Source organism: Octopus bimaculoides, chromosome 5, assembly GCF_046866305.1.
Source record: "Octopus bimaculoides isolate indiv1 chromosome 5, ASM4686630v1, whole genome shotgun sequence".
NCBI classification, from domain to species: Eukaryota; Metazoa; Mollusca; class Cephalopoda; order Octopoda; family Octopodidae; genus Octopus; species Octopus bimaculoides.
This window is the reverse complement of record NC_142932.1, coordinates 100,339,571-100,447,070: the sequence shown is the minus strand read 5'-3', so window position 1 is coordinate 100,447,070 and position 107,500 is coordinate 100,339,571. Positions and strand designations below refer to the sequence as shown.

Sequence of the window (107,500 nt, the reverse complement as noted above, 5' to 3'; positions counted from 1 at the left end):
CCTTGAAGGTGAGACTCCTTTAGCACCTGTTTTGTAGTAAACGATGTTTGCTTTATTTTAATACATTTTCTTTTTATAGGTTTATCTGAGATGTCTTTGCCCAAAAATAAACCACTACTCTTAATTCATTCTGAAAGAGTTGGCCTTGATGATGCCGTGTTTTTATTTATCCCGGACTATGTTGTCAAATGTTACCTTAGTACTTTTAAGACAATTTGTGTTATTTGAGGGAGATGTGAGTGTTTTTTCTTTAGACATCAGTAAGATATAGTGTCCTTTTTAGAAGAATTTATCTGACGTTTTTTGTTTTCGTGTGGCTGTGTGGTAAGTAGTCTGCTTCCCAACCACATGGTTCCGGGTTCAGTCCTACTGCGTGGCATCTTGGGCAAGTGTCTTCTACTATAGCCTCGGGCCGACCAAAGCCTTGTGAGTGGATTTGGTAGACGGAAACTGAAAGAAGTCCGTCGTATATATATATATATATATATATATATATATATATATATATATATATGCCTGTGTGTTTGTGTGTCTGTGTTTGTCCCCCCACCATCATTTGACAACCGATGCTGGTGTGTTTACGTCCCCGTAACTTAGCGGTTCGGCAAAAAGAGACCGATAGAATAAGTACAAGGCTTACAGAGAATAAGTCCTGGGGTCGATTTGCTCAACTAACGGCGGTGCTCCAGCATGACTGCAGTCAAATGACTGAAACAAATAAAAGAAAAAAAGAATAAAATATGAATGAATTTTAATGAAAAAATTGGGAATTAATAACATTCTTTGTCATGTTATAGTTGTTTATAGCATGTCTAATCGTTTGGTTCATTGTAATTGTAAAAATAGGAACATGAAGGAATCCTGTAACCAATTTGTTGACTGGATGATATCTTAAAATGATTATATTTGTAGCAATCATAATTTAATAGACTGGACATCTATTTTCGTTCAGAGATCAAATTCTATTGTCGTCAATTTTAGATTCTATCATCTTTCAGTTTCCATGTACCAGCCAAAACTATAGTAAAAGACACCTGCCCAAGGTCTTATACAGTAGGAATGTACTTGAAACCATATAGTTGCAATACAAACTTCTTAATCATGCAGCAATTCTTGAGTTTCTAATTTAATTTCTAAAAATTTGCATACTTAGGGAAAAATCTGATTTTCTTTTGATTACACCCCCACCCACCAACCATGCAAATTAATTCTGAAAGATCAATTCTTAATTCATTGTGATTATCTCCCACTTTTCTTTCAGAGTAACTGACAATTCTCACCAGGTTTTTATTGTTTTCTTTCTCCAAATAAAAGGCAAATTTGAATTTAATGAGAATGTTTTCGCATTTGCTAATCCTTAAATAACTTCTTGACATAATATTTAAATATGTGGATGTTATTGGCTCACTTGGGTTAATTGGAACATTAATTACTGTTGTGAGAAAAGACATTAATGTAAAACAGTGTAGAAATTTGAAAAAAAAATCATTAATTTTAACTTCAAACAAAAATGCTTTTGGACAGATACAAGCAAACATGAAAATATTTTAAACAAGCAGCAAGGTTGTTTTATATCCCCATAAAACTAATAAAGAAAGGTAAAATAATAAGTTGGGTAAGAATTTGTTCAAGTCAGTTTATTGAACTCTCCCAGTTAAGTATTCATTCATAGTTATATGAAGCCATTTAAACTCTGGACCCCTTATTCAACTTGCATAGCCCAGCATCTACATCAAACTGCTAATCCTGTTAAATTGTATAGAATATGTAGCTATTGGGTTGAGTCACATAAAATGGTGAGTATGCAAAATTTGCAATATTACATCATGAAAGAAAAAAAATAGAAAAAAGAAATTCTTTGTCTCTCCCTTCTTTTATAGTGTATTAGACTTCTTGTAACTTCTTGCTTTCAAACTCGTAGTGATGGGCCATGGATAAATTTTCAAACTTATGGTATTAGGGCATGAATCAGTTTTCAAATTCACAATACTCAGGCAACAGTTAATTTTTAAATTTGTCAATGTTGTAGCCATTTGCACTTATTGTAGAAAACAGCTGCACTTGTAGGAACCAGGAGGACTTGTAGAAACTAATTGCTCTTGTAAAAGCTAGCTGCACTTGTTATGGAAGCCATATATATTTTATGTACTTTATTGCTCCAAACAGTCCTCAAAATTTTGCACAGAGAATGATGTATAGATTCCTCACAGAATAATTTCTGATTTTCTGATTAATATTTAAAGTGGTAGTATATTATCAACTTAATGTGACAGTCCCATGAAAGGGAATAATACTACTGCTATTTAGCCCTAGGAAGCACTGCTTTCTGTCGGCCTTGACACATTTCCTGTGTCCTTATGTTTACAAAGGGGGAGATAAGCACCTCCACCCAGCAATGCTAGCATCCAGAGACTAGTTTCTGAGTCATTGCTCATCATCAGTCTGGAGTAGCATGGCTTGCTAGCTGTCGATGTCTATCTGCCTCTGTAAACATGTAATAATTCAAGAGATTTAGAAATGTATTATTTCTATTGATTAATATTTGCTTGTGAGAAAACCAATTTTCCTTAAAATATTCTGGATACAAAAGTTTGCTCAGAGAAATATTGAGATGTATTAAAATATCTTTTATACATAATGTGAAAGAATAACAAAGAGAAGAAAGAAACACTTTGGAATTTCAGAAATGATCTTCCTTATAAACGTATACTACAATAAATGAATGAATGTGTGTATAAGTATCAGAATATATTTATACCAATTATAGTTATGCTCAATGAAACATAGAAGATATATTAACTCTTAATCCTATTTTTATTTTCTATTTCTTAACTGAATGGGATTATAGAATGTATGCTTAAATGTATCTTATTCTAAATCTCTTTGTATGTACATATATTCATAGAAATCTTATGTACATCTTTTAGAAATTTCTTTAATGTATATATGTATTCACTGACATCTTATCATCACTGTCTTTATCTCTGTTTCAACCTCTACTCCAATTATTTCCACCCACCCTTATATAATGCATGGTAGCCATGTATCTTCTCTACAATAAGAAATCTGCTCTTATCCCTTCTTTCATAATTTAACTGCTCAATTCCTCTCTACTATACTCTAAATCTCTTTTAAGTTTTACCCATATCTTTTTTAAAGAGATACATTAGTCCTGAGTGTAATATGGCAGCAAAGAAGACAATATGGTTACAACTTGAATACAGATTGAATGATGGAAAAAAAAAATCAATAAACAGAAACATGTATTCCAACTTCTCATGTAGACAATGTGTGAAAGTCATGACTGTGTTTGAAACAAACTTTAAAACATTTAATAAGCCTTTCCAGAATGCTCACAGTAATACAGTTAAACAACACCACATTTCACAAATGGCAACACTGACAATAACTGCATACAATAAAAACAGAAATAACTTCTATTTGTTTATATACTTCTATTCTTATCACCTCTTTAGCAAACAATGGCAGTTACAGAGTTCTGTCTTTCTTACTGAAACCTTAATACTTGCTAGATTTACTTTGAGGACTCTCAATTCAAGATTTTGCTTCCAAGTTTGGAAAATTTCTTCTCTAAATTTTTGACAGATTCAATAAAGAACTAGGTCTCTGTCTCATATACTAAATCCCATCCTTATACAATTAAATTTTAGTTTATTCTTTCGCAGTCAGCCCAATTGCAATTAGACAACACTTCAAATATATATCTACTGCTTTGGTGGTGTGTTATCATTAGCAAATGTAAAATTAAATGTAAAACATTTTGTTTCATACTCATTTGCAGTTGAGTGAATAGTAAATTTAAAGTCAAATATCTGCTTTTTAACTCAGTTTAATGATATTTTTATTTTTGAAAGAAAGAGAAATTAGAAAGTGTGATACTCATACTTCCTTTCTGAGTATATAAAAAAAAAATTGAAGTCAATAAGAAGTTGTAAAGAGCTTCATTCTGACAATTGAATCAAACCACTGAACTAGTTCACCAAAAATTTATTTACTATTTTGCTATGATGTAAGAGGAGAAGGAAGGTAATGATTTTACAGGTTCCAAGACTGGTATGGTGGAGAAGAGGAGACCATGACATATTCTACAGCAATAAGAAGCAGTTTATCAAGATTTCAAATTATTATCTAATTGGAGCCAACTTTGCCAAATACACCCGTTGGCTAGCTATTGATGTTAAATCAAGTAATTGATTAGATGTATGTCAAATTATGCATTTCATTCTTTTCTAAGGGAAATTTGCATTGTAAGCAATGTGCAAATTAAATTGTAAGTTAAATTCCCTCTATTAGGTATCGAGGTCATGCTACATGTTGCTAGCTCATCCCTATTTCATGACTCTTGTTAAAGAAGAAAAACGAAAATTATTTCTTACATTTGCACAATGCCAATAAATTTTCATGAGGTCAGCATCAATTGAAACAATCACTGTAACATATTTGGTGTTAATTTATTGATCCAGATAGAACCTATAATGCAAATTTCTTTTAATTGTGTTTGATTTGATTATATTCTGTATATAAAAAGTTTGTTATTTTTATTCTTATTCTCCATACACCTGTTGGGGCAAGTGAGCACAGCTTGCGAAGACTTGTCGGGGCAAGCGAGCTCAGCTTGCGAAGACTTGTCGGGGCAAGCGAGCTCAGCTTGCGAAGACTTGTCGGGGCAAGCGAGCTCAGCTTGCGAAGACTTGTCGGGGCAAGCGAGCTCAGCTTGCGAAGACTTGTCGGGGCAAGCGAGCTCAGCTTGCGAAGACTTGTCGGGGCAAGCGAGCTCAGCTTGCGAAGACTTGTCGGGGCAAGCGAGCTCAGCTTGCGAAGACTTGTCGGGGCAAGCGAGCTCAGCTTGCGAAGACTTGTCGGGGCAAGCGAGCTCAGCTTGCGAAGACTTGTCGGGGCAAGCGAGCTCAGCTTGCGAAGACTTGTCGGGGCAAGCGAGCTCAGCTTGCGAAGACTTGTCGGGGCAAGCGAGCTCAGCTTGCGAAGACTTGTCGGGGCAAGCGAGCTCAGCTTGCGAAGACTTGTCGGGGCAAGCGAGCTCAGCTTGCGAAGACTTGTCGGGGCAAGCGAGCTCAGCTTGCGAAGACTTGTCGGGGCAAGCGAGCTCAGCTTGCGAAGACTTGTCGGGGCAAGCGAGCTCAGCTTGCGAAGACTTGTCGGGGCAAGCGAGCTCAGCTTGCGAAGACTTGTCGGGGCAAGCGAGCTCAGCTTGCGAAGACTTGTCGGGGCAAGCGAGCTCAGCTTGCGAAGACTTGTCGGGGCAAGCGAGCTCAGCTTGCGAAGACTTGTCGGGGCAAGCGAGCTCAGCTTGCGAAGACTTGTCGGGGCAAGCGAGCTCAGCTTGCGAAGACTTGTCGGGGCAAGCGAGCTCAGCTTGCGAAGACTTGTCGGGGCAAGCGAGCTCAGCTTGCGAAGACTTGTCGGGGCAAGCGAGCTCAGCTTGCGAAGACTTGTCGGGGCAAGCGAGCTCAGCTTGCGAAGACTTGTCGGGGCAAGCGAGCTCAGCTTGCGAAGACTTGTCGGGGCAAGCGAGCTCAGCTTGCGAAGACTTGTCGGGGCAAGCGAGCTCAGCTTGCGAAGACTTGTCGGGGCAAGCGAGCTCAGCTTGCGAAGACTTGTCGGGGCAAGCGAGCTCAGCTTGCGAAGACTTGTCGGGGCAAGCGAGCTCAGCTTGCGAAGACTTGTCGGGGCAAGCGAGCTCAGCTTGCGAAGACTTGTCGGGGCAAGCGAGCTCAGCTTGCGAAGACTTGTCGGGGCAAGCGAGCTCAGCTTGCGAAGACTTGTCGGGGCAAGCGAGCTCAGCTTGCGAAGACTTGTCGGGGCAAGCGAGCTCAGCTTGCGAAGACTTGTCGGGGCAAGCGAGCTCAGCTTGCGAAGACTTGTCGGGGCAAGCGAGCTCAGCTTGCGAAGACTTGTCGGGGCAAGCGAGCTCAGCTTGCGAAGACTTGTCGGGGCAAGCGAGCTCAGCTTGCGAAGACTTGTCGGGGCAAGCGAGCTCAGCTTGCGAAGACTTGTCGGGGCAAGCGAGCTCAGCTTGCGAAGACTTGTCGGGGCAAGCGAGCTCAGCTTGCGAAGACTTGTCGGGGCAAGCGAGCTCAGCTTGCGAAGACTTGTCGGGGCAAGCGAGCTCAGCTTGCGAAGACTTGTCGGGGCAAGCGAGCTCAGCTTGCGAAGACTTGTCGGGGCAAGCGAGCTCAGCTTGCGAAGACTTGTCGGGGCAAGCGAGCTCAGCTTGCGAAGACTTGTCGGGGCAAGCGAGCTCAGCTTGCGAAGACTTGTCGGGGCAAGCGAGCTCAGCTTGCGAAGACTTGTCGGGGCAAGCGAGCTCAGCTTGCGAAGACTTGTCGGGGCAAGCGAGCTCAGCTTGCGAAGACTTGTCGGGGCAAGCGAGCTCAGCTTGCGAAGACTTGTCGGGGCAAGCGAGCTCAGCTTGCGAAGACTTGTCGGGGCAAGCGAGCTCAGCTTGCGAAGACTTGTCGGGGCAAGCGAGCTCAGCTTGCGAAGACTTGTCGGGGCAAGCGAGCTCAGCTTGCGAAGACTTGTCGGGGCAAGCGAGCTCAGCTTGCGAAGACTTGTCGGGGCAAGCGAGCTCAGCTTGCGAAGACTTGTCGGGGCAAGCGAGCTCAGCTTGCGAAGACTTGTCGGGGCAAGCGAGCTCAGCTTGCGAAGACTTGTCGGGGCAAGCGAGCTCAGCTTGCGAAGACTTGTCGGGGCAAGCGAGCTCAGCTTGCGAAGACTTGTCGGGGCAAGCGAGCTCAGCTTGCGAAGACTTGTCGGGGCAAGCGAGCTCAGCTTGCGAAGACTTGTCGGGGCAAGCGAGCTCAGCTTGCGAAGACTTGTCGGGGCAAGCGAGCTCAGCTTGCGAAGACTTGTCGGGGCAAGCGAGCTCAGCTTGCGAAGACTTGTCGGGGCAAGCGAGCTCAGCTTGCGAAGACTTGTCGGGGCAAGCGAGCTCAGCTTGCGAAGACTTGTCGGGGCAAGCGAGCTCAGCTTGCGAAGACTTGTCGGGGCAAGCGAGCTCAGCTTGCGAAGACTTGTCGGGGCAAGCGAGCTCAGCTTGCGAAGACTTGTCGGGGCAAGCGAGCTCAGCTTGCGAAGACTTGTCGGGGCAAGCGAGCTCAGCTTGCGAAGACTTGTCGGGGCAAGCGAGCTCAGCTTGCGAAGACTTGTCGGGGCAAGCGAGCTCAGCTTGCGAAGACTTGTCGGGGCAAGCGAGCTCAGCTTGCGAAGACTTGTCGGGGCAAGCGAGCTCAGCTTGCGAAGACTTGTCGGGGCAAGCGAGCTCAGCTTGCGAAGACTTGTCGGGGCAAGCGAGCTCAGCTTGCGAAGACTTGTCGGGGCAAGCGAGCTCAGCTTGCGAAGACTTGTCGGGGCAAGCGAGCTCAGCTTGCGAAGACTTGTCGGGGCAAGCGAGCTCAGCTTGCGAAGACTTGTCGGGGCAAGCGAGCTCAGCTTGCGAAGACTTGTCGGGGCAAGCGAGCTCAGCTTGCGAAGACTTGTCGGGGCAAGCGAGCTCAGCTTGCGAAGACTTGTCGGGGCAAGCGAGCTCAGCTTGCGAAGACTTGTCGGGGCAAGCGAGCTCAGCTTGCGAAGACTTGTTGGGGCAAGTGAGCTCAGCTTGCGAAGACCTGTTGGGGCAAGTGAGATTGAAACTGAACCAAATTCGATGACTGGCACCGGTGCTAGTGGAGCGCTAACAGCGCCATCTGAGCGGGATCACTGCCAGAACAGTGGTCTCGCTTCTGTGCCGTTGGCATGTAAAAAGCACTATTTGAGCGCGACCGTTTCCAGCTTTGCCTTACTGGCACTCGTGCTGGTGGCATGTGAACAAAACATTGGACTGACTCCTGTGCAGGTGGCATGTAAAAAAACACTATTTGAGCGTGGCTGTTGCCAGTACCACCGGACTAGCCCTCGTACCAGTGGCACGTAAAAAGTACCCACTACACTCTCAGAGCAGTTGGTGTTAGGAAGAACATCCAGCTGTAGAAACTCTGCCAGATCAGACTGGAGTTTGGTGTAGCCATCTGGTTCGCCAGTTCCCAGTCAAATCATCCAACCCATGCTAGCATGGAAAGCGGACATTAAATGATTATGATGATGATGATCTTAATCTTCTGTCATCTCATCTAACCTCTTTTCTTCCAAGTCTTTATTACTCTGTAGTTATCAAACCACATAATCTTAGACATCAATTCATGAAACATCTTTTTGTAACCAGAATTTAACAACTATTCATTTGTGTGTGTCTCAAACAAAACCTTTGATACCAAGCAATTTACTTAGCTTGTTATTTAATGTTGTTTGTGCATCTGGAGCAGTTGCTCCCAGTCAGTGCACCATAACTCATTAGTGAGCCATCAAAATAATGAAATTATATATTAAAAGTTTGAAAAGCACAAATTGAAATTCTAAATATAAAATTTCAATATCATACATAATATATCAGTAAATATATCAACCAAACTAAACTCAGAAAGGTTTGAATTATTCCATTGATTGGTTCAAAAACCTGAAATTACCTTCTGTAAATGCATTTTTAACGTTACGTTGAAAGTATGCCAAAATCTTTATTATTTTTTCTAAGATGTACCCGGTGCAAGCTATGGACACATAAGAGGTGCAGCAACATCAAAGGCAGGTTAACTAGCAAGTTAGTTTTTGTTTGTGGCAGATGTTCAGGTGCAATAAAGACTGCAAACAAACAGGAAACAACTTCTATCTCATTCCAGGGTGAAAAACTAGAGGTAGTCGATAGCTTCCGCTATCTGGGCAACCAAGTTAGAAGTGGGGGTGGGTGCGCTGAAAGTGTAGCTGCTAGAATAAGAATAGCCTGGGCAAAGTTTAGAGAGCTCTTACCCCTGCTGGCGACAAAGGGACTCTCACTCAGAGTAAAAGGCAGACTGTATGACGCATGCGTACGAACAACCATGCTACATGGCAGCGAAACATGGGCTGTAACTGCTGAGGACATACGTAAGCTCGCAAGGAATGAAGCCAGTAAGCTCCATTGGATGTGTAATGTCAATGTGAATACCCGTCAGAGTGTAAGTATCTTGAGAGAAAAGCTAAACATTAGAAGCATCAGTTGTGGCGTGCAAGAGAGACAATTGCGCTGGTATGGACATGTGGTGAGAATGGAGGAGGATAGCTGCGTGAAAAAGTGCCACACCCTAACAGTTGAGGGAACCCGTGGAAGAGGTAGGCCCAGGAAGACCTGGGCTGAGGTGGTGAGGCAAGACCTCCGTACATTGGGCCTCACCGAGGCGATGACTACGGACCGAGACCTTTGGAAATGGGCTGTGCGTGAGAAGACCCGGCAAGCCAAGTAAGATCGTTGCCAGTGCCCCTGGACTGGTTCTTGTGCGGGTGGCACATGAGATGCACCATTTTGAGCGTGGCCGTTGCCAGTACCGCCTGACTGGCTCCTGTAGGATTTTCGAGCGAGATCGTTGCCAGTGCCCCTGGACTGGCTTGTGCGGGTGGCACATAAAAGACACCATTTCGAGCGTGGCCGTTTTCGTGCGGGTGACACCTAAAAGCACCCACTACACTCTGAGTGGTTGGCGTTAGGAAGGGCATCCAGCTGTAGAAACTCTGCCAAATTAGACTGGAGCCTGGTGTTGCCATCCGGTTTCACCAGTCCTCAGTCAAATCGTCCAACCCATGCTAGCATGGAAAGCGGACGTTAAACGATGATGATGATGATGATGATGATAAGGTGAACCACAAGTACAAAAAGATGAAAAAATAAACTTCAACTGAGAACCAATGATCTAGAGTCTCATAATCACTTATTTTAATTAAATTAAATTTATGTTCCAAATATTTAGATGCAGTAGATATGCAACTGACTTTGAAGCATTAAACTTTCTTTCACCATTTGCATAATGTGGCTCTTGTACATGGAGAAAAAGACTTTGTTGTTGTCATAGCTTAACTTCAGAGCACACGTCTTATTGAGTACAGCAAGGTGCCAGACATCCTGGTCCTTTTGTCATCTTACCTGAGAAGTGTAGTGCTCTGACATTCCATTTGAACTATTGCAGGTTAACACTTGTAAGAAAGACATGAGCAGAGAGAAGATTCCAGAGGACTGCTGTTCTTGGAATTAAAAAGAAAAGGATTGGGAAAAAGGTAACTTAATCACTCAATAAATCGAGATTGATAGAATAAGTGCTAGACTGAAATAGTTACAGGTGTGACTGTATTGTAAGAAGCTTGCTTCCCAACCGCATGGTTCTAGGTTCAGTCCCACAGCATAGCACCTTGCACGAGTGTCTTCTACTTTAGCCTTGGGCTGACCAAGTGGATTTGTTAGATGGAAAGAGAAAGATGCCCATCATGTTTATGTCATCATCATCATTTAACATGTTTTCCATGCTGGCATGGGTTGGACAGTTTGAAAGGAGCTGGTAATGCCTGGGGCTGCACCAAGCTTCCTTGTCTGTCCTGACATGGTTTCTATAGCTGATGCTCTTCCTAATGCCAACCGCTTAACAGAGTGTACTGGGTGCTTTTTATCTGGTACTAGCACCAGTACTTTTTGCATGGTACCATATATATATATATATATATATATATTCTTTTACTAGTTTCAGTCATTTGCAGTTTAGTTACAGTTATATGAAGAATAACCAAACATCAGTCAGTTTCACAGTGCTGCCACTACAGTACTGATCAAAGACACAGAACATTGATTAATGACAGCAGCAACCTCTTGTCTCTTGTCTTCATAGTGAAAATAAAGTCATCAAAACGCAAGAACAAAATAATTTAAATGATTTATTTGTATACAATTCTTGAATTATGTAAAGCTTTTCTTTTTATTTAAACATTTTGTTTTTCCTTTATTTATACAAAATTAGGATTTAAAAAATAGATCATATAATTGCAATTCATTCTGCATATTTTGTACATTAGTACTATTTCGCAGTATTATGATTAAGAGGCAATTAGAAAATATATGGTTTTTAAGTGTTATTCATACTTTTAAATAAAGAAAAAATTTCATGTTGTCATAATTGTTGTTATCACTGCTATCAACACTGTCCCCTTAATTTTAACATTTACTTTTTATACTGGAATTGGTTAGATATGATTGAATGGACCAGAGGACCACATTTTCTTCCAGTACCTCAGTTTTGGTATGGTTTCTATGGCTGGATACCTTTCTAGTATCATCTATTTTACAGAGTGTACTGGGTGCCTGTTCAACACCAGCAGCATTAGCAAGATTGTCTTGTAGCTTGCAAGAGTTAAAAGTCCCCTTACCAAATGAGAAAAGAAGATAGAAAGGCTGCCTAATGTGTGTGTAGGAGTGTGTGTGTGTGAGGGAGAGAGAGAGAGAGAGAGAGAGAGAGAGAGAAAGAGAAAGAGAAAGAGAAAGAGAGAAAGAGAGAGAAAGAGAGAGAAACATGTTTAACCTCAGTGAAGGGAGAATAAAATGGTATAGATTTTTTTCCTTGGTACAAATCCAGTTCGAGAGAAGGAAAAGTGTATCTGATTGAGTCAATGTGAATATATAAAAGGGTAAAAGACCTTATCAGTGTTGGAGGGATCTGAAATCAGAATATAAAATGACATGATTAAATACATTAGAGAAAGGACTCAAGAAAACTAGTGCTGATTGAAGTGTTTGTAAATATGGTAAAGAATTTAGGCTCACTCTTTATTATAATCCAATCTACCATGTAAATGGATAAAAATTTTAAGCTTTTATAAGTAATTATACATAATATATATATATCGGTTAGTTGTGTCATTCATGTGCTTAAAATAAACAAGTTAGTGCTTAAGCAGAATTTAATAGTAAATTAAGAGCAGATATGTATATATAACCAATAATAATAATGATATAAAAATAAGTTTGAGGTATCTATTAACAATAAACGTCCATAAACATCTGGATGATTCATCAATATGCATTTTGTTTGTCATTTACATGCCCTTCATCCTTCTCTAAATTGACATAGTACATCCAATATACCATACTCTTTAGCATTTAAACCAACCATATCTGGCTCAAATATTTCACCTGTTTTATATTCATACTGGTCAAATCCAGTCTCTCACACCTACCCTACAATGTCATTCTAAATATAAACAATCACATCACTGAAATCTTGAAGCTGCATGATCAATGTGAATAAATAAGCATTACATTTGACAGAGAATGCTGAATGGTTAAGTCTCATTTTTCTCTAGTCATTGCAGATCCCCAATCTTCATTGCTGATTAAGGTAGGAGATTCGTGATTATAGTGACATCACATTTACAGTTTACAGTTGCAAAATTGGATTACACAAGGTCAATATAATATTTGATCTGTCAAGTTTAATAAAATATGTTTCTTCGCTATTAACTACATTGCTGTTGCTTGATAACACTATCAGCTTACACAACTAAAGCTATGTTCAAACCTATGGTTGAAAAGATCATCATCCTCATCATCATCTTCATTTAACGTCTGTGTTCCATGCTAGCAAGGGTGGGACAGTACCACAAGAGCCGGCCAGGCCAAAGCCTGCACCAGACTTCTGTGACTGTTTTGGCAGGATTTTTTTTACATAGGATGCCCTTCCTAACACCAACCACTCAGCAGAGTGGACTTAATGCTTTTTATGTGGCGCAAGCACAGGTGAGGTGAGAAGTGTTTTTTTTATAGGTGAGGTTAGTTTTGGCAAGGTTTTTACAGCTGGATACCATTCCGAACATCAACCACTTTACAGTGTGGACTGGGTGCTATTAAGAGGCACCTGCACTGGCAGCGTCACCAAGTACTTTCAAGGCAAAAACTTTTAAGAGGGGAGAAGGCATTGGAGGAGGTGATGATGAAAAGGTTATAGTGAGACAGATACTATAACCAGATACACAAGGGAAAATCCTTCCAGTGTAACATCTATTATATGATGAAATGGGTATAGAAGCCTTTCTGAAACCAGATTTATAGAAAATAGGAGAAAACAGAAGTACAAACCTTTAAAAATAAAATCAGCTTCCCTTCATTTAATTTTCAAAAAGTAGATCAGTTCAAAAATCACATCCAATCCCCTTCCTTTGAACTGTGGACCGTAGTCATTTTCATCAATTTCTTCAACACTGCATATATCACCTTTCAAATAGAAATATATATCAAGTACATAATAATTAATATATGACAGCTGATACATTGTACTTGCTTGGTAAAGCATTTCAAAGTGAAACAAAGTTTTGAAATACATAATGTTGTAGTTTGATGAAGTAATTTTGGTTATTTAAAACAGCTGTACAATTGTGCTTGCTGCATAATACTTTTTAATGATTAAGAATATTGCATAGTTCACCTATGTTTAGAATAGTTGAAAATCAGTCTTCTTCAATCATTGTATGAATTTGGGTCATCTTTAATAGATGAACTGTGTTGATAAAAACTGAATATTTTAGGTAGATAGTGAGGTTCACTATAAAGTATGTAAAAACTTTTCAATGAATTGGGATTTGTTTTTTAATTGGAGAAAGAAAACCAAAACTCATAGTTCAAAATCACACCATCCTGACACATTAGTTGGTCCAATGAGGAACAATATGGAAATTGTTTTTTTTTTTTATTATTTGTTGGGTTGATAACCATAACTATCAAATTCTAGAATGTTCCTTGCTTAGCTTTAATGCGAACACTATTAAAGTATTTAGATATTCAAAACTAAATAGTTGATTATCCTGATGACCTTAGAGAGAGTGTTTAGTAAAAATCAGAGAAGACAGAATAATGATAATAGAGTATAATGTACTCTGACTTGAATCTGAGCAGGAAATTTAGTAAAAACTTTGTGAAAATGATTATTGTATTGGTATAGTTCAGTTGTGGGCGAACTGTGACCCACGGGACTTTCTGAATGGCATGCCTAACAAAAGATTACGATGAATATTTTTAGTTGAGTGGCTCACCTCATGTGGCCCGCTTCCAAATAAGCTTGCCCATGTTTAGAATAGTTGAAAATCAGTCTTTTTCAATCATTATAAGAATTTGGGCCATCTTTAATAGATGAATTGTCGATAAAAACTTAATATTTTAGGTAGATAGTGAGGTTCACTACAAAGTTTGTAAAAATTTTTTAATGAATTGGGATTTGTTTTTTAATTGGAGAAAAAAACCCAAAACTCATGACAATTGTTAGTAACTTTCAAAGAAAACAGGAGATAATTTCAAGAAATTAGGATTAATTTCATAGAAAATTCAATTTTTATTCCTTGGGGAAAATCTTTACTTTGAAGAGTAACTTTTATAGACTTACCAAATAAATTTTGGATATCCTCTTCAGTAGTATTGTAGGGTGGACCTAAAGAAACATGAAGATATAAATCATTATTGAATATGATATGCTAAATTCCTTTCATGAACTTGTGAATTTTGTCTCCTTATTCTCTATATAGATTTACATGTAGCTTTTCATATCAGCATTAATGGTATGTTTTAGGAAATTCTGCATAAATAGGAGCGAATTTGGTAGACAGTAACAATGCAGAAGTATGCCATATACATATCATAATCATTACCATTATCACTTCATGTCCATTTTCCATGCTTGCATAGGTTGTGTGGTGTGTATTTCAGTCTCTCTGTTCGACAATTGCTGTTGGCTTGTTCATGTCTCTGTAACTTAGCAGTTCAGCAAGAGAATGGTACACTAAATACACTAAACTGAAAAATAATTACTGGGTCAATTTCATTTGCTAAATCCTTCAAGATGGTGCCCCAGAACAGTTGCAGTCCAATGACAGAAACCAGCAAAGGAGTCAAAGGAAAAGGAGTCTATATCTGCTTAGCTGTGAAGAGATTTAAGCCCTGGTTGTTCAGCTCTAGCTTCATGAGGAGTAGATGAAGAGGAAATTTTACTCTGGTTATGACTACAGGTCACTATTGTTGTTTGTTGTCCTTACAGACGTATGTAATACTGAACACACTCTGTGTGGCATACATGCAGCTCTTGCAGAGTACTTTACTATCATAGCTCTTGCAGGGTACTTTACTGCAATATTTAGGAAGTGTGGCATCTTGAGGAAGTATCTACAATCATAGTCTCAGATTTACCAATGCTTTTCAAGTGAAATTTGGTAAATAGAAATTATACAGAAGCAAGTCTCCCACCATCACCAACACAATTGCTGCTTTTGCATCATAGATACAATCCATCTAATACTGAAACCCTTCTATGCAGTCTTTGACTACCCTATTTCACTTTTTAACCATTTTGTCATATGTGTGTGTATGTTAACATTGCTTATATACTACATAAGACAAAGTCAAGTAACTTGGTGATTCAATGTGTAAAAATATGGAATAAAGTTCCTTAACTGGAAATAAGAGTTGACACCAGGAAAGGCATGTGGCCATAGAAAACTGCCACAAAATGTCTCATTCCAACCATGCAAGCATGGAAAAAGCAATTACAATAGTGATAATGATAATGGGGTATGATTTGAGGTGGATTTGGTGGCTATTTCTAGTAGATTAAATGATCACATAAAACCTCCCTCATTGGTCCATGTATTTAAGCATGCTGTTCCGTTTTTAACTGCAGTGTATATTTTGCACATTCACTGCACATATTGACTGTGCGTATTTACTATACATACCATGTTTCTATCATTTCTTTCACTTAGGACACACTGTTCACTCTTATATTTCCATTATTTCACCTCATTTCTCCTCCACCTTCCTATCTCTAATCATAGACCAATGCATGAAATCTTTCTCAGTCTTTGCCAATTTTCTTTCAAACAATTTTAACCATTCCATTAAAGCTCCCCACCTACTTCCCTCACACTATTTCTTCTCCAAATCCAACGTTGTGTGTATTTATTTCATTCTCTAATGTGTCCCTTTTTCTACAGTCCATACGTAATCATCTCTCACCACTTCCCTTCCATTTCAACTGACCTGGCTCTTGCTAATACTTTTCACTGCTCCTCACCCTCATTTTACTTCTTCACACATTACTCTATTTCCATAATACACTGTCCTTTTCCTCTCCTCCCACCATACAAACACCCTACACTGCTCTGTCCCTTCTTTTCCATTTATTTTTCTGACACTGTGCTATCAGCCTCTCTATTCTGTATCCTCAAAGAAGGGCAACTGTCTGAAACATTGGGTTTTTCATTCCTCATAGTAAATCAACTCATTGTAATTTGATATATTTTTGTCCATGAACTTTTATGAAATAACGTTTGTAAATGGAGACCACCAGCTTCTTTAGATTTTAGGTTCTATCTAATATATCAATGCTGATGTGAAATGTTCAAGACTAAAACTAATAAAAAAGTAATTAAGAAATACAAATAACTGTAAAAAGATGGCAAGTAAACACTATATAAATATACTCAAATATAAAATGGAGGATTTTTTTTCTTTTACAGTGTCCCTCAAAAATGAAAGGTCCTTATTTTTAAGTCTTTTTGGAAAGTGTTTCATGTTTACTTAGAAATTTATATGAACTTCAATATAAGTGGTTCATATTCTTGTGAGGGATGATTTTCAAAGAAAGGAAAATCTCACCATATATTCAAGTGGTTATAGTGTATCTTGCTCTATCATTCTTCATTTACCTGGAAATAACGAAGGGTCATACTGCATTGCGGAAATCATATAGCGACAGTCAGGGGAAAGTAACCCTTTTATCACCTGGGCATACCTAAATGCAACAACAACAACAATTATATCTTTCAAAATAAAATATTTTCTCTTTATACTGTTGAAGTTCAGAGGAAAGAATAAAGAAAAGAAAATTTTAAAAAAAAGTAATTCAATTGCATTTTTTAAATACTCCTGATATTGGATTCAAATTTTGGCTAAAAACACCCATGTTTCCAGAGGTGAATTATTGAAACCCCAAAGAATTCCTCTTAACACATGGCTATGATGCTCCCTCACTACTTCTGCTCATGATCAGAGATACACATAACATCATCCATTAAGGGACATGCTCAACTGGTTAAAGTCAAGCAACCGACAAGCAAATCTGCGATATTAAGCAGAATATTTGCTGTAGCCCATCTTTTATACCAAGACAAAACAATGTACATAACACTTTTAATCAGTTAAGATCAGAAGCCATGAGAGCCACTGCCTGGTACTGCATCCGGGCATTTATTATTATTATTATTATTATTGAGTGGGAGACGTACATGCCATCACAGTGAGACTGGGGTAAAATGTATGAAGCCCAGGATACCCATCATGACTACCCATCTGATAAGGGTACACAAGGCACATGCATCACAACTATATGTGCGTGACATGGTGAGCTCATATCAAGATTAACAGTGCATGACCTTGCAGGTGGGGCCCAGTTAGAATTTTCTTCAGGTTGAGTAGCCCATCCCGCTCAAATGGTCCTTGAATAAGGGTTGTTTAAGGATGATGAATGAAATACCCATGTTTCCAGAGGTGAATTATCCAAACCCCAAAGAATTCCTCTCAACACATGGCTATGATACTCCCCACTGCTTCTGGTCATGATTAGAGATACAGGTATCATCATCCATTAAGGGACATGCTCAACTGGTTAAGGTCGAACAACCGACAAGCAAATCTGCGGTATTAAGCAGAATATTTGCTGTAGCCCATCTTTTATACGAAGACAAAATATCATTATTATTATCACCATTATTATTATTATTAATATTATTACTATTATTAAGGTAGCGAGTTAGCAGAATCATTAGCATGCCGGGCTAAATGCTCACCAACATTTGATCCATCCTTGTTCTGAGTTCAAATTCCGCCATGGTCAACTTTGCCATACCTACTTTTGGGGTTGATAAATTAAGTACCAGTGAAACACTGGGGTTGATGTAATTGATTAGTGCTCTGCCCCAAAATTTCACTATGCAAGAAGGTTTTCTTATAATTAATCAATATGAATGACAGTTAAGTCAAATATGCAAATACAATCATTCATCAACAGGTGCTATGCGTAGTATACTTAAAATCAGATGGCCCGAACACATAAGCAATATGGAGCTATGGCAAAGAATGAATCAAGTTTCAATTAGGGAGCAAATATTTAAGAAAAAGTGGAAGTGGATTGGTAACATAATTAGAAAGGACACACCAAATGTAGCGAAAAGTGCTTTACAGTGGAATCCGGATGGATATAGGAAGAGGGATAGGCCTAAGAACTCGTGGCGTAATTCAACACAAAAGGAACTAGAGAAAGGGGGACATTCATAGCAGAGTATAAGTACAGAAGCGAAAACTATTGTGACATGGAATTCTATTATAAGTGGCCGATACTCTGCATTGGAGAATTACAGGCAAGAAAGAAAATATATTACCATCATTAGTAATATTATGCAATTAACATATATTATATCATCATGACTATGTAATTATGTTGTTGTCATTAAACAATTATTACCAACCTTTCTCTGGTTTTGGGGCTGATAGCAACAAGAGCTCCTCGATCCCAAATAGCATTAAACTGTCCTTCAAAATCCCTGTGATTTGGCAGAAAAGAAAAAGAAAAATTAATTGCAAGATTTATTACAATTGGTTGAAATGTAAAGCACTTCTAATTATATTCTGGAAGAAAAGAAATAACCTATTTTTACTTCCTTTATTTTAGTTCAGTTAAAGGAAGGCCTGGAAGGAATTACTGCAAGTGAAATAAATGTCAGAGATGCTTTGCCCCATGCAGAAACTAGGAGCTACTTCCTGTACACATCACATGAATGGGGCAGTAAGGACTGAAGTAGCCTTTGTCTGAAAAAGGATTCCATCTGCAGTTCCTTGTCAACCACCACCACTTTGAGATAATTTCAATTGCCATAGTTATCTTCTTACCTACTTGGAGGTTTTCTTCAAACTAACACACAGACCTAAAGACAGTCTTCTACAACATGACTCTTAATAATAATTAACAATCATTGTAAATTAAAGAAGAAAGCAAAACAGCCACATTCATTAATAAAATAACATCTAATTATATTTTATCAAAATTTAAATAGATAAATTAATAATAACTGTCGTCATTGTCCATTTTTCTCTGCTTGGACACTGAAAAGGTCAGCAACCTGTAGAAAATCTGCCTCGATAAAATCCATCTGATTTCATGCAAGCAAAGAAAAATAGAAGCTGAATGATGATGATGATGCAAATGAGGATCTCTAATTATCAAATGGCTAATTAATACATGTAGCTGATATAGAATAAAGATATGTAGCTGGCATGGAATAAATGCTACAAAGCACTTTTATTCAGTTTATCAATTTACGAGCAATTCCTTTCTCGCATCTGTCCCAAATCAATACCATTGGCATTTCTCTCTGAAGATTTTTTTCTACAACAGGAGGAAATTGAAATTCTTGGACATGAGAAACAGCTACCACAGCCACTACTACATCACCACCAATACTGCCCTTCCTGTTGCCAACTCTCATCTGTTTCCAAACAAGTTAATATTTCCCCATATCCAGACATCATGTGATCACGTGATATACATCACTGGTTACAATGTGCTCCTCATCATTTTAGCTTTCAAATGATACCATCCCATTGGCTGGGCGAGCAGGCCAATGTCCACAATTGATATTGGAAATGAATGACATTGCTTCTTTGACAGTGACACACATTTACAACTACAACATGATGTTAAGTCAGGGAGAGACAAACCCATGCACCACCACACACATACACACAACTGGCTTTTTTTAAGCTCTAGGCTATAGGAGATTCCTATAAGGTTGCTATTCACCCCTGATTGGAACTCTCCCGTATGACATGTATGCATGCTCAGTGACTTGCTTTAACTTCCGCAGACGCAAATACTGCTGTATATGCAGCCACTATAGAGGGAAGAATGTAGACGGCAAAGTTATTTCACTACACAGATATCCTGCAAATGAAGCTATTCGTTGTATTTGGCTTCAGAGATCAAGACTTGTGAGGAAAGACTTTGTTTACACTGCAAATAGCCAAATGTGTTGGCAGCATTTCGTCAATTTTAATGGACCATCGAAAGATCACTCCTTGCCATCTGTTTTTCCAAACAAAGTATTTAAAATATCAGTAAGTGCATGATCATATACGCAGTTAGTAGATGAGAGAAATGTCTCTTTGATTTATCTCCTCATTAACAGATTAGAACATGTTAAAATTCAAGAGAGAAACAAATTCGGGTGGTGTACGTTGGGCTAAACACGAATGTTTAATCTAATAATTGTTGTGTTGATGTACAGGTATTTTTAATAAAGAATTTTGCATTCAAATAATAAATACATTGAAATTGTTGTTAATGTTCTGAATGAATGTGGGAATTTCGAGTAAGCCAAGCTATGATATTTTTCTATATATATATATATATATATATATATATTTATTAATAAGGGTAGAAATTGATATTAATCAATTAGAACCAGTGGTCTAGCATATTAAAAAAATCCGAAGATTAAAATTATATTACATACAAAAATAAGAGGAATGACCAGCAAAAGTGGACTTCTATATGCTAGAAATAGATGCCGATTCGGCACTTTAGCTGGTCATTCCTCTTATTTTTGTGTGTATATATATATATATATATATATATATATGCGTGTGTGTGTGTTTGATTAAATAATAAATTTACAGCATTGAATCTAATATTCCTCTAATTATTAGACTTTATAGTGTGACTGTCCCTACCTCTTCTACACCTCATCATGCTCATGGCCAAATCAGTGACTGGTTGCTGAAAGCAGATTGGGATCAGGCAATACTTCTGCTTATTCCTGTCTGAAGTATCATCCGATACTTCAGACTTATCGTCCGATACTTCAGACTTATCGTCCGATGAATTTACTTTGTTGACATATCGACAGAATTTTTATACCTTTCAATCTTTCAATCAAGTCCGCCTTTCTTCCAGTAACATACTGTCCATATAATCTTAAATATTTCTTTAACTCAGGCACAGTAAGTATTTCGATAGCTGAATCATCGAATTGCTTTATATCCATGATAAGACGTAAAACAATAACAATAGCGTAGATAGTCTGCGGAAGTTTAATTGTCTACAGGGAGCGCCGCCTAGCCAAGGGAGATAACCTATTTATAGGAAAGCCCTATAGTAGGAGACACTTGCCCAAGGTGCACACTGAGGGACTGAACCTGGAACTATGTGGTTGCAAAGCTAGCTACTCGGTCACTCCTCTGTGTCCATGTTCAAATATTGAAAATTTAGTAGAGTTTAAAAAAATGCAATACTTACTTTGAAAATTTAAACATATCCATGCAATATAGTTTGATTTTCCCATCTTTGCTCTAGATGAAAGATAAAATTCAAATGAAATACTTATTGAAACAATTTTTGAACAGCTAACTTCATTTTTCTGGATTTCTTTACTATAATATTATAATTTCAGTTCTTAAGTTGCCATTTATTATAAACTCATTAGTATTCTGATCACTCTGTCAAATATGATTGCTTATTTTATTCTCATCATTCTGTATTACTCATGCATTGTCTCATAGCTTCGAGATTCCAGTGCTGTGATTGTTTCTTTTTAGAATGACATTGTAGGGAAGGTGATAGAGGCTGGATCTGACCAGTTTGAACATAAAACACAGAATATTTCAGCCAGATTTGACCGGTTTAAATGCAAAACAACTAAGCATCATGTATGTGTAAATGCACTTAAGGTGAGAATGAACTCACAAACACCACCACCACCAAAATGAATATTTACTGTAAAGAGTTTTCCTGTGTTGTCCTTTAATTCTTCAACAGTATATTCCAAATTCTGGTCTGTAAAGAATTCCTGGAAAGCTTGTTCTGCAATATCAACTCCAACAACATTATGCCCTTTATCTGCTAATCTGAAAAATAAACAAATTACACATGTATATATATGCATCATCATCATCAACATCGTTTAACATCCACCTAAATTTATACACACACATCACTGGAGATAATGTTCTGTTGGATCCTCATAAATTTATTGGGTGAGGTAAAAACAAGAGCAGAGAAGGAGTTCCAGAGGGATGTAAGGCTGAGAAAAGGATTGGAAACAGTATTTATTACAGGATGAGAAGTTGCATCTCAATGGGTGATTGCTAAAAAGGGACATCATTTTTATTAGAAGTTGTTCTCATTACTTGGAAGTAGATCAGCTCCCATTAGCAAGCTCTTGAACAAGTATTTCAGCATGTGGGTAACCTACACCCTTGACACAGAGCCACTGTGTCTATGTTGCTACTGGTATTTACAGAATACTAATGCAAAAGATTTCCAATCAAAGACCTGCCGTTAGTTAATGAAGAAGCTTGAATCCATAAGTAATGGCCTTGGAAGCTATTGCATCTTTCAGACGGTGCATAAAACTTGTGGACTATTTAGTATTAATTAGTGATAGATGTAACTCTTTTACAAGCATAACATAATCAAAAGACTGACATAGATTTCTTCAGTCATTAGATAGAGCACGTAAGGTCAAGAAACTATACAAGCACTTCCTTGCTGCTTTTTTTTATAAGGTGTTCAAGTAATCTCCTAACTTCAGGATCATGTTATTGAGTCACTGTTATTCAAAGACAATACTTACTTTTTCATATCTACAGATTTCCCACAGAGGGGAAACAAAATTTTTATTCCATTTCTTCCATCAATAAATTTGTCCAAATGTTTCTCAAGCGATCTTAAAGACAAAGGAAAAGAACAGCAAAAATAAACAATTATTTCAATAATATTCAATACAAATAATATTTTTTTTTGACAGAGTACCATGCCAATTTTTTTGACAGAGTACCATCTGATTGTGAGAACAATGACTGCAAAATGTATTTGCTAGCAAGGAAAAGAAAACAGACATTAAACAAATAAATTAATTTTCATGTAACAGAAATAGTGGATTGACCCCTCTAATTCTTGTTTCCCTTCATCTTCTCCCTACCCCTCTTACATGCCACCCCTTCATTTCTGTTACCATTTGCTGACAACACTACTTCTCTCTCTCTCTCTGTCTCACTTGGAAGAAAAGGTAAGGGCGAAAGAATGGTAATTAGACTTAGCAAACTCTTCTAAGAACTTTACTTATAGGTTAACCCATTTGAAACCAACCCACCAGAGTTTGACCCTCATTTTATGATACAAATTTCTCATTTTAACCCTTTAACTTTTAAAGTGGACATATCTGGCCAAAATGTTCTACTTACTTTATGTTCAAACTGGCCAGATCTAACATCTCACACCTACCCTGAATGTCATTTTGAACATAAACAAACGCATCATCAAAATCTCAAGGTTACAAGATAATGCAGGATAAATTCAAGACAATCATCATCATCCTCTTCCTTTTCCTCTTTATCATCAGCATTTAGCATCTGCTTTCCATGCTAGCATGGGTTAGATGGCTTGTTTGAAACTGCTAAACTGGAAAGCTGCACCAGGTTCCAATCTGATTTAGCATGGTTTCTACAGCTGGATGCCCTTCCTAAATGCCAACCACTCCGTCTGACAGAATAATCTGAACACTAAAGGGTAAAGTGATCTAAATAAAAAGTTTCTTTTAAAATTTCATGTTGATTTATGTTTCAAACATCATTTTAATTACTGCAAAGTTATTTTATTATTAAACTCTTCATTATTTTCAGAATTAATTAAAACAAAGACTGTGTATTTTAACAGAAATATGGTAACAAACGAGTTGACTATGATGCAGCATCAGTGATGTCATCATCATCATCCTCATCATCGTCGTCGTTTAACGTCCGCTTTCCATGCTAGCATGGGTTGGACGATTTGACTGAGGACTGGTGAAACCAGATGGCTACACCAGGCTCCAATCTGATTTGGCAGAGTTTCTACAGCTGGATGCCCTTCCTAATGCCAACCACTCAGAGTGTAGTGGGTGCTTTTACGTGCCACCCGCACGAAGGCCAGTCAGGAGGTACTGGCAACGGCCACGCTCAAAATGGTGTATTTTAAGTGCCACCTGCACAAGAGCCAGTCCATGGGCACTGGCAACGATCTCGCTCGAATGTCCTTACACATGCCGTGGACACAAGTGCCGACAGGAAATAGTCATCCCTCAGCATCCTTATCAATTCAAGACATGTAAGGGAGCCTCTAGGCAGTCACCTATGTGTTAGAAGTCGCAGATGAGCCTCCCTCAAATAACACTGCTATCTTATAAAGGGTAGATCACCTGTGCTATGTAGCTCTTAAACAATAAAAAAAACAGCCCCTGGGATCATATCTTGGGTCTAGTGGGACTGACTTTAGGTCTGTCATAAGTTTAAAGGCTCATTAGGTCAAAGTTTATTTCAGTTTCCATGGCATATGAAAATAACTAAATAGTATGGCAACACAATCATGGCAAAACTAGACAGTTACAACTTGAGCCAAATGTGGTGCTTGATTAAGTTAACTAGTTAAAAGATAATTGAGTAGCTTTCATGTGCATTTCCTCCCTGTGGAAAGGAATATTTCTAGTGGTCCACCGATTGATCCAGTAACCATTTTCATCAAATTCGGCATCAGAGGTAGCTTTCTTTTCACTCTCAGTCATATTTGGTTCTTCAAAACAAACAGAAGAATAAATTCAAAAAGGAACAACACACATTTATTAAAAGACTGATTCAAGAGTGTCAAAGTGATAAATTTTTCAGGCAAGAATTTACCCTTCTTCACTAAGTGCTTTTTTCATCATTACTTTGGTAAGTATGGCAGAGTTCATTCTTTGCTGAAGAGAGCTAATCCGATTTAAATGTTTGGAGTTATCTCCCTTATGTACTGAAATAACACTTGCCATTGAATTAACGTTGACTTTTCATCAGTAGATTATTTATAATTATCTTTCTGCAACTTGTGACATTAAATACATTAACATTAATTCAAATAAGATAAGCCAATATGAAGCTGTGTGGTCTTAGTTAGGGTGTTGGATTCATGATTATAAGGTTGTGGTTTCAATTTCAAGACTGGCTAGCATTCTTGAACAAAACACTTCATTCTGCACTGTTTCACTCCTCTCAGCTCCTTTCTCTCTAACTCTCTCCCACCTTCCTCTCCATCCCTGTGCTACTGGTGTAGTCAAGTACCTCCTCTATAATAAGACAACTATCCCTGTCCCTCTGTTTTATCTGAGCCGCTTCCCTGGCATATAGCCACTTTCCACAGTTCAACTCCCTCTCGCAGCTGAGAGGTTTTTGTCTTGTAAGGTACCTGGTGACCCCACTGGTGCTGGTGTCACAAAAAAAGCACCTGTGGTGGTTGCATGTAAATAGCATCTGTGCTGGTGCCACATAAAAAGCACCAAGTACACTCCATAAAATGGTTGGCATTAGAGAGGGCATCCAGCTGGAGAAACCATGCCACAACAGATAAATGGGGCCTGGTGCAGCTCTCCAGCTTACCAGCTCCTGTCAAACTGGGAGCCGTCCAGACTCCAATTGTCTGTTGTGGTACGGTTTCTACAGTTGAATGCCCTTCCTAATGCCAACCACTTAACAAAATGTTCTGGGTGCATTTTACATGCCACCAGCGCAGGTGCATTTTCAAAGCACCAGCAAGGGTGCTTTTCATGTTGCACCGGCAACTGAAAGAACAAGCCTTATCACCCCCACCTTGAGTGATAGCATATTGCCCAAAAATCAAGATCTTATTTTAAAGTTGCCATGGAGTTTTTTAAAATAAATAAAAATGGATATTTGTCAAAAAAAAAAAAAAAAAAAAACCCCGGATAAATGGCATACCTACACAAGTGTACCCCAGCGACATTGTTTTCTTACAAAATCCAGGAGAATGGATATTTTTCTAATGAATAATTTTTACAAATATGCTTCAGATGGAGAAGATTCTGATCGTTTCAGAATTTGTTATAAAAATATTTTTCCGAGGGTTTGAAGGGAAGTTTCTGAAAATTCACAAAAGTCAGTTTTGTTTCCTCATAACATTCAGAAAATTGGGTATTTTTAAATGAAACGTTCTACAAATAACTTTCAGATGATGTAGATTATGATTATATCGGAATTTAAGACGACAAAGGACAAATAATGAAAAAAAAAAAAAAGAATTAAAAAGTGGGCGTTCACACATACATTAAGAGACACATCACAAATTTTTTTCGATATTTCACTTTTCATTTTGTGATGTGTGCCAATAAGCAATTTTTTTTTCCATATAAAATTGGAATATAATCGTAATATACACCATCTGAAAGGTATTTATATAAAATTTTAAAATCCAGTTTTTGGAAAGTTGTGAGGAGACAAAGACAACGCAAGTGAATTTTTCGAAACTCCTCTCCCCGTCCTTGGAAAAACCTTTTCATAAAAACATTAAGATATAATCGGAATCTATAGCACCTGAAGCATATTTATAGAAGTTTTCAGTAGAAAACATCTATTTTACTGGCAGTTATGAGGAAACAAAATCGATGGGGCACACTTGTGTAAGTATGCTGGGATAAATAACGCGTATGAAAGTTGCCATGGAGTTTTTTAAAATAAATAAATAAAATGGATATTTGTCAAAAAAAAAAAAAAAAAAAAAACCCCGGATAAATGGCATACCTACACAAGTGTACCCCAGCGACATTGTTTTCTTACAAAATCCAGGAGAATGGATATTTTTCTAATGAATAATTTTTACAAATATGCTTCAGATGGAGAAGATTCTGATCGTTTCAGAATTTGTTATAAAAATATTTTTCCGAGGGTTTGAAGGGAAGTTTCTGAAAATTCACAAAAGTCAGTTTTGTTTCCTCATAACATTCAGAAAATTGGGTATTTTTAAATGAAACGTTCTACAAATAACTTTCAGATGATGTAGATTATGATTATATCGGAATTTAAGACGACAAAGGACAAATAATGAAAAAAAAAAAAAAGAATTAAAAAGTGGGCGTTCACACATACATTAAGAGACACATCACAAATTTTTTTCGATATTTCACTTTTCATTTTGTGATGTGTGCCAATAAGCAATTTTTTTTTCCATATAAAATTGGAATATAATCGTAATATACACCATCTGAAAGGTATTTATATAAAATTTTAAAATCCAGTTTTTGGAAAGTTGTGAGGAGACAAAGACAACGCAAGTGAATTTTTCGAAACTCCTCTCCCCGTCCTTGGAAAAACCTTTTCATAAAAACATTAAGATATAATCGGAATCTATAGCACCTGAAGCATATTTATAGAAGTTTTCAGTAGAAAACATCTATTTTACTGGCAGTTATGAGGAAACAAAATCGATGGGGCACACTTGTGTAAGTATGCTGGGATAAATAACGCGTATGAATTACGGTAAGTTGAATAACGAAAACAACGTAACAGTTTACGGTGTGCGACCTACAAAAAATAACAGCCAAATCTCTCTCAAATTACAGTTCTAGATGCACTAAGTCTGAATAAAATACTGAATGATAACAGATAGGTTGTCTTCGATCATAGATCAGAGTTATACGACTTATCGAGTATTTTTACTCTGTTCAATAGAGCATATAAATATTAACTTTTCTAAAAAATACTTGAAGATAATGGATGCGGCTATTACTGCCTTACAGCTGATGGCAATCTAGTCTTTTATCTAGACTCGGTGCATCGAGGACTGTGATTTGAGAGATCTACCTGCTCTTTCTAATAGATCGAGCGACGGCATAAAAGCTATTTTCTTAATTGTCACGTTGTATTTGCTATTCAACTTAAACTATTCACATGGTTAATAAAAATATTTTAAAAGTTGACAAAGAAGTTCGTTTCTTAACCTCCCTATTCCAGGTTCGATACCACTGAGCAACACTAGTACCTTAGCTTCAATATAGTACTTAATTGTTGATCAGCCTAATAGGGAATACTTATGATCAATAACGTTCCATCCACACTCATCTTATCTTCCAAAGTACATAACCCACTGTCTCTCTCTTTTAATTGTAGAAAAACTTCCCTGCTCGAAAATCGTATTAAAGGCTCATATTTAAATAAAAATTTCCGATGCAAACCTTGTAACAAGAATATTTTCTTTTTTACTCTAAGCACAAGGCCCGAAATTTTGTGGGAGGGAGATAGACCTACAGGTACTTAATTCTACCGATTCCGAAAGGATGAAAGGCAAAGTCAACCTCAGCGGAATTTGAACTCAGACCATAAAGACAGATGAAATACCGCTAAGTATTTTGCCTACCGAAGGGGAACGAGCGTAGATGGAGGAAAGAAAACAAAGAAGAGATAAAGACGAGTAATTAAACGTTATCATTCTCTCTCATTTCGCTTTTTAGGGGTAAATCTGTAAACTTTGCGCTTGTGAAGCAATCAATTTAGTGCATAGGTAAAATATTTAAGGCGATAAAAGTTAAATGGATAAGTGTATTCGATCCGATTTTAAAATAAAATACAATAATACAGACAAAGATCCGTGCTTACCGTTAGATTAACCGATTCAGTAATTATTATAGACAACAAAGTAGTATATATGTATCGAATGAGATCATAAACATTTGCACAAGGTAGCACCCATGTAGGAGGAAGAACTCAAACACTGGTTTTAATTATGCCAAGGGACGTAACTGAACTGTATTGTTTGTAAAACAGATTTTAGCAGAAAACATTGTAAAAGCCCTCTTTTAAAACCACTACACCATATGCCCATGGCGAAGTGGTTAAGAGCGCGGGTTACTAATCCCAAGTTCGATTCCAGGCAGTGACCTGAATAATAATAATAATAATAATAACAACAACAACAACAACAACATTGAAAAATACCTTAGGAATGAGAACCCAGGTTTGAAATTTCCCCAAGACACCTGATGAAGGTTGGAGGGTATATCAGCGGAAACGTTGTGTTAACAACAAACAACATGAGGACAAATATCCGTCAATTGTAAATAATGTGTTTTAAAATTCTTTAGCGAACAAGCACCGAGTCACTTAGAGGAATTCATGTGGCGTTAATCACACGAAAATGATGCTTGAAACAATTTATTTAACCCTATATCTTAACTGCTATCGTTTAAATTGAATATATAAAAAATACACCTTTTCAAATTCAACGTTTCAATTTCATATATAACATAAACATATACTTCTTTTAGAACATTGTCATTTTATAAGATTTTGCTGGCAAATTTTTGAATTAACAAACATTTATTTACATGAAAGAAAATTACCAGAGAACTTTCATCTAATTCTTCCAAATCTTTCTGTTAAAACTATTGAAACAATTTGTGGGGGATTTTTTTTTTTTTTTTTTTTCCATCATAGCAACTGGTCGCACATCGCAAAGTTTAACGCTAGCAGCATGACCACGGGTGATGGCGAGGCTAAGGCATTGGGAAAGTCAAGCGTTCTGACTGGCATCACGTGACACCTCAGTGAAGCGAGCTGCCAATGTTGACAAGAACTTCGCGGTTAGTGGCCCAGTTCCTCCGAGCATCTCAAACGTCACAGGCTGGAAGAGGTAGTTCACTGTCAGGTCGCGATACTACAGGGTTTTCTTCCGTTCGGCTACGGAAGCAGTGACCCTCCCATTAACTGCAGCATCCATGACATGGGAGAGAGTGTGGCTTGAACCTTAGTAATGCCGACGCAACTCCTGTGGTAACTTAGACGACACTAGAGGCATTTGATGGTCTGCAAATAGTGACTTGTGCGGGTGCAGAGAACACAGCTTGGAGGTGAACTGGCAGTATTAGTGGGGTCAGCTTTAGAATTCAGAAGGGGAGGGGGTAGCGGTGGGGAATGAATAGCGTTGGAGGTAGTTTCATCCTTTCGGAATCGACAAAATAAGTACCAATCTAAAAGCGGAACTGTAAGAACATAGCACCGGATGCCTTGCGGTATTTGGGATCTTTTTTAAAACGGGGGCCACATTTTTCATTAATGTTTTACGTAGTGTTTTTGGTACCGAAAGACTTTCAAACTTCGTATACTTATCTATTTTGTGTTATAGAACAGAAAAATATTTTTGTATTCGAATTTATTTCATGTAAAAAATTGTCTTATTTCGATAATTTCAACCAATCACTGACAAGTATTCAGTTGTTTATATTTACTCCTTTGGCTGATTAAGCGGTGTAAAGCGTATTTAATTTCCATAGCTTCGTTTTGCTTTTTTCTTTTTAAATTTGCTGTTTTACCCTAACCCTAACCCTATCACCGATAGAATTGTTTCAGAATCGTTTGTTTATGTAGTCGGCACTTAATGCATATCGGCTGAATGGACGTCAGTGATTGGTTGAAATTACAGAAATACGACAACTTTAACATGGAATAACTTAGGGATTTCTTTTTTTTTTTAAGAAGACTAAGAGAAAAAGATGTTTTATATGACACATTCTACCAGTGTTCCAAGTTTCAAAGTGTTTCGTTAATGAAAAATGTGGCCCCCGTTTTAAAAAAGATCCGGTATTTGTTCCGACTTTTCGCGTTTTGAGTTCTTGGGTGGTAGACTTAACTTGCCACCCGGTATTTTTAACGGAGTTCGTTATGTGTGTTAAAGCATTCAGGCCAGGTTTTAGTTTGAGGATACCTTCTTCCCGCTAATTCAATGTCAGAAGTTATGGGCACCGCATCTTCTTTGATCTCACCCACACCAAAAATGGCCCTTTGTATCAGGAACGAAATATATATTAGTTTTATCGAAATGTTACTATATGTATTCAGGGAAAACAAAACAAAATAAAACTAGTTACGCAAATTAGAAATAAAATACACTTTATGTTTTTACCTTTGTATATATCTGATGGACTTTCCCGACGATTTCAACGTATCTACACCCAAGTTGTTTGATCAACTGAATGGTCTACTAACAGAACTAATCTCTACTCTTAACATACTTATCAAGTATAATCAACATGACACAGTGTGATAAGGCTGAATTATCACAGTAAAGCTTTCAGTTATTTATAAATGCAGTACATATTTTTAACTCCATTCCTGCCAACCCAAATTCATTCACAAGCGGTTATATGATCCGCGATAATAACGAAAGCATTTACCCATGTTGTTATACATGCGGATTGATTCCGGGATCTGAAGGTTACGAAGCACACTTAACCACACCTCGTTTTGTGTCCTATATATAGATATATACAATATTATTCCATATATGTTTTTCAGTCCAATTGCTAAACCGAAGAAGTGCCCTGTCAACTTCTTATCAATAAAACCGTATTTGCATATATGACACATTAAATCTTTTTTTTTTAACGTACTAAAAAATAGTCCTGTGCCTGATACTGCCCTATTTCGGATGAGAGACAGTGATGCTCACTAGGGAGCCGGATGTGCGTAAGACCACTAGGAACAATAATTGCTGCTAATAATAAAGTATTGAAGACAAACCAAATTATAATAGGCTGTTAGCACAAACAAAACATTTGCTTATAGGAGGTCAGCAGTTATGTAAGGAGATAACATTATCTGTTTGCGCATATTATTGCTTAGTCACCAAGGCGGCGAGCTAGCAGAAACGTTAGCACGCCGGGCGAAATGCTTAGCGGTATTTCGCCACTTTCTGAATTCAAATTCCGCCGAGGTCGTCTTTACCTTTAATCTTTAAACGACCGCGCGAAAGGAGAGGTGACGAGAATGGCTCCTTTAGTATATCGCACGGTCGATACAAATAAAATATGAAAAAGGATTAAGGAGTATAAATGCCGGAAGGAAAAGAGAGACACAACCGGAGTAGAATATTTAAGAGAAGATTTTATTTATAGGTTTACATGTGTCTGTGAGTGCGTCATGTATACATAATGTGTATGTGTGTACAAACGTAGATGTATGCGTGTGCGTTAAGTACGGAGCATTGAAAGAGTCTATAATATGACGTTATAAGGATTTCAGACACAAGGATGATAAATACCAGTTCGTAGTCAAGGTATACAGTAGTTGAAGTGCTGTATCAAGAAGTTGAGGCTGCAAGGCAGAGCTGGGGAGAGGCACATGTCATAGATGCAGAGCCGGTCTCTTGTTACAGAAGGTTGTCGCAGGTTGTATTTGCTGTTAACCATGGTGAAGTATTTCACAAACAGTGTGGAGATAGAACTTGTGCGAGCGTTGCTGGTTGGTGTATACATAGAGAGACAATATTGACGTCGGCGTTAAGAAGATGGAGATTACCGTATGCTGCTGCCGATTGTTGATGAGTTTCCATGTGGCTGCTGTTGTGCCGTCGCCGGAACTAGCTGTGTGGTCAGTGGCTAGACCTCAAAAAGGTTTGGAACCAAAAGACCTCGACGTGTCACTGAAGTTTTATAGCGTGCCGTCGGCTCACCGGAAATTTAGAAAAGACTGTCTCACGTGACTTTATCTGAAGGCTGCGATTGGTTGGGTTGCATCTTGGCGCGCAATAGAGCAAGAGACAAATTGCGCCAGTACCAACCAATCAGAGTGGTGGACACAATAAGGCACAAAAGGGCGGCCGAAGGCGAGCTGCTATCTACTACGTCCGTATTTATGTATATATAACAGAGAGAGAGAGAGAGAGGAATTTCCCTTCAAACGTACACTACATATCCTTTCAGGGTCCATAAATTGAGTACCAAATGTTATCGACTAGTCCCCTCCTCACAAATTTCAGGCCTTGTACTTATAGTAGAAAGGATTATTGCTTAAGCACCGTTGCTTTGAGATCGCAATGTTGAATGTGGTTGAAGACCATAGTCGTGGGGCCCAGCTGGTTGCGTGTATAATAAATGAAGCAACTCACGAACTTTTAACTTTTAACTTATTTATTGCTGGACATGATTTATTGCGTTGGCTATTTACAAAAGAAACATGCTGGTTTTATAACCGACGACTGAGAAGAGAGAACTGTGCTGTGTCTTGTAGAACGCTAGCTGTAATACGTCGCGTGTGAGTGTTCAAAATCGTTTCTTCCGGAGGTGACTCGCTCTTAGTGGTCAGCTTTCTATGAGTGCTCAAGGCCCGGCAGAGGTAAGTGCCAAATGGTTTTTATAGAGTGAGAAGGTGGTGAATTTTAGGTCATCCGAGGAACTATGTCACCCACAGCTCCACGCTGATTGTCGATTTCTGTGAAACTGTGGTAGCTTTGTCGTGATCTTCAACTGAATGTCTTGCGGTTGAAATTCGAATCCTAACAATCTCATTATACCTCCTTTTTCAACATACACAACCCACAGAAACTTACAACCCCCCCCCCCCAAAAAAAAACCCAGCCTAGATTAGTCAAGACAACGCCTGACAGCACGTCGCAAAAATGACATTGGCGAAAGTACAGGAGTTGGAGTTGGAGGCTCTCCATCATCCACCATACTAACCTGACTACCACTTCTTCCAGAATTTGGATAACTTTTTAAAAGGAAAAAAATTTTAATTCCGACGATGCTGTAAAACAGGCTTTCCAAGATTTTATTGACTCTAGATTGCCAGGCTTTTACAGTTCCGGGCTGGACAAGCTACCGCTGAAATGGCAAAAGTGCATTGACAACATGGGTGCATACTTTGATGAATAAAACTATTCCTTGTATTTATAAAACATTATTAGCATACTTAATTTCTTTTCTACAAATTTCATACTTGACGACCTAATAGCTATGAATAAAAGATGCGTAGATTATGAATTTTGATTGAGGGATGGGGTCTCGAAACAAAAAATCGCAGGTGTCCTCTAAAAGTCACGCAACGAAACTGATGCTAAGTATGAGAACTTTTGCTCGAAGTGTAAAATTTATGCGTGTATTAGTTACATGCATGCTGATATGCTAATCCTCACATTATGTGAGCACGAAACGGTCAATAAACTTTAATCTTTATTAACCATCTTATCAGCTTTTTATGCGGCCGGTTTGTACCTTATCTCAGATTTGAATAAAGTTAGGTGATCTAGAGTAACTGTTAGATCTATTTTCTTTGCTTCTTTCTCCTTCTTTATTAGTTCATACAAATAAAGTATTTTTCTCACAGTGATACAAAGCCAAATGAATCTCATTTGTTATGGTGAATTTTGAACTCACCGGAGTAAAAACAGCACCGGTTGATATTCCGTCGGTTACGACGACGAGGGTTCCAGTTGATCCGATCAACAGAACAGCCTGCTCGTGAAATTAACGTGCAAGTGGCTGAGCACTCCACAGACACGTATATCCCTAACGTAGTTCTCGGGGAGATTCAGTGTGACACAGAATGTGACATACAGGTACAACAGAAGCAGGAAGAAAGAGTGAGAGAAAGTCGTGGTGAAAGAGTACAGTAGGGTTCGTCACCATCCCCTGCCGGAACCTTGTGGAACTTTAGGTGTTTTCTCTCAATAAACACTCAACGCCTGGTCTGGGAATCGAAACCGCGAGTCCGCTGCCCTAAGCACTGGGCCATTACGCCTCCACAGTAAAAACAGCAAGCAGGTAGAATCGTTGGAGCATCGGAAAAATTTCATGTGGTATTTGATCCCGCTCTTTACGTTCTGATTTCGTATTCCGACGTGGTCATCTTTGTCTATCATTTCTCTGAGGTCGATGAAATAAAGTACCAGTCAAATATTCGGGTCGGTGGTATCGACTAAACACCTCCACTAAAAATTGCTGTGTAATGGTTCAAACCCTAACCGCCATATACTCGGTTAGGCAGTTTCATGTGACTGGTCTATAAATCGACCGATTAGCGTGAAGCTGTGTCGTAATATGACTTCATGGATGTTCTAGAATCTACCCTCTTTTCACTCAATAGAAATCTTATAGTACCTAATTCACTTGGCAGTCGACCTCCGGCTTTCGTACAGCTGGTTTTGGACTTTCGCGCAGACGGCTTCGGGTACTCTGAGAGATCGATTCTGAATCTGCACACAATGTCCCATAAATAGCTTCCTACGGATGCGGCACGGTTTTCTCAACTTTTGGTCTCAATTATATTATTAGCATCTTTGATTGTAAATAGCCAACACAAATATTTGGGTCGGTGGTATCGACTAAACACCTCCACTAAAAATTGCTGTGTAATGGTTCAAACCCTAACCGCCATATACTCGGTCAGGCAGTTTCACGTGACTGGTCTATAAATCGACCAATTAGCGTGAAGCTGTGTCGTAATATGACTTCATGGATGTTCTAGAATCTACCCTCTTTTCACTCAACAGGACCGCCACATTTAGTTGGCAAATACAGGCATACCTCACCCTACATCGTTAATTGGTTCCAGGAGACACGACTTAAGTCGAAAAACGACTGAAGCCGAATCAACTTGTCTCTAGGCAGGGCTAGGCCGAATTTACTTGTCTCAAGGCTAAACCGATAATAACCATTCCCAGTTATGTACTTAATTTATGAATGCATTTTCAATAATACATAGTTAACAAAAACCATGTGTGCTAAAATATTGTCCTTATCATGTACAATCGTTGATACAATTGTCCCACTCATCTCAAAAGATCGTGCAATTGCTACCGTTTTTTTCACCCTTTTCATGGCGTTTTATCATAGCCAGTTTATGTTTCAGCATTATAGCATGATGCTTAGCACTTTCACTATGGATTTTCTTAGGAGCCATGGGGTAAAAAATAAAGTCACAAACGAATGAGAATGAGAAAGTAGCCGATAAACAGACGTAAACAAATCTGAATTCAAAACAATCGCTGGTATCACGAGTGACAACGACGGCTAACGCTAGATGTTGGAACTAAAGTGCAATATGAACTCCGAAAGACAGATAAATAAGACAACACAGCTGATTTGATGATTTCGTTCACTAAGCTACATTAGTTTATGGTGTGCATCTTAACATTTACTATACGTATTTTAATATGATTTTATATGCTTTTATTCTTATTTATTTCACAGTAACATGATTTTATGTGCATTTAATGGTTTCCTAGTGATTTTACGATTCCAATATTTGTGGCGGACAGACGTAAAGTCGAATAAAATAATTTAACTTGATCTTTATTTTTCCATATATTATTTTTGAAAACCGACGTATAATCGAAACGACTTAAGCCGAGGTATGCCTGTATATTTTACGATTCCGTATTGTCATTGTTTATCTCTCGCTCGGAGATTTAATATAACTTATGTCTCTCTCTTTACGAGATCAGTAGCAGAGTGTCGCTAGAAAAAGGATATAGTATTTTGCGAGTGGAATGAGTTCTTCATCACTAGCCAGTGATTAACACACACTGAAGACGGGTAACCACTCAGAAACCCGGGTCTATGTGTATCATGTAAGTCTAGAGATGGGAACGATGACCTCCCTCACAATCAGACACAGACAGTGTGTCGTTGGCTAGCTGGAGGAGATGTCTTTCTGGGACTAAAACAACAGTAACACCATCCTCTACAAGACCGCCACATTTAGTTGGCAAATATATTTTACATTATAAATAATTATAGCAAAAAGAAAAAAAAAAGAAATTAATGACTAATGTTATTTTGATTCATTTCGACACACAAGAGAAATAACTATACACGTTTTAGTATTAATAGACCTCGTTAATAAAGCATAGACATCAATCAAACGCTATTCCATACTATTTACTGAAGTAGTAATGGGGTAATGATTAAGTAGACGTTCAATAACATAAATGAGAAAGCATAAACAATTACCAGAAGAAATAACTCAGAGACGCCGTCCAAATGAAATGTAATAGGTAAGTGTCAACATGTTTAAATACTAATGGACAACGATAGAATTATACTAAGCTGGTGTGTCGTTAAAAGTCAGGTTGTTCAGTCACTTGCTGGACAATAATAGTTCCGAGATCCACTTCTTTATATAAATACAAGGAAATAATTATCTTATCAAAATAAATTCTGTTTGTTACAATTTGCAATAATTCAGTGAAAAGGAATATATTTTACAAAAGAAAAACAAAAAATAAAAAGAAAGAAAAAAGAAAAAACATCAATACAACAAATGCCTCTATTGGTCGCACACCACAAGGGTCAACGGAACTTACTGAAACAAGCCAACCTGCTCGCAGCATTGCTATGGGCAATGGCGAGGCTAAGGCGTTGGAACAGTCAAGCACCTAACACCTTGGTAAGGCGAGTCACTAACGATGACAACAACTTCACCGTTTGCGGCCCAGTCCCTCCAAACGTCTCAAACGTCACAGACTGACAGGTCTCGATACTTCAAGATTTTGTTTCGTTCGGCTATGGAAGCAGTGACCCTCTCGTTTGCTGCAGCATCCAGGATGTAGGAGGGAACAGAGGTGCCACAGACTGTGGCATCCCAGATGAGTCACTTACCTCTTATCCAGGGACAGAGGGTAAGACCATCTGGTCTCCTCCCATCACTTCTGGATAATCCCATCGGCTCCAGAACTGAAAGGATATTAACTCCAGCCAGGGCCCGCTTAATGATTAAGTTTAGCTCAGTGTAACGAGCAAAACGATCAGCATTTAGGCGACAAGATAGACGTGACGACCTGTGAAGTCGAAGGATCTATTGTAGAAATGTCTCAGTCCCCCCAATGATGTGGATCTCACTCTGAGTGCAATGAAGATGTAGAACTCATCTAGACCGAGTAGACCGAGTAGACCTCGATTGTTGGCCACAGGCAGGGCATCAATCCTGTCCCCTGAGAATTTTGCACTAGCAGAAAGTAGGCGACATCATGAAAATTAACCAGATTGATCAAGGAGAGAGCTGAAAGTGGTACATGAACGCATAATGTCCCATACTCTCTGTTTCCGTCTATCCTCCACTGTAACCGGAACTGACAAACGCAGCTCTCTCCACTGTCATAGAGCTTCATCCATCTCCCTGTTGGAACTAGTCTATGTTGGAGAGGAGAGGATGTTGTCTACTAAAGAGGAGCAAGGATGGAGGAAAGAAAACAGGGAAGAGATAAAGACGAGCACTTGCGTAGACCTAGACCACCAAACCATTTGGGCAAAGCAGCCTGATTGCGGGACTCTGGAGAGAGTTTGACATGGACCAAGTATTCGAGTTTCCTGAAGATCAGGTCGTCAGTGTATTGAAGAGACGACGAGAATCTATAAGAGGGACTAATTCTGAGAAAATACAACTTAGGAATCAACAAGTAATTCCTAAGTATTAAAAAAAAAAAACCTTGGTGGGCTCAATTACCTCGAGATTTTCTAAAAGTTGCTCTTTGTAAATGCAGTGTAAGCCAGTCTAGATACGTTTATAGCTCCAGGAATTCCAGAGTTTCAAACAAACTGCAAAGAATTTAATAAGAACAATCTACCTATCTGTCTATTTGGTTCTCTATTTGTATCTATCTATGTCTGTCTATTAGCTTGTCTGTTTATTTGATTGTCTCTGTCTGTGTATTTATCTATGTATAGACACACACGCATATGCACATGATAATCTAGACTAGAGTCGCATTTTTAATACTGTGCATGCGCACACATGCTCATCCTTACTATTGTGTAACATTCTAAAGTCTAGCATTGTCATACATTGCAAGTGTGACTCCATTGTTCTATTTCAATGACTGAACAATAAAATCTGTTTAGTTTTATTTGCAGATTGCAACGCACTCACATACACTGCCAAGATCAGTACCTGCTTTGTGGAATAAGCCTTCCTTCGTTGTAGCTCGCTTTCATTCCAGTTATCGTTCTCTCTTGTTTTGCTCAGCTTTTGAAATTTTGGAATAAAGTGGAAATTTTTGCATTTGGTATACTGATGTAATTGTTCACGCTGAATTAAATTTTGGGATCCTGTCGGTTTGGCTGCCAGTGTCAGTTCTGTTTGAACTGATTTCGGCGGAGACGGACTATATGTAATCTGAACCTTTCTCCCCCTTATTTATTAATTTTTTTTTACGGAATCCCACATTTTAGGCTATGGAGATTCCGATTCTGAAAAAAAATTTATTTTGTTTTGTTTTCCCTGAATACATATAATAACATTTCGATAAAACTATAATATATATTTCGTTCCTGATACAAAGGGCCATTTTTGGTGTGGGTGAGATCAAAAAAGAGGCGATGCCCATAACCTCTGACATTGAGTTAGTGGGAGGAAGGTATCCTCAAACTAAAAACTGGCCTGAATGCTTCCAACACACATAATGAACTCCGTTAAAAATATTCCAGCTGGCAAGCGGTGGTGTTAAACCGGGTGGCAAGTTAAGTCTACCACCCAAAAACTCAAAACGCGAAAAGTCGGAACAAATACCGCAAGGCATCCGGTGCTATGTTCTTACAGTTCTGCTTTTGGATCGGTACTTATTTTGTCGATTCCGAAAAGATGAAACTACTTCCAGCGCCATTCATTCCCCACCGCTACCCCCTCCCCCTCTGAATTCTAATTCTAAAGCTGACCCCAATAATACTGCCAGTTCATCTCCAAGCTGTGTTCTCTGCACCCGTACAAGTCACTATTTGAAGACCATCAAATGCCACTTGTGTAGTCTAAGTTACCACAGGAGCTGTGTCGGCATTACTAAGGTTCAAGTCGGAAGTTTTTCTAAGTGGACATGCAACTGATGTCACTTCAGCTCTGACGTCCTTAGTAGGACAGAACCTTGCTCTGAATTCCAGATCCCTGTGTTTGTCCAAGCTAAGGCTTGTCAATCGGATCCCTAAGGGTGCTCGGACTTGTTTCGCCCTTGTTCTCTCAAAACTACTGAAGAACCTCTGCCTATCCAACAACACCTCGAATTGGCAGGAACTGTCTCTGTTCCCTTTGGTCTTCCTCCACGTGTCGAATGGGAATAGTAGATCCCTCACTTCTTCCCTGAAACAGCAGTTCGAGCTGTTTGAATCTACCCCAACCACTATATCTCGGGTCGGTCGTCATCTCTACTCCGAACAACGGTCGACCACCTAACTTAAAGAATGCTGTTAATGCCAAATTCAGCGAATTTGACATTAAAGGAGCTGTTCGTCTTCTTTCGTTTCTGTCCTCTTTCGTCCCGTGTACCACAGACTCCCTCTACCAACTGAAGAAGAAACATCCTCCGGCCCCACCAGATGATCACCTACACTGGTGCGACCCACCAAGTTTTCTACAACCCATCGTCACCCATGATAATGTCAGGAGAGTAATTGCATCTTTTCCAGCAGGTTCTGGCGCTGGGATCGATGGCTTACGACCTCAGAATCTCAAGGGCGGTATCTCCCTGTCAGCTAAGTGATGTTGAGCTCGAACTCTTGGAGAACCGAACACAGTTCATAAACTTGTTCTCGTCCGAGAGTATCGATGCCTACATTCATCTCCTGTTCTTTGAGGCCAGAGTATTTGGTCTCACCAAGCCCAACGATTACCTCCGCCCCATAGCAGTTGGTTGTACTCTGCAATGGCTCACAGCAAAAGTGTGCCGGTCCTCAGTTTCTAACTGCCTGACCGAGGAATTTTGCCCTACTCAGCTAGGAGTGGATACTAAGCTAGGTTGTGAGGCTGCTGCTCATACCACCGGGACTTTCGCCAACTTGTCCTCTGAGTCCCCAAAGGTCATCCTCAAACTTGACATTAAGAATGCTTTTACCTCCATCAGTCGAGACTTCATCCTCCGCACAGTAAGGGAGAATTCCCCACCACTTTATCACTTTGCTTGGTAAGCCTATCACCTCCTTTGGTGACCACCTCGTTCTATCTGCCACTGGAGTCCAACAGGGTGATCCACTTAGTCCTGCCCAATTTGCATTGGGTATTGAGGATGTCACCAAGATGAGAGCCGTCCTAGAGTTAAATGTCTGGTACCTCGATGACACTTGTTTAGGAGGTCCTCCTGACATGGTCCTTGCAACTGCGAGGACGATGATCGAGGAATATGGTCGTAGAAGTCTTAGCGTTAACAGCTCCAAATACGAGCTCTGGCTCCTCAACCACTCAGTTTCGCATGAGCAGACTACTAAATTATTTGTTCACTCTCTCCCCTCTATCATGATTCCTCCTTCATCAGCGTGGTGTTCCCTTGGATCCCCAATTACTGACCTAGCTTTCGAGTCCATCTTTTGATCCAAAATGGCTAACCTCGAACAACTTGAAGTATACTTAGGAATTACTTGTCAATTCCTAAGCTATTGTGTTTTTTTTAGAGCTAGTCCCTTTTGTAGATTCCTGTCATTCCCCAATACTTTGACGACCTAATTTTCAGGAAACTCGAATGCTTGGTCAATGTCAAACTCACCCCAGACTCCCGCGACCAAGCTCCTTTGCTCAAACGGTTTGGGGTCTAGGTCTGCGCAAGTGCTTGTAGTAACGCCTGCGCATGCGTAGTCTTACGCATGCGTAGAATTAAACAAGCAAGCGTTTCCCGCTCAATTCATTCTCTTTCTCGCTGGCCAGCGATTGAGCATGGACGTGTGTTTAAGCTGTCTCTACATCTTTCGGTCTTACGCTCGACAGCTAGTTATTCTCACCTCTAAAGATGTATAACTAAAGATATGTATGTTTACCACCTAAATAAATGTTGTTTAAGTTGTTTAGTCTGGAGTTCAGCGTTCCGTGTATTCCTTTAATTTTATAGTAGAAAGTCAGGTATACAATCTAAAGATGTATAACCCACTTTCTACTAAATGCTCATCTTTATCCCTTCTCTGTTTTCTTTCCTCCGTCTACGTTTGCTCATCTTTGGTAGGCAACATCCTCTCCTCTCCAACATGGTCTTATTCCAACAGGGAGATGGATGAAGCTCTATGACAGTGGAGAGAGCTGCGTTTGTCAGTTCCGGTTACAGTGGAGGATAGATGGAAACAGAGAGTACCACTTTCAGCTCTCTCCTTGATCAATCTGATCAATTTTCAATGTGTCGCCTACTCTCAGCTAGTGCAAAATTGTCAGCGAACTGGATTGATGCCTTGCCTGTGGCCAACATTCGAGATCTACTCAGTCTAGATGAACTCCGCATTTTCCTCGCACTCAGAGTGGGAGCTAACGTCTGTAGGGTACTGAGATGCCGCTGTGGTAGGCCACAGTTCACAGTGTGTCTTGCGCCTAAATGCTGGTCGTTTCGCTTGTCACACCGAGCTAAACTTAATCATTAAGCGGGCCCTGGCTGGAATTAATATCCCCTCTGTTCTGGAGCAGTCGGGGTTTTCCAGAAGTGATGAAAAAAGACCAGATGGTTTTTCCCTCTGCCCCGGGATTAGAGGTAGGTGCCTCATTTGGGACGCAACAGACTGCGACTCTTACTTTCTCACATATCCTGGATGCTGCAGTTAATGGGAGGGTCACTGCTTTCGTAGCCGAACGGAAGAAAACCCTGAAGTATCGCGACCTGACAGTGAACTACCTCTTCCAACCTGTGACGTTTGAGATGCTCGGAGGAACTGGGCCACTAACCTCGAAGTTCTTGTCAACATTGGCAGCTCGCTTCACCGAGGTGTCACGTGATGCCAGTCAGAACGCTTGGCTTTCCCAACGCCCTAGCCTCGCCATCGCCCGTGGTCATGCTGCTAGCGTGCTGGCTTGCTTCAGTTTGTTCCGTTAAACTTTGCGGTATGCAACCAGTTGCTATGATAAAAAATTAAAAAATTCCCCACAAATTGTTTCAATAGTTTTAACAGAAAGATTTGGAAGAATTAGATGAAAGTTCTCTGGTAATTTTCTTTCATGTAAATAAATGTTTGTTAATTCAAAAATTTGCCAGCAAAATCTTATAAAATGACAATGTTCTAAAAGAAGTACATGTTTATGTTATACATGAAATTGAAACGTTAAGTTGAATTTGAAAAGGTGTATTTTTTATATATTCAGTTTAAACGATAACAGTTAAGATATAGGGTTAAATAAATTGTTTCAAACATCATTTTCGTGTAATTAACGACAAATGAATTCCTACATGTGACTCGGTGCCTGGAATCGAACTCGGAATTAGTAGCCCGCGCTCTTAACCACTACGCCATATGGCCGTGGGCGTATGGCGTAGTGGTTTTAGAAGAGGGCTTTTACAACGTTCTCTCCAAGTGTTTTCTGCTAAAATCTATGCAAACAATACAATTCAGTTACGTCCCTTGGCATAATTAAAACCAGTGTTTTGAGTTCTTCTTCCTACATGGGTGCAGCCTTGTGCAAATGTTAGAAATGATTTTCTGATCATTTCTTTATGATCTCATTCGACATATATATACTACTCTGTTGTCTATAATAATTACCGAATCGGTTAATCTAACGGTAAGCACGGATCTTTGTCTGTATTATTGTATTTTATTTTAAAATCGGATCGAATGCACTTAACCATTTAAATTTTATCTCCTAAAATATTTTACCTATGCACTAAATTGATTGCTTCACAAGCGCAAAGTTTACAGATTTACCTCTGAAAAGCGAAATGAGAGAGAATGATAACGTTTAATTGCTCGTCTTTATCTCTTCCTTGTTTTCTTTCCTCCATCTACGCTTGTTCCCCTTCGGTAAGCAAAAGGCTTAGCGATATTTCATCTGTCTTTACGATCTGAGTTCAAATTCCGCCGAGGTCGACTTTGCCCTTCATCCTTTTGGAGTCGGTAAATTAAGTACCAGTAGGTCTGGCCCCCTCCCACAAAATTTCGGGCCTTGTGCTTAGAGTAGAAAAGAATATATTCTTGTTACAAGGTTTGCATCGGAAATTTTTATTTAAATATGAGCCTCTAATACGATTTTCGAGCAGGGTAGTTTTTCTATAATTAAAAGAGAGAGACATTGGGTTATATACTTTGGAAGATAAGATGAGTGTGGATGGAACGGCATAAGTATTCCCTATTAGGCTGATCAACAACAATTAAGTACTATATTGAAACAAGGGTACTAGTGTTGCTCAGTGGTATCGATCGAACCTGGAATAGGATAGTTAAGAAACAAACTTCTTTGTCAACTGTTTAAAAAACTTTTTTTAATTTTATTTATTTATTTATTTATTTTTAATCATGTGAATAGTTGAATAGCAAACACAACGTGACAATTAAGAAAAGAGCTTTTATGCCGTCGCACGATCTATTAGAAATAGCAGGTAGATCTCTCAAATCACAGTCCTTGATGCACCAAGTTTAGATAAAAGACTAGATTGCCATCAGCTGTAAGGCAGTAATAGCTGCATCCGTTATCTGTCAGTACTTTTTAGAAAAGTTCATATTTATATGCTCTGTAAAAATACTCGGTAAGTCGTATAACTCTGATCTATGATCGAAGACAATCTTCCTGTTTTCATTCAGACTTAGTGCATCAAGAACTGTGGTTTGAGAGAGATTTGGCTGACCAGAAGAGAAGGGCGCGCAGGCAGGGGACGATTGGGCCTTTTCGATCGGGGTAGCTGAGAGCGCTGGACGTGTGAGCGCTTCGACACGGTGAGGGACAGCAACTGCTATTTTTAGCGTTCGGGTCGGGTCACGTGGAAGGGTACGTTACCACCGGAGAGGTCTGCGTCGACGAAGAGATGGTAGGTGTCTTATTTCTAGCCTCCCGCATACACCACATCTATTATGATTATATTCGAATTTAATATGAAAAAAAATTGGTTATTGCCATACATCATAAAATGAAAATTGAAATATCGATAAAAATGTGTGATGTGTCTCTTAATGTACGTGTGAACGCCCACCATTTTTTTTTCTTTTCTTTTTGTCCTTTTTCGTCTTAAATTCCGATATAATCGTAATCTACATTATCTGAAAGTTATTTGTAGAACGTTTCATTTAAAAATACCCTATTTTCTGAAAGTTATGAGGAAACAAAACTGACTTTTGTGAATTTTCAGAAACTCCCCTTCCCACCATCAGCTGGTGGTGGAGGTGTTGGGAAGGTGGGTTGTAGGTGAGGTTTGACAGAGGAGAGACTGTGTGTTTGAGGGAGTTCATGGCAATAGAGGACCTGCTTGTATATGTGGATAGCCACACTTTTACTTACCTTGACATGACCTTTCATTTGACTGCTATGTCTTGCAGTTCAAGTGATCCTGCAAAGACCCCATCATAGGCTCAAGTTTAGGTCTGTCATGAGCCTACAAGCTTTTTACATCAGAGCTTATCTTGGTTTCTAGGGCTTATGGGCAACTCAAGAAGTCCCCCATGAACATGATGTCAGTCCATCACAGTTGCTGGTACTAATTTTCAGCTGAAAGGAGTGAAACAGTGTAAAATGAAGTGTTTTGTTCAAGAACACCAGCCAGTCTTGAAATTGAAACCACAACCATATAATCATGAATTCAACACCCCAACTAAGACCACATAGCTTCATATTGGCTTATCTTATTTGAATTAATATTGATGTATTTATTCTCACAAGTTGCAGAAAGATAATTATAAATAATAATCTACTGTTGAAAAGTCAACATTAATTCAATGGCAAGTGTTAGTTCAGTACATAAGGGAGAAAACTCCAAAAATATTTCAATCGGATTAGCTCTCTTCAGCAAAGAATGAACTCTGCCATACTTACCAAAGTAATGATGAAAAAAACACTTAGTGAAGAAGGGTAAATTCTTGCCTGAAACATTTATCCCTTTGACACTCTTGAATCAGTCTTTTAATAAATGTGTGTTGTTCCTTTTTGAATTTATTCTTCTGTTTGTTTTGAAGAACCAAATATGACTGAGAGTGAAAAGAAAGCTACCTCTGATGCAGAATTTAATGTAAATGATTACTGGATCAATCGGTGGAACACTGGAAAAATCCGTTTCCACAGGGAGGAAATGCACATGTAAGTTACTCAATTATCTTTTAACTAATTAACTTAATCAAGCACCACATCTGACTCAAGTTGTAACTGTCTAGTTTAGCCATGGTTGTGTTGCCATACTATTTATTTAGTTATTTTCATATGCCATGGAAACTGAAATAAACTTTGACCTAATGAGCCTTTAAACTTATTACAGACCTAAAGTCAGTCCCACTAGACCCAAGATATGATCCCAGGGGCTGTTTTTTTATTGTTTAAGAGCTACATTGCACAGGTGATCTACCCTTTATAAGATAGTGTTATTTGAGGGAAGCTTATCTGCTACTTCTAACACATAGGTGACTGCCTAGAGGCTCCCTTACATGTCTTGAATTGATAAGGATGCTGGGTGACCAGCTGAGGGATGACTATTTCCTGTCACATCACTGATATTGCATCATACCTATAGTCAACTTCTTTGTTACCATATTTCTGTTAAAATACACAGTTTTTATTTTAATTAATTCTGAAAATAATGAAGAATTTAATAATAAAATAACTTTGCAGTAATTAAAATGATGTTTGAAACATAAATCAACATGAAATTTTAAAAGAAACTTTTTATTTAGATCATTTTACCCTTTAGCGTTCAGATTATTCTGTCAGACGGAGTGGTTGGCATTTAGGAAGGGTATCCAGCTGTAGAAACCATGCTAAATCAGATTGGAACCTGGTGCAGCTTTCCAGTTTAGCAGTTTCAACCAAGCCATCTAACCCATGCTAGCATGGAAAGCATATGCCCTTCATCACCTTAAGCCTTACTTGTTTCCCTGAGTTAAGGATTTATCTTTTATTTCCTCTTGCATCTTCAGCAGTATGAAGCTGGGAGATGTTAACAAGCATCACATTTTCTCACCTCAATACTTTTCATGCAAAGCATCGATACAGGCATACAATCTGAAGCCTCTATTCATGCACATTTGTATGCTTGCACATGTACACACACGCATACTGCTACATTTGTAGTGCTGCAGAGATCCACAAAACCCCAGGCTGGATACCATTGAAGGGTTTAGCTGTTATTACCAGGGGTTTGTGTGATCTCAGAAAGGCTCCCTATCTTGTTCTTGATTTCTAATTCTGCCAGGATTTCTTTGCTACTTGTTCCTACATTACCGACAAAACAAGTACCAGTAACATATTGAGGTTCAATCTCTTGATTACACTTTTCCCTTTAAATAACTGGCATGGTACTCTGTCGAAAAAAAATTATTGTTGTTTTTATTGAATATTATTGAAATAATTTTTTTTTTTTTGCTGTTCTTTTCCTTTGTCTTTAAGATCACTTGAAAAACATTTGGACAAATTTATTGATGGAAGAAATGGAATAAAAATTTTCTTTCCCCTCTGTGGGAAATGTGTAGATATGAAAGGGTAAGTATTGTCTTTGAATAACAGTGACTCAGTAACATGATCTTGAATCCTCATCCTGTAATAAATACTGTTTCCAATCCTTTTCTCAACCTTACATCCTTCTGGAACTCCTTCCCTACTCTTGTTTTTCCCTCACCCACTAAATTTATGAGGATCCAACAGAACATTATCTCAAGTCATGTGTGTGTGCGTGCGTAAATATAGGCAGATGTTAAACGATGATGACAATGATGATGATGCATATATATATATAGGTGTAGTTTGTTTATTTTTCAGATTAGCAGATAAAGGGCATAATGTTGTTGGAGTTGACATTGCAGAACAAGCTTTCCAGGAATTCTTTACAGACCAGAATTTGGAATATACTGTTGAAGAATTAAAGGACAACACAGGAAAACTCTTTACAGTAAATATTCACTTTTACAGTAGAAGCTTTTATAAAAAGTTGAAATAATGGTGCAGGTGTAGCTGTGTGGTATAAAATTTGCTTTCCAACCACACAGTTTGAAGTTCAGTCCCAGAGTGTGGCACTGTAGCCTCATCTATATCTCCAGGTTGACCAAAGCCTTGTGAGTGGATTGGATTTAGTTGACAAAAACTGAAAGAAAAATCCTGTCATAGATTTATATATCATCATTAAACATCCATTGTTCACACTGCCATGGGTTAGACATCAGCATCGTTTAACGTCCGCTTTCCATGCTAGCATGGGTTGGACAATTTGACTGAGGACTGGTGAATCGGATGGCTGCACCAAGCTCCAATCTGATCTGGCAGAGTTTCTACAGCTGGATGCCCTTCCTAACGCCAACCACTCCGAGAGTGTAGTGGGTGCTTTTACATGCCACCAGCATGAGGACCAGTCACACGGTACTGGCAACGGCTACGCTCAAAATGGGGTTTTTTACATGCCACCTGCACAGGAGCCAGTCCAGTGCCACTGGCAAACGACCTCGCTTGAATGATTTTCTAATGTGCCAAGTGCCAGTATATATATATATATATATATATATATATATATATATATATATATATATATATATACATATACATATATATATATATATATATATATATATATATACACATACATACATACATACACACATACTTATGTAACCACATGTGTGCTATTGGTGATTGTTTTCCTTTGTCTTCCTCTTCTCTTGGACTTTCCTCTGTCTCCTGTTTTTGAAGAAGAGCTTTGCTCGAAACATAAAACACCCTTTTTTTTCCTTCTCCGAGCGTCTTATTAATAAGTTGTATGTACCACGTCCTCGTGTTGTTATTTTTTTTTTTGTCCTTTTTATTCAGCAGCAGTAGTGTATTGATGGTACAGTGGGTAGTTGCATTGACATTCTATTTGAAATATAATTTTGTGAGTTCATTCTGACCTTGAGTGCATTTACACATACATGATGCTTAGTTGTTTTGCATTTAAACCGGTCAGATCTGGCTGAAATATTCTATGTGTTTTATGTTCAGACTGGTCAGATCCAGCCTCTATCACCTTCCCTACAATGTCATTCTAAAAAGAGACAATCACAGCACTGGAATCTCGAAGCTATGAGACAATGCATGAGTAATACAGAATGATGAGAATAAAATAAGCAATCATATTTGACAGAGTGATCTGAATACTAATGAGTTAATAATAAATGGCAACTTAAGAACTGAAATTATAATATTATAGTAAAGAAATCCAGAAAAATTAAGTTAGCTGTTCAAAAATTGTTTCAATAAGTATTTCATTTGAATTTTATCTTTCATCTAGAGCAAAGATGGGAAAATCAAACTATATTGCATGGATATTTTTAAATTTTCAAAGTAAGTATTGCATTTTTTAAAACTCTACTAAATTTTCAATATTTGAACATGGACATAGAGGAATGACTGAGTAGCTAGCTTTGCAACCACATGGTTCCAGGTTCAGTCCCTCAGTGTGCACCTTGGGCAAGTGTCTCCTACTATAGCCTGGAGCTTAAAAAAAGCCAGTTGTGTGTGTTTGTGTCTCCCTGACCTGACATCATGTTGTAGTTGTACATGAGTGTCACTGTCAAAAAGACTATGTAATTCATTTCTAATATTAAGTGGAAATATATCTGGATATCAGCCTACTTGCTTAGCCAATGGTGTGGCATCATTTGAAAGCTAAAATGATGAGGAGCACATTGTAACCAGTGATGTATATTACATGGTCACATGATGTCTGGATATGGGGAAATATTAACTTGTTTGGAAACAGATGAGAGTTGGCAACAGGAAGGGCAGTATTGGTGGTGATGTAGTAGTGGCTGTGGTAGTTGTTTCTCATGTCCAAGAATTTCAATTTCCTCCTGTTGTAGAAAAAAATCTTCAGGGAGAAATGCCAATGGTGTTGATTTGGGACAGATGCGAGAAAGGAATTGCTCTAAATTGATAAACTGAATAAAAGTGCTTTGTAGCATTTATTCCATGCCAGCTACATATCTTTATTCTATATCAGCTACATGTATTAATTAGCCATTTGATAATTAGAGATCCTCATTTGCATCATCATCATCATTCAGCTTCTATTTTTCTTTGCTTGCATGAAATCAGATGGATTTTATCGAGGCAGATTTTCTACAGGTTGCTGACCTTTCCAGTGTCCAAGCAGAGAAAAATGGACAATGACGACAGTTATTATTAATTTATCTTTTAAATTTTGATAAAATATAATCAAATGTTATTTTTTTAATGAATGTGACTGTTTTCCTTATTTTTTCAATTTACAATGATTGTTAATTATTATTAATAGTCATGTTGTAGAAGACTGTCTTTAGGTCTGTGTGTTAGTTTGAAGAAAACCTCCAAGTAGGTAAGAAGATAACTATGGCAATTGAAATTATCTCAAAGTGGTGGTGGTTGACAAGGAACTGCAGATGGAATCCTTTTTCAGACAAAAGCTACTTCAGTCCTCACTGCCCCATTCATGTGATGTGTACAGGAAGTAGCTCCTAGTTTCTGCATGGGGCAAAGCATCTCTGACATTTATTTCACTTGCAGTAATTCCTTCTAGGTTTTCCTTTAACTGAACTAAAATAAAGGAAGTAAAAATAGGTTATATCTTTTCTTCCAGAATATAATTAGAAGTGCTTTACATTTCAACCAATTGTAATAAATCTTTTTCTTTTCTGCCAAATCACAGGGATTTTGAAGGACAGTTTAATGCTATTTGGGATCGAGGAGCTTTTGCTGCTATCATCCCCAAAACCAGAGAAAGGTTGGTAATAATTGCTTAATGACAATAACATAATTACATAGTCATAATGATATAATATATAAAAATAAATGCACCCTTTTAAAGCCTAGCCAGGCTCATGGTCCGGGTTTCAATGGCGTATGTGTTCCCCAACTGGACGGGACGCCAGTCCATCGCAGCGTTACTCATTTTTGCCAGCTGAGTGGAGTGGAGCAACGTGAAATGAAGTGTTTTGCTCAAGAACACAACGCGTCGCCCGGTCCAGGAATTGAAACCACAATCTTACGATCATGATGCTGACACCCTAACCACTAAGCCATGCGTCTCCACGATATAATATGTTAGTTGCATAATATTACTAATGATAGTAAAATATACTAATTAATTGTAAGAAAACCAGAGCACTAATTACATCAACCCCAGTGTTTCACTGGTACTTAATTTATCAACCCCAAAAGTAGGTAATGCAAAGTTGGCCATGGTAGAATTTGAACTCAGAATGTAAGGATGGATGAAATGTTGGTGAGCATTTCGCCGGGCATGCTAATGATTCTGTTAACTCGCTACCTTAATAATAATAATAATAATAATAGTAATAATAATATTAATAATAATAATAATAATGGTGATGATAATAATAATAATAATATTTTGTCTTCGTATAAAAGATGGGCTACAGCAAATATTCTGGGCTTCATATATTTTACCCCAGTCTCACTATGATGGCATGCACTGCTCTCACTCAATAATAATTATAATAAATGCCCTGATGCAATACCAGGCATTGGCTCTCATGGCTTCTGATCTTAACTGATTGTACATTGTTTTGTCTTGGTATAAAAGATGGGCTACAGCAAATATTCTGCTCAATACCACAGATTTGCTTGTCAGTTGCTTGATCTTAACCAGTTGAGCATGTCCTTTAATGGATGATGTTATGTGCATCTCTGATCACGAGCAGAAGTAGTGGGGGAGCATCATAGCCATGTGTTGAGAGGAACTCTTTGGGGTTTGAATAATTCACCACTAGAAACATGGGTGTTTTGTGCCAAAATTTGATTCCAATATTAGAAGTATTTAAAAAATGCAATTGAATTAATTTTTTTTGTTTATTTTCTTTTATTTAAAAATATAATTGTTGCTGTTGTTGTTGTTGCATTTAGGTATGCCCAGGTGATAAAAGGGTTACTTTCCCCTGACTGTCACTATATGATTGCCACAATGCAGTATGACCCTTCCTTATTTCCAGGTAAATCAAGAATGGTAGAGCAAGATACACTATAACCACTTGAATATATGGAGAGATTTTCCTTTCTTTGAAAATCATCCCTCACAAGAATATGAACCACTTATATTGAAGTTCATATAAATTTCTAAGTAAACATGAAACACTTTCCAAAAAGACTTAAAAATAAGGACCTTTCATTTTTGAGGGACACTGTAAAAGAAAGAAAATCCATTTTATATTTGAGTATATTTATATAGTGTTTACTTGCCTTCTTTTTACAGTTATTTGTATTTCTTAATTACTTTTTTATTAGTTTTAGTCTTGAACATTTCACATCAGCATTGATATATTAGATAGAACCTGGAATCTAAAGAAGTTGGTGGTCTCCATTGACAAACGTTATTTCATAAAAGTTCATGGACAAAAAGTATATCAAATTACAATGAGTTGATTTACTATGAGGAGTGAAAAACCCAATGTTTCAGACAGTTGCCCTTCTTTGAGGATACAGAATAGAGAGGCTGATAGCACAGTGTCAGAAAAATAAATGGAAAAGAAGGGACAGAGCAGTGTAGGGTGTTTGTATGGTGGGAGGAGAGGAAAAGGACAGTGTGAGTATTATGGAAATAGAGTAATGTGTGAAGAAGTAAAATGAGGGTGAGGAGCAGTGAAAAGTATTAGCAAGAGCCAGGTCAGTTGAAATGGAAGGGAAGTGGTGAGAGATGATTACGTATGGACTGTAGAAAAAGGGACACATTAGAGAATGAAATAAATACACACAACGTTGGATTTGGAGAAGAAATAGTGTGAGGGAAGTAGGTGGGGAGCTTTAATGGAATGGTTAAAATTGTTTGAAAGAAAATTGGCAAAGACTGAGAAAGATTTCATGCATTGGTCTATGATTAGAGATAGGAAGATGGAGGAGAAATGAGTTGAAATAATGGAAATATAAGAGTGAACAATGTGTCCTAAGTGAAAGAAATGATAAGTAGAAGCATGGTATGTATAGTATATACGCACAGTCAATATGTGCAGTGAATGTGCAAAATATACACTGCAGTTAAAAGCGGAACAGTATGCTTAAATACATGGACCAATGAGGGAGGTTTTATGTGGTCATTTAATCTGCTAGAAATAGCAACCAAATCCACCTCAAATCATACCCCATTATCATTATCACTATTGGACTTGCTTTTTCCATGCTTGCATGGGTGGGATGAGACATTTTCCTGGTGTCAGCTCTTATTTCCAAGTAAGGAATTTATTCTATGTCTTCACACATTGAATCACCAAGTCGCTTGACTTTGTTTAATGTAGTATATAAGCAATGTTACCATTACCCTAATGGTATCAATATGAAGATATGCAGAGCACCTCCCCCCCCCACATACACACAAACACACTTATGACAAAATGGTTAAAAAGTGAAATAGGATAGACAAAGACTGCATAGAAGGGTTTCAATATTAGATGGATTGTATCCATGATGCAAAAGCAGCGATGGTGTTGGAGGTGGTGGTGGGTGACTTGCTTCTGTATAATTTCTATTTACCAAATTTCACTTGAAAAGCATTGGTAAATGTGTGACTATGATTGTAGACACTTCCTCAAGATGTCACACTTCCTAAATAGCAAAACTACGGCAGTAAAGTACCCTGCAAGAGCTGCATGTATGCCACACAGAGTGTGTTCAGTATTACATACGTCGGCAACCAGAGGAAAATTTCCTCTTCATCTACTCCTCATGAGACTAGAGCTGAACAACCAGGGCTTAAATCTCTTCACAGCTAAGCAGACGTAGACTCCTTTTCCTTTGACTCCTTTGCTGGTTTCTGTCATTGGACTGCAACTGTTTTGGGGCACCATCTTGAAGGATTTAGCAAATGAAATTGACCCAGTAATTATTTTTCAGTTTAGTGTATTTAGTGTACCATTCTCTTGCTGAACTGCTAAGTTACAGAGACATGAACAAGCCAACAGCAATTGTCGAACAGAGAGACTCAAATACACACCACACAACCTATGCAAGCATGGAAAATGGACATGAAGTGATAATGGTAATGATTATGATATGTATATGGCATACTTCTGCATTGTTACTGTCTACCAAATTCGCTCCTATTTATGCAGAATTTCCTAAAACATACCATTAATGCTGATATAAAAAGCTACATGTAAATCTATATAGAGAATAAGGAGACAAAATTCACAAGTTCATGAAAGGAATTTAGCATATCATATTCAATAATAATTTATATCTTCATGTTTCTTTAGGTCCACCCTACAATGCTACTGAAGAGGATGTCCAAAATTTATTTGGTAAGTCTATAAAAGTTACTCTTCAAAATAAAGATTCTCCCCAAGGCATAAAAATTGAATTCATTGAAAAATTTTTACAAACTTTACAGTGAACCTCACTATCTACCTAAATAATTCAGTTTTTATCAACACAATTTATATATTAAAGATGACCCAAATTCTTATAATGATTGAAAAAGACTGATTTTCAACTATTCTAAACATGGGCAAGCTTATTTGGAAGTGGGCCACATGAGGTGAGCCACTCAACTAAAAATATTCATCGTAATCTTTTGTTAGGCATGCCATTCAGAAAGTCCCGTGGGTCACAGTTCGCCCACAACTGAACTATACCAATACAATAATCATTTTCACAAAGTTTTTACTAAATTTCCTGCTCAGATTCAAGTCAGAGTACATTTTACTCTATTATCATTATTCTGTCTTCTCTGATTTTTACTAAACACTCTCTCTAAGGTCATCAGGATAATCAACTATTTAGTTTTGAATATCTAAATACTTTAATAGTGTTCGCATTAAAGCTAAGCAAGGAACATTCTAGAATTTGATTGTAATGGTTATTAACCCAACAAATAATTAAAAAAAAAACAATTTCCATATTGTTCCTCATTGGACCAACTAATGTGTCAGGATGGTGTGATTTTGAACTTTTAAGTTGTAGGTGAACTATGCAATATTCTTAATTATCAACAAGTATTATGCAGCAAGTACAATTGTACAGCTATTTTGAATAGCCAAAATTACTTCATCAAACTACAACATTATGTATTTCAAAACTTTGTTTCACTTTGAAATGCTTTACCAAGCAAATACAATGTATCAGCTGTCATATATTAATTATTATGTACTTGATATATATTTCTATTTGAAAGGTGATATATGCAGTGTTGAAGAAATTGATGAAAATGACTACAGTCCACGGTTCAAAGATTTGGGATTGGATGTGATTTTTGAACGGGTCTACTTTTTGAAAATTAAATGAAGGAAAGCTGATTTTTTTTTAAAAGTTTGTACTTCTATTTTCTCCAATTTTCTATAAATCTGGCTTCAGAAAGGCTTCTATATCCATTTCATCATATAATAGATGTTACACTGGAAGGATTTTCCCTTGTGTTATAGTATCTGTCTCACTATAACCTTTTCATCATCACCTCCTCCAATGCCTTCTCCCCTCTTAAAAGTTTTTGCCTTGAAAGTACTTGGTGACGCTGCCAGTGCAGGTGCCTCTTAATAGCACCCAGTCCACACTGTAAAGTGATTGATGTTCGGAATGGCATCCAGCTGTAAAAACCTTGCCAAAACTGACCTCACCTATAAAAAAACACTTCTCACCTCACCTGTGCTTGCGTCACATAAAAAGCATTAATTCCACTCTGCTGAGTGGTTGGTGTTAGGAAGGGCATCCTATGTAAAAAAAGTCCTGCCAAAACAGTCACAGAAGTCTGGTGCAGGCTTTGGCCTGGCCGGCTGTTGTGGTATTGTCCCACCCTTGCTAGCATGGAACACAGACGTTAAATGAAGATGATGATGATGATGATGATCTCTTCAACCATAGGTGTGAACTTAGCTCTAGTTGTGTAAAATATTTGAGTCAGATATGTTTGGTTTAAATGCTAAAGGGTATGGTATATTGGATGTACTATGTCAATTTAGAGAAGGATGAAGGGCATGTAAATGACAAAAAAAAATGCATATTGATGAATGCATACAGATGCTTATGGACGTTTATTGTTAATAGATACCTCAAACTTATTTTTATATCATTATTATTATTGGTTATATATACATATTTGCTCTTAATTTACTATTAAATTCTGCTTAAGCACTAACTTGTTTATTTTAAGCACATGAATGACACAACTAACCAATATATATTATGTATAATTACTTATAAAAGCTTAAAATTTTTATCCATTTACATGGTAGATTGGATTATAATAAAGAGTGAGCCTAAATTCTTTACCATATTTACAAACACTTCAAGAGAGGATTGAATTTGTTGTGAGCAAGGAGAAAAGACATTTCTTCTTCATAACAAACCAATTAATTCCAGTTTTAAACTTTTCTTCTTTGATGCCTATCAGCATTAGTTTTCTTGGGTCTTTCTCTGATGGATTTAATCATGTCATTTTATATTCTGATTTCAGATCCCTCCAACACTGATATGGTCTTTTACCCTTTTATATATTCACATTGACTCAATCAGATACACTTTTCCTTCTCTCGAACTGGATTTGTACCAAGGAAAAAAATCTATACCATTTTATTTTCCCTTCACTGAGGTTAAACATGTTTCTCTCTCCCTCTCTCTCTCTCTCTCACACACACACTCCTACACACACATTAGGCAGCCTTTCTATCTTCTTTTCTCATTTGGCAAGGGGACTTTTAACTCTTGCAAGCTACAAGACAATCTTGCTAATGCTGCTGGTGTTGAACAGGCACCCAGTACACTCTGTAATATAGATGATACTAGAAAGGTATCCAGCCATAGAAACCATACCAAAATTGAGGTACTGGAAGAAAATGTGGTCCTCTGGTCCATTCAATCATATCTAACCGATTCCAGTATAAAAAATAAATGTTAAAATTATGGGGACAGTGTTGATAGCAGTGATAACAACAATTATGACAACATGAAATTTTTTCTTTATTTAAAAGTATGAATAACACTTAAAAACCATGTATTTTCTAATTGCCTATTAATCATAATACTGCGAAATAGTACTAATGTACAAAATATGCAGAATGAATTGCAATTATATGATCTATTTTTTTAATCCTAATTTTGTATAAATAAAGGAAAAACAAAATGTTTAAATAAAAAGAAAAACTTTACATAATTCAAGAATTGTATACAAATAAATCATTTAAAATTATTTATTCTTGTGTTTTGGTGACTTTATTTTCACTATGAGGACAAGAGACAAGAGGTTGCTGCTGTCATTAATCAATGTTCTGTGTCTCTGATTAGTACTGTAGTGGCAGCACTGTGTAACTGACTGATGTTTGGTTATTCTACATATAACTGTAACTAAACTGCAAATGACTGAAACAAGTAAAAGTGTATATATATATATATATATATATGGTGCCGTGCAAAAGTACCAGTGCTAGTACCAGATAAAAAGCACCCGGTGCACCTGTAAAGTGGTTGGCATTAGGAAGAGAATTAGCTATAGAAACCATACTAGAACAGACAATGAAGCCTGGTGCAGCCCCAGGCATTACCAGATCCTTTCAAACTGTCCAACTTATGCCAGCATCTTTCTCTTTCCATCTAACAAATCCACTTGGTCAGCCCAAGGCTAAAGAAATGTTAAGTCTGGCCTCCTTGGTGGAGAGGACTGACTTGCAAGAGTCCTGTCTTAGTGCCACATAAAAAGTACTTGTGGTGCTATGTAATAGTGCCTGTGCGGTATCATGTAAAAGCATGCATGCAGTAACATGTAAATGCACTTGTGCAGTGCCACATAAAAGCACCTACGTTGTACCATGTAAAGGTGCCTGTGCAGTACCATATAAAAGCATCCAACATCCAACAAGTTGTTGGTGTTAGGAAGGGCATCCAGCTGCAGAAACCATGACAAATCAACTGGACCCTAGTGCAGCACTCTGGTTTACCAGCTCTGGTAAACTGCCCAACCCATACTAGCATGGACAATGGATGATAATGTTAATGTCTTCAAGGTCATCAGATTCAGAGGCCCTATACAGGCAAGAATATTGTCCTTTCCCCTAGAAGCATCATCATATTTACATCAACTTTCATGCTTACATGGGTAAGAGAGAATTTGTTGAGGCAGCTTTTCCAAAGACCAAATGCCCTCCCTGTTGTCAACCTTTTCTTATTTCCAAGCATGGCTGGACATGTTTTCATGGAAGACTAGAAATGAACAAAATCTGGATCTTATCGGTTTGGCTGCCAGCATTTCAATAATTAAAGTTTACCCAAAATTTTAAAATTTGGCACAATAATACACTTGCTCAAACTGAATTACTGGAGTTATTTAATTTTTTCCAGAAAAATGCTTTTAAAAAGTTATAGAGGTTTAAAGTTTGATCATTTTCACCCAGTCAAGAAACAGGATTTGGAAGCTGTCATTTTGTGCGTGGACATCCTGAGAATAGCACGTGTTGTCAATATTGCTAAACAATACGTGTTATGTCTCCGGTAATTTTCTTTCGTGTAAATAAATGTTTATGTTAATTCAAAAGATTTATCCAAAAAAACCTTATTTAGCAGTTATTTTTAGCACCTCAATGCTCAATGACAAAAAGAAGCGAGTAAACAAACATTTAAGCATTCAATATACGGCGGAGACGGACTATATGTAATCTGAACCTTCCCCCCCCCCCCTTATTTATTTATTTATTTATTTTACGGAATCCCACGTTTTAGGCTATGGAGATTCCGATTCTGAAAAAAAAATTTTCAAAACTCTCAAATTCAAAATTTCGATACCCCCCCCCCCCCCATTTTCTCATTTAAAAATATTTTCCGGAAATTTTTTTTTTTAGGAATGCGTAAATAAATACGGAGATTATGATTCTGAAAAAAAATTGTTTGAAAAATTTCAATTCCCCACCACCACCACCACCACCAAGCAGGCTATTTACATGCTAGAAATAACAGCCAAATCTCACAAAACTAGTGTTAGGTTTAGGGTTAGGGTCAGGGTTAGGTTTACCCTGTGGATCTATATAAAAACCGGGGGGGGGGGGAGAATCGAAATTTTGAAATTGAGATTTTTGAAAAAAATTTTTCACAATCGGAATCTCTATAGCCAAAAACGTGGGATTCCGTAAAAAAAATAATAATAAGGGGGGGGGAAGGTTCAGATTACATATAGTCCATCTGGACCATTTTTTGATTACGTACACGCATACACTTACATGCATATACTGATGTGTGTGTGTGTGTGTGCGTGCGCAAGGGTGGATTTCAGTTACACGTACACACAAGCAGAAGACAGGAGTGAAATGATGGTAGTAGTGGTTGTGGATTATTGTCAGAATATTGTATGTGTAGTTCTGGGAAAGGAAAGAAAAGAAAATGAAGTAAAACCTTCTCCAAAAAAAAAACTTCAATTCGGCTGCTGTTATAAGAATGAGGCGGAAACTTAAGCTCCACTCCCTTTCTCTGCCTGCCAACTTCCTTCCTCTGCCCTACATTCTACACAGAAAAAGGAACAGAGACATTAGGGCGAGTTTCGGCGAGTTTCCTGTTCGTGTTTGAGTTAATCCATACACATACAGAGGCATATCTGAACATATATAAGCATATATCACGCACACATAGCCATGTGAAAATGACAGTGCGACAAAACTCACATACACACATAAGCTACATATATACACAAGCGCAGCATGCATACACACAAGTCACACAACACTCTTTCATCTCTCTTTCCCCTTTTATTCTGCTTTTTACTTGCCTCTCTCTTTCCTATATATTAATTTTTTTCTCCTTCTCTCTTTTTCCCTTGTTTTATCACTATTTCGACCCGTCAGTCTTTGACTCTGTTTCTCTTTCTTATTGTCTTTTTGTTCACCCCACCCTGTTTTAACTCCTTGTCACTCATCATAGTTCCTACTTTATTTATCAATTCGTGTGGCTTTTCCTTTTTCACAATCTATTTCTCCTCCTTATATTACTATCTATCTCCCTTTCACCTTTCTCTTTATCTGTTTCTGAAAGAGAATTAAATTCCTCCTCTTTCTCTATTTTTTGCTTCCTGTCTTTGTTTTCTTATCACTCTATTTCATATTTCTCTCTTATTCTATTTCTTTCTCTTTTTAAAAAAAATAGCCTCTCTTTTCCCATCTCTGTTCATCTCGAGCTATCTTGTTTTTATTTCTTCTTTCTCTCTCTTCTATTTTATGTACCTTCATATTTCGATTTGTCTTTATTTCTCGTTTTCCATTTTCTCTCTTTTCCTTTTTAGAGTTTTTGATTAATTTTCTCTTTTTCTCCTATGTAGTATCTGTTAATTATCTAGTTTTTTTTCTTTCTGTGGTTGTCCACCGTCTTTTTATGTTGTTTAACCTCAGGTCCGTCTGATCGATCTGACCTATGATCAAAGGCGTTCCTGCCTTGATCACCTCATTTTTGTATACTTTGATCTACATTGTTCAAAATATATCTCCTTATTAAAGACGAGAGATTTGAAGGAGACTTGGCTGCTATTCTAAGCAAGTCGAGCGAGCGCACACAGGACTCGTTGGCTCACGTCTTTGTATGTTTCTCTCTATCTTTCGTCCGCTAACAAATCGTATGGCGACGATGGACTCGATCTCTTTAATACTGCAGATTTTGAGGATCAGCTGGAAATTATACACTAATAAGGGAGCCTCTACGTGGTCGTTCGCCCTGCTTCAAATAACAGTCGAATCTTTCGCAGAACACAACTTACTGAAGAAAGACACAGAACCATTGTAGCCTTGTATACAAAAAGACAGGATGGTAATGATTTGTATGCCTTCATTCAGTCCTGTTCGATCAAATTGACCGAGTGTTAAAAAGTCATAGACACAAATACATACATACATAAAGCTGCTTATTAATTAGAATTATGTAACTCTACTAAAAGAAAACAATTATTGAAGTCGAATATATATAACGGCGAAATAAAATCAAGAATATATCCTTTGTCTTTTGTATATAAATAGATAGATATATAGAACTTGTTCTCATGTCATTAATTCAAAACAAAGACCGGCACAAGAAAAATTCACGGACGGAAAGAGAGAAGAAAGAAAGAGGAAATGAGTGATTACAATTAATAAATAAATCAGAAAGGAAATGCTGAAGAATCCGCGATGAAAAATAGTACCGTATCGAACCGAATACTAAGCGATGATATAATGAACAAAACGAATTAAATGTACTTTTAAGATTTAATTCATGATGAAAATTTTCCATTTAAGAAAAGATGAAAAATAGAAAATAATTATAATGATGATAATAAATGAAGATCAAGGAAACACATGAAGGTAGTGGTAGTGGCGGCGACAGGTTCTCGTCTGCTCCTGCTTCTCTTACTAATACTCCTTCCCTCCGACTTATTTTCCTTGAGATTCTGATTCATTTCCTTCCTGCCTTATGTGCGTATGACTACATCGATGTTGATAGTCAGAAAAGAGCGGAAGTTTTGGTTGTGATTCGGCAGGAACTCTGGTAAGTAAGCATTTGCTTTCACTTTCTAGAAGTGCGCACTGTGTCCGGCTTAACTTTTTCTATATTTAACCGCAGCTTTCTTGACATATTTTCATCTCATATTTTTAATAATTTCTCTCATTAAAACCTAGCTTTCCCTTTAAAACCATCATGGCTACTATCAAACCATCTCATTCTTGGAAATTTTCATTGTTCTCGAGCGAAATTGTCAAACCTCGACTATTTTTTGAAATACTTTCTCTCTGTTTCCGTTTGGCCTCTCTAAATCTCCCCTCTCTGTTTAGATATCTTCCTCTCTCGCTCTCTTTCTGTCTGTTTATGTTTCCTGTTTATTTACATTTTAGCCATGTGAACATTTCATGGAATACATCGCCAATGGAACCAGTGTTCCATTTTCACGTCTACACACACACACACACACACATACATTTATATTCAAGTTGCAGTTTTTTGTTTTTTATTTTATTTTCATTTCATTCTCACAGTTTTTCTCTTCATCAAGTCTAATACTTGTTAAATACTTTTTTGCTTCTTGGAGTCTTGGAATCATATTTTGTTTCCATGTTTGCTTTTTCCTAAATTATGTATATTTAATAAAGGAAATCAAACATTGTAAAAATAGAAAAATAAAGCTGAAATTACATGTATGCAGGTATGTATGTATACGCTGCATTTTTTTTTTTTTGTGTGTGTGTGTGAAAAAGGTTATTTTGAATTTTTTATATAGCAAAGAAAATTTTTTAAATAATTTCAACAACATATATAATTCTGGTGGAGATGTATACAAGAATCTCTCTCTCTCTCTTTCTCTCTCTCTCTCTCTCTCTCTCTCTCTCTCTCTCTCTCTCTCTCTCTCTCTCTTATCGGGCTATTAATATTTCTAATATTTGATTAATGAAATGGGGAAAATTCCACTTGAATTTTCGAGGGTTCCGATAAAGATATTTTCTTTAGCCCCCGATAAAAGTTAGCTGAGAGTCAAGAACACCGAATGAAATGTATTACATCTTGTTTCCTCTCTACCGTGTCACCGCTTCGGTATTTCATATACCAGTAATATACTGCTCATTAAATTTATTATACTTGATGATTTCACTATGAACAATTGGCCCTTTAAAAAGAAAAAAAAAATGGAAGAAACAAATAACTTTTCGTCAAGCCGAGGGATTCTTAGAGATAGTTGCTCAACATGCTTGAAACAGTAACCAAATCTGTCTTTAAAATGTGGTGGACACATTCGCTGATGCAGTAAGTGTAATCTTTGATCATAGGTGCGTTCGGTCAGGTCCAACAGTAGACTAAACAGCAGGCAGTTTTCTTTTGCTTCACAAAAATATCATTTATGCACATACATACCCCCACAATCACCCCTACCTCTCTCACCAGCGGGCGCGCACGCACACACACACACACGTCACTGTGAACATGTTATCTTACAAGCGGACTTGATATTAGCAATGAATTTTGTTCTATGTATTATTGTATAGATGGTGAGAGAGGTGTAAAGGAACAAACAACAGTAATAAACTAAGATTTTTTTCTTGATTTCCTGTTCATTTATATTATTGAAGGTGATAGGATATTTTCAAAAAAAATTGGTGATACATATGTATGGGTATTTATACATGTTTATGTGTGCCTTGAAATCACGTGATGGTTGTAAACAAGGATCCCTGTCATACCAGCGATGTTTATTTCCAGTCTGCCATGAAAAACATATCTGTCCATGGAATATATTACCTAACTTGGAAACAGGTGAGAGTTGGTAACAGAAACGGTATCCGGCCACTGAAAATCTGCCTCACTAAAGTGGATGTTAAGTAACAATGATGATGATGATGGTTACACACACACACACACAAGTGGTGTGCTGGCGAAATCGTTAGCACATGGAATAAGATGCTTAGCGATATTTCTTATGTTTCTTTACTTTCTGACTTCAAATCCCGCCGAGGTCAGCGTTGTCTTTCATCTCTGGGAACAGATAGCATAAAGTACCAGTCAAGTGCTAGGGTCGATTTAGTTGCCCACCCCTCAAAATTGCTCACTTGGAGGGAACATGTGATCTCAGCCATTTATACACCATGGAAACCGAATAACCAGCCTTGTGATTCTAAGCCCAGCTGTGGCTGTGTGATAAGAAGCTTGCTTCCTAATCACATGGTTCCGGGTTCAGTCCCACTGCATGGTACTTTGGCCAAGTGTCTTCTACTATAGTTTTGGGCCAACCAAAGCATTGTGAGTGGAAACTGAAAGAAACCCGTCAAATATATGTATATGTGTGTGTATCTTTGTGTCTGTGTTTGTCCACTACCGCTTGACAACAGGTGTTGGTATGTTTGCGTCCCCGTAACGTAGCGGTTCGGTAAAAGAACGATAGAATAAGTACGAGGCTTGAAAAAGTCCTGGGTTCGATTTGTTCGACTAAAACCCTTTAAAGCGGTGCCCCAACATGACCGCAGTCAAATGACTAAAGCAAGGAAAAGCTACATGTGTATATATATATATATATATATATATCAACGTGTGTGCGTGCGCGCGCGTAGGTACTATGTAGCCAAATGGCTAAGAAGTTTGCTTTGCAGCCACGGATACCCTGGATCGATTCCACACATACTACTAAACATCTTAAGTAGGTTTCTTTTTTTTTTTTTTTCTTTTAATAGCTTCAAATTCTTTACATGAGAAACCTACCAGGTCGATTGAAGATTTCGTTAACGAACGTTCGCCGACTGACATGATTCAGTTGATTGAGCTGAGTCCTCATCGGATAATCCGCATCCACCACATTATATATGTGCGTTTGTATTCACACACACACACACACACACGAGATTTAAGATCAGGCATGTTGGTGGAAGATAAGACAGAAGGTAAACGTGGAAAGAAAAGTTGGTTAAGTACTTTGAAGTAAATTGGTGTGATACAAATCATTAACAGTAAACAGTAAAACCCAGGAAGGTGATTATGCAAACATGTATACACCCATATTTCTCTCTCTTTCTCAAATATATACATACATACATACATACATATATGTGTGTGTGCATATGCATTTAACAAATCATGACATGGTCTGCCAGAAGACTCCCTCCCTTTCTCTTGTACAGCAATAATATTTTTAAAAACCGTTTACATTCTTATTTAATCCACGGTGAAAATTTATATTTAAATTTGGTCATGGATATAACATATCTATCTATCTATCTATCTATCCACAAACATACATATATGCATACATACAAATATACATACATGCATACAAACGTTTCATTAACACAAAGTGATTATTAATTTGACATTAACCCTTTTGTCTCCATATTTCTGTTGAGATGCTTTGTGTTTCTCTCAATTATTTTAAATATAACAAAGAATTTAGTAAAATAACTTAGTTATCATTAATCTAATGTTAGGAACATTAATTTTGACTAAGGTTTTGTGGAAGATTTTAATTCAAAACTTATGAAAACAAGACATTTGTACTACAGAACCAGAGGCGATTTCAGCCAGGCTGGTAACAAAAAGGTTAAGTTTTAATTATGCAATACACATTGTGTGACTAATAGTAATCCTGTCTTAATGAAATGTACGTAAGATGATCTTATAAACAATCTCTCACGTTTTTGTTTTTCGTACTTCTACACGTACACTGAGAAACAACCAAACTCTGGATTCTTAAATGATAACGCGCGCACACACACACACACACACAATGTACATGTGTATGTGTGTGTTTTTATATATATATATATATATACATATATAGTATTATATATCCATCACGGACGGGTGATGTTACCAATCGGTTTCTTGCAAGGATGTCAATGGACAGTTAGGTAACAATCTAATTATATAACCTTGCGCTCATCAGAGTTAGCCGATATGGAAGGAAATATGACGACTGCTTAGGCGATTCGCGCAGGTATGTGTGGGTGTGTGTATGTGTATATATATATATATATATATACACACACACATACATACATCATACATATATATATATATATACATACATACATACATACATACATACATACATATGTGCGTGTATGTTTGTATGTATGCATAAATGAATGTATGCAGGACCGGCTCAAGGTACCGGCAACTTTGGCAGTGACCCGGGGCGTCAGCAACCTTGGAGCGGCCTTGTATGTATGTATGTATGTAGAATCTCTTCTTTGATCCAGTCGTTGCTCAACGGCCTTGCTGGGGCACCGCCTTGAGAAGTTTAATCGAACAAATCAATCCCAGTACTTATTTTTGTATGTCTGGAACTTATTCTATCCGTCTCTTTAGCTGATTCGCTAAGTTACATAAACAGACCTATTCCAGTTGTCAAGCGGTTGGGGATACACACACATACATACATACATAGATGTACACAACTTCACTCTTTTACCGCTTTTCGTAGACGTCTTCAACACCATAGTTCTCGTTTTTCAGTTCAAGGGGCATAATTGTAAAAGGAAATAGTGTTTATTTTGGAATAGTTTCCCCTTCCGGTAATATGACTTTACTGCTCTTGTGTAGTTTATCAAAAATCCGTCATGTATATACTCACGTATAAGCAATATGCTGTGTAGCATGTTACAGTTCACGTAACTGTAACTTATCGTTAAACAATGCCATCACATTTTATGAAAACGATGGTACCTATTTAAGTATCGAATTGGAAATTTGAGTTACCTCCCCTATCCTTATCGCAACAAAGTAGTTTCAAATGTTGCTACAAGGGCAACCATGTTGGGAGGAGGGGATAAGTTGATTACATCGACTCCGATGTTTCACTGGTACTTAACCCATTAAGTCCTATTGTCCTATAAATAGGACACTAAATGAGAACATCAAATAAGCTATATTACATTGTCTCAGTGTCCTATTTATAGGACACCGTGTATTTCCATTTCTACATGAAGTAAAGGAGTTTTAATAATTTTTTTCATTTTAACCCATTTTCAATCATTTGTAAAAATTTAAAAGTGATATTCAGAAATTTAAGTACTCTGGGACTTAATGAGTTAATTTATCAATCCCGAAATGATGAAAGGCAATGTCGACCTCCACAGTATTTGAACTCAGAACTTAGTGACAGGCGAAATACTGCAAAGCATTTCGCCCGGCGTGCTAACGATTCTGCCAGCTCTGACCAAGTTGATCTCTGATCAAAAGTGTTACAGCTCTGAGCATCCCGTCTTTTGATGGGGATGTCTATGAGACATGATGTAATATTATTTCATTAAAAATAAAATGGCACAGTGTGATTTGAGGAAGATTTGGTTGCCAATTCTTGAGCTATATATACTAATTTCTTCTTCTTCTCAATCCTCCCCTTCCCCTCCTCCCTCTTCTTCGTCTTCATCATCGTGAACTGTCTCTAAGCAGCAAGCTACAGCAGAAACGTTAGCACGCCAGGCAAAATGCTTAGCAGTATTTCATCCACCTTTATGTTCTGAGTACAATTCTTTGACTTTTATCCTTTAGGGATTGATAAAATAAGTACCAGTTGAGCCCTGGGATCGATGTAATTGATTTACCCTCTCCCTGAAATTACTGGCCCTGTACCAAAATTTGAAACCATTATTATTTTTGCCTTACATTTATAAGTATTTATAAATGGAATATTTTGATGAGCATTCTTACTTCAAGTATGGTAAGAGACTAGACTAGGGAAACCCAATTGCTGTTTAAACATTGTTTCAGATATGAATGTTCTCCATTTCAACTTCTTTCTTCTGTCTTCTCATATTAAGATTCAAAACCTCTAATTTCTAAGTGTTCATAGTTTTAAATTTTGCAGCATAATTATCATAATTTTAAGTCATAAACTTTCATTAAAAGATACATTCCAAATACACTGCCTGTGTGTTTTAGTTGATTGTGAAAATAATCAAAAATTTTGTGGAATTTAATAAAATAATGTTTCCAGTATTAAGATGAGGATTCTTTTCTTTTTATACTTTTACTTGTTTCAGTCATTTGACTGCGGCCATACTGGAGCACTGCCTTTAGTCAAGCAAATCGACCCCAGAGCTTATTCTTTGTAAGCCTAGTACTTATTCTATCGGTCTCTTTTGCCGAACTGCTAAGTTACAGGGACATAAATACACCAGCATCGGTTGTCAAGCGATGTTGGGGGAACAAACACAGACACACACACACACTCACACACACACACACACACACACATATATACATATACGATGGGCTTCTTCTAGTTTCTGTCTACCAAATCCACCCACAAGGCTTTGGTCGGCCTGAGGCTATAGTAGAAGACACTTGCCCAAGGTGCCATGCAGTGGGACTGAACCCATGACCATAATATGATGATAATGATAATAATTATGATAGTGATAATTATAATAATCCTTTCTACTATAAGCACAAGGCCTGAAATTTTGATAGGAGACAGCTAGTTAATTACATCAGCTCCAGTACTCAACTGGTGTGTATTTTATCAAGCATGAAAGGATGAAAGGAAAAGTCGACCTTGGTAGTATTGGAACTCAGAATTTAAAAGAGTTGGAAAAAAATACTGCTGAGCTCAACAAGCTTATTTTATGCAGAGCTCAGGTAAACTGCAGCAATAATTTCTAATATCATCACAAGGCCATCAATTTGCAAGGAAGAACATTCATTTAAATTAAGTCATTTAAATTAATGCTAATATTTGACATGCACTAATGATCTAACAAAGAAAACTCAGCATGATTGCTCACTCATATTATTATTATTATTATTACTATTCAGATAGCAAACTGGCAGAGTTGTTTGCACATCTGAGAAAATACTTAGTGGCATATCATTTGGCACTTAACATTCGAAGTTTAAATTCCACTGATGCTTCACTTTGCCATTCATCCTTTTGAGGTTGATAAAATAAGTACCATTTGAGCACTGGGGTCAAAGTAATTGATAATTCCCCTTCCCCAAAATTGCTGGCCTTTTTACAAAATTTGTAAAAATTATCATTATTATTAGGTCGGTGCATAATTATTGCGGCTTTTTTCAATAAATTTTATTCAATAAAATATTTAAACAAAACGCCAAGCAGAAATTGAAGTAGATGGTGAATATGCTCCGGAATAATCATTTAAAGATGTTTTTGATAAATGTTGTTATTGTTTTTGTTGAATAAAATTTATTGAAAAAACGCCACAATAATTATAAGAATTGTTAGCATATCAGACAAAATGCAAAATGCATTTTTTCTGGCTCATAACATTCTGACTTGGAATTCTGCAGAAGTCAACTTTGCCTTTCATCCTTTCGAAGTCAAGAAATCAAAGTACCTTTCAAGTATAAGGTATCAATGTAATTCACTTACTTCTTCCTTAAAACTGCTGGCTTTGTAACAAAATTTGAGATCATCATCATCATCATCATCACCACCACCACCACCATCATCATCATCATCGTCATCATTAAGGCAGTGAGCTGACAGAAAATTTAGATGTCTGCTAATTACCTTGGTTTCTAATTACAATATTGATGATGATGATGATGACGACGATGATGATGATGATGCCAATGTTGACAAATTTTATTCATTACCTCCTTACGTTTTCTTTTATTTATTTCAGATTATTAAAACAAAAGTGTTGTGCACTTGAAGAAAAAAGATTCTGTAACAGATTTTTCTGTACATTACCTACCTTCCCCTGCCCTTCAGAAAATTTTAATCCAAAATAGCATTATGGATTCAGTCAGTCAAAATATTGCTGATTCCTCACTAAGACCAAAGGATTTCAGCAGAAGCTTTAACCAAGATATGATCACTAGTCAGAACAGAAATGATCCTTGCAAATTCTATGGTATATCATATACTGAAACTGCTTGTGCTGTGTCTGCATATATTCCACCAGCATCACATCCTTTGATACCCTCACAGTCATTGGATAATAATGGAAGTTTAATGATATCAGTTACTTCACAGTCAGTACATACTGGAGTGCTGCCTGCATTACCAGATGCACCCTTACAACCTTCATCTAATTCAAAGACAATAAATTCTAAAAAATTAGATCAGCCCAGGCCATACAACTGCCATTTTTGTTCAAAGAAATTTTCACAGTCAGGTCACTTAACAAAACATCTCCGAGTTCATACTGGTGAGAAACCTTATGAGTGCACTTTCTGCAAAAAGCGGTTTTCTCAGTCAAATAATCTTACTGCACATATGCGTACACATACTGCTGAGAAACCTTATGAATGCCCTTGTTGTGGACTTGCCTTTTCTCGATCTGACAACCTTGCAACCCATGTCAGGACACATACTGGTGAAAAATGTTTCCCTTGTACGATGTGTCCTAAATCTTTTTCTCACTCTGGTAACCTCACCGAACACATCAAAACACACACAGGAGAAAAACCATTTGAATGTGAATACTGCAACAAGAAATTTTCACAGTCAGGCCATCTTACCAAACACCTCAGGATTCACAAGGGAGAAAAACCCTATATATGTAACTTCTGCTCAAAAGCATTTTCCCAGTCAAATAACCTAACTGTACACTTGAGAATCCATACTGCAGAACGACCATTTTTATGCAACTTTTGTTCAAGTACATTCCCTCGTTCTGACTCTTTAAAGAGACATTTACGTGTGCATTCTGGAGAACGTATTTATGAATGTAATCATTGTGAGAAAACATTCTCTCATGCAGGGAATTTGAGTGAACACTTGAAGACACACACAGGTGAAAAGCCTTATGCATGTACACTTTGTGAAAAGAAATTTGTGCAGTCAGGACACTTAACAAAACATCTAAGAACACACACGGGAGAAAAACCATTTTCATGTTCAGTTTGTAAGAAATCTTTTATACAATCAGGACACCTGTCAAAACATATGAAAATTCATCAAAAAGACAGTTTATATCTTGGTACATGTAGTAAGGATTCAAGTTCCACAGATCCCCCAGAAGCTCTAACAAAGCCTCCAACGTCAGAGAGTGTGTGTGCAGAAACACAGCCCACAATATCGTTATAAAAAAAAATGCTGGCAAACTGAAAGAGATTCTATTTAATGTATTCAATATTTATGGCAGTTAGTTGCGTAAGAAAGTCTGTTTAATTGCCTTTTATGCAATTACAACATTAAAAAAGCTAACCAGTTGAAAAATTATCTGGGTAATGCTTGGTGTATGCATTACAAGAAATCCTACTCTCTTAGTTTTTTGTTACTTTTGTTTACTTGTGTTGTATTTTGTTAGATAAACCTCACTTTTTTCTGCTTAAGAAGTATATTTGACCCTATAGATAAAGTTGTATATTAGGAGTTAATGAATTATTTAAACTGATCATCATACAAAAGACACCCTGTTTATTTTTTTTGAAGCCTTAGAAAATATCAAAATATTTTGTTATTGTCCAATGAAAAAAAAAAAGGTAAATATAAATTAAATCAACTAGCTCAGTCATACTGTATGTGTGTGCATATTTACTAAGAGTGCCCATACAAATTTACAGGAAATGTGAAAATAAATTTAAAAACGGTACTGTATGACACACATAAAACCCATATCCTCTATTTATTGTCCTGATAGATTAACCAGTTATGCTGCCAGTATTCCACTGTTTCTCAGTACAACTAAATCTCAAACAAGTTATGCCATATGGTTAAATTACTTCCATTATTTTAGTGCATCTGTATTTGTTTCTTAGCATATATCACTTCTCATAAACTAATGTAAATCGACAAGTTGTTCATTAGCTAATCTTTATATCTATTTCCTAGTTACATTATTCCAAAATGGAGACCATTTAGCCAATGTATATGACTCTCAAAACAAATACTTGATATATTCTATCTTTAAAAATTAAATGGTTTATAGCTAATTTTCCATTCTTGTATGAACCAAATATTTTAGTTGTTGGAGTAACTATTTTTATAGCTAGATGAGGCTTTTCCCACTGTTGCCAACTTCAAATTTGAAGTAGGGAGTTTAGTCAAGTAATGACTGTAGTAAGATCCAAAATTTCAACTGTTTTTTATTTCTTTCAGTTTGATTGGTCTGGAGGAAAAGGTTGTGCCAGCGTCAATTTTAACATTTCTTTTAAGCAGTTGCAAGTTGATAGTTGTCAGCAGTCCCAAACCTTAACTGCACAGCAATTACATTGTCTTGATAAATGGTCCATAAATTATATAATGAGTTAAATCAAATGAAGATTGTTCACTGAATTTATTCACATCAAATTATTTCTATTTTGTTTGTAACTTTCATGTCTCTGTTCTTGTTTATATTTAATATTTACTAATGTATTTGTTGAAAAAAGCTTAACTAACCCTTTAATTTATGGATTGGAAATAATCTTATATAATGTGTGTGTGTGTGTGTGTTTAAAATGTACAGTGGGTGAAAATTGAAGGTGGACAATTACTGATTAAATGGTCATAAGTTCAGACCTTATTGCCATAACTTTTTTTTTTTTTTGTGATTTTGGCTATAAAACATAATGCTACTGCTTTGCTAATGAACAGGTACCATTCCTATTACACCTTTAATTGAGACCTACTTTATGTTAACCACTCGGGGCAACAACACTACTTTCACTGAATTTCTCAAGAGCAAGATCTTTTAAGAAATTTACTGAAAGTAGTGATTCCAGTAAAGCTTTGTTCCTTATCTGGAAAATTTCCTACTGTCTGTGGGCTCCATTTATCTCTCATCTCTTGAATTGGTAACAACTTCTTGTCACATCATACCCACATAATGTGTGCTGATGGAGCTCTCACAGACACAAATTCTATCAACACTGCAACTTTTCTATTTACTCATTAATGACCTGCTTTGTTATCACCTCTAACAAGGTCTTTTCCTTTGTTACCACCCTTCAGTTCTCGCTAACCTTCCACCCTTCAGTTCTCTGTAACCTTCTACACTCAAGCATCATTCACATGTAACTTAAACTCCTCATACCAAATCTGCCCCAACACTATGAACAGAGATTTCAAAAACATCTTCTATTGAAGCCATGCCAATTTCATCTCCTTCATCAGCACAAAAACACAATACGTACACTTATCAAGAAAACATTAGTACAACCACAACCATCACACAAGGACCATCAAAATGCCTACAAATGCTTGATGGAAGATCTCTTCCGCCAAACACACCTTTAACAACAAGGACTGTATCATAAAGAATGGCCTTTCACTTCAGAGCCAGTAAAATATTTATTTCTTCATTGCACACTGGGGGCTAAACGTAGAGGGGACAAACAAAGACAGACAAAGGGATTAAGTTGATTACATCAACCCCAGAACACAACTGGTACTTATTTAATTGACTCCAAAAGGATGAAAGGCAAAGTCAACCTTGGCAGAATTTGAACTCAGAACATAACAGCAGATGAAATACCGCTTAGCATTTCGCCTGGTGTGCTAATGATTCTGCCAGCTCGCCGCCTTTGAGCCAGTAAAATATTTCAACCTCCAACAACTACTGATTCTTGCAAAAAGTTCAAGTGTGACTCAAAATAATGTACTACACCCATATCTAGGATGATGCTACTACTACATATACAAACATCCTAGACTGCATATAAAAATGGTTACTTGATAATTAACATGAAATCACTTACTAACACACTCCAGTTTCTAGCACAAATGCCTGCTGTTTCCTCTGTGTGCTTACCTGCCACAACTACAATAGCATCTGTTCCTTGAAACTGACTACTATTGTGCCAACTACCCCTGATTCACATACACCTCATCTGCTCATCACCCATATTGCATTCTCCCTTTCTCATTTACCAGTGCACCCACTTCAACCTCCTTAGAACCTCAGTCCACTGGAATTCTTTCCGTAAACATGTATTTTCTTGCAGCAATCAGTTTGCAACATTAACTACATTGATGTCATTGACCTTGGAATGCAGACCACAGACATGGTCACCACCAATAAGAAAAAAGTTAAATGATTAGTTACTTGTAAAGTATCCTGCATTAAAAAACAAATTCACAAAAACCATCCTACAGTAAAAATAAATGATGATTACTACAAAATATTTGTTCTATGGTTTGTATTCATGACCATTTGATCAGGATTCCAAGAACTTAATTCCAGTCATTGTACCTGCACATCCAAAATATATGGTTTATTATTTGCTAGTTTCTTTAAATGGAAGGTTTGAACATAAATTGCTTGCCTTGCTGTGAATATTGTTGTTGTTGTTGAGTGGCTCTAGTTGAGTTTCTAATTTTGGTACAGCATTCCAATTTGTGGTAGTGGACCAAGCATGATACTTGGTTTAACACCAGCAAATATTCTATGAAAGTCTTCAGAAAAGTTTATTCTGGTATTATCTCTCCCTCACTGCACCCTTTTTCCTGTTGCTGTTCAGGATGAACATCGGTCGATTTTACTTTTTATTTATATTAACTGTTGAAATCTGGAAATGTGTTTGTTATACACAACTCTGATTGTGCACACCTAGGATAAAAGGTATTTTAGATATGACTGTCTTGTTTTTTTTTTTTTTTGTTTTTTTTTCAAAAGATGTAATAGGACTGTATTTTCTAAGATGGTCTTTCTGTTTTCAAACGGTCAGTTGTATTTTGTGGAAAATTCGCCTGCCATTTGTAACAGCTCTACGACCATGTAGATCAGGCATGGGTAGCATTTTTCGCGAACTGGACTCACGTGGGAGATGGCTCATCATCATACGGACCATACTACTAAAGAATTTTAAAGTAATTTTACGTTAGACATGCCGTTCAGAAAGTCCCACTGGCCGCTTGTTGCCCATAACCAATGTAAATGTCAAATCATCTTGAGTCGGTTAGAATTTCAGGGGAGATAACTTTTCAAATGCATCGTAACTAATTTGAAAAGTGGTTTCATAATTTCTCCGGAAAAAATTATCTTCTTTGTATTTTCAGCCTATTGACTAGACTGAAGCGAAGATGAAAAAAAAAAAAATAATAATTGTTAATATAACGAAATTATTATATGAGTAAGGTATAAAGAAATAATCAAACTTAATTTTTTTTTATAGAGTTAAATACGCAGTGAACAGGAATAGAATGACAAAAGAAAGTGATATTATAAATCATAGTTAAAGTTATTAATATTTTAAGTCGCTTGATAAGTTATAACGTGACTTGTGTAAAATAATACTATACATATAATGGCATCACAAGTTTGATGGGAGTTGGGGTGGAAATCACCTTTATACAACAACTTACATAAAACAATAATAAAATAAATTATTCAATGATACATTAAATCACACATCAAGGAAATTTTCAGGTATTTTTCCTTTTTTTTTTATTATTAGATTTGCAAATATGTTTTAATGCAAGATTTGGTGAAACAAATTCCTATATTTGTTGTGTTACTAAAGTTATTTCCCCTGAAATATCTTTGGTCCAGAAATATCAAATTGAACTCAAGCTTTTCCCCCACTTTTCTTCTAAATTACATATGCATTTGGAGAAAATGGGTAGTATGCATGACAATGTACCATGTTGCACGTATGAGCAAACCATCTTAACTTCGAATGATCACGTTCGCCTTATTTTAAGTGTAGCTCACGCATTATTCACTGCAGGAATTTCCTATTGTAGTTCTCTGCAGTGGTTTATCGCCATTGTTTACTGTTGTAGTTCACTGCTATGGTTCACCAATGTAGTATAATTGCAGTAAAATCGATGAGTGTAACACTCATCGATTTTATTGCAAGCGAAATTGAACTATAACAGTGAACTTGAAAAAAAAAAAGGAGGGGAAACGAGCAAACAAGCACTGTCCTTCTTCTCAAGAAAGGAAGTTAGGGATATAGGGATATAGTCATCAACTTGTCCCATCCCCATAAAACACAAACTCTGTACAAACCAGTGAACCAAAGTCTTGTATTTTCTCAGCCTTGTCTCCTTTAATGTGTTTCAAGGTAAGTGGAAAGTCAGGGTTCTGTTGAAATGAATATCATTGAATATGAATATTTGTTTAACCACTCATTATCACCAGTATCTGTCATTGGGATTTAAAAAAAGATGTTATTGTTTAGTTGTTTGTGGATAGACAGTACTCTGTTGAGTTTTGCTAAGCCTCCCACAAGAATATTAAGGGCAGGTGTCCCAGTTTTTATGTTTTTTTTTTTATTTTTGTTTGCCAGATCATGTAGAGTCAATAATTCAGTGACTCTGACTGCTGGAAATGGCAGATACATCTCCTTCGAATCAAACCCTACTGTTTTGAAAATTAAAGAAGACATTAGTTAATATAATCTAGAAACAGTTATTGCTCTATGATACCTAGCAACAAATAAAGAATATAATAGATGCTGATATTGTGAGGAATGTAACATAAATTCATTTTCTTCTTGTTACCCTTAGTTTTCATTTTATCCATAATATCATCATTAACACAGAACTGTAACTCCCTGAAACTTCCTGTTTACCATTTGTTGTTGCTTAATCCAAAGTCAGTCATGATAGAGCAGACCTATGATCAATGACATTCAGACTGTAATTATCTTATCTTTTTTTTTTTTTTTAATATATAATATATCCAAAGCTGCATTATACTGGATACATATGTCCTCTTCCCTTTTTAAATTGCTGAGATTGTTGAGTATGATTTACTAAAGATTTGGCTATTATTATAAAACAGATCAAGCAACAGTGTAGAGCTCCTCATGACTCAAGTTTGTTCAGAAAATGTGAGGACTGTGAATACTGTGTGAATAAATTATCAGATAACCACTTGAGCGATAAGTAGTTCATATCTTCGTACTGCACTGTATCTGTTACCTTGACACTTGAATTTTAAATAACTCAATCCTTCTAACTATAGCGAGGTACTACAGGGATACAACTCCAGGCAGCAGCAACACTGTTGATTCATTAGTTGATCAGCCAAGGAGTTGACATGTTATATACTGAAAATGGTGCTATATTGTATCTTTGACTAAAACATTTCTTAACTCACTTAGTCCACCTAAGATAGATACTTAAGGTAGAAAACAACTCACTTTTGTAAGCAACAGCAACACTATAAATTTAACAAATGTTTCATTAGATTATAGTACCATTGTATTCCAAACACTGGTTCATATAACCACCAATGAATATATAAAAATTAACCATTAGTTATTTTACTAAACTCCTCTAATACTTTTGGATTGTGAAAAATTAATTAAAGCATATAGGTAGTCTATTTTGGAAGAAATATGATCGTGAATAAGTTAAAATGATATTGTAGTCACATTTCAACGAAATCCTATGACAATAGGCTTCTCTGTAAATATTAGCTGACCAAAATCAGAAATGCACATGATTTGTTAATCAGTTAACTCTAGGACTCAGGGTCTGGGTGTTAGCTGGTAGATAAGAGTCAGTACAACAACAGAACCATTTACTATCGTGAGAAAGCTAAGCTTCTATATAATCACTTTTACTTGTTCTATTTAACAATCAACAAATCAACACATATGTCACTTCATCTTCTTCATACAGGATTTGTAATCACTTTGAACTGTGCTATAATTGCCTTCTATGCATTTGTTCATTTAATCTGTTAGAAATATTGACCAAATCCCCTTTGAGCCACATCCAACTATCTTTCATAAAGATGTATACAATAGACAATATAATTTTTGATATATGAAAAAGAGATGAAATAGTCATTGCCTGAAGGTCTTTGATCATAGTTATGCTTCAGTGAATGAATTGAGCAGTGGCTAAATTATTTCTGTTTTAACAAATGAACTACAGCTGTCAGACTAAGAAGACGTACCTGTAATGAAACTACTATGAAGTTACTTGAGATGCTCAATGTATCAATCAAGTTTCCACCAATAAACTCTGTGTGAACACGTGTTTAGCATATTAAATGTTACAAAAATCATAACCTAGAGCAACAATGAAAATGAATCTACATTTTTGATGTTAAGGATTATTTTACAGTTTGTGTTCTTGTTTATCTGTTTATAGGTGTATAGGTGTGTATGTGTGTGTGTGTATACACATGTATATAAGTATGTGTGTGTGTGTGTATGTATATGTATATATACGTATATATATGTATGTGTATACATATATATATATATATATATATACACATTTATATATACATACATACATATATATATATATATATATATATATATATATATATATATATATATATATATATATATATATATATATATATATATATATATATAAATATATATATATATATAAATTAACAAATTAAGGAAAGTAATTCCTTCAAGGCAATTCATAGTATGTTATATTATAATATAAATAAATGATTAGATTGTCAATTGTATCTCTCTATTTAATTTTATCTTTATATATATATATGTATGTATGTATATATGTGTGTGTGCATGTATAAAGTTCTTATATTCTTATAAAAATAGGTGTATGTATTTATTTGTTTACTTCATGTCACACTCATTGGTACTTGACTCTGTGTATTATATCCAATTGTCTTTCACTAAATATTCACTATAAATTTCACATTTTGTGTTGCACATTTTCAGTTTTGTCATCCCACCACCATTACAAAACAGATTTTTAAAAAATAACATTACTACTAAAAGATTTAAAATAATAAATAAAAAAAAGAAATAAAATTAAATAAACAAAGTCAATTGTCTTTGTTTTTTGTTTTTGTTTTTAGCTTTTTTGTCTTTGTAATCAGTTTCATTTCTAATTTAGGTACAAGGCCAGTAGTTTTGTAAGGATGGTTTATTCAATTATATCAACCCCCAGTTCTTCACTGGTACTTTACTTCGGGGCCCAACTACTGAGCCATGGTACCAGGCCACACAGAAAGAATAAATTTTATAATTTTATTTTAATTTTATTTTAATTTTATTCACTATTACAGTCTGCAGGATGCTTTTGCATCATATATGTAATATATATATATGTATTATATATATAATAATCATATATGTAATAATTAAATGATATATAATGCACTTTATTGTGTCTTATGCATGTGATCTCTGGTCTGTGGAAAAATTATCCTGCAGGAAACTGGTCCATGGTGCAAAAATGGTTGGGAACTGCTGCTTTACTTTATTGACTTTAGAAGGATGAAAGGCTATGCTGACTTTTGTATGATTTGAACTCCTAATGTAACAAGCCAGAAGAAATATCACAGGACATTGTTCCATTGTGTTAATGATTCTGCCAATCAAATGTTCATCAGTTATAGTAATAATAATAAAATGCATGTCGCATGTTTTGGAATAAAGTATAGTTGGTTAAATGGATTACTGATATTGACACACGGCCAGTAATTTTGGAAGAGACTATAGTTGATAAAATCGAATTCAGTATATTACTGGTACTTATTTTATTGACTTCTAATGAATGAAAGGCAAATGCATTCCCAATTGGATTTAAACCCAGAACATAGAGAGCATTTTGTATGCTATACTATTAGTTCTGCCAGCTACCACCACCGATAGTAATGACCCTTTCTTACTTTGGTGCAAGGCCAACAAATATGAGGGGTGGGGAAACTGATTACATCAACCCCAGTGCTCAACTGGGGTTGATTATTTTATCCATCCCAAAAGGGCAAAAGGCAAAGTTGACCTTGGCAGTATTAGAACACAGAATATAAAGCCAGAAGAAATGCTGCATTTTGACTGGCAAGACATTAATCCTGCCAGCTTGCTGCCTTGCCATAAGCACAAGGCCTGAAATTGTGGGGAAGGTGTAAGTCAATTACATCAACCCCAATGCTCAACTGGTACTTATTTCATTGAACCTGAAAGGATGAAATGCAAAGTTGACCATGACAGAATCTGAACTCGAAACATAAACTAAGAAGGAATGCTACTAAGTATTTTGACTGGTATGATAACGATTCTACCAGCTTGCCACCTTCCTACCAATATTAATTATGATAATAATTCTTTCTAATTTTGATACAAAGACTGTATTTTGAGAAGAGGGGTAAAGTTGATTGCAAGGACTCCAGTACTTGATTGGAACCTTATTTTAACACTCTTGAAAGAATGAAAAGCAAAATTTATGCATACATCAGCAGGATTTGAACTCAGCATTTTGTTCAATGTGTAAATGATTCTGCCAGCTTACCACCCTAGTAACAATAATAATAATAATAGTTTCAAATTTTAGCACAAGGCCAGTAATTTTGAGGAGATGGGGTTAGTCAATACCTTTAACCTCGTACTTGACTAGTAAAGTTACTTTATTGACCCTGGAAAGATGGAAAGTGAAGTTGATCCTAGTGGAATTTGAACTCAGAATGTAATGAGTCAGAAATAACACTGTGAGGCATTTTGTCTGACACTCTAATGATTCTGCCAGCACCATAGTAGTAGTAGTAGTGTTGATTTTTAACACAGCATTTTGGTGGAGAGGTCTAATTGATTTAATTGACCCAAGTATTTGATTGATTCTTATTTGATTTAATCCAGAAAGATGAAAATTTAAAGTTGACCCTGTTGGAATTTGAACTATGATTGTATAGGAATATAACAAGACACTTTGGCACATTGTGGTCACTTCACTAACAATTCTGTCATCCACTGCAGTAAGATGATGATGATTTCTATCATAGCCACAAATTTTGTGGAATGGAATAATCAATTATCTGACCCTACTCACCACACCATGCATGACCAATAGTTATTTTATCAAGCCTTGTAGGATAGGATGAAGGGCAATGTTGTCCTCACTGGGATTTGAAGACAGAACTTTAAATGATGTCACTAAATAGTTAAAAGCATTTTGTCAGATACCCTTCCGATTCTGCCATTAACAGTCTCACTGTGAATAAGGATTTTTGAAATAAGTACAAGACCACAAATTTTGTGGGAGGAAACACTTCATCATATCAACTCCAAATGCTTTGCAATACTTGCTGTATTTATTTTCATTAGAAATCAACCTAAGCAGGATCCAAATCCATATGCAAGGGAATATCATTAAATACTGCAAAGCATTTCCTGCAACATTTTTATTGAATTGTACCAGCCATTACTCTATTGTGATGATGATATTAATATTTTTTTCTATTTTTTAAGATAAACAGAAATGTTGCTGCCAACCACTCCGAGAGTGTAGTGGGTGCTTTTACGTGCCACTGCCACGAGGGCCAGTCAGGCGGTACTGGCAACAGCCATGCTCAAATGGTGTTTTTCATGTGCTACCAGCATTTTTACGTGCCACCGGCACAGAAGCTAGTTTGCTGCTCTGGCAATGATCAAGCAGAGTTTAGTGTCCAATGAAGGAAAGGTATGCATAAGTGGGCTGGTTACACCCCTGACATAGAGTTATGGTCTCACTTGGCTTGCATGGGTCATATGGAATTTATTGAGGTGAACTTTTGATGGCCAGATGTCCTTCCTGCTGCCAACCCTTACCCAAGTAAGGTAATATTTCCCCATGACCAAACATGGAAAATTGGGAATGAAGGACACCACTTGCATGATGATGACACAAAGTCAAAGTAAGTAGTCAGCGACACATATCCATTTATGTATATAAGTTTCCATCTACCAAATCCATTCACAAATCTTTGGTCAGTTCTGAGGTGTAGAAGAAGATACTTGTCCAAAGTGCTATGCAATGGAACTGAAGCCAAAACCGTGTAGTTGGGAAGAAACCTCTTACCACAAAGCTTCCATTGTGTACATGATGGCTATGGTTTTGGTTCCCACAATGAGGAGGGAACAATGCTGCTGGAGTTCTGTGATCCAAATGATCTTATGTGCATTTATGTGTGTGTGTGTGTGTGCATTTGATTGTGTGTGTGCACACACACGTGCACACATGCACATGGATGTACTTAACAAGTATTTGTTGAACAAGAAAAAAAAACCTTTACAAGGTTTCATGCTCTATAATTTGATAGCCATAAAGGAAATTAAGGGCAGATAAATGGCTTAGAGACAACAAGTATTAGCAATGATTACAATAATGAATTTAGCCTGCAGACAGTGGTCTATCAGGTCTCAATTCTCTACTCATTTCTATTTATCATAGGCTTCCTTGGCCTTGGCAGAGGAATTTAAGACTGGCTGTCCATGGAAATTCTATTACAGCTGCAATTGAATTACAGAAGAAATTCCAGGCATGGATGCAAGATGTTTTAAAGTAAACAGCAAAATCTAAATTGTTTGTAAGTTGGAAATAAGACAGGATCTTGCTATCTTCAGAGAAATGACCAAGCTCATTATGCAGAGAAAGAACACAGATAGAAAATCCAAATGGTGAATTCACTGAACTATGAATATATAAGAATGTAGTGAAATCATAGACAGGCTAATAGAGAAAGTAGACTTTATATACAGCAGATATCAAGAGTATTAAGCACTGAAAACACATGAAAAATAAATTCTCTGAAATACCCTAAGATCTACCAAACAGTGGTTGCTAGCTTTGGTTATCTAGGTGACCTAATTAGCAGTGGATGTGGGTGTTCTGAAAGTGTAGTAGCTGGCATAACAATGGACTAGGAACAGTTTAGGGAGTAATTATCTCTGTTAGGAACAAAGATTTTCTCTCTCAGTGAAGAGCAAACTGTATGGATCTGTGCATGAACTATGATGTTACATGCAGAGAGTTTGAGAGGACTAGAAAGAAATCAGGTAAGTATGCTTTGCATGAATGTGTAATGTTGGTGTTTCCACTCGAATGTTTCCACTAGAATAAGAATAGCCTGGGCAAAGTTCAGAGAGCTCCTACCTCTGCTGGAAACAAAGGGCCTCTAGCTCAGAGTGAAAGGTAGACTGTATGATACATGTGTGAAACATGGGCTGTGACAGCTGAGGACGTGTAAACTTGCAAGAAATGAAGCTAGTATGCTCTGCTGGATGTGTAATGTAAGTGTGCATACATGACAGAGTGTAAGTGCCCTGAGAAAAAAGTTGGACATAAGAAGCATCATATGTGGTGTGCAAGAGAAACAACTGCACTGGTAAGTTCATGTATTGCGTATGGATGAGGACAGCTGCATGAAAAAGTGTTACACCCTAACAGTAGAAGGAACCTGTGGAAGAGGTAGACTCAGGAAGACCTGTGATGAGGTGGTGAAGCACGACCATCAAACGTTGGACCTCATGGAGGCAGTAACAAGCAACCAAGACCTTTGGAGATATGCTGTGCTTGAGAAGACCTGGCAAGCCAAGTGAGACCAATACCGTGGCCTATGCCAGTGTAGCATAACCAGCCCATTTTAAGAGTACCCTTCAATCATTGGACAATAAACTGTGCTTGAGAAAATCTGTTGAGTCAAGTGAAATCTTTGTTGTGGCCAATGCCAGTACTGCCTAACTGGCTCCTGTGCTGGTGGCATGTAAAAAGCACCATTCGAGCATGGTCAATGCCAGTACCACCTGACCGGCCTCCTGCTGGTGGCACGTAAAAAGCACCCACTACACTCTCTGAGTGGTTGGCGTTAGAAAGGGCATCCAGCTGTAGAAACCTTGCCAGATCAGATTGGAGCCTGGTGCAGCCTTTTTGTTTGCCATTCCTCGGTTAAACCATCCAACCCATGCCAGCATGGAAAGCAGACATTAAATGACGATAATGACAGTGTTAGAGATTTACCCACCTATACAAATATAGCAAAACAAGGAAGTATAATATATCTAATTTTGACTTCATCCAATATTCCCCTGTTAGATCTACTCAACAGCTTTCTATATCTTTTAATGCCCATCTCTTTATCACCTACTTTTTCATCTCACCCTGTCTTCTATTTACTTTTCTATACTGTCTGTGTAAGGATGATAGTGTGTCTATCTTGTTCACTGTACTATGCTGTTCATATAACTAGGATGTCATCACACCTCTCGAACCTTCTCATTTCTTTAACACTCTACCTCACTCCTATTTATTATGCCATGCTACCTGTGAAACAATGTATGCTACTGGTCTCTCCCCACCATCATCTCTACCACTTTACCTCTTCCACTTGTTGTTAGATCTATGTGTAATAGTTTGCATTGGATCTGTTAGTAGTCATTGATTTCTTACTATCTCCACATCTTTCTGAGAATAGCCCTTTCAATTCTTAAACATTTGTCTAAGTTCTTTGTGCTTGAATCAGTAAAACTGTGCATTCTAGAATTTGCAGTCTAGCAAAATATGTAGCAGTCCACCAAAAACAAGAAGTTTTATTGAACATACAAATTTCAGTTAGATCCAATTTTTTTTATAGTTTCAGCTACCTGGGTGCTTTTGGCAACTTTTCTAATTCGTCTTTACTATCATTGCCGTAAAAAACATTTACCTTTATTTCCAACAACATAATGTTCACTCAGATATCCAACATGTTCCAGATTGTCAAAGAAAGCTGCTCCAATTTTTAGTTTGTGTGTGTAACCAAGATTCAGAATGCAAACTTACAATCAATTCCTCTTTGCTTTTTGATGTTTTGTAGCTAGTCTTATACACTCTAACTCACACTTCCTCAAAATAAACTAAATTCTCTTACATCAAAACTGATCCAACCTTTTTTTGTATGTAATTCCTGTAGTAGTTTATCATTCCCCTACCTCATGGTAGTGTCTTCTGCATGATCGAGTTTCTCTTTCCCAATTTTTGAAACTTCAAATCATCCTTCACATCCTTGTCTTGGCAACAACTTCATTATCCCATCTTTGATCAATATCCAGACCAACTTGGAGGATTTTTCTGACTTCACAGCAAGGAAGATTTAATTTTTTGCTATTGACTGATCTAGAAAAACTAGAAACTCCTCATACCAACAGAAACATCCACATGTATGGAAATGATTTCATGCAACTTTCTGATTTAAATAACCTATTCTTCACAATAAAATACCATTTAAGTAACTAATTCTTCACAATGAGGTACCATCACCTAGAAGCTTCATTCAACTCATTCACAGATTTAGAGTTTCCATAGTTTTCTTATGTCATTGTCAACCTTAGTTGGTGGCAACAGATAAGCAGGCCAATTTATTTCTTTACCTTGAAGGAAAGCAATTTAATATATAGATGACTATCTACTTGACATAATAAAATGTAAGTGGATTCTAAAACCCTCTTTGGAGCAACTGTTGGGTAAACAATTCTAGATCTAGTATACTCATCTTAAATCCCCTGACAACTTTATTTACCTTGGATAATTTTTCCTGCGTGAACCAATTGTGTAGGAATCCTGCTTTGGCCATTATCAGGTATGTTAATGTACACCTTGTTATCAATCAAATTTGAAAACTCTCTTTACTTCTCCAACTCAACAGAACAATAAAAATGTCTCACATGACACTTCCTAACTCTCAAACTCTGAGGTGAGCTAGATTCTCAAGAATCTATAGCATTCTCAAAGTCTAAACAAATGACTCTTCTAGCAATTCACAACTTTCTTAATTTACTACCCTATACTGACAATTTACTATTTATTAACTGTTACAAAGGTGAAGGAAATGCCTTAGAGAGGAATAATTTTCCTCTCTAAGGAGAAATAAAACTCTTGGATCAGATTATGAAGGTTATAGAGAAAGTCATGGCACAAATGGTCTGAGACTGAAGATCTACATGAGATACAGTTTAATTTTGTGTGTCAAAGAGGTACTATGGATGCAATCTTCTTAGTAAAGTAACTGCAGGAAAAATACTTGATTAAGAGTGAACCACTATTCCTGGTATTTGTTGACTTAGAGAAAGCTTTGACAGAGTACCACATTCAATAATCTAGCTTGTGAAAGTTGTACAAGCTATGTGCAAAGATGCAGTAAGTGAAGGTGTTAGTTCATCAAGACACCCCTCAGCCCCACTTCTATTCATTATAGTCCTACAGGCCATTGCAGGGGAGTTTAAGACTGGCTGTTCATTGGAAATCGTTTACGCTGAAGATCTAGCTCTCATAGCTGAATCTATAGTGGAATTAGAGAGGTGATTCCAGGCATGGAAGCTAAATCTAAATTTTTTTAACACAAAAACCATTTTCTGGGATAGTCAGAGGAGGATGAATTTGTGAGAAGAAATTATTGGGAAAGGGTTTTGTTCAGGGCTAGGGATGTGAGGCACAGCAAATGGGAAGTGATAAGAGAGATAGGTGAGTCAAGAGGGCCTGAGTGCAGAGAAAATGTAACTATTTAAATCATAAGTGTAGCATTGTCATCATTTATCTAGCATTTGCATTTGTATCAGAGACAATGACAGATACACCAAACACATAACAATCCATCAACTTCCTCTATTCATCAACGTTTGCAGCACTACTGTTCTCCAGAGTCTTGACTATAGGTTTGGAAGAACATCTATGGTTCATCATTCTATGAGAACTGGCTGGTGATTAACATTAGTTTAGTCAGGGTAGGAGGGACAACATTCACACTTCTATTCAAGAGAAGAATTCATCCTCAGACTGGAGACCTGACCCAAATGCTTCCAACAATGTGGATTCTACTAGAGGCTCCCAATGGCTAGATGGTGGTGTTAAATTGGGTGATGGGTTAAGCATATCATCCAATAACAGAAATAGTCTCTATAATGGGCTTTCACATAGATTTCATCTACCAAATTTTACTCACTGGTTTGATCTGAAGCCATCAAAGGAGATATTTGTCCAAGGTGCCACATAATGGGATTGAACCTGAAAGTGAAACCACTGCCATGGCAAAGTCCTACAAGAGACAGAGATAGTTCCTCAGAGAGCCAAAACTGTTTTGTTTCCTGACTTGTCATTTTAGTTAGGGCATGAATGTCACACATCTTCATTTTCCCTTTACCAATACTATGTGGCTTTGTGTCTATATAAGAAATCAATATCGACAATAGTATTAACAATAGCAATAATTGTGAAAATAGTAGATCTCTTAGTGGTGGTGATAATGGTGATGGTGATGACATTAACAGTTGTAGTAACTGCAACAGTAGTAGTATTAATAGTAGTTGTTGTAGTAGTGTGGTGGTTGTGGAGGTGATGTATGAATGATAAAAAAATGCTATTCTGATAGCCGATGAATAGTAGTTGTAGTGGTGGTGGTAGTGTTAGCATTAATACTACTACCGCTGCCGCCACCACTACCACCACCGCCACCGCCACCACTAATAATGATGATGATGATGATGATGATAAAGGTGATGATTTAATATGATGCCGATGTTGTTGAAGAAAACCGACTTGCAAAACCGTTAATTTTCCAAGATTGGGTTGTGAGGAAAATAGGAGCAAATCATAGATAGGTACTACTAAAGCAGCACGGTCCCGAACGCGCAGTCGCGCTAGTAGTCGTGATTGGTCGATCCTAACCCTAACCCTAAACACGTATTCATTTGCAAACGCGGGTTAGGGTTAGGATCGACCACTCACGATTAGCTAGCGCGGACGCGCGACTGCGCGTTCGGGACCGTGCTGCTTTCGTAGTACCCATAGATATATATTAACCAACCAACACTGAGCAAACCAGCTATTTCTTTTAAATATTTCGTTTTTCACCGCCATTTAATCAGATAAGTTCTGATAAGCGATCAGACGACAGCCTCACTTTCATCTGTCATTCTGTCGCTATGGTGAACAGTTTCCATGACAACGCCCCCCCCCCCCCGCCACTACTACCACTACTACTACTACTACTGCTGCTGCTGCTGCTGCTACTACTACTACTACTACTGCTGCTACTGCTACTACTACTACTACTACTACTGTGCCATGTTAGAAATCATTGTTAACGTAACTAGCATATTTAGTTACATTCCTCTTTTACGCTGTGAGTCTGAATCCCTTCAAGAATTACTTATCCGTTCACCCTTCCAGGGTTTGTAAAATAAATACTAGTCATATACTGCGGTCGGCCTAATAGTGGAAACTTCTGGTAAAAAATTAATATCTAAAAATTAAAAAATGTTGGCTATCTTTCGCAAATAAAAGAAATTCCGGCTTTTTACGTTCTGATCTCAAATCCTGCCGAGGTCGATTTCGCTTTTTATCCTTTTGAGGGTTGATATAATCGACTTCCCGCCACTTGTACCAAGATTTTAAAGAATTATTATTAAGGCGCCGATCTGGCAGAATTGTTAGCATGCCCGGCAAAATGCTTAGAGGCATTTTCGCCCGTCTTTACGTTCTAGGTTCAAATTCCAACGAGTTCGACTTTGCCGTTCATCCTCTCAGGGTCGATGAAATAAGTACCAATTAAACACAAGGGTCGATGTAATCAACTAGTCTTGTGTCTATAACAGAAAGGATTCTTAATTCTTTAACGGAATTTCTTCTTCCTTTATGCTCTGAGTCCAAATACTACCGAGGGTCAACTTTGCCTTTCATCTTTTAGGGATCGCTGAAATAAGTACCCGTTGAGCACTGGGAGTCGATGTAATTGACTTTCCCCTCCTATCAAAATTGCTGGCTTTGTGCCAAAATTAGTATTACTGTCACTACTATTATTTTTATAATGAAGGCTGGGAATGATAGAGGTAGAACAGCTGACTACATACCATCGAGTTCTGAGTTCAAATCCCGGCGAAGGTAAAGAATACGCACATCCAGTGTTTAGGGTTAGGGTTACGCAGAAAACGGGTGGTGTGCATATTCTTTACCTCCGCCTGTATATCGTGGCGGTCAACTTCGCCTTTCGTCTTCTTGAGGTCGATAAAATAAGTAGCAATCAAATATTTTTTGTGGGCGAAGATGGTTTCAGCAGAACAGCCAACTATTTTGTCCGTTGCTATACCGATTTTACCTGTCTAATTTCATTCTGAGTTCAAATCATGTCTGTGTTAACTTTACCTTTCTCAGTCTTGACTCGTTAAAATAAGTATTTGGATTGATTCAATAACCAATGCATCCACCACTAATATATACAAAAATAAAAGAAAAACTGTAATGTTAGAAACAAATCATCGTGTCACATATATATAACTTCTTTCAAACAAAAAAGTGAAGCAATTACATTTTTTAAAATTGAACACACACATGCATGTATGTATATTCAATTAAAAAATGTAATTGCTTCACTTTTTGTTGTTTAGAAGTTATAATATAGAATAATGATATATATAATACATGTTCATACACATCCAAACATACATTTATGTGTGAGTCTGTCTGTCTCTTTCTCTCTCCACATACATAAATATATACGTACACACACACATATGTATATATATATATATATATATAGAAGCATGCTCACACACCCGTATGTATTATACACAAAGATATTTGTGTGTTTATAAAACATATATACATGTATAAGTATATATTTATATACGTATACATACATGTACACATACATATATGTGTGTGTGTGTACGGTAGACATAAACGCATAACAAAAATAAATCAATGTTTCCCATCATGCAATGCTTACCTCCCCTTCCCTCGATGACTCGTGCGTTGCTTATCAGTCTTCCAAATCTAGCGAAAAAGCAAGGCTAGAATTGTTTTAAACGTACTTTGCAAATTTAAGTAGCTTATTTCATTTCATCTTTATTTTCAATTAAAGAGATTTAATTGTTCTTCATTCACCTACTGTTATAAAAAATTATGCGATCCTCTAATTTGTTTTTCTTTTGTCATTAATCAATATTTTACCTCACGAAATGTATAAATTGAATCAATCACTTTGAATTTTTTCTGTATTTCGGTGTAAATATACACATGAATATTAGCCTTGTTGACTTTTAAAAATGCAAAGAATAAGGTGGATCTCTAAAATTTTAATTTTCGTATTTATCTACTAATATATTTAACATTAAAACAAAAATAAAATCTCAGAAGGAACCGATACAAACAAAAAACGAAAGATAAGGGAAATTCGGAAGTTCACGCGAAATAAAAAGATTATGATCAGCTAATGATTTCTTACATAGACACTTTATTATAGGTTTTGATAGAGAGAACAGTAGTACTTGAATGGTATATATTTAATCGATCTCAGAATGGACAGACAATTTCCAACCAAGCAAAACTCAAATTCAGAGGGACATAACTAATTATCGCACCACGATGCGTTTTGACCCTTCCTCTACCGACACAGCTATCCACCCTGTGTTTCAGACATTAATAATAATCATAATATTCACTAGAATTCAGAAAGATGTGGTAGGTCTGAGTCGGCAAAACTATAGTTTGGTAGAAAATAAAAATCACAATGACATTGTTTAGCACAGCTCCAGAATAGTACTGGCTCAGTAAAGTGAAAATGAAATCGTTTCAACGATTATCACGTTTTTTCTAGCGCTTCTAGAACTACATACATATGTTTTTATTTTTTTCTACGAGACAGGTGTGATTTAAGGGAGTATTAATTAGTTACTATTTCTAGCAGATCAAGTGATAGTGTAGAACCGTTATGCTAGTTAACGTGTTGTCAAGAGAAAGAATAATAAATGATTTAACGGGGCCATTTACTGAATAATATTTTACGTTATCTGTTTGATGAACCTCTTCGATGGTGAGAATAAAAAATTAAATAAATGTTACTCGGGTTTCTATTGCTGGAGGTATTTTTTCAACTTTGACCGTCCTAGCTCGTAACTGCGCACGCGCATCTCTGTCAAATCTATCGGTTGCTTTGCTTTACCCTCCTCCTCTCCTCCACCACTCAGCAACCACCCTTAGTCGCCTTTAATTGAAGTCAGTGCTCGCTTGATGCTTGTGTTTTGTTATGAACTGACCATCTTTTGTTTTAAAACAAATTATACGGTAGGTATATATAACATATAAATATATACACTCACACATATACATATATTTATAACTGTAATCTTTTTTATCTATCTGCAATAATTTTTATTATTTATTTCTTGTCTCATTTCTTTCACATTTTCTTTAATTTAAATATATTGTTGATGTTTGATTCAATTAACCCTCACCATACACATTTCTCTGTCCTCCATGAGTACCCTAAATTTAAAAAGAGTAAATATTAAGATTGATATATATATATGCACATACTGATTCATTTGCCACATAACACCCATCACACTATATGTATATATATATATATATATATATATATATATATATATACTTTCATCATATATGTCTCTCCACCCCTGATTTCGCCTGTGGTCATCATTTGTCTATTGTAATGTTAGGGTTTTTCATCGTTATGTCGGGTATAGCGAGTAGCTTGTATTATTTGTATGTGGCGTGTGTGTGTGTGTGTGTGATGGAGGAAGAGCGAAGTAACGGGAATCCTTAGTAAAGTTGATCCCTATATTCTTTGGTGATCACTCCACTGTATTTTTAAAAAATTGTTTTTATAATTTTGTTTCCATCTTTTTAGAGAATGTGTATGGCCACAGTCAGTATTCAAGTGGGAGTTTAATTGATTTAATACGGTCCTTTATTTTATAGTCAGCTTGTTTAAAGAAGAAAGAAGGGTACTGTGGGGTAGGGTGGTTGATGGTTTGAAGGAGAGAAAGAAAAATAGCATTATTCTTTCGAACGCTAATATTACTGTTGTTGGCCTTGTGCCTATAGTAGAAAGATTATTATTATTGTTGTTCTGTCTATCACGTTCGGCAGTTGTGTGTTAATGATGAAATTTTGTTATCAATATATTTTATTAATTATTAGTTCCATTTTAATCTTTGTTTAACCGACCAAAATCCACATACAAACAATAAATTTGATGATAAGTATAATACCATTCGCCACAAGGGCTGCGAAGAGAACACACATGATATAGTATTTCAGATAAATTACAATGCGATGCAAATAAACGAAGATATATTGGTTGAATGAGATATATATATTTATATTATATGTGTGTGTTTGCACGCTAAATAATATTAATAATCTCTCCCACTTGTTTCTCAAACTGGTGGGTGGAGAAACGGTTCAGTTTTTGTTTATCAATTTGATCTGAAGTCTCCGTTCACATTTTTTATTGGATGGGGGTGGTGGTGTGAATATCATCTTTCTTCCGTCAACTCTTCCTCCGCTCGCTTTTATTTTCTTTCTTCTTTCCCTTGAGGTTAATATACAAGTATTAATTTCACCCGCAATGTAAATATCTGTATGAAATTCATTTAACGTATTTTACCAATTTTTGACCTATAAATGAAGATTTGTGGCCTTGCAAACTGAGACAGTGTTACTGCATGAGTTTCTATTTGGAGCCATTTCACCTCGCTACTTACGCCTTTTGAGAAATGCATGAACATCACCACATCTTAATTACTTTTGCCTATGTATCTATCCTGAATGTTAATATTTATTATTGTTGGTATGATAAATATTAGAAGGCTTGACTAAATTTCAATTTTACGTTCCGTGTTCAAATCCCTGAGAGTTGTCTTTTTCGTCGCTATGGTGGTAGGTGATAATAAGTACTTATGTACTAGTTCGATTCAATCGTCTATACATACTCAACTTCTGTGAGTACAGTGAGGCCGCTCGACTAGCTAGAGATAGCGGCCTAGTTCTTATAAATCACACCATACTTTCTTAAAAAGAAAAGAAAAAAAAAAAGGAAGCACACACTGATACAGAAAATGAGGGATGATCATGGAATGTTTTTGGTGAAAGGTTTGTTCAACGAAAGCTAACCTGGGACTAGAAAAAGAAGAAGAAAAAACCCACGTCACACCATTAGTTTTGAGTTCAAATACTGCTAATGTCAACTTTGCCTTTTATTCTTTCGATATGATCCCAACCCCCAAATTTGAGGCCTTGTGTTCAGAAATGATGGCTATAGACGGTTATTTTGCAGAATCGGTAGTGTCAGATAAAATACCTAGCCGTATTTAATGACATCTCTTTACATTCTGAGTTCAAACCATGTGGAAATTCACTTCATCTTTTGATATCGTTAAAATAAAGTTTTAGGTAAGAACTCTGGATGGTGGCGGTATGATAACCCACCCCAGAATTCGAATGTTTCCATAATTCCTCGTATCAAGGCCATGTGTCTGTAAAAAGAAAATAAATGTTCAACCCCCCCCCCCCCAACTGATCGGTACTAACATCCTAGTTTCCATTCCCTCTTGAAAACAGACCGAACGAACACTTCAAGAATCGTCAAAGTGTATTTTAACTTCGGCCCTTTCATCTTGCCGGTGTGAATAAATTAAGTACCAGAAACATACTGATGTCAGTATAATCATCTGTTGTTTATTATAGCTGCTAAGAAAAAAAAAAAAAAAAAGACGAAGAAAGAAACCCACCCCACCCGGGTTGACTTTGACCCTGGAGTGTGTAATTTAAAAATAAGTACCACCTCTTGTTGTGTAAACCCAAGTTAGCGTTGATTTAGCAAACCTATTGTTAGATTTCATCTGTTGCCTAGTTTGACACCAATATCTGGCCCTTGAGTACCTTCAGTGGAGTATGTTGCAGCATTCGGTCCAGTTTTCTGGTCTGAATATAATTCCCTCGTTTTCTCTCATCCATCCTGGAGGATCTGGAAAAGGCCACAGGCGCGGTCTTTTCCCTCATTACAGCAGTTAATAATGGTTTCAAATTTTGACCCAAGGCCAGCAATTTTAGGAGAGGGGTAAGTCAATTACATTGTTCCCAGTGTTCAACTGGTACTTATTTTATAGACCCCGAAAAGATGAAAGGCAAAATCGATCTCAGCGGAAATTGAACTCGGAACGTAAAGACGGACGAAATACTGCTAAGCACCTTGCCCGGCGTGCTAACGATTCTGCCAGCTCACCGAGTTATTACAACAATTAATAATACTTTCAAATTTTTGCACAAGGCCAGCAATTTCGGAGGAGGTGCTAAGTCGATACTTATTTTATCAACCTGAGAAGGAGGAAAGACAACGTCGATCACGGCTGTATTTGAACTCAGGATGCAAAACCGGAAGAAATGCCCTTAAGTTAACGACATGTGAATGAATTTGCCGGATTAATGTTTCATGGCTGTCGTAGGATAATATACTCCGGACTATATATAATGTGTCTTTTTTAGTCAACGTTCTTTACATTCAAATCTTGCCAGTATAGTTAAGTTAATCGGTTGTTCTCAGCATATTCAAGATGTTTATAGGGGGAAAATCATTAACATCTTAATATCTCCCTTCTCATTCATGATGACAATGGTTATGTTTAGCTCTAGATCAGCTTTGAAGCAAACCCTCCATTAAAGGCATTCAGACGCGATCATCTCATCTATTTTTGTTTTTGAGCTTGGGCTACATTATCCAATGTGTTCTCTCTATATTGAGACACAAATGTGATTTGAAAGAGGTTTGGTTGTATTTCCACATTAAATTGTACCTGTATAAGAAAGAGGGTGGCAACAGAATGGTTTAGAATTGAAGTGTTCGTTCAAGTCTACGACTCTGCGTTCTCGTTTTCACAATACATTCAGGATTGATAAAGTAAAGTACCAATTTATACTGGCAATGGCGAAGGGAAGGTTTATCACTTCTGTTAACTACCTATTCTGTTTTAATAATTATTTGCTGTGGATTGGCAGAGTTGTTAGTGTTGGACAAAATTAAATGTGACATTGAGTTCAAATCCCATCGAGGTGAACTTTGCATATTATCTTTTTGGGATCGATAAAATAAATTAGCAGTCAGATACAGGTATCGATTTAATCGACAATACCTTCACCCCCAAATTCGTGCCAGTATTAGATATCAATGATTATTTCTTTATCGTAGTGAGATTGTGGTGCATTTAAAACCTTGCTCTTCTTTTCTGTTAAAAAATATGAAGCCCTGTGTGAATAGACTCTAAGTCTTAGTTTCAAATCTCGATTGAAGATCCATCCCTTATTTTATTTTTGCCCTGATAATGCCTTTGGGGGAAAAATATGAACAACTCTTTTTTTCTTATCCCCACTTCTGTAAATTATTTTTATATTTAAAAAATGCATTGCTTACTCTAGTTGTTTTTTTTTTTTACCTAGGGTACATTTATACTGACGTGGTGTGAGATGTCAAACAATCTGTTTTTAATATTTTGTTGATGTACACAGTTTTAGTTCCTTTGACATCTGCTGGTTGCTCAACATAAAATCCAGATCTCTCTTATTACCAAAATAGCACACTTTTGAAGGATAATTGAGCAAAAACAGCAACAGCCAGCGCATTAAATGATCTTATGAATAACTTTGATTTGTTAAGCCTTCATTATTAAGGGGTGCGATAATGATTTTGAAATCGCGAAGGGGTGCAAAATATGGAAGAAGATTGAAGACTGCAGTAACTCAGAGACTGATGAGAGAACTGGAGAAAGAAAGTGTTTTATCGTTTATCCTCAGACTTGTGACATGGTCTTAATACTTGCAACAGAGTAGACTGCTAAAGTCATTCAAAGGACAGGACTAGGGTTTTAAACAAAGCGTCGGATTAAATTTAAGAACATTAGGTAAGCTTAGAGTTCACGACTCTGGTTTTGATTTGCATATCAAAACAATTCTAGTTTAAATTATTCCTGTTAATATTCTTCCAGTTTAAGGCATGAACTGTCTCTCGTTTCTTTTATCCTGTCTTATGTACACGGTATCTTAAAAACGCAAGTGGAAAGGCATGTGTCAGAAGAGATAAACGTTCTCAGCGGTTTGGTTTCGCTTCCCAGTTGCACCCTATATCAGCACCCCCTTTCCATCGCTGGTGTCCTTTAGAATGGCATTATCACAAATATCCATTTTAATCTCGTTGTCTAAACAAGGAATTCTATCTTTTTTTCTTCTCTCCCTTGCTAGGACGGTGGGTTGATAATCTTCAAAGCAAAATGCTTTGTGGTAGTTTATTCTGGCTCTTTATGTTTAAATCCTACTAAAGTAAACTTTACCTTTTATCTTCCCTGGATTGATAAAATATACCATTCAAGTATTCGTAGCAATGATATCGACAAACCATGTCTAAAATTTTTAGCTTGTGCCGATGTTAGAAATTAAGGTGTGCGTGGTAGAGTGGAGATAAACTTTTGGAGATTGTAGATTCAGTAAAATGAATTTACGACCTGGTTGCGCTGTACAATTGAATATATTAGCATCTCCCTGCCTATCCAATGTAGAATCAAGGTAACTGAATGGGTGTCATGGCATTTCAAATCCCACTTCAAATATCTTTTGAGCTTAATTGTGTAGCCGAATTTTCGTTTTGTATATACGTAGTCTTTTAAATTTTATGCGTCTTAGTTGACCATTATTTTCGTTACATATTGGAAGACCACTCATTTCAACGTTTCTTAGCTCACCAATATTTTCGTCGTGTATAGCGTCCACTCAATTTGATGTCTTAGTTCACCTGTCTTTTGCATGAACAACGCTTATGTTGTCCATACCATGGGAAAGGAATAAATACTCCAAGATCCATTCTTTATAAATATCGGTACTAGTTATATACAACAGTCAATTCAACCGATTGTGTCATATTCCTAAAGAAATCTGGAGTCTTGTGCTTATGTAAGAAATCATTGTTATAATAATTAATAAAGGACGGTTGGATGGTAGAATAGGGGAAATGTCAGGTTAACTACCTTACGGTTTTTATTTCCGCCCCTTCACACTGTGTTTTCAAATCCCGCCGAGTTGACTTCGCCTTTCACCTCTTTGAAATCGATAAATTGACTTGAGTGGTATTTGGCATCGATTAAATCGACTAGACACACTCCTTCTTTATAGATTTGTGGCCTTGTGCCAAAGTTGACGGTCGATGACAGAATCAGAAAAGCAGTATTTAGTTATGTCCATTTATGTTGTGCGTTCAAATCTCAGCTAGGTTTACTCTGCTCTTTATCCAACTCATTGGGATTGATGGATTGCTGAGGATACGTCTGAATCAGTCGACTAAATCTCATTCCCTGTTCATTGTTACCAGCAGTATCTTAATATGTTTGAAAAATAAGCCTGCTGTTATTATTTCGTGGCCATATTGCTAGCATATATATACATGTACCTACACAGAGAGAAAGCCAAAGATTGGAAAATCAGATAACATTATTTCTACGCTGATTTCCCCCCACTGCGTGTGTGTGTGTATTTAGTCTGGTCTGGACTTTATTTATTTGTCTGTCTCTCCTTCACTCTGCACTGTTTCATGAGCAGCCCACACCTCACGTTCCACGCTCCCTCCTCCGCTGAACTCATGTCTGACCTCAGTTTAGTGGACTCTCTGACTCTAAGCTAAAACTACTACTACTACTACTACTTTCTGATGTAGACGGCATCTTAATGAAAAATCGAATGTCTAGACATCCCTCAAAAATACACCGCCCTCCTCTTAACAACATAAGCACAACACATTAACACCGTACGTTTTAACTATATTTACATGCAAAGAAAAACAAAGGTAAATACACGCATTCATAGCCACAGAAACACACACACACATATGTATATATACACATGCGTGTGTGATACCACGAACATCTTTCGATGAAAGGAAAGAATGATCGGAGTAGGCATATATATGGATGATTTGTGCGTGTCTTTCCTTTTCAACGTTATAGATTTCTGTATTTAAGTGTATGTATTTTTTTGTGTAGATATGTCAACGTAGATAGCATTGTGTCTCTCAATACATGCATCTGTATAGTTGTATGTGTGTGTTGAGAGAAAGAGAAGGTTGAGGGGAGCAGTGAGTGGGAAAAGAGGAGCACTGTACGTGTGTATGTATATATCCTGAAATGTACACACACACACACATATATATATATGTATGTATGCTTATACACACACACACACACGCGTGTGTGTGTGTGTGTGTGTGATCGTTATCTCATAATGTCTCTTCCTGTACCTGGTTGGTTGGTATAACTCCGGTTATCATCATCATCATCAACAACGTCATCGTAGTCGTCGCTATTATTCAGAAGGTAGCCTGATAGATATGTCGATAACAGCCTAGCTCATCTCTCATGCACAGTGTGTTTTATCTGTTTATCTGTAAAACTACTAGTCAGCATACACATTCTGTCTGTCTTTCTCAGTCTGTCTATTTTGCCTACCTATCGCACTATCTCCTCTCACTTCCTCCTTTATTATTTTTCTCTTACTCTCTCTCTCTCTCTCTCTCTCTCTCTCTCACACATATATATATAAACTTCTATAACCAATACAGATTTGAGTGTGTATACAAACATACATTTCTCTCTTTCCAACCACCCCTCAGTTATTCAGAGTGTCTATCTTTATATCTGTCTAACAGTCTATCTCCCTCTCTCTTGCCTTATCTCAACTTCAACACCCTGCCTACATTACATTGCTTACACACACTCACTATCTCTCTTGGCCTTAGTCAGTCAGTCTGTTTATCTATCTATCTATAGCACTCACCCCCTCTACTTCTATCAGGCTTTATCTCGACTTCGTTACTCAATATAATGGTGGAAGAGAGAATACACACACACACACACACACACACACACACACACACACACACACACACACACACACACACACACACACACACACACACACACACGTATGTGTATAGACAATCACATATACACTGTCACCCGACCAGTGATATAAATCTGGCTATCCACCCCTTCTCTCTTGCCAGTTTTATCTCTATTCCAATACCTGATATAACGCTAGAACGAGGTACATACACATTTACACATACTCACATACACATTCAGTCCCACACATACACAGTCAAGTGTGTATGGTATGTAGTTTCCTTACCCGATGCAAATTTAGTAATAGCTTTCCACATTGTCTCTAATCTATGCATATCTCACTCTCATTTTATATATATATATATATATATATATATATATACATACACACATACACACACGTGTGTGTGTGTCTGTTTCTGTACACAAGCATACAAACACTGAACAGAAAGAAGTTGATAGTATAGTGAGGGTGTATTTGGTGTTTATGTAAATCTTCCTGCCCTGTTATCTAAAATATGGTAATGTAATGATATATAAATATACATACATACATACATACATACATATATATATATATATATATATATATATATATATATATATGAAGATAGATAGGTACTTACATATGTACACATGTATCTGTAAATGTGGCTTTGTGGTGAAGATGTTTGCTTCCCAGTCACAGGGCTTCAGGTTCAGTTTCAGTGTGTAGCACCTTAAGTGTCTTCTACTTTTGGCATCAGGCTGACCAAGCTTTGTTAGTAAATTTAGTAGATGGAAACTGAAAGGAGCCTGTGTATGTATGTATGTGTGTGTGTATATAAATACACACACACACACACACACACACTTATGTATGTATGTTTTCAATACTTAATTTCTAAAACAACTACAAGATGGGAATCCACCTGAAGCTAACTATCCAAAATACTTCTTTGAATTGTCTGTTTTCCATGCTGGCCTGTGTTCGACAGTTTGACAGGAGCTGGCTAGCTGGAGTGTTGCACCAGCCTCTAATTGTCTGTTTTTATATAGTTTCTATGAGTGAATACCCTTCCTAATGCCAACCAGTTTACAGTGTATTGGGTACTTTATATGTGCACAGGCAAGGGTGCTATATACACGGCACCAGCATGGGTGTTTTATATATGACATCAGCCCCGGTGCTTCTTATGTGAAACTGGCACAAGTGCTTTTTACATGACACTGGCATGAGTGCTTTTTATGCAGCACCAGCACAGGTCCTTTCTATGTGGCACCAGCACAGGTCCTTTCTACATGACACCAGCACAGTGCCTCTTATATGGCACTGGCACAGGTGCATTTTATGTGGTGCCATGGTACCAGCATGGGTGCTTATTTTACATGGCACTGGCATGGATGCTATTTGCATGACACCAGCATGGGTGCTTCTTACATGAAACTTGCATGGGTGCTTTGTATGTGGCTTTAGCACCCGGAGCTTGCAAGACGAGGACCTCTCAGCTGAGATTGGTGGTGGTGGTGGTGGTGGTGGTGGGGGGGCATTGCTGTAAAGAACATACCTGTATGTATGGCCCTTCTCCCCACTCTTTCATTTTTTTCTCACTCTCCCTTTTTTTTCTCTTTATCTCTCATTCTTTTACTCTCTGTTTCCTTCCCTGTCCTTTCATCTATTCGGCTTTTGAAGCATTTGGTCTGTATAAACATAATGCAATAAAGTGTTTCCCTGAAAGACTGTTGTGGTTCAGCATTCAATTGCATTTGGAACATCCATAGCAGAGGATGCAAATAATCACAGTAGTGAAATGTACATTTGGGACAAATGATACAAACGGCATCTTGTACTCTTTTACTTGTTTCAGTCATTTGACTGCGGCCATGCTGGAGCACCGCCTTTAGTCGAGCAAACCGACCCCCGGACTTATTCTTTGTAAGCCTAGTACTTATTCTATCAGTCTTTTTTTGCTGAACTGCTAAGTTACGGGGATGTAAACACACCATCGGTTGTCGAGCGATGGTGGGGGGACAAACACAGATATGCAAACATACACACACACACACACACATATATATATACACGATGGGCTTCTTTCAGTTTCCATCTACCAAATCCACTTGCAAGGCTTTGGTCGGCCGAGGCTATAGTAGAAGACATTTGCCCAAAGTGCCACGCAGTGGGAATGAACCCGGAACCATATGGTTGGTAATCAAGTTACTTACCACACAGCCACTCCTGCACCTATATATGTATAGGATGTGTGTGTTATTATTTCCTTACCTTGACCTTGTGTGAATGTTGTAAATGAGAGTACCATAAAAACATGTCAAGCCATGGGGAAATGGATGAGGGTTGACAACCAGAAAGGAATCCAGCAGTAGAAAATGTCTCAAGGATTTCTGTCTGATCTATGTGAGACTGGAAAAGTGTCTCTTAAAACGATGATGATAATGCTATATATATATATATATATATATATATATATATATATATATATATATATATATATATATACATATATATATTGCATGTGGACTGTTGGCAATTTTTCCTTATTTTTTCTACTTTCTCTTTGGACTTTCCTGTTTCCGATGAAGAGCTATGTTCAAAATGTTAACAACTAGGAGTGGCTGTGTGGTAAGTAGCTTGCTTACCAACCACATGGTCCCGGGTTCAGTCCCACTGCGTGGCATCTTGGGCAAGTGTCTTCTACTATAGCCTTGGGCCGACCAAAGCCTTGTGAGTGGATTTGGTAGACGGCAACTGAAAGAAGCCCGTCGTATATATGTATGTATATATATATATATGTATGTATGTATGTGTTTGTGTGTCTGTGTTTGTCCCCCCAACATCGCTTGACAACCGATGCTGGTGTGTTTATGTCCCTGTAACTTAGCGGTTCGGCAAAAGAGATCGATAGAATAAGTACTAGGCTTCTAAAGAATAAGTCCTGGGGTCGATTTGCTCGACTAAAGGCGGTGCTCCAGCATGGCCGCAGTTAAAAGACTGAAACGAGTAAAAGAGTAACTCTTTCCCTTCACTGAATGTCAAGTTAATATATTCCTTGTGCACGTCCTCATGTTCATTTTTTTCTTTCTTTTTTTCTCTGTTTATATATGTGTGCGTGTGTGTGTGTGTGTGTGTGTGTGTGTGTGTGTAGAAGCATCATTTAACAGCCTCCTTCCATGCTGGCTCAGGCTGGATGGTTTGACAGGAGCTAGCAAGTCAGATAACTACACCATCTACATGCATATACCCATGTACATATATATATTCATTATGAGTGACAGAAGCAGTATTAGTTCAAAATAGCTATCTGGGACTTATGGAATAGTGCAGTGGCATCTTGGTTGGAGGACTGGTATGACTTTTGTTTCATGTGTTCATATACATATATAGAAGTAGATGTAGAGATAAGCGAATTAGACAGGTCAATATATAAAGTGTAATAAATACATAAAATACAAAAAATGTATATATGTGTAGATAGGAAAAAATCCAACTTACACAGATTAGAAATGATGTAGAGAATTAAAGAGGTGGAGGTAAAAGTATTACAAATCCAACAGCTGTTTGTGGGGGCTTGGCAGTCCATAATAATGTTTGTAGATTGATTCCATCATAGGATGAGATGAGCCTCCGTCTTCAAGGAAGAGATCTTACATTTGAGATGTTGAAGGAAGGAAGTTCAATGATGGAACATACATACGTACATATGTACATACATACATATGTTGTGTCCTCTTGAAGCACATCTGCTTATTCCAGTAATTCAAAGGTTGTTTGTAGATGTTTTATTCGTCAAAAGTATACATAAAAGTTGGAAAATACTGGGAAATATATTTTGCAGAGTAATAACATATCAAAATAGGGGATTAGAAACAAATTTTTGATATTATTTATTCACCATTACATGTTTCATTTGCTAACAGGAGTTACAAAATTGCACATGTAGGTAAAACATGTAAGATATCTCCTATTAGATATTCTTGATTCTCTGTCCTACTTGAACAATCTTGTAACTCTTATTAACAAATGAAAGATACATGTAATGGTGGATAAATAATACAAATTTTTTTTTCAGTCTCCTGTTTTGATATATATATATATATATATATATATATATATATATATATATATATATATATATATATATAATTCAATTTATGTTATAACCTCAGAGTATACTTTATAAAGCCTGTCCACGAGTATTGGCTATGAGGTACTATTATCCAATGAAAATGGATTACTTATGATATATCTGAAGATCTGTAGATATCCATGGAGTTTATATAAACACTAACAAGGAGAATGGAATGAACAACTTGTTTTATAGCATATGTCTACAGTTATTTCATTGACACTTTACCAGAAATCTATTGCTGGAGTATTATTATATAATATACAAAATAATACATCAAATCAGTATTATTACAGTGGTGCTGAAAAATATTGACCCTTAAAGTCTATGTATAAATTTATATATATGTGTGTGTGTGTACATATGCATATATTTATATATCATAGTCCTCCAGGCAGTAACAGAGGAATTCAAGACAGGTTGCCCCAGGGAACTCCTTTATGCTGATGACCTGGTACTCATAGCAGAATAACTATCAGAACTAGAGAAGAAACTTCAAGTGTGGAAGCAAGGTTTAGAATCGAAGGGCCTAAGAGTCAATGTTGCAAAGGCCAAAGTTCTAGTAAGTAGGAAGGTGAACACATCACACACTCCTTCAGGTAGGTGGCCCTGCTCGATCTGTAGAAAAGGTGTAGGTAGAAACTCCATAAGATGTACCCAGTGTAAGCTATGGACACATAAGAGGTGCAGCAACATCAAAGGAAGATAAACCGGGAAGATAGCTTTCACATGCAGCAGATGCACAGGGGCAATAAACACCACAGATGCTCAGAAAACTCCATCACATGCCAGGGGGAGAAACTAGAAGTAGTTGATAGCTTCTGCTGCCTAGGTGACCAAGTCTGTAGTGGGGGTGGATGCTCAGAGAGTGTTTCCACTAGAATAAGAATAGCCTGGGCAAAGTTCAGAAAGCTTCTACTCCTACTGGTGACAAAGGGCCTCTCACTCAGAGTGAAAGGTAGATTGTATGATGCATGTGTGCAAACTGCATGCTTCATGGCAGTGAAACATGGGCCGTGACTGCTGAAGACATGCATAGGCTTGAAAGAAATGAAGCTAGCATGATATGCTGGATGTGTAATGACAGTGTGCACATGACAGAGTGTAAGCGCCCTGAGAGAAATGTTAGACATAAGAAGCATCGGATGTGGCATGCAAGAGAGACATTTGCATTGGTATGGTGATGTACTGTGGATGGATGAGGAGAACTGTGTGAAGAAGTGCCACTCCCAAACAGTGGAGGGAATCCGGGTAGAGAGAGACCCAGGAAGACATGGGATGAGGTGGTGAAGCATGACCTTCGAATGTTGGGCCTCACAGAGGCAATGACAAAAGACCGAGACCTCTGGAGGTATGCTGTGACTGAGAAGACCCGCCAAATAAAGTAAGTCTACAGCTGTAACCTACACCAGTGTTGCATAACCAGCCCGCTCAAAAGTACATTGGTTCGTAGGGCGACATGCCGTACTTCAAGAGACCGATTGGGTCAAGTACATCAACAAAATCAAAATCAAATCAAATGGAAATTGTTGTTGTGAGCCCCGTGCCAGTAGCATGTAAAAAGCACCCACTACACTCTTGGAGTGGTTGATGTTAGGAAGGGCATCCAGCTGTAGAAACACTGCCAGATCAGATTGAGGCCTGGTGCAGCCTCCTGGCTTCCCAGACCCCAGTTGAACTGCCCAACCCATGTCAGCAAATGGACGTTAAACAATGATGATGATGATGATATATGTATGTACATGTTGGTGTGTATGTGTATATATACATATATATATATACATACATATATGTATATGTATATATGTTGTTGTACTTGGGGACGGTCATATTGCCAGTTTAGCCAATAAAAACACACACACTGGCTAAACTGGCAATATGACCATCCCCAAGTACAGCAACATCTGTTTCAACACACGATTTCACATCAAAAATCTTGCAAAACAAATACACACGTGCACACACGCACACACACACATATTGTCATTGTCAGCTCATCCCTTGAATCTGAGGATTGACTTACCCTCTTGTACGATTGTTTGGACCATTAATGCTGGTAGCAGATGTGGCTAATGAGGCTGATCCTTGCGTAGAGCATGTGATTTCATTGGCCACATGTGAATGTCAAAATTGGTTGTGGTTGCTGCCTTTTGGCCTGCTGTTGTCTCTTCTCTTTTTTCATTCTTTCTCTTTCAAACAATCTTACATGATTGTTTATGTTTTGCCAGTAATCAGGAGGGCTGGTTACGGTCCTCTCAAAAATCAGGGGGTCGAAGCTAGTTTTCTTGAGAATTGACTTTGGTTGATTTTTGTGTGTATTTCTTATGTATTTTATATATATATATATATATATATTTTGTTATATAAATTTTTTTGCTATTTAAGCAACCAGTAAAACATACATTTTTCAGTTTGAAAATGGCTACTTGAAGCTTGAAACTCATAACAGAGTAACTCACTGTAGACATTATTATTAAAATAGAAATTATCCCCCCCCCCCCCCAAAAGCCATCTCTACTCAATTTTTCAAATATATATATATATATATATATATATATATATATATATAATATATCGATGAGGCGCAGGAGTGGCTGTGTGGTAAGTAGCTTGACTACCAACCACATGGTTCCGGGTTCAGTCCCACTGCATGACACCTTGGGCAAGTGTCTTCTACTAAAGCCTTGTGAGTGGATTTGGTAGATGGAAACTGAAAGAAGCCCATCGTATATATGTATATATGTATGTGTGTCTGTGTTTGTCCTCCCCAACATCACTTGACAGCTGATGCTGGTGTGTTTACGTCCCCGTAACTTGGCGGTTCGGCAAAAGATACCGAGAGAATAAGTACTAGGCTTACAAAGAATAAGTCCTGGGGTCGATTTGCTTGACTAAAGGCGGTGCCCCAGCATGACTGCAGTCAAATGACTGAAACAAGTAAAAGAATAAAAGAATATATATATATATATACACAGGGTAGGCCAAAAATTCCCACACAAAATAAGTTCAAAGTGCTCCGGAATTGTTAAAGACACTCTTAAATTTTTCTACAGTTTAATAAAATAATGACTACACACATACTTGTACATAATAAACAAAATAGAAAATATGAATGGTAATGTAATGTAAACAAAATGTCAAATGTTTGGTGCATGACTTCTGGCCCATCCTCTATGTATTTGTGTGTGTGTGTGTGTGTATATATATGTATATATTTATAAATAAGTACATCATTTAACTTCCGTTTTCCATGCTGGCATGAATTGGACAGTTTGACAGGAGCTGTTAAGGCCATGGGCCAAAGCAGGCTCCATTGTGTGTTTTGGCATGGTTTATGTTGCTGGGTGCCCTTCATAATGCCATATGTATATATATGCAAAAGCCAAACACGTAGAATTGGTTAATAAAGGGGTAATTACACTGGCAGTGCATCAGCCTGAGAGCTGAAACATGTAAAAGAATGAAAGTATATATATATATGCATGCATACATATATGTATTTATGTTTATATATATATATATGCATGTCAAATTGACCAACCCATTCCAGCATGGAAAACAGATGTTAAGTTATGATGATGATATATATGCATATATATATATATATATATATATATATATATATATATATATGTATATGTATATATGTATGTATGTATGTTCCGTATTCAGTCCCAATGCAGGACACCTTGGGCAAGTGTCTTCTATTATAGCCTCGAGCTGACCAAAGCCTTGTGAGTGGATTTGGTAGATGGAAACTGAAAAGAAACTTGTATATATTGGGTTGTCCCTTAAATAATGCATTTATTTTATACTTCTTTTATTTTTCAAAATTAAGATAAACAAAGTTCTTTTTTAATCTAAACTATACTCTCCTTCGTTTTCTACAATGCTCTTCCATCTATCTTTAGATAGACTTATGGGGCCCCTTTTCCAAAATTCACTTGTCCATGACGAAAAATGCTCCTCCAGTACTACTCTGACCTCATCTACAGAATTCATATTTTTTCCATCCAAATGATTTTGAAGAAAGCGGAGCAATGTCTGGCGAATATGGTGGGTGGGACATCGTTTCCCATTCAAACTGCTCCAGCCTTTTGAATGTCATCCTTGCTGTATGTTGCCGAGCATTATTCTCCTGGAAGAACATCTTTTGTCTTGAAACCAACGATAATCGTTTTTATTCTAGCACAGGTGCTGATGAATGGTTGAATAACCAAATCCAAGCTTCTCTGCTAGTTACTCAACTGTTTCAATAATATTTTGTTCCACCAGAGTTTGCAAGATGTCCTTGTCAAGTTCTACAGCTCTTCCAGGACATGCTCTTCTTCTAGGCTGTAGTTTCCAGCTCAGAATTTCTGGAACCACCATTGACACTGGCTTATGCTTATTGTCTGATCCCCATATACTGCATTAATATTCCTTGCACTTTCCGTTGTGTCGTTGCCTTTATTGAACTCATAAAGCAAAATATGCTGAATATGTTCCTTTGTCACTTCCAATATAGTTTTGAAAAAAAAATTGTTAAAATTGAACTGCACTCTTCAAAACTTGCACTAAAAATAAGTGCAAAGGTAAAATTACTACCTCTTTTATAGCAAGTTGATGCAGGTAGTTTGTCCCATCCCCCTCCGACTTTTAGTTCATGCAATTGAAAACACCGCATTATTTATGGGACGACCCAGTATACATATGTGTGTGTGTGTGTGTGTGTTTGTCTCCCCCCACCAATGCTTAACGACTGATGTTGGTGTGTTTACCTCCCTGTAATATAGCAGTTCAGCAAAAGAGACCAACAGAATAAGTCCTAGAGTTGATTTCTTCGATTAAAAGGTGGTGCTCCAGTAAAAAAAATTAAAGAATATATATATATATATATATATATATATATATATAAATAAATAAATAATCAAAAATGCTATTTTAACTGTTTTCTTCCCTGGTGAAAAAGTTTCACTTTAGGCAATAGGTACATAGGTAAAAAATGTGAAAGTCATTTCAGAGCACCCACTATGGATTATGAAATGACTGGAAGCCTTCAGTGTTATCCAACATGTCTGATGCTGATGAAAGCATAAAGAGCTCAAAGTGCATATATTAATCCATTGGATGCTCTGAAGTGACTTGAATGTTTTACACCTTTCACCTAAAGTGATAATTTTTCTCCATGGCAAAACAATGGAAATATGGTCAAATATGTCTCAAATCTATTTGAACTGATTTAAAACATGTATATATATATATTTGTATCTCTCTCTTTCTTTCTCTCTCTCTCTCTGTCTATCTGTCTCTCTCTCTCTCTCTGTCTATCTGTCTCTCTCTCTCTCTCTCTCTCTCTCTTTCTCTCTCTCTCTCTCTCTCTCTCTCTCTCTCTCTCTCTCTCTATATATATATATATATATATATATACACACACATACACATATCGTCATCATTTACTTCCACTCTCCATGATGGCATGGGTTAGATGGTATAGTGTGGATAAGCTCCCACTACTAGAGATGCTTTGGATGGCAATCATCTCAACTAGTTGCTGGTAACTAAGTCCAACTCTGGCCTTGTGTGACTTAGCATCTAAGTTTAATGGAATTGTATTTGTACTGACAGGAGATGGTACAAAGGCAAATCCTGGCGTCTTAACACCAGTGTTTTGGGTGGATGGAAATCATCTATCTGGGAAGGCAATCCATCTAGAGAAGGCAAACTCTGATCTCGAACTTCTGCTGCTTTGCAGCAATAGCCAACCAAGGAGAAGTTGGAAAGTTCAACTCAAAGGAAAAATCTGTTGCTGAAATCATTAAGGCTGTTCAACATTGTTTTCAACATTGTTCTGGTGACTTCTGCAACAATACTGGTGCCAAGCTCTACTGAGCTTTGCTCTTCCCTTGGACTATATCAGTGGTGTGGAGAGAGGAGATCTGCTACATGGGCAACTCTGATCTCACATATTAACCCTGCACAGGACTGAACCTTTCAAAGGACTCCCCAGCACTATATAGAAAGCAACAGTTTACTAGTTATAAACCTATGCTCAAACTGTTGTGGAGCAAAGCATCAGGTACAGCTTTTGATAAAGGCAGAGACCAATGTGTCTTACTGTACAGCTATTGCCTACCACAAGCTGGACATACCTGAGCCAGTTAGGTGCTGTCTCACCATTGCCTACCTATCTCACTAGGTACTAGGGAATGCGAGAATGTACAGACTATGACCACTGGACTATTACATAACCTCCTGAAGGCTATGTGATAATCCAGTT

The 107,500-nt window shown here is 37.2% G+C and overlaps 4 protein-coding genes across 13 annotated transcripts in view; 3 read left to right on the top strand and 1 right to left on the bottom strand.

Moving 5' to 3' along the window:
* Positions 1 to 10,793: 10,793 nt before the first annotated feature.
* On the bottom strand, positions 10,794 to 32,237 carry LOC106874826 (putative thiopurine S-methyltransferase). 4 transcript variants are annotated; one of them, XM_089352759.1, is made up of 10 exons: positions 32,108 to 32,237; positions 24,443 to 24,563; positions 22,591 to 22,683; positions 21,733 to 21,862; positions 21,255 to 21,307; positions 18,430 to 18,504; positions 16,612 to 16,697; positions 14,298 to 14,342; positions 13,001 to 13,135; positions 10,794 to 11,582 (listed from the first exon to the last, which is right to left on the bottom strand). In XM_089352759.1, exons 1-9 carry the CDS (start codon positions 32,139 to 32,141, stop codon positions 13,026 to 13,028), a joined length of 747 nt encoding a protein of 248 aa, XP_089208885.1. In that variant the 5' UTR covers positions 32,142 to 32,237; the 3' UTR covers positions 10,794 to 11,582; positions 13,001 to 13,025. The 4 variants fall into 4 exon arrangements, with proteins under 4 accessions (XP_089208885.1, XP_089208887.1, XP_089208888.1 ...); XM_089352761.1 differs by lacking the exon at positions 32,108 to 32,237 and adding an exon at positions 30,714 to 30,850; XM_089352762.1 differs by lacking the exon at positions 32,108 to 32,237 and adding an exon at positions 29,155 to 29,263.
* A 557-nt stretch (positions 32,238 to 32,794) lies between these two features.
* On the top strand, positions 32,795 to 56,580 carry LOC106874827 (putative thiopurine S-methyltransferase). 4 transcript variants are annotated; one of them, XM_089352766.1, is made up of 11 exons: positions 42,882 to 43,036; positions 44,053 to 44,276; positions 45,415 to 45,535; positions 46,835 to 46,927; positions 47,204 to 47,333; positions 48,702 to 48,754; positions 50,097 to 50,171; positions 51,314 to 51,399; positions 53,653 to 53,697; positions 54,570 to 54,703; positions 55,845 to 56,580. In XM_089352766.1, exons 3-10 carry the CDS (start codon positions 45,423 to 45,425, stop codon positions 54,677 to 54,679), a joined length of 705 nt encoding a protein of 234 aa, XP_089208892.1. In that variant the 5' UTR covers positions 42,882 to 43,036; positions 44,053 to 44,276; positions 45,415 to 45,422; the 3' UTR covers positions 54,680 to 54,703; positions 55,845 to 56,580. The 4 variants fall into 4 exon arrangements, with proteins under 4 accessions (XP_089208893.1, XP_089208889.1, XP_089208892.1 ...); XM_089352767.1 differs by lacking the exons at positions 42,882 to 43,036; positions 44,053 to 44,276 and adding an exon at positions 32,795 to 32,923; XM_089352763.1 differs by lacking the exon at positions 44,053 to 44,276 and having other exon boundaries at positions 42,777 to 43,036.
* A 1,943-nt stretch (positions 56,581 to 58,523) lies between these two features.
* On the top strand, positions 58,524 to 73,449 carry LOC106868715 (uncharacterized). Its single transcript, XM_014914103.3, has 2 exons — positions 58,524 to 60,877; positions 68,458 to 73,449. The coding sequence occupies exon 2, from the start codon at positions 68,571 to 68,573 to the stop codon at positions 69,864 to 69,866; it is 1,296 nt and encodes a 431-aa protein (XP_014769589.1). The 5' UTR covers positions 58,524 to 60,877; positions 68,458 to 68,570; the 3' UTR covers positions 69,867 to 73,449.
* A 15,976-nt stretch (positions 73,450 to 89,425) lies between these two features.
* LOC106868714 (uncharacterized) overlaps positions 89,426 to 107,500 on the top strand; it is a 64,154-nt gene continuing 46,079 nt past the window's right edge. For all 4 annotated transcript variants that reach the window (XR_016241990.1, XM_014914101.3, XM_089352758.1 and 1 more), the window contains exon 1: positions 89,426 to 89,501. The gene's annotated coding sequence lies outside the window, so the exon portion shown is untranslated. The remainder of the gene's footprint in view (positions 89,502 to 107,500) is intronic.

Coding starts and splice junctions, on each gene's coding strand:
- LOC106874826 (XM_089352759.1), bottom strand. CDS start 32,141: ATGGAAACTCATCAACAATCGGCAGCAGCATACG. Junction 16,698..18,429: donor AGCCCCAAAACCAGAGAAAG/GTTGGTAATAAT, acceptor TGTTGCATTTAG/GTATGCCCAGGTGATAAAAG. Junction 13,136..14,297: donor GGATATCCAAAATTTATTTG/GTAAGTCTATAA, acceptor TCTATTTGAAAG/GTGATATATGCAGTGTTGAA.
- LOC106874827 (XM_089352767.1), top strand. CDS start 45,423: ATGACTGAGAGTGAAAAGAAAGCTACCTCTGATGCAGAATTTAATGTA. Junction 46,928..47,203: donor AAATGTGTAGATATGAAAGG/GTAAGTATTGTC, acceptor TTTATTTTTCAG/ATTAGCAGATAAAGGGCATA. Junction 48,755..50,096: donor GATATTTTTAAATTTTCAAA/GTAAGTATTGCA, acceptor GCCAAATCACAG/GGATTTTGAAGGACAGTTTA.
- LOC106868715 (XM_014914103.3), top strand. CDS start 68,571: ATGGATTCAGTCAGTCAAAATATTGCTGATTCCTCACTAAGACCAAAG.